Source organism: Passer domesticus, chromosome 3 (genome assembly GCF_036417665.1).
Source record: "Passer domesticus isolate bPasDom1 chromosome 3, bPasDom1.hap1, whole genome shotgun sequence".
NCBI lineage: Eukaryota > Metazoa > Chordata > Aves > Passeriformes > Passeridae > Passer > Passer domesticus.
The window spans coordinates 98,767,144-98,896,381 of NC_087476.1; the positions used below are offsets into that span (position 1 = coordinate 98,767,144).

Here is a 129,238-nt window from a genome sequence, read left to right on the forward strand (position 1 = left end):
GAGGTGGGGGAATAATTAAGCTCCATAGTCCAGTTCTAGCTCACGGCACTTCTCAGCTTGTTGTCTGCCTTGTTTGCACTTAGTTTTTTTTTCCCCTCAGGAGGTCAACACACAACCTTGTCCCCAGAGAAATCTTCTACTTTTTCCAATGTGTTAGGAGTCATCATATCCCAGGGATCCCCCATTCCTGGCTGCCTTCAGCATCAAGATGCTTCCCTCCAACACCTCACAGGTGCAAATATACAGAGGCCAGCTCACCCTGCCTGCTCTCACCTCTGTTTTTCTCTGCAGAGAGGCTTCTCCATCAACACAGCACAGTGATCTCCTTCCTTCTGTGCTCCCAGCAGCCAGCTGCATGCGGTACAGCAGGGCTGGGAGGGGAGAGGAGACACAGCATTGGGCTGGAGCTGGACATGCACTATGCTGGGGGACACCTGTCCTCAGAAGGTTCCTGGAAGGTCCCCTCCTGTCTCATGGTCTGTTGAGACATTGCCTAAGAAGCTGGGGAAGGATGTGCTTGGGACACAAAGGGCTGCTCCCCATGGTACAGCCAGAGGCTGTGAGAGGTCAGGCCCCTGATTCAGTGCTAGCCCAGCTACTTCATTGCTGCGAAGATGGGGTCAGATACTGCCTCACATCAATAAAGTGAGACATCTGGCCTCAGCTTCCTCTCAGACTTGTCAGAGGACTGATTCATTTGTCCTTACAAAGCACAGTGAATCTTGCAGATGGAGAATGCAAAAAGAGGTAGGAAGGTAGTAAATCAGGAGTGCCCAGGAACATTGTCCTAGATACATCCTGTAAACTAGCACCAAATGGCTCACATCCATATTATTAAACTCTCTTCACCTCTGAAACCATGACCTCATTGAACAGCCCACTGGGAATAGTCCTCTGCCTATAACTCCCAAATCATGCCTGGAAATTGTCTGAGACAGTCCTAGTGGGACCAAATAAAAGCATGCCAGGGGTATGCTGACACTGAAATCTGATGATTGAGTTTGTATTCTAGGAACGTTTCCTGATGTTGTTTAATTTACTGGTAAAGACTTAATTACTAGTGAAGACTTAATGTCTGTTCTATTAAATTACCCTCAAAGTCAGCACTGCCCTGATAAAAATCAGCAAGTGTTCCTAAACCTTCCTGAAAACTTTGATTCTTCAGTCATTACTTTCCCATCTCCTCAATAAATGTGGGAAAAATATTAAATAATCAATTTGTTATCACTTAAAGATAATCAGGTAATACGAAAAAGCCAGCAGAGAAAAAAACAAGAACAAATAATGTAAACTGTTTAGCTTTCTTTGTCACAGTAACTGAAATAGTAGCGAGAGCAAGCCCAGCAATGCAGACTATCCTGGTGTGCAGTAAGGCTTTTTGAAGCAGTATTTGTCACAGGTATGCACTCTGAAACTAGCTACCAGTAGTTAGTCATGAGATCAGGAGGACTTACAAAGAACAAATCTATCAACTGTTTTCCCCAGGGACTTGGATAATCAAATAAAGTATGTTTATAAAATGTATAGTTGGCCTCTGGAAGATCATGCAAGACAGAAGGCAAAATAGGGGAAAAAATATTTTGACAAAATGGAGAAATGGCTCACATTCAGCTGGCTAAAATTTCATAAAACTGATGCAAAATACTGAACTGAGAAGGGGAAGAAATTAAATACACCAATAAAGAAATGGGTAACACCTACCTCCATTTCAGCACTGAGGAAACACTGAGGAGTTACAGGGCTGTGAACCAAATATGAATTGCCATTGTGAAAGTATTGTATTAAAAGACAAATTTCCTTCTTAGCAGGCTGCATTAGTAGGGCATACTGCCTATAAGACAAAGGGGATAATTTTTGCTTTCTCAATACATCCAAGTTAGATTGGATTAGTCTAGGTCTGGATGGGAGAAAGGTAACAAACAGTCTAAGATGTACAAAATGCATAGGATTTAAATAAGAGGACTGAGTCTAACAGGAAGAAAACAGAAGAGGGCATATGATAATGAACCTCAAATACATAAGGTTGTTAGAAGATGCTGATCAATTGCTCCCCATGTGTGCTGAGAATAGGTCAACGTGCAACAAGCTCAATTAGGTTACAGGGAGGAGACAAACCTTCCCTGCTGCCAGTCAATGAGCAGGGGAACAGGTGCTGAGGAGGGGCCAGCATTCCTGCTGTGTTATGCAGGTACACCAGCTTGGGTGGCATCAGTGTATCTGATCCTGCCTCTGGACACGTAGTGCAGTGTCTCCTGAATGTTCCTTTAAGGCTGACAGTTGCATATTTTTAGTTTCTAACACCACTTTGTCACTCATTTGGCTGCAAGGATGCAGTAGGGACAGCATAACCAGGGACACTGAGCAGGGTCTCACCAGGACTGTATCCAGTCTCATTACTGGATATGTTATTTGGTGCCCACCTGCATGTCATCACATCCTGCACCTTCCTCTTACAGGCTTTCTGTTAGACCATCCCATCCCAGAGCCTATTAAAAACTATTTCCTTTCCTACTAAAAACTATTTCATCCTTTTCCTCCCACCTTTCTGGCCGGAGGTGTGTTCCATAATATGACTGCTCTCAAAGCTAAACACCTTTGATTTCCAGCTTAGATATGCATGTTGACAGTAGCAGCTGCTTGATATGGAGTAGCTCAAGTTCGTACTCATGTCCATGAATATTCTAAAACACAGAAGCCGATGTCATTGCATGTGAAAAACTTCCAGGTCTGTTCTTCATGTTTCAAGAAGAAAAATGCCATAAATTTGCAGAGAAAAAGGAAGTTTTTCTTTCTTGCATTAGCATGTAGATGACATGAATGACATTACATAGGAAAGGAAGACATAACAGGGATGGATGAAGAAAAGGTGTCAGCTGAGGGCAGAACCAGGAGACACGAGACCACGTAACAGGCATAATGAGGTTATCAGCTTGATGGATTTAGGAGTGCCAGAAGGAGTAATACATGAATTGAAAACTGCTGCTTGCAATGGTGGGAACGGTGGCTTGCTTGTGAGGGAGGAACCAGTTCCCCTTTTCTGTCTTCCCAAAAGATGTGACAACAAAGGTCACAGTCATCTGCCTGCGAAACGGTGCATGTTTGTCTCTCTGTGGAGAAGTGTATGTGAGAATTGACAGTCCTCCCCTGAATCAATACTCACCTTTGTGAAGGAGAAAATGCTTTCTGTTGAACTAATGGCTATTTCAGCCCATTGTAAACCATAACAGATGGGTTTCTTCAAACCTCTATGCATTTTTAGATTGTATTTACACTCACTAATCAAGTCTTCTGTCTAAGAGGGGAAAAAATAACATTCTCCCACTTTTTCATTTTCTCCCTCCCCCTGATGCTGTGCTTCCCCACAGCTGCTGGCTGGGTCCCACTCAGCTTCTTTACTGCCTTCTGACTAGCTGCTTCTGCTTGGAAAGCAGTTATCCCACAGTGTCTCAGCTTGAAGATGGGAGTTCTGGCTCCTTTGGGTTCAGAAGCATAGACTCTGTTGCACAGAGTCAAGTACCACATTGGGAAGCAGAAAAGAGTACAGCTGTCCCTCATTTTTCTCCAGACATAAAATGAGAGTGATGCTGTTACCAACACATGCCATCTACCACAGCAAAAATGAAGGAAGGGGGGGGTGTTTGAAAGAAAAATGAAACACACTAATTAGGTATCAGTATTATCACTGCTTGTGTGGCACACATCTGCACTCCCGCCATTCCAGCAAAATTTCAGTCAGCAGAGGGTATTTAGTCAAAATGAAAATTCAGTCTGTATGCCTACTAAGCGGTGCTGTTGCCCAGCCTTCCTTTTTTTTTGCCAGCAAATAGCACTGCTGCTCTCTGTCATGTAGCAGCCATGTCCTGCCCTGAAGATGGATGCACTTCAGTGGTGTTGCTTCTTTTTTCTTTTTTTTTTTATTTTTTTTTTTTTTTTTTAGTACAAGATTGCAGCGTTTCAAAGAAAGCTTTCTTGGTCAGCACAAGTGTTGTCATGCATACGTAACATCATGATTAGTTTCCTGCACTGAACTGGCTGGCATGCACGAAGGTGCATTCCCAGGTAGATCACACAGAGAGCTTTTCCTCAGCTGCTTTAACACAACGCTAGCATTTGAGTAGGAAGCCCCAAGGACAACCTGAATAAGACAATCACAGAATCAATTAGGTTGGAAAAGACCTCTGAGTCCAACCTGTGATGAAATACCACTTTGTCAACTAGACCGTGACACTGTGTTCCACATCATCTTTTCCTGAACACCGCCAGGGATGGTGACTTCACCACCTCCCTGGGCAGTCTGTTCCAATGTCTGACAACCCGTTCAGTGCAGAAATCCCTCCTGATGTCCAAAACCATTCTCATTTATCCCAACACACCACAAAGCAGCCGTTCTGGGTTTGCCTGGTGTTTCCGAGGCTGCCTTCTTCCTGAGTGACCAACAGTACTACAAGCCCGGGTCTGGAGTGGCCAGGGATGAGCTGGCTGCACTTGCGGGAAAACCAGCTGGTCACTCGGGATCTGCCCAGCCAGCACCCGAGGGAGCCGGGTCTCAGAGGGGCGGACAGGCAGGACCAGGCATGCCCAAGAAGTCCCACCTCAGCTTCCCAGCCTTCCCAGCCTGCTGGACCACCCGCAGCCATCCCTCACCCGCCACCGCTACAGGGGGCACAGCAGGATGCGGGCGGCAGCGGCACAAGGCGGGAGGCGCCGCTCTGGCTGCCGCTCGCCCTGGGCTGTGTCGGAACCAGGCCGAGCGGGCTGGCAGGGCCGGGCCCGTCCCGGGGCAGCGGCTCCAGGGACGCGGGCAGGCAGCGGCTCCAGGGACGCGGGCAGGCAGCGGCGCGCTGCCAACATGGCACCCGCCCGGCCCGGCCCCGCACCCGGCGGCGGCGCGCCCCTGCGCATGCGCGGCGGGCGGGGCCGGACCATGGGCAGGCGGCGAGCGGGGCCGAGCGTGGCCCGGGAGGTGAGGGGGGCGCGGCGGCTGCTGCGGCCGGGCTGGCGGGGGCTTGGAGCCGTGCCCTCGCTCCCGCCTTGAGCGACGGCGTGCCGTGTCCTTGCTTCTGCCGAGCCCTTGAGCCAGTGCCTGAGGGGCCGTGGGGGTGCTGCGGGGGCCGGACACACGTTGTGTGCGTGCGGTGCTGGAAGTCAGCCGTGTGCTGCTGCTGCTGCTTCTTGAGGGGAGCCCAGTGGTAAACCGGCATGTGAGGGGCCTCTAAATCACAGCGAGGAGAAAGGGGAAAGGCTGGGTTTTAAGAGTACGTCTCCCTTCTGAAACGGCCTTTTCGTTGTGCTTGGGTGTTCTGTCCCTCCCTCACTGGAGATTGCACCCGTGCCGTGTGCTTGAGGGTGACTCTTCTTGAGCACGGAGGTTGGAGCAGATGAGCCACTGTGGTCCCTTCAAATCTTACCCGTTCTGTGTTTCCTGGGTGGCAGGAGGGCTGCTGCTAAGCTCTGCTGAAGCTGTCTTTCTGTAAACAACCTGAGTTGTGTTAGTTAGGATCTCTGTGTCTTTCTGGCTCCTGCACTGAATGGTGCTGTCTGGGCTCAAGTCTGGGTTTGAATACTGTGGGGACAGCAAATCCTGAATGTACCTCACAAATGGCTGAAATGGGACAGAATTCATTCAGTGAATCTCACTGGTCACCTCTCTGCCCTGAAGTGTTCTCAGGTGAGCACATGCACGACAGACCGAGGTAACCAGAATGGAAAGGCCAGGGAAATGGCAGGGTGTCTTATATGTGTCATCAGCTAGTAACATAAAGGTGAGTGTCACAGAATGCTTAGGGCTGGAAAGGACCTCTGGATAGCATCTCATCCAACCCCCTTGCCAGGGCAGGGTCACCTAGAGCAGATCACACAGGAATGTGACCAGGTGGATTTTGAATGTCTTTAGAGAGGGAAACTCTACAGCCTGCCAGCCTATTTCAGTGGTCTGTTTCAGTGTAAAAAGGTTTTTTCCTCATACTGAGGTTGAACTTCTAAAGAGTTTGGCACCAACCTCTTCACACCCACCTTTAAGATATTTATATGTATTGATGAGACCCCCTCTCGTCCTGCTGTGTGCAATGGGAGTTTGTTTTATGGTTATGTTTCATTGGTTAGACTTTCATTAGAGAAACACAGTTCTGGGCACTCTAACCCAAATATAACCACCAAAGGGAGTCCAGAGGGGTGTCCAGGCTTCCTTTGAAGAGCCTACCAGAGAACTGAACAGTGATTTTTTTCCTTTTTTTTTTCTTGTTGTTGTTGTTGTGGTTTGAGAAGTGGCACACAAGAACAGCTGAGATGGTAGGATCTACCTTACAAAAAGAGAGGTCGCAAAATGGCTCAGCCTGTTAGGGACTTCCTGTTCACAGAATGAAAAGGGACTGATTTTAGCTGCCACAGAAAATTCCTGCAAAGTCTTTGAGGACTTGTAGTAGCTTTAGATTAAGTTTTGGGGGTTTTTTTAGAAGTTTTCAGGATGGAACATACTAGTTTTGAAAGGATTGTAGAACTACTCTTTTTTGTGCATTACAGGTAAAAATCTCTGTGCAAAGACACTTCTATAAGATAAAATTATTTCCACTTGCAGTGATGAGAACACTGCTGAAGAGAGGTTAGGGAGGAAGAAAAAAAAAATGCTTTTAAGCCAGAGGAAAAGAGGGCTGTGTTTCAGTTTGCATGACAACCAAGAGACTAGATTCATAAGTTAAAATTACTCTGTTCAGTATTACCTTCTGAGCTGTTATGATTGTAAAGAAAACTTTTCAAATTAGTCTTAATATGGTGTGATGCATGACTAGCTTTGAAAGGCCTCATCTAGGCAGAGTCATGCTTGTTTAACTGAAGTCATGATGCTAAATGAATGCAATTTTCTATATGGACACTTATCAGATTAGCTTGCACTTACAAATTGCAGATGTAATTGGTATGATCTGGTTTAAATAGATATAAATGTGTCTCCATAATGTTGTGTTGGTTTAAATTCATGCCACTTCTTCCATATAGCTCTAGTCTTGTGACAGGCAGCCCTATTGACAATGCTGAGCTGCATAGGACTCGCTTGAGGAAACTCATCAGAAAAATGAAACTGGCAAGACTGATCCATTTTCTACCAAAATAGTGAAAATGGAATTAACTCAAGAGAGTGACATGGATGACCAAAGGTGTGGAGAACTTTATGCAAGAAACTACCAAGCATTCCAGGTCCTTTTAAGCTGGAAAACCTGACTGCAAGGGGACCCAGTATAGGCCTATATCCTCTGCATGCTGTTTGTGGCTTTAAATGACGAATGAACACACACTGTCAATACAAAGTTAGGGCTATCAAATGAAACCAGCAGCTGACAAGCTCAGAACAAACAGGAGGGGTTGGTTCTTCCCATAACCTGCTGTGAAACTGCTTGCCAAAGGATACTGTAACCACTGAAAATATACTTGTGGCTCAGGCAACAACTGAAAAAAAAATCAGAGAAACAGAAAAGTTCATTAAATTAAAGGCAGTGCCTGGCCAGCAAAATGTCAGGTGTGTGTTTCTATAAAGTATTGTTACATGTGTTGCTGCTTCTGACAGGGCAATGGCTGGTCAGTGTCTGTGAAGGAACATAAAGAATAGGGAAAAGGCTGACACAGTTGATGCTCAGTGAAGCTGTTCTTGCAGAAGTTTTTGAAAATCTGGCTCACGTGCCCTGTGGTCACATCTGTGTGCGGTCCTGCAAAGCTGCTGCTCTGGACTGAGGCAGGATGCGCTGGCTAACGAGATGGGCCCTGCAAAGCTGGAGGAGGAGGTGTAGGTAGGATCCAGCCTTTCCTCCTTTAGCAACACACAGGATTGTTCTGCAGGAGCCATCTTAGACTTTGCTGGTGGATCATCCTCTGCTCTGAATTACTGGTAAATATTTCCAAGCATGCTGTGGGCAGCATGTCTGTGAAATTATTTTCCAGCGTGCAAAATGATTCCAAGAGCATGGAGAAATTGGAAGTGTGTCCGAGAACAGCAAGTTAGCACTTGAATTTAAACAAAATTTGTCTCTGCTGGACTGATTTTTACAATCCAGCCAAATTTGTGGATGCAGGAACCATTAATTCTTCTGTGAAAGAACAGCTCAAGTATGCTGGCAGGTGACAAGGCATGTAAAGACTGCTCAGGGAAGGGGTTTTTTCTTTGCCCCCACCTCTTCAGTTGGCTTTGATCTGTTTTATGAGGGTCAGAAGATGAAAACCTCATTACCTAATGCTGTTGGATGTCGATGTATGTGTGATATGGCTCTTTGCCAGTATCTTAATTAGGGAATTCATAAAAGTGGAGGGTGGATGCCAGTTCTTGAAAAGCGCTTTTAGCCTTTCTGCTGGAAAGAAAGCTTTCATTAATTCGCTACAAAATGTATTAAATGGGATCCAGCTCAATTCTATAAGCAAAGCTGCTTCTTTTTCACTTCTCTCTTTGTCTCTGCCTTTATGTGAGCCATTTCGGGCTCTCTGCCCAAGATGGTCCCAACAAATAGAATTTGTAATAAGCATGTAAGTCAGTTTGGATTGAAATCCATTCCAGGTCTCTCTAGTTTAAAAAGGTTTCCAGATCATGAGTGAGTGTTGCCAGAATTCAGCAAAAATAGCTGAATACCTTGTCATACCTGTGGAGCAGAGGAGGCATCTGGTCTTAGATCCCTGTGTGTATCCAAAGCTGCTGGGACTTGACTTTGTGGAGTGTCTCCTGAGGAGCTTCAGAAGGGCAGCTCTGTGTGCCCAGATCTGCTGCCTGCATGTGAAGAACATGTTTCACTCCCACTTTTTAATTGGAACTACTTAAAGAATGTTGCTGTGAGTGAAGCCCTGTGTCCCTGCTACCATCTCTGTGAACCTGAGGATCTGTCCTGTGAGCTTTCTGCTTGCTGCATTTCAGCTCTGTCCCAGAGGATCCCCTTCAAGGAAAGGAGGGCTAAAAGGAGGAAAGGTTCATCTTTGCAACTTAGGAGGCACTGTGCTGAGATTGCCCCTAAATAGATAAAGCAGTGTGAAGTACAAGGGTGGTTCAGCTAAATGAGCTTGGCTCCTTGTTTTCCTGTGGGCTTCCAGTGTGCCCAGGTATGTACCCCAACTAACCTCATGTATTATTTAGCAGGAGGGAAAGCTTTCCATCCACAGCAAGCTCAGCTGAGCACCTGCTTCTAGGATTGCTCTCCTGGAGGACTAGCTGTAGCAGGGAATTATGGCAAAGCCCTACAGATTTTCCTGTGCTACAATTTTACAGACTATGGCCCCCCCCAGGAGTTTCCTTAGCAGTCCAGAGAGTAATCAATAGTTGCCCAGCATTACTCTGATTTTTTTCCCCCTGTTACTTTCTGTTTCTGTCTTTCTTTTGTTCTGCAGTGAAGAGTTACTTGGATGGCTGAGTTGCCAAGACACTCCTGGCTTGCAGGAGCAGCTCCTAAATGCCAAGCAAGGCAATGGCATTGACATATCAAGATAGTGCTCTGCCCATAGTCAGGTTGGTGTCTTCTTATTCAAATAAGCTACCTTCAGAAGGCAGATTATATTGTCTTAATTTATAAGTGGGGAAACTGAGGTACTGTGAATAGATAACATCTGTGAATCCCCACTCTTGTCCTTCCTTATAACCCCTAATAATCCAGGCTAGCCAGAAGAAAAGAAGTAGTGAGATTCTGAAAGAAAAGTATTTTGTTCATTCAGCAATCTGTTCCTCCTTCCTTGCTTTTTCTTTTTTTTTTCTGGTTATTTTTTATCCCTTGTGCCCCCAGCTCAGCAGAGCTGATGGTGCAGTTCTGGGGCATGTGGTTTATTAGCAAATTATTGCTCTCCAGCAGGGGACCCAAACTTGGGTTTTGATTTAAGAGCAGTAAAACCAGTTGAAACTTTAAAGTATTATGTGGAATCTGGAGATTTTAGTCAGCAGAAAGTGAAAGCACTGACAAAGTTGGGCAGAATATACTCTTGTTAAGTCTCATGAAATGAGGGAAGTATGGGCAGAGAATATACCAGTGAGAGCAGCTGCCAGCTAGGAGGAGCAGGCATGGAGGAGAGGATTGGAGTGCAGTAGCATGGATAATTTAGTGGTGGGGTTAGCAGCTGACTAACTAAAGCTCTCATTAATTCTTTAATGTATTATTTAGCATTATTTTAAAATATATTTCCAGAAAAGCCATCGTGCACTGTAATAATGTAACAGGCTGAAGAGGAGCCAGGTAACACATGCTGAAGAATCTTTTCCTGTGTGTGTATATAAGGGTTTCCAACAGCTAAAGGAGCAGCAACAGCTGTTTGCAAATGGTAGGAACTGGTGAGGGAGATGGTAATTCTTAAATTTCACTGGACCAACACTCCACCTCTGCTGTACCACACTGTGATATTAAATTAACTTGCTGATATGTGTGGTCAGAGCTGGCCTGGTTGAAGTCCTTTCTTGGCCCTGAAGCAGACTGGGGCAATGCATCATACTGACTGAGTTGTAGTGCATGACATGGTGATGAGCAGCTACAGTTAACATTCTTAACTGGCACAGCTGGAAATGGAGGAGGACAATTATCCTCATCCAGGCAACCCCAAGCATTGCCAAACACTGAAGTGCTGTTCCCTGAGCTTTGGGATCAGGTGATATGCCTTGGTGCTCCCCTTGGGCTCAGGAAGCTGTACATGTGCCTCTGGGGAGTTTGGCATCTTGAGCACTGGCAGAGTTGCCTAATAGCCCAGGACTTTGAGATTGCTATCTGATAAATCAAAGATTTATTTGAGCCTTCTTACATGTCTGCCTCCCCAGCTCTGCTGTGCTCCTTCCAGACTATTTAACTGACTGGTTAAACTTCTTTTCATGGTCTGCTTTGTGTCAAGCCTCTTCTCTCCAGTCCTGCTTAGTTATAATGCTTGCCTGCGTTTCCTGAGCAGAAGGTGTGAGATTGTTAATGAGCTCATTAACAGGAGCTGATCAGAACAGAGCTGATCCCCAAAGCAGCAATAATTAGGGATCACTACCTTTGATTTTGTTTCCCTTATTACTGTTTGTGAGTGTGTTTGTGCTCTGGGCTGCTTCTGAGGCTGGTGTCCAGGCAGCTCATTCCACCTTTACCCAGGACTGTGCTGCCTCTTAGCGTCTGGTGTGTGAAAGCTCCCACCACAGGGAGGCCGTGCTGCCAGCCTTGGCTTTCCCTGGAGAACCAGGCACAGCAGGAGTGTTGCACTAAGTAGCTCAAAAGAGAGGTCATTGCCACCTTAGTGCACCGAGGCCATTTTCTTTCAGGCTAGGTTGTTGTGTTCATATTGCCTGATTAGTTTCCCTGCTGGAAGCAAGCTTGAAAGACAAAGGTTTCCTTGAGATGTCTATGCTGTGGTTGCCAGGCAGAAGAGAGGAATGATTCCCAGAACTGTTGGTCATGGTAGGATTCCCTCCTGGGCAGTCTGTTTGCATACAAGGAAATGAACCCTCCTGTGCTTAGCTGTGGCTACTCCCCTCCACAGGAAGACACAGGGGTGGCTGTTGGGATACTTGATGAAGAGGCACAAGGAGATAACCTGAATCTATAATCAAGTGGCAGTGAAGCTGTGGGCACTGACAGAACTGATGAAGCCACTGTAACCAATGTTTTTTTGCATGGAAACGTATTGCTGCCAGCACTTGGTGCAGGTTGAAGGAGTCAGTGGTGAATGCTCTCTTGACCATACTGTGCAGATTCCTGTTGCTGTTGTAGATTTAGTTGGGTAAAAGAGACTGGAAGTATCCTTTTGTTCCCTCTTCACCCAGCCAGACAGCTGAGGGTGCTTTGTTGATTTCTGCATCCATTCACAGTGCTAAAATAAGACCCTGTTCCTCAGGCTTTGGTTTAGGCCAGTGTCTCTCTTTTTATCCTTTAATTGCATAAAGATACCTAAGATCACAGCTTTGCTTGTGGACCCACATGCAAAGAAACTAGAGCAGGCTGGAACTGGATCAGATCCTAGCAAAAGGGTGCTGGCCAGCCACACAATAGGCAGTATCAGGGCTGGTTTGGCTGTGTCTAGGGTGATGATGTTACAGTTGTCTGGACTAGAATCCAGGCTGAGCTGGAAGATGAGGAGCTCTGTGCTATGATCTCTACATAGATCTGGGATTCTTCCCTTGGTCTGGGGAGGAGTAGTAGCTGAACTGCCACCATCTGAATGGGAATGAGTTCTTGTAAGCTGGGAGAAGAAATGAAGGTGACTGGTGTGATGTTTTTCAGATTGATGGATTGGAGGAGAAGCTGGCACGCTGCAGACAGAGCATGGAAGAGGTGGACCTTAAACTGCGCAGGGAGAAGCTCAGCCCCGAAGGAAGGTATTGCTGATCAGCTGCTTACACAGCTGTGTGTGCACTTCAGCTTAGCTGTCATCATGCTGTAGGACCAAACAAGGGCTCTTGACAGGGTGGAGATGTGTGATTTGTCCATAACAAGGCTCCATTTCCACAGCTTGGAGCTTTCTTGGGGAACTTGTCCCTGTGAGAAGTGCAGTGATATAGAGAGTTGTAACAGCCTGACTCCAACCTGTGTCACAACCAGAGAAGTAGTGCCTGAAACTTGCCAGTTCATTCGCAGGCCCGGCTCCTGGCCTGTTATGAACCTGCTCTGAGTCTGGCAAAGGTTTTCTGCACGCTGCTGCTCAAGCCTTGCTGAAGCCACCTGGGTTCAATCAGGGAGATGTGCAGTGACTACTACCGAGGGCCAAACCAGGCTGGGATCCAGCTCCAAAAGCAGCTGAGGGAAAATATCTGTGCCTGTGTTGCTAATGTGTCTGGATATAGGGATGAATTAACACATTGGCTTTTCTTGGGAATGCTAAGAGTGACAATTCCCCTGAAATCTGTGGCTGCCATAGAGGCAGCAGTTATTGGCTTCTAGAGCTGGGACTCAAGCAAGGACTTTGGCCTGGATTTTGTAGTAGACATAGACAGAAACTACTGTTTCTCTTGAGTATGAAGCAAGAGATTTTAGATGTCTCTCTGCTTGTGGACATTTTTTCAGTCACTAGCATCCTACTGCTGTGCTCCAAGCAAAAAAAGGATGGGAAGCTCAGTCATCAGCCCAGGGAGTAGTCCTGATGATCCTAGTGTTCGCTCTACAGTACTGTCCTGTGGAACCCCATTAGAAATTATCATAGTGATGTCTCCATCTCCTGATATTTATCAGGCTTAGTTTAACTTCTTTGTTAAGCTCTCCTTTGCACTACCCCCTCTTCCTTTACTGGAGTTTTATATCCCCATCCATATTTAGACAGGGTTCTGTCTCTTCTCTGTAGTTTCTTGTCTCAACAATCCTTTCCTGGCCTAAATTTTCCTTGTTACTGCCCGAATTCTTTATTTGGGGCTTAGGTGCCCAATGACCAAACCTACAGTTGTGGTAATTGTGACAGGGTGTGATGTATGATGGTTTCTGACTGAAATAAAGGGCCTAGAACAAGGAGTTATGAATTAAGATTCTTGGAGCCTTCTATGAGTTTTACAGCTTGTATGGAAATAGAAACAGAACTTCCATTGTCCTATTCCAGACCCTTTAAAAAACCATGGAGGGAAGGTACTGTGATCAAAATTATCGATTCAGTGTATAGCACACAAAGAGGAGCTCTGCTTTTCCACTTTGAAGTTCAGTTGTCATGGTTTCTTCATGCCTCTTTCTCAAAGCTTCTTCCCTTGACTCTCTTCACAAGGCACATTTCTAAGTAACAGCTCAGTCATGTTGGTAAATATCTTCTCACTTCCTCCTGGCTGCTCTCCACCCAGTTTTCTTTTAGAGCCCTTTCCTCTCCTGCTGCTGATGTAGCTTGCTTTCTTGCACTCTCTTACACTTAACTAGCTGTACACATAGATTTGGATCTCTTTCCTCCTACAGGTTGTTCTTGCTGTGCCCCAAGGGGAACAACAAACTCTGTTACACTTTCTGCCTTCTTTGAACCAGGATAATTTGTTAGTGCATGTTTATTTATGTGCAGAGTCTGAAAGGACTGACCGTGTCCTTACTGCCATAATAGAAACACTGCTGCTTTCAGAAATTTTTATTTTGGGTTTATATTTTAATCTGTATATTAATTAATCATCTTGTGCAGTTTAAGACAAGGGCTGGGTTGGCCTAACTTAAGTCTTTTCTGTTATTATGAGTCTTCAGTCTAATGACAGGTTGTTTACCTCATTAGTACTACGTTTGGATTCAGCTTGTTTCCTTGAGTTCACCAATTTCTGTAAATTGGATACCTCTGACAAAGGGATCCCAGCATCAAATGGTGAGAAGAATTACTGTTCCAGCACTAAGCCCAATGTGGTGGAGGGGCAGGATCCTCCAGAGAGGATATAAGGACCCTGCCCCATCCCAGAGCAGTGTCAGAACTTCCTGCCTCACCTAGGGGGAACTAGAGTAGGGAAATGACCCAAGAGCCCTTTCTGGCTGTTCGCCTCTACTGCTCTCCTGAAAGGAGAGATAGGAAGCAATTTAGGGGAAGGAAAAAATAATCTAAAATGCTGCATCTCTTCTCTTGCACAACTGGGTACTTCTAAACTGTCACCCTTCCAACAGGGAGGGGTGAGGGGCTCATCCTCTGAGCAGATATCCCCAGCGGTGGGGACAGTCTCTCTTCCATCATGTAAGCAAAGAAATAGGCTGTGTTCTGCCTCGCAGGTAATGAACTCCTCTTCTCATTACAGAAAGTCACTGGAGAGAGAGCGAAACTTACTAATGACCAAAGCTGACAACTATGGTAAGAGCTTCATTAAAAATGGTCCCTCTGGGCAGGATGGGATCAGTGCTGCAGCTTAGCTTTGTCTTCAAGCTCCTGCCACCTCTGACTTCTGCCTTTGAATTTAACTTCAACCAAAGGGAGCTAGACTAATGGAAATGTAGTCAGCATATTATAATAGGAGTCTGCATCCTCCTACTTGAGCTGTACTTCCATAGGGAAAAAAATAAGCATCAGCTAATGAAGGGGAGAAAATGTCCCCCTCCACATACCCCAAATTACCAGTCTTTAGATAATCATAGCTAACAGATTGGCTCAAGTAGCTTTTAACATCCCTCTCCCCAACCTTCTTTTTTTTTTTTCTAGTAGAGGCTTGCTAGGCAAGAAGGCAATTGCTATCAGGAGTGTAGGAAAATATACCTTCCTTGGGGAAGGTTCTTACTGCATCAATTTATGAGGCCACTCAGCAGAAGAGCATAGCAACTCACACTGATGTGGTTTTTCCTTGGTGCAAGTCCTACTGTAGACAGTTAGAATGAAAGTCCCTCTGAGATACCACACTTGACAGGACTTCCATTCCACTAGAGGTGCTGCTTTGTACATCTTCAGGCTCCTGGTGTTGATCAGTGTGTACCTGCTTGGCAGTACTCTGCAGATGTGCAAGCAGCAGAGCTCACAAAAGGAAAGAGGCACAAGGATTGTTTTAGGTCTAGAGAGTTGAAAGCTGGGGTGTGGGCAGCAAATTTGTAATTATAACTCATGCTAGAGGACTGTTTCCAGAAGAGTAACAGTTACTTTAAACAGACTGAGAGCTGTTCTTTAAGGGCTACCGCTAGAGACAGCGGAAGACTGGAAATTGCTGCCACCCTTTTACCAGCCAGCCATCCCTGGTGGCATCAGCAGAGCAGTCTGACAGCAGCTGAGACAGCAGCAACAGCCTCACCTAATGGTGACATCACGGCTTTGGCCTCTGACTAAATCTTTCCTTATTCCAGCTGATGCACTTGAGTCCATGAACAGCAGTTGCTGACAATGGCATTGTCAGCATCAGTTTAAGCTGGCAGGGCTGTGCATGAGGTTATGTGACCCCGTCACCTCCTTTGTGGCCTTGCAGATTCAAGCAGATTGCTCTCTGGCTGCATGTAGAATGCTTGTATTAGATGAAGAATGGAGCAGAAAGAACTGCTAAAAGACTTTTTTGATTACCAACACTACTTGGGGAACTGCTGGAAGCTGCTTGTGCAAACTGTAGAGACAGTAACGTGTGCGGTCTCTGCAGATGAACTCGGCAACAAAAACAGGCTGTCTCTGGACAGTCCACACCCAACCTTGCCTGCCACACACTTAGTGCTGTTTGGCCTTGCAGTCTGTAAGGCTGGAGGCCTCACTGCTTGCCTCTACCAGCCAGCAAAGTTTTCTGGAACAGAACTAGTAGGAGTGGGGTTCTCATTTTTGGTAAAGGGAACCAAACAGAAATGGAGAGGGGCAAGACTCCATACTTAAAGTAGCCACTGTCTTCCTCTCTCTGCATCTGTGGTTCTTAGATTGCTTTCCTTCTCCCTAGTTTACCTATCTCTTAAAAAGCTTCAGGCCCCAACAAAATAAGTGTCCAGGTTCAGACCTTTTCCACACTGATCCTTCTGCTGTGTAAGGAAACATATATTCTGCAGCACTCTAAGGTGTCTACAGTTATATTTAAACTTTAGCACTAGAAAGAGCTACCAGGCTGTTTCATGTAGAAGATAGTAGAAATAGCTCTCTGCCCTCCGGACTTCTTCATTCTCTTAGGGAACAAGCAGTTATTCTAATGACATAGTCTGTCCTTAGTAGAGGCCTACAGCAATGGCATTTGCCAACAGGAACTGGCCTGGCACTGAAGTATTCCCAAGCACAGCCACCACAAGTGTCAGGATGAGAGCAAATGAAAAGGTTCCTACTAGTTTGGGTAGCTACTTCCCATTCAGCACGTCCTGTTGGCAGCTTTGCATACTGCTCCCAAAATTTTTGCCTATGGCCAAGGTAGCGTTGTGCTTCTAAGAGAATTTTGAAAAGAGGTGTAGATGCAACATGAAGAACCTTCACAGGCAAGTCTTTTGTTTGTTTCCCAGAGAAAGAACTGAGTGTGCTTCGTAAGGAAAATCGCAAGAATGCTGCCCTTGCTGTGGCCATGGCATTGCTGATTGCTCTTATTTACGCCTGCTGGACAATGTGATTGCACTCAAGAATTCTCCCTGCTGAACAAATGACTCCTGCAAGGAGCTCTTCCTCCTCTCACCATTGTGCCTCCCCCAAGGGTGAGGATCAGCATTTCAAATTACTCTTCTTGTTTATTGTCTCCAAGCCTTGTTGTAGGGAAGATTTTTTGCTGCAAATTGAGGAGGACAGGAGACAAACCAGAAATCATGGCACACTTGTGCTTGGAAATCAGGTCAACCAGAGCTCAAGGTGGTGCCATCTTAGCCAAAACACAGTCAGGACCATCCAGCCTGATCCAGAAAGGCAATACATTCTCCCTTTTGAAGAGGACCTTTGTGATTGCAGAAAGTGCTTTCTGCCCAGCCCAGGTGGCATACACACCTTGGCTCCTGTGACACAGTCATAAACTGAAGGGACCAAGCTCTTGATGCAAAGGGTAATCTGTAGGTATTGCAATTCTATATATTCCCAGAGCTGAGCTAAAGATTCTGCCTACCTCTCCAGTGCCTCAGAGCTTGGCAGCCATTTTGTGCCTTTGAGAATCAGCGTTTGCAGAAGACAATTTACTATCAACACCCAGAGAAGAAAGTGCTTCTGTAGAGCTTTAAATAAAATAATTTGACCTTTTAATCTCCTGGTTTGTTTATTTGGTTTGTTTTTTTCCCCGTTCTGTCCTGTTTCTCAGACACTGCTTTATTCTCATGCTACTATTTCCCTCCTGGCACACATTGCACTCTGGTAAGCCTAGACTAGGTTAGGCACTTAAGCCTCTGGTCAGTGAGCTCTCAGCAGTGGGTTACTAGCCTGTTGTGGCCTGGAATGTACTTCCTTTGACTGGAACAGAAGCCTACCCTTGCTGCAGGAGTGCCAGAGACTGTCCCCTGTAATGCCCTCTCATTCCAGTGCTCTAAACTTGCCACAAAAACCTTTAAAAGGGACTGCCTTGAATATTTAACTCTGCTGGCATTTCTCTGTGGCCACACTGACAGACACTGCTGGCCCAAATTTTGTGGGAAGTAAAGGAAAGAAGCACTGCTGTGAACTAAAGGGGCTGTATTGGTAAAAGAACATGAAAGCATAGAAGTCAACATAAAATGATATAAAGCCTAATAACAACACATTGTGCAATTAACATACATAAACACTCCCTTCAGTAAGGCCTTCCTCACCCGCCCTTCCCAACATACCCTCAGCAGGGAAGCAAGTAGCTTGGTGGCTCATGCTTGCCTTCTTGAAGGGAGATTTAGAATCAAGGTTCAGTGCATCAAAAATAAAAAAAAAAGGCAAATTAAAACAACTAGAGACAAGTTAGTAACTGAAGTATCCATTCATATCAATTCCTGCAGACTGACCAGGTTTTTTTGTACCCTCTAAGGCCTACACTGATCCTAGTTTACTTCCTAGTCATTCTTCTGTCTGTCAGCCCACAGGAGTCAAAGCTCTGAGTACTGAAGACACAACACTTGCAAAGGAGCCTGGCAGAGGGAGCAGCATGCATTGCTGGCACTGAACAGCCTCAAGGCAGTCCACAAAGGTACTCAGTCCTCAAATTGCTGGTTGGTTTGAAAAGCCAACTGTACATAGGCCTGGACATCAGAGGTTGAGGTACTTTATTGCCTACTGGGAGAGATTCTTCCCCATCCCTCATGGAAGTGCCTTTGTCAAGACAAAGCTACTAATGACACACCTCTTGTTGCTTAGGGGGAAGAGCCACCATTTCTTTCCTACATGTTTTACCAATGTTTGAGAGTGGAAAGGGTCTACAGATCAGCCAAGAGGATGCATTAACAGCCTGCAGCCTTCAACTGCTTTGACAGACCTGTGCCTAAGTCAAAATGTCTATGTTTTGCTGCACAGACTTGGTCAAATCATTCATATGGATGTGGAGAAAAAGACACAGTCTAAACAACTGCTATAGATTCTATAACTATAGCTTTCCTTAAGGCACAATTCAGACAAACCCCTAAATCACTTTTCTCCCTACTGCCAATCCATGTTTAAAAACAAGCCAAGAACAAACAAAACAAAATAAAAAAGGGACTATCTTGCTGTTTGTCCCAAAGCATTCAACTATGTGTTATCTTCTGATTTATGTGGAAGACTTGGCAAAGTGCCATGGAAACCAGAAGTGAAGGTAAAACATGCAACAGAAACCAACTTTGAGCCTGGCACAAAAGTGCATGGAGAAGTCTTGACACAAATGCCGTACTGAGAGGAGTTTCCTGGCTCTGTGCCTTCACCTCAGATGCAGTTCCAGAGTCAAATGAGATACAGAGGATTTCAAAGCCTATCTGATATTTTAAAAGGAAAATCTGGCAACCTTTCCAGTGGGCACAGTCAGGGGACAGGATTGCTTCTTATTAACCTACATGGTTAAAGTCAAGATACCTTTCTACTGAAGTTCTGGGTCTTTTTAACTAAGTTAGACATTCCCATCATTTCTTCCAGAGACTTCAGCATCCTAGCTTTTCTGTGTCTTCCCTCCCACATCCACTTTCCTCCCTGAAGGTTTAGGTAATAACGTTAAGTACCAAGAGTCAAAGCACTTGGTCTCAGAAGTACCATGAAGCATGTACACCAACCATGGTACATTTCCACAAATTAGCCCCAGGCTGCTGGCTTGGTATCACTCACTAACCTGGAGAGGGGAAATCCTTGTCACAGCAGCTTGCAGAGGTGTGAGCACATCAGATCTATGCCAGGAACTGTACTCATCACCTGCACTGGCCTTTGTCCATCACATATGAATTGCCAGTGGCTAGCTGAGTGCCTTGATAAACAGAAGTGTTGGAGACACCGACAAGAATATATAACTTTTGCCCACAGCTCACCAAAGACTTAACACCCTCCACTGGAGAGTGGAGCCTTTGACAAGGCCAAGGAGACAGCTGCCAGGAGCAATGCAGGGCCACTTCAATGTGCTGTTGCCCAGCTCTGCCATCAAAAAATCTCTGCTCCTTCCCACACTGCAACAGAAGCAGAAGCCTGGGGAGTTCTGGCACACACAGAGCTCCACAAACCTTGCTGAATGTTTGAATAGGAGCAAAGAAAGCTGCCAGCCCCTTGGCCTCATGCATGCCGTAGGTCAGGACAAAAGGACATTAGGCCTTGGCTCTAGGAGGCACCTTAGGTACTCTGGCACCAGGTGCTACCTAGTCTGTACTCTTATATACACTACCAGGGTAAAGCCTCATCCTGTGCCTTCTGCATACCACCCTCTGGTTCGATCATCTCCAGGAAATCAGCTCTGGAGAATATCAGGATAGAAGTTGTGGAGCCTTCCCAGTCCCATCAGTCCCTGAAGAATCCAAGCTGGGCTCAGCCCCTCGCTGCACCCTCAAGAGAGCAGGGTTAGGGGTGGTGTGCTTGGATGAAAGACAGAACAGTCTCCTTTGATAGCTTCTCTGGATCTTGTCTTTTCTGAGAGTCGTGCACTTTAACACCTTCCCCCCATTCCCAGAAGAGCCGGCTGTAATGGCAGACACTGTGGGCAGAGAGGAGAACAAGATTAGTTAGGCAGGGAAGGGAAAAGAAAACACTTCCATCCCAGCGACAGACAGCTGCCCTTGCTATGGGAGCCACACAGAAATACTCAGAACAGGTGCCTTAAAAAAGACCAGTGCATTTATTCATTCATTCACTCACCTTACAAACTCTACAGCCCTCAAAGTACAGCAACAGCCAAGCCTAAGAGATTTCCATGCAAACAAACTTGTTAATTCTAGCTTCAATCAAATTCAGTTCAGTATTTTCTGGAAAGAGTCAGGTCACTAGGGAAAAAACCCTACCTCCCCCTAAGTTTCTCAGAGGATGAAACTGTCATTGCAGGCAATGGAAAGACCTTAATGAAGAATTCAGAAAGTCTGCCAGGAGCAGCAACCTAATCCCTCACCACATACCTACTATAATCAGTAACAGCTGTCCTAGGGAGCTTTGCAAACAAACAGCACTTCCCACGGCACAAAAGCAGCTAGGATCATTCCCTCTTTCCCCTCATGTGAAATAACTGAGCCCTGCTTTGCTGCTGAGAGTTCTGGTCCTACAATGGCATCTCCCACTCCATCCATCAAGCACAGCCCTCCCTCACTGCATCAACACAGTCCCAGCCATAATGAAATCAGAGCTGCTAATTACTGCCAACACAGCAGCCTTTAGTTTTGTACAATTACTGACACTTAATATTCATAGCTTATTTAATGCTTCTGTTCTAACAAAGCAGTACTAGCACAGCGACAAGAGCACATGTCAGTGGCTAATTATAGACATATTAGTACTCACTAACCACAACACATCCTTTCTGGAGTCTCACACAAGCACTCCCTCCACCTCCTCAGCCATTCCTGTAGGTTCATGCTGGCCTATTTCAGAGTACATAGGCAGAACTAACCCCACCCTGACACACTGAGAGAAAAAGCATCATGTGCCTCGCCTTTTAAGCCTGTTCTGCCATTTACCACATGAAGAAAGGCTTAAGGATTCTTGAAAACACTGCTCTAAGACAGGTAAGGAGGTTCAAAGTGAGAAAATCAGGAGTGCTGTTTCATGTGAAGCTCTTGCTCAGAGGCACAGTCCTGGGTAATGGTGGTAGTGCAGAACATCTCTACCCAGGAGCCCAGAGGCATCAGACTCAGGATTTGCTGTACTTGGGTAATGCCCTCAGCCTAATACTCAGTAGATACAGATGGTTTTCAGCAGCCACAATGTTAATGATTGTCCAATGACAAGCCACTCTATCCTTTCCCAAGGAGCTACTGTTTTGCTCTCTCACTCTCTTTAAAAAAAGCTCTCAGCTTCCCACAGGTTATTCCAGAGCCTGGGCTAAATGAACTGGGATTTGCTTTTAAATTAGCAACTTCCAACCAAACATGTTAAATACAGAGATGCAGCAAACTACAGTTGCTGGGCTCAATTCCTACTTCCCCGCATGCAGGAGGTTCAGTAACTTGTAGTCTGCTGCAGACAGCAGAACGAATTTGTGACATGTTCGTTATTCATAGCCATTAATTGCAAAATCCATGATTCCACATCAGCAGTTTCCTGAAAGCCTGAGAAGGTGCCAGCTCCTGCAGCACACCCTTCTGGTGACCAACTGCATTGCACTGCAAACGACTGCAAGGACACAGCACCGCAGAGCTCCCTTCCAAACACCCAGGCAGGCACACACACACACACACACACTGGCAGACACAAACCCGTCCATAGCCTCAGCTCTGGCTCATACTCACTGAAAGGGTGCAATGGCTTCAGGAAGGAGGTTGTATGTCGCTACATTGGTCATTTTGTTGAAGAAGAATTTCTTCTTGAAGTTTTTGCTGTATGCCATTGTCCAGGGATCTAGCAGAGGGGTTACAGGGATCAGGTAGAAAATAAAAAGGTGGGGGAGGTGAAAGTCACAGAAGAGATACACATACAGTAAAAGTAGGGAGGAGGAATCTATAAAGAATAACTGTGATCCTTCCATTACTCCTTTTTCTTTCCTTCTCCCAAGACAACCTGCTTTCCAAGCTGTTCTCTATTCACTGAAAAAAATCCCTTCTCCCTCCGTTTAGAAAGTGATATTTAAAACAGGGTATTTCCACATCCTATTACTCTAGAAAACATCTTGATGAAAAATTATGATCTCATTAAAAAATAAGGTAGTCAGTCATGTAAATAAATGGAATTATCCACATGATAGCTAATCAACCAACAACAGAAAAACTGACATATGACACCCTAAACCTCAACCTAATCAATGCTACCGTCATTACATGCAAATTACCCTCATTACTTAACCTCTAGCCATTCAAATATTGCCATTATCTTTTTACCAAGTTAAGATGAGCAAGCCTGGTCAGTACTTTTTACTTGGAGAGACAAAGAAAAGTTGAGAGGGAGCAGGGACTCTCTCTTCCTACCGTTCATAGTCCGTACGATGTAGAGTCCCGTGGGCACGAAATGCCGATCATCTCGGCCAGTGTAGGACAGCCGGGGCATTCCCCCTGAACTCTTGATGACTTTCATCTCTAACCTAAATGTTGAAGAAGGCAGTGATAGAGAGTGTTTCTTCCTTTACTGTGCTTGTACACACCTCGTACCACCTGCACCCCCTTCTGCAGAATGTCACAGTGAGAACTGACAGCACTGCACACGACAGGATCAAATCATCGCACCCTGAAAAATTGAGGTTTTTGCTTTCCCACACAGGCCAAGAGAAACCAGTCAGACCTGTCTAGATCAGGCTGCAAGTTGAGCGCTGTGGTGAAAAATCTGTGATAAGCTAGCGTAATTAATCAAATGGGGTTCCTATTTCAAGTGTGAATTCTTGACCTTTGAAGCCACTGAGAAGCCACTTCTGCACCCAAACTCAGGCACTGCTGCTACTCTAACTGTTATGAAGTGCATTGGTCACATCTACAGCATTAGAAAGCAGCAGAATGTAGCTATGAGTGAGCAGCATCTCAGGAACAGCAGCCACCACGAGCTCTAACAGCTCTGCCTCCATGACCCCACTAGCACAGATCAGAACATCCCTCCCATTCCTGTGCACCAGTGGCTGATAACCTCAAGTAGGGCCTGACATTTTGTTTGCACCAATCGCTTACCTCACAAAAATCTTGTCCATTTCTTCCAATCTGTACACTTCCTTCACTCTGGGAAGAAAAGACAAAAACATTATTTCAAAAAAGTTTAAACTGTGAGGTTTTTTTCTGCCCAGCTACAGAGAGCAGACAAATGATTGGTTTTATACAGCATGAGGTAAGCTCAACTGAGGTTCACCCTTCTTTATCTCCTCTATATTTATGCTTCAGTGTCTAGTTTTTCCCGGCTTGAGAAAACCTGACACCTGCATGCTCATGGCTGGATTGCTGTAAGCAGCAGATAAATATCCTTGCTGCTAAGGAAACTGTGCATTTTTACCTCAGGTTGACTATACAGAAAAGTAAAAACAGTGAAAATCAGGTGCTTTTGTTTTCCCATCAGATAAATTGACCAAGGTCAGTCCCAGGCATGTTCTGGCTTCAGCTGGCCTCACAGTAAAATTAACAATCTGATCTTCACCATTACTATCCTCAGAGATGCAACAAACTTGTTAGTTACCCTGAGGTAAAAAGAGGGGTTTTTTTAAAATCAGTTAAGATTATTTTGAGACCTCATTCTGTCATTACATCAAACTGGTTTTGTTGCTTTGAGACACGGAAAAACAATGAGTAAGTTAAAAAAGCACTGCCTCTGATTGGACACCCCAACCATTCATTTCCCACATACTGCTACAAGCATCAGGCTTCAAAGACCACAGCAGGAACACTTTAACACCTTTCCACAAAAGCATCAAATGACCCTTTTGCAATCTATTTCCCCAGCTCTCCTTCTCACTTCACCTTCAGCCTTCCCCAGCATTTTGAGCTCCTCCAATTATTACAACTGTCTGTTTGTCATTAGAGATTCCACTCATTACCTTTCATTAAGCCATCGAGAAGATTCTCTTTCCCTTCCTCCAGATTCTTTCATGATATTGCTGCACTTCAGCTTGTGAATAAGAAGCTGTTTTGTCCATAATATGTAACTGATGCCTTCACAGTGGTGCTCTTATGCTACACTGCAGTAGAATTAATGAAATAGAAGGCCAGGAGACAACCAAAGCTGAAGCCCTTTATCAAGAACTTTCCTGGGGATTGTAACTAAAGCCTTGTCCTCAAGATGCTGGTCAGTCCTACATTTACTAACAGTCAGCATCACTGTACTGCTGCTGACCCTTCAGGGCAGACAAGGACAGAATTCTTTGCAATGATTAAGCTCACTGGGTGCTAGGCTACAATCACACATATTTGGAATCAACAGCAGCCAATCCATCTATAATGAAAAAAATGTGACTATTTGACATGTGAAAGGAGGGCACCACTTCTTCATTAACAATACTCACCTTAAATATATAAAAACTTTTTCGCTTCTTTCCAAAGTACATAATAGAACTATTAATTTCAGCCTGTAACTTAACTCCCCTTCATGTCCTCCAACACACTGACAGCAAAGCAAGCGAGGCTGAGGGAAGGAGGTGGCACTCACCGGATGGGGTTCATATCTGGCCGGCTGGGTTTAGAAACAGCTTTGACAAACTTCTCTGCCAGCCGAATCCTGAATGAACGTGGAAAGAGAACCCAGCAATTTAAGGAGGCCTTTGGCACATAACAGCTTCAACACAGTAAGTGATTTGACAGCTCAGGACATGCAGACTGCTAGGCAAATGGGTCTAGCAAGACTTCTTTTCACCCCACCCTCCCAATTCAGTGTCCAGTGATACTGCCTATTATCCATTACAAATGAGTCTCCATAGCTTACTCCCTAAGTCCACATGCTGTTCAACACTGATATATTTATCAGGCTAGCAGGATTAGCAGAGACATTATGTCCCTGAGGAAGGAAACAGAGGGGCTTGTTCCTTTTCTCTCAGCTCATTCCCAGAATGGTCAGTTTACCCCAGCGGTGCCTGGCTCACCCTACACTAAGAAAGAACCTAAAGCTGCCCTCATACACAGAGAAGATACAGGTGGAAAAGCCTACATGTACTTCAGTTCAGAGCAGCTTCATTCACAGTTCACCTTTATAACAGTGTTTCAACTGAATGCACTTGTCTCCCTGTGCTAAGCATTCTGCTTTTTGTCTAAACACTATTTCCCAGTCACTCCTACACATGTAGAGGAAAAAAGCTTCTCCAGAACCTACATACCTCTGGTTGAAATGCTGTGTTCGAACATCATTGCCATTCAGCACCAAGACATCAAGGATGTGGATGGCACTGATTTTTCGCTGGGCTTTCCCCTAAGGAGGGCAATACAGAGATTTATTGTTCACACTGTTGAGATTTCAGTTTTGATTTATAGCCTGTTTTTTGACAGGACATCTCTTCTAGCAAGAGGGCACCTTTCCAGATATTAGAAACACACAAATTCCCTCAAATTCCCTGCTGCCCGTTATACAGGAACATGGCATCCTCCAAGAATTGGTGCATCTCAAATACCCACTTCTGTCTTAGGGGAGGGAGAGAGGGCGGGACCACAGCTGCCATCACCAGTTATCTGTGCCTTATCAGGTACACAAAGCCCAGCACATTACAGTATCCTTGTCTGAGGTGCAAGAGGACAGGGAAACTCCCAGGCAGCTGGGATTTTTCACCTTACACTGTAAATATACCACAAGGATCTTCTCCCCATAGGCTGTAGTCACTACTGAACAGTTATGTACCGACAGAGCCACAGACACATGAAGTCATGGTGGCAATGTCATATGCAGCTCCACTTAGAACAGCAACACATAAGGTCCAGAGCGTTTTCAAAACAATGTTGAAAGCTTATATTTCTAGCACTTGACAGAAAGGAGGAACTTAATCCAAAATAATTACTCTAAAGATCATATACAAAAAAAAAAACAACTTGTACCCAGCACAGATGGAACATTTATTCTGCAGTATCTTAGAGAGATTAAGTGAAACTACTCTTTGTAGCAAAATGGTAAGAGAGAGAGTAGGCTCCTACCTCTCCTTTCAGCTCATGAACAATCTCCACAGAGAGAAGAGTATCTCGTGGCAGCTCAGTTTTCAAATCCAGCTTTGTCCAGCGGTCTGACTGGCGACCACCCCAGGTGTAGATCTGTGATTTCTGTATATAAAGACAGAGTAGGATTCAGCCAAGGCTTCCTGAGGGCAGGGGTGGAGAAGAGACCTCTAACTGCAGAGCAACCGTCAGACAATCTTTTTGTCCTAGGCAGTTTCTTTGTCATAAGTTTTAAGGAAGAACCTTAACCTCTACAGCAAAGGAACAAAACCACCAATTCTAATCTACCAGTGACTTTTCACACCCACACAAAGAACCAGAAATAGAACACCTTTAAAAGGACAGTGAAGATAATTAGAGACACTAGCAGGAGTGCAGGACTCTGTGTAGGCTGAGATTACAGAAAAAGGGTTAATTAGTGTGAAAGGCAGTGATATCAGGAGAAAGAAACATAAATAAGTAGCAGTCTCAGGTACTGCTGAAAAAGATGGTTTTAGGCCTCTAGGGACAGAAAAGGATGGGATGAAATTGCAAGGCAGAATAGCAGCATTGAAATTAATCAGCAAGACTCCCAAACTGTTCTTAGCACTTACCCCTAACCCCAAGAGGAACTTCTGCTCACTTCCAGACACCATACACCGGTAATCTAACACTTGGCGAATTTTCTCCAGTGTGCTGGAATTCAGAGGTGTGGGTTTGTAACTGAAGGTATCAATGTCTGCGCCCTAAAGAGCAAAGTATGGAAAAGGCAAGATGGACACAATACATCAATAGGCAGGTAAACATGACTTCTACATAAAGCAATAATCCAGGACAAGCTTCTTCGTCCCTTAATTCCAATATGAAAAAGAAGTTATATTTGTGTGAAAGGACTCTAGGCAAACTCTCACCTGAATCAGCTCAAAGAACTTGGACTTGGGATCTGAAGATGAAGGAGCAACACGAGCCTGATCAGGAATCTGAAAACAAATCCAAACAATTGATACTGAGTGTTATTCTTTGGCACATTCAAAGGAACATTTCTGATTTCAATATATGACAGGACATTCTGTCCCTGAAACCCCTGCTCTTGGGATTCGAGATGAAGAGATGTCATGTTGAAAATAAAATGTCTCACATGTTTTGTAAATTTAATGTAGGCACACCATATCTCACAGAAACCAACCAGCAACTCCAGAAAGATTTAGTCTAAACCTTTGATGTCATGCATGTTTTGATGAAATATCCTTTCATCAAAGACACACCATCAGCCTGTGAAAATAACTGCAATATCTATGGCCCCACTGCAGTCAAAAGCTTAGGAAACACGAACTGCAGACTCATAAAACAAGACCCTTTGGAGAGCTCTGCTACTTGGGATCTAGGTGCTGAGTTCACTCTATGTGCAATGAAATATTCTCAACTGCAGAGAAGCCTGCTCAGTTGAGCCATACACAATAAATCAGGCACATCCTGTTTGATTACATGACAGCTTGAAACGGTTTCTGACTTTCCCACAAGACAAGATATTAAACCTCTGTCTAGAAAGTCCATCTTTACTGCAGCTCCACTCTTGTTTTGCTATAGCAAGGACACCTTCGCAATTTGCCTGTTGACACCTTACTTACCCCCCACAGCTGGAGACACTCCTTTCGGATTTCAGCCTGCCGTGGCTCAACCAGCGTTCTAAAGAAAGACAGCAGACTGTTAAGATGGTGAAACCTCCTTGATCTTGCAGCATTATATATCCCAGCCTTATAAAATGTAGAACTTTCAGCATCTGGCTTGAGAACAACATTAGCTGCTCCACGAAGGGTTCTATGAAAGAGGATGCAGTCTTCCCTCCCTACCCTCTAGTTCCTGTCTTTAGCTTTGTTTCATGGTCTGCACTACTATCAGCCATCACTTCATTCCATGAAAGTACCACTGGTATAAATGTTTACAGTAAGTTATGTATTTGTACAAACTTATACTAATCTCCAAAAGCTGGGCACACAGCCCTACTTAAGAATAACAGTGAAAACCTGTTCAAGGCCATACAAAAAACAGTGTCAAGACAGAATCAGCTCTAAGACAATTTCTAACTACCACATTCACTCAACTTTCTACCCTATATACTATGTCTGAATAACACCTGAGCAGAAAAGCCATAGCAGGGAAACATTGCAATGGCTTTAGTTTTATGCAAGAAATTGATGTCAACCTTTAGGTAATTCTAGGTCTGTAACACAGATGTTTTGAATTGCAAATGGAAAAATGAACAGCTATGAACCACACTCAACTTGGATGGTCACCGTTGAATTGAAAATACCAGCTACAAGTTACTTTTCTGCTTACATTCCTGCTAAGAAGCAAGCTCACTTATGGTAACTGGAAATCATCCAGTGCATGGAAGCCTTCCCAACAAGGGTGATAATAGATCATCAATTTTCAGGACTCCTCCAGCCACCCACACATCTCTGCAAATAACTCAGGTGGAGAACAAACTGAGCTACCTTAAAGCACTTTTCACTTTCCTATCTCCGAAGGCCAAGACAAATATCAGCTCAAATCAACAACTTATTAAACAAGGGCAAAACAATTCATTAATAGTAGGTTCATTCAGTCTTCACCAAAAGGCAGAGGAATATACTCACGTGTCTTGAACAAAGGCACGAATTTTGGCTAGTGCCTTTATCTGAACTTTGCAGTGGCTAAAAGAGAAGAAAAGTTTTAGTCAGGGAGCAAGTTAATCACCACCAACATTGTTCTACTGTTCAAAACAAGAAAGAGTGCTGAGACAACAAGGGGAAGCTAGTCTGATTCACAGAGCAATGAGGGATCTTAGCCAACGTGATTCAAATTCACAGGAAGATCACTGGAACAAATTAGGCAGTACTTTCTTTTCTACACAGTGCTCTGAGGCCAAACAATCACTAACAGTAATACAGCATTTCTGTTTGCAAAGAGTCCCCCTGCTCTGCTCAGCCTCTCAGGGAACAAAAGCAGAGCAGTGTGGCAGCATCAACAAATACTTCCATGAGTGCAGGAAGTTACACCTGAAAGCCATGCTAAATTAGTCTGCCTACAGCCAGCAGCCTTCATCACCCACAGTAACTCACTTTTCATTGGACTGGACGACATAATTGTAGAAATCCTGGTTGTCTTTGATCACGTTCAGGGGGACGACAAGATTCACATCGACGTCAGAATTGCGCAGCTGGTTGAGTCTGATGTTCACTGTGAAGAGGTAATCCCGCACATCCTCAATCCCTGACTTCAGGCCTTTGCACACCACGTACCTGCAGAGCAAGGCACAGAGATCAGTTCTTTCACACGGCCAACTTTTCCACCATGCTCCCATTATAAGGAGAGCTTCCCAAACCCCAGGAACTCTTTCCTCCTGAATATCCTTACAAAGATGCAAACTGACCTATCACTGAGTCATCGTACATTTTCTAAGCTCTGGAAAGACAGGGAAATGTAATCCTATGTAAACCTCCCATATATCTCCCTCAAGTAGCAAACCAATTCTGCTAAAATTGAGAGGTACAATGAAAACACAGACAGTATCACAGAATCATAGACTGGTTTGGGTTAGAAGGGATCTTAAAGATCATCCAGTACCTTCAAGTACTGGAAGGACCCAGTTAGGTCACCCCTAAGCCTTCTCTTTTCCAGGCTGAACAATCCCAATTCTCAGCCTTTCCTCATAGGAAATGTGCTCCATCATTGCAATCATGTTGGTGCTCCTCCTCTGGACTTGCTCCAACAGATCCACGTCCTTCCTTGTGCTAGGGACCCCAGAGCTGGATGCAACACTGCAAGATGGGTCTCACCAGAGCAGACTAGCAGGGCACAGTTTCCCTCCCTTATCTTGCTGGCCATGCTGCTTTGGATGCAGCCCAGGATACAACTGGCTTTCTGGGCAGTGAGCACACAGTGCCAGCTCATGTCCAACCTCGCATGTATCCTCTGGATTCACTGAAACCACAGTTGTTTCATGCAAAACAAGATTTGTTACATACCCGGTTCCACAGCTTCCTTCCCGTAACAAGAATTTGGCAAATATAATCTTTACCTTGTCTGTAATTTACCGAACATCTAAAATGTTTCCTCCTCCAAGACAGCTGCTAATCGAGGCAGGTCACAAAGCCTACACTAGGTTTACCCAAATCCATCTTTCATTATATTTAGAGGATCGTTTTCTTTAGTAGACCCTCATGCTCAAGCATCTCACCTCTCTGAGTTAGCAGGGCGGCTTGTCACAGGTTTAAAGATGCAAACTCTCTCAAAGCAGCAATAGAGCAGATAAACAAGACCCACACTGAATGGAGTAAACAGGTCAAAGGTTTTGCAGACAAAATGTCCTCCTGTAAAAATAAGAGGAAGTACACTGATGCCAGTAGATAATAGGGAAACAAGGAGATACTGAGCATTTCAATCCTTCTGCAGAACTAGTAACAGAGTCTTTGTGCAATTAAACAGCATCCAAAATACAGTCATGAAGTGAGCTACCAAGACTTCATGAAACATCTTCCCTATGTCTCTGCAGTAGAGAGAAAAGCATTCCCTTGGCAAGAATCTAATCAGCATGTAGGCTGTCTCACAAGCAAACCTTCTATCTGCCTCTCATCCTTCCCTTCCAGGCCCAGCCTGTGCCCTATGGCCTGGCAGCATGTATCCCAAAGCCTCCAGGGAAGAGGAGCCCTGATATATGCAACAAGGAACCTCAGACCAGAGGAGAAGACTAAAAGATGTTACCTAAACAGAACAACTTGCCATCTAGAGAGAAAAGAGTCTGTGTTGCACCCCTCCTTCAAATAAGATTCCCAATTTCCCCAAGCAAAAAGCAGGCATTTTTTCAGAACTATTATCTACCCATGTAGGAAAGACTTAAAGAAAGCTGGCCTTTTATCACATCACATTTGAGACTACTCCTTAGTAGACCATTGCCTCAGGTTCTTCTAAACATAGGGCACAAGATACAAATTATCATTTTGTTACAATTTGTCTTCTATATCAGTGCCAAGGGCTAACTAAACTCAGTGGAAGATGGAAGCCATCAGAATCAGACACAGCGTAAAGTCCACCATTTAGCAACAAAGAGGTCCAGCTAAGACAGGGTAAGGCATCATTAGTTCTTATCACACAGATGGCAGATTTAAAGGAGAAAAGCCTTCAGAAGCTAGAGGAAAGAAAGAACTGGATAAACACCACTGTTCCAATCAGCTGGGATATTGAGGAAGTTGGTCCAGCTAGTGCCATAAATCTCAGGCAGACTGTCCAGTTATCACACTGCATGGCCTTACCCCAAGACAGCTACATAACCCAACAAATTAAGTGCTTTAAATTAGTGCATTTTAGTTCATACTTTTAATCAAAAGCAAAACAGACATAGATTAGCTTATTTTTCTCACCAGATATCTTAACTTTGTGACAACCATCTCAGGACTTATGCATACACATTCAATTCTGTGCAACTCATGGCAGAGCAGACTTCAAGGCACTAATAAAAATTGTACAGCAACGTTCCCCAGTGCCACCCACACCTTAGAGAAGGAGGAAAGTTAATGGACCAAACATACCTGTCCGGACAATGGACAGTGCTGTGAGGAACTGGCAAAGCATGAGTTGTTTGCTTAGGATTTCTTGCAGATTCTCCTGACCCTCCACTGAGAAACCCTGCAAAGTGCATAGCATATGATTAGTATCTCCACAAATCTGTTGGTCAGGCAAAGGATTCTGAGGAACTAAATCATTGAATCATGATTATTTTTGTTTAAAGTAAAAGAATCAGCACCAGGAATTGTAATGGCAAGACCTGTAGAATTTCATATTGTAGTTACACGTGTCAAACACCCTATTGTATGCAGACAAAGGTGTCTGTTTTGTTGGGTTTGTTTTAGTGCAGGAAGAAAAAGAAATTAACTAACCCCATCAGCCATTAAGAAATGCACTCCCTTGCGATCAGTATTATCCAAAACAAAATTCTGGAAAGCAGTAATGTTCTCTGATCGAGTGATGTCTCCGTCTCCATCAATCCCACCCTCTCCTAAAGAGAAAAAGGAGACAATCAATAATACATTTGCAAGTACAAACAAAAGATCAGTATGTGCAGGTGATCTATTGTATTCAATCAACATTTGGTCAGAAATTACAAAGACCTTGATAGGTGAAATAAACATTAACAAAGTCCCTTGTCCACCACCAAAGATGCTTTTTAATTCAGAAAAGTTATTCAGATTGAGTGGTCAGGGGGCTGAAACAAGACCATACAATAACCATGCTCAAATGAGGAGTTCTATATTAGCTTCAGTACAAGACAAATAAAGATTATATGACAAAACAATATTCTCATCCAAGCAGGAGTGGCACATAGCTGAACCTACTGAAAATGTAAGAGTCAAGTTCACTGCACAGTTCACCTGTTAAAAACACATTATTACAGACAAGGCAAAATTCTTTATATTGAGCATTTGTAACCTTTTACTAAGAATTCAAATAATTCCAAAGACACATAATAGTCTATTTTCAAGCACAGTGTAATTTGGGCTTTAAAAAAGCAAGCCCCCCAACAAAAACAGTGAACAAATTTGTGAAGGGAGTAAGGAAAAAGATGTAGGGTTTGTGCACAAATACTCATACAGTTTTCCCATAGGGCTCTTTTAAAAGAGAGCTACACTGTCCCCCAGCTGGTGTTTTAGAAAGCTGACCTAAGATATATTCTAGAGCTCACCAATTGTGCCTCAAGTAAAGCTGAACTTGTGTTTAGTATTAGATCCTGTAAATCTTCTACAACTACAGGTTCTATTACCTCAGCTGGAGGACTAGAAAGCAGAAGAGATCAGGATGCATGATATGGTTTTGATAACCAAACTCCTCACAACCATCCTGTCAATAAGTGAAGTGACACTGGAATTTTTTACAATTCTTCACAACAGAAATATCATGGCAGGCTACTTCCTTCCCATCAGTGGAAGAGAGTCTGTACATACCTCACTAGACTTTATAGCATAACAGAAAGGGATCAAGAAAATTAATCAAAACCATTGGGCTATTAATTTCTCCAGGTGTCTCCTCATCTCCATAACACCAGTTTGCCATGAACTATGAAGATCCAAACACTGCAACCAAGTGTTTATCTGCCTTCCTGCCCTTGCCATGAACTTTAACTAAGATCTAATCCTTAAGTGCTACTAACCATTCTCTAAGAGCTCATAGTCAGGTGTCAAGAGTGGCAGCCAACAAGAGTCAGTGGTGGAGAGGGAAAAAAAAATCACACAAGGCACAATAACACAAAAACACATCCTCTACAAGACAGTCACCTTCCAGTTTCTTTTATATAGTCTGAAATAAGAAGCAGGAATACTAGCAATCCTTGGATTTCCCCTCCTAGTCCTAAAAGCAATGCAGATAGAGGGCTCAAACACATCATCAAGATGAACAAGTTACAATGCACAAGATGAGATGCAGCAACTGTCTGTGTACACCTGTTTAGTCAGTCTCAAAGCAAGGTAAAACATGTTAACATAACAAACCTCCTTGGATTAAGCAGCTTATTTAGTCACAGTGATTCAGATACAGCCTCCAGCCCAAATCTGTTTTATTTATCTTTACTAAGAGCCCACAATCAATTATGAGAGCACAGCTAGGAGGGTCTGATACAGAAACATGCTGACAGTTGGGTAAATGAGGTGTCTAACTCTGGTTCTGCTGATAGATCTTTGGGCACATTGGGAGGCTGGAGCACCTCTCCCATAAGGATAGACTGAGAACACTGAGGCTGTTTAGCCTAGAGAAGAGAAGGCTCTAGGGAGTCTAGGCACCCTTCAGTACCTAAAGTGGGCTACAGTAAAGATAGGAAGGGACTTTTTATCAGGGAGTGTAGTGATAGAATAATGTATAATAGCTTTAAACTGAAAGAGGGTACATTTAAAATGGACATTTACAAGAAATTTACTCAGAGTGATGAGTCACTGGGACACATTGCCCAGAAAAGTTGTGGATGCCCAGTGTCTGTTCACGGCTAGCTTGGACAGCACTTTGAGCAATCTGGTCTCATGGAAGGTATCCCTGTTCACAGCAGGAGAGTTGGTCAACTATCAACTGCTACAATGAAACATATTCCCAGACCAGACTGGTAATAAATGCAAATGACTTTGAAAAAATGAAAGTTACTTGTCAGAACTACTTGATATGCAAACTCACCAATCTCAACCCCTTCCTCCAATGACAGCCCCCTTCTACCTTGTAAAATGGTTCCCCAGGCTTCTTCTAGATCCCCCTGCTAGTATATTGATACCAGTTCTGCCACTAATACAGAGGCTGCAGCATGAACAAAAACATCAGGTTACATTCATGGGTGTACTACATACCATAATAAGGTTCAAAGAGCTCACTGGAAGCAGAATAGAAGTCCTCCAGTTTAAAATCATTTGGTCCTTTCAAGGTCATGCCAAATCCTTTTGCATGCCACTTCCGTCTCCACAAGACATATTCAGAGAAGCCTCCAGGACCAGCACACACATCAGCAAAGTAGAGCAGCTCTGCATCATACTCCTTTATCAAAGGCACCTGCAAAAGGAAACTGAGGAAATTCTACTGACCCGTAACAGCTCCCGTCAGTCAAACCACATACACCACAAACTACACTGCTCAGAGGAATCTTTCAAGGACCTGTTTTCCCAGCTAGTATCCTAAAGATTCTCCTTTCTTCCCACCTTCCACATTCTCTGAGAAAGCACTGCTATTTGAAAGTTAGCGGAACTCACCCCTTGGCTGTCCTTAGGGTTTGTAAACATGTAGTCAAAGACATGGTCCATATTTGCCATCTTCATTGCAGCCCTATGAACACATAAATATGGCCTTGTTAAGTTTCATCCTTGGCTCCCACAGCTGAAAATAGACACAATGGGAAAGGGGTTACAGTACCAGACATTCTACAAACCTGTTCAGGAAGAAAGCTCCACGTATCATCTCATAGGGGTTAGACCTTGTTCGGGCTCGACGCATTTCTTCTCCATCCAGCTCATCAAATACACTCTGCACAAACAGAAACAAAGCTCAGCTGGACCTGGCACAGGCTGGAGGGATAGGTGGGCATCAGCAATTCCCATCTTCTTGTTTCTCTCTCCTTAGACAGCAAACTCCATGCAGGATTTGGTTCACCAATACAAAATGTTTTTCTGTCTCACAATGATATTTACTCTTATTCTAAGCCACCTCAGCTCTTAAGCAAATTTAATAACACTGACAAATTCTGTACTGATACCTCCACAGCCTGATAATATGGTTAGCCACCTCAAAAGTAGTCCCAGCCTAAAGTATTTCTTTCACATATATACACACACTCTCTACTGCAGTATACAAGGGCATGATAAAATTGAAGATGGAAGACTGAACAGACAAGAAAAGAAGGGGAGCTGATTTCCTTAGTTCGGCCAAGCCTTCAGCCTTTCAGTCGGACTAAGGGTGGGTGACTGCTCTCTATCATCTCTGAGCTGGTTTTGGCTGGAGTAGAGTTAATTTGTTTCATAGTAGTGGTTTCATATTAGCTAGTATTGAGATACATTTTGGATTTGTGATGGAAACAGTGTTGATAACATAGAGATGCTTTTGTTACTTCTGACCAGCCTTTGAACAGCATTAAGACCTTTTCTGCTTCTCATACCACCCTGCCAGAAAGTAGGTAGGGAATGCATTCTTGTGGAGTTTGGAGGAGACATAGCTGGGACAGGTGACCCCAACTGTCCAAAGAGATATTCCATACCACACCCCATAGTGCTCAGTATGTAAAGCTGGGGGAAGAAGGAGGAAGCTGAGGACATTCAGAGTTGTTTTTTGTCTTCCCAAGTAACCCTTGCATATGATGGAGCCCTGCTCTCCTGAAGATAGATGGCTGAATACCTTGCCCATGGCGAGTAGTGATTAATTCCTTGTTTTGCTTTCCTTCCATTGAGTGGCTTTTACTTTACATATTAAATTGCTTTTATCTAAACCTATGACTTTTCTTCACTTTTACCCTTCCCATGCTCTCCCCAATCCCGTTGGTGGGAGAATGGGTGAGCAGCTGCAGGGGGCTTAGCTGCCAGCTGGAGTTATACCAAGAAAATCTCTCAGAAGGCTGAGGTTCAAAACAGGCTGCTGAACAGATAGTAAAAAACAGGATGCTAGGCCATCCCAGTGACATTGAGGTGACAGAGGACATTCTGAGCTCTTGTCAATTACCTAACTACTCAATCCTCTTTATTCATCTCACTTTATTTCCCAAAAATTTAGTTCCTCTCTAAAAAGGGGCTCACCTTGCACTGCAGGACATTATGTAAAAGCTCTTCATTACAGAACTCTGTTTCATCTTCAATCATCAACTTCCTCTGCAACAGGACAAGAGCACAGGGAGCAATTAGCAAGCATGATATTGTTATTTCAGAATGCAGCATGTACCAATAATGGATGAAGGCTGCCAATCACACACTAGGCTGTATCAGCAAAAGTGTGGCAATTAGGCTGAGGAATTTTCTCCCATGTTAGGCATCTTGAGATCACATATGAAATACTGTATCCAGTTTAAGCACTTCCCAGTATAAAAACAGACATACTGGAACAAAAGCAGCAAAAGGGCCACCAAAATAACAAGGGTCAAAAAGCACCTGGTGAATGAGAAAAAGCTGAGAATTGTTTGCTCAGAATGCAGAAAGGGAGATCCTTTTGCTGTATCTAACAATGGGACAAGTCCCTAACAGGAGGCAAAAAAGATTAACCTAGGCTCTTAGAAATGTATAGCAACATGACAAGAAACAATGGACAAAAGCCACATAAAAAATGCTAATTAGCCATATGTAAATTTTCTTTTGTCAACTGGGTTGCAAACACTGAACAGATGCCCAGACTGTGCTGTGAAGCTTCCACCCTTGAAAATACTCAAACCTCCATTAAACAAGGCCATGAGCAACCTGATCAGATCTAGCTGGATCTCCTTTAAGCAGGAAGCCAAACTAGCAACCTCAAGAGCTTGTTCACAGTTCATGCTATTCTACAGCTATTTGACATGGCAACTGTCCCATCCCAGGCTGAGCACTCCTGCTTTGTCTTAGGCTGGTAAGTACCAATATCTAAAAATTTACCTTCCCCACAGTCATCCACTCCTTCAGCTCCTGAGCATCTGGGATCTCTGTGGTACACTCAGGGCACCAGTCCACCTTCTCGTAGGCACTAGGCTGCAAACACAAGTCATGGGAAGAGCCAAAGATGTTTTTGCTAGAAAAATATAAAAACTGCTCCCCAAAAGTTTGCCCCCCAATGCTAGCATAAGGGGTTATGCCATGACTTCAGTGCCAACTGTAGAGTTTTTTCCTCCTGGACTGAAACATGTCTTCTTTATTTTCAAAATGAAAAACAACTTCAAACACCTCCACCACAAAAAAAAAAAAAAAAAAAAAAAAAAACACAACCAAACCAAAAAAAAAAAAAAACCAAAAAAAACACCTCACCACGTTCCCCTTTATTAGAGTCTGATAATCAAGGCAAAACAGAAGTCAAGTACTCAAAGTACAGTTTAGAGACACCAGAAAAGATACAGCTGCCAAGAAAGAATGTGTGAACTGTGTTTTTTCTCCCAGTTTTTGCTGAACACCATATGAGAAATGGGGCTTAAAACAGAAAGTACTTACCTCTGGCTCATCCTGCCAATCAATATTGAGCTCCCCATCAAATCCTTTGAGGGTCAAGCCAAAGCCTCTCCTTCCCTTCTGATTGGAGGCCTCAACAATATCCTTCCTGCCTTGGCCGTATTTTCCCAGACCTTCTCCTTCCCGGAAGCCCATCTTGGCCTATAAAGGGAGCAAAGGGAGCACTCTGAGGCAAGTAGACTTAAGTTTGTGTACTACTGCTAAGGTCAAAGAGTAGGGCACATCACCCTGAAGTGACTTGCAGGCACTGAGCATTTTTAATCTCAATTGTAGCTTTCAGGACTTTCAAGTGAGTTCATTTCACTGAGGCAAGATACAAAAAAAACTAGATCTGAAAAATGATGTTTGAGATGACATCAAATTCAGCAAGTTCAGTAAGGCGGCAAGAGCCTGCTCGGAGAGAAAGTAGTGAGGAGCCTGGAGCCATTCATCACAAGGCTCAGTAAGCATGGATGGTTCATAAAAAAAGATGTTGGTACAGGAAAAAAATTCATGTTGTGATGATATTCTTTGTTGTGAACATGTATTCACATGCATTTCAAATATCAGCTAAAAATCCATGTAAAACTCAGAGGAGGAATGCAAGACACTGCTCCTGAAACACATACACATCTCTTAGGTTAAAAGAACTATGTTCATTATCTGCTAGTTTTTCAGGTTTTTCTCTCAGTAAATTTTAGCAATAAGAGAACAATAACAAAAAGCAGGGATGTAATCAATTTCATGTATGTACATAACAGTAAGGAAATAAAAGACAGAGAACCCTGCTACAAAGAGGATCAAAATCAAAGTATTTTTTATAACAAACTGGTCTTTTCACCAGTTCTTAACAGTTTGGTCCAAAACTATTTTGACCTACCATAAGCTTTTGGGAGACACTGTTATACATTGAGTAGCGGGATGAAGTACCCTCCACGAGAGAGTCTTGTTTGAACTCATTGCTGAAGACTGGTCTTTTTTCATCGCTCTCACTGTCAGACCCACTGGTGCTACTGGAAGATTCTGAAAACGAGCAAAAAAGTGAGAATGAAAATAAAAATAAAATGGAAGAAAGACATCTCAATAATCACAGTAGAACATAGTGAGACTCATTAAATCCTCCGAACACACACAGAGGACACCTCAGTGTCTCAAATGTGTTACAGGAAGCATGCAGGTGTAATATAACACACCCTGTGCAACCAACACTTGGTTATCTTCCCTGTTGCCTCAGAGACACACACAACCTCTCTGACCCCATGATTCCAGGCCCCACAAAGGGCTGGGCAAACCCCATCACACAGCAGAGCAGCCACAGCATGACCACAACAGTACTGTGGTGTGCCTGACCTTCACAATGATCCTGAGGAACTGAGAAGATCCACAGGGATTCTCTCCTTAGAATAGTGGCAATTACACCCTGATGAAACATTTTGAATTTTCTTCTATATGCTATCTAACTACAAGTGCAAATCCATCCCTAACTTAGCCAAAAACTCACACTGAGTACACAGTCATCTACCAAATGGCCAATACTGCAGAAAGAAGAGAAAGCTAATTTATTATACTTCAGTTAGATCCCCACTATCCAGTTAAATAGCAAGGATCCCCAAGTTCACTACAGCAAGTTAGGCAGTTTTTCACCTACTGCATAAGTTTCAGTGCAGTCCCTTTACAACTCTTCTTGTTTTAAAGATTTGCTAAGCCATGCTCAGCTGAGATTAAATCTCAAATCACTTCTTTCCCCAACCTCCCTTCTTTCATTAGAAACCACAATGGGTGTAACAGACTAATAAACAATTAACTCTACCCAAAATATTGTCCTTGAACTGTATCAATTTGTTTCTCAAACACTAAGGCTTACACCTGTTTTGATTCCTGTATGAACTCAATAATCACAAGGGGGAGAAAAATGATAAAAACATCCGTTTTAATTTTTTAGCTCAGCCCTGAGTGCACAGAGCATTCCCAACCCCAGCTCTCACATTCTGCACCTCTGGGCTCCTCCCTCACCTTGGGCCTTGTCAGACAGGTACACACACTATACCCTGCAGCTACAGCTACTCCCACACCAATCCACTCATCTTCCACACACACCCCCTTCCATTTTCACAAGGGAAGGCTTCTTTATGTGTTCAGGCACTTGAACACTTCATGACCATGAGAAATCCTAACACTCTGACATAGCAGGCACAACAGTGAAGTAACCTGAAGTACCATCTTGGGAGAGTTTAAAGTGTCCCACAACAGTGACACCAATTGTACAGGTCACATGCCTCATCTGTGGTATATCCCAACTCCAGGTGAGAAAGCACACTCCAAGAAAAAGTAGGCAATGAGTTAACTCTGAAATAGATCTTTCTGAAAAGAAGCACCTGTGAGCTCTCACAACTCTGTCCCCTGGCAAAATCACACTGAGCCAGCACAAGAGATGGTCCTACAAAGTAGAAGCCCCAACCAACTGGCCCCATTGTATTCATCTAAATTTCTCCTGTCTGTAGAAATGTGGTAAGACTACTGATTTCTTTCTTCCTTTTTAAACAAAATTATGATGCTTCTTTATGGTGTAACACCCACAGCGCCTCAGTACTGAATTTCCAAACCAGAAATAACTGCTGAGACTGAAAAGATCAGTATGACAAGGATGTTTAGAGCTCTGGATCATGCACGTCATCTACTTCAAATCCAGTTTTCTACATCTGAATTCATACAATTCCCAGATTAAAAGGTTTACCTAAGATTGTTAAAGAGCCTAAAAGAATTCACATCAATCCAAGATTTTGAAAAGAAATAATGTAGCTTTTTTCCTACAGAGAGAGTACACCCTTGAAATTCAGGCTATCAGTTAGGATTCAGGAGATGTCGGTTCAATTCCTGGTTATTATTTACATCCCCTGCAGCAGCACATTCCAGATCTCCAACCTTACCTTGAGTAGTATGATTACTAAACTGATTTTCATCATCTGAAGTAGAACTGAGGGTTAGTCCCAAGTCTTCTATCCTCTTCTTTTGCTTATTTTGGGGGCTGCTAAATTCGGGTTCTGTCCTTCTCTTCATGTTTTCCTGAAATGCAAGAAGAAGAAGAAAATGAAGAAGAGGAGGAGGAGGAGGAGATCATCACACTTGGCAAACATTAAGCATAACTTTCTGTAATGCATAGCAGCATGGTGGCACAGATCACATTATGCTGTTTAGTATTAGGCTTCTCAATTTAAATGTCTTTAGGGAAAGTCTAACCTAGTCTAACAAATAAAATGGGAAACTGATATGGAATTTTCCCTATAACTGATGAATTTCAAATCACTTCTACAACCTACTTACCCCCAAATGCAAGTAGATTAAGTCAACCCAGATGTAGACAGTTAAATAACTTAAATATATGACAGTTCATTACTACTACTGAATTAAAGATTAATTTTATCCAAACATACTGAAAAATGTCAGATCCATCTAATGGAGAATATGCAAGGTGGAACCAATTTCTCATGAGACTCCAAACAACTCTGACTTCACCTCTGCAAATCTTAATTAATAAAGGAGCTTTTCTGCACAACTTTTATAGCAGAACTTTATTAAATATGTGTGCTCAAGTTGTGTGTGCAGTTGTGTTTTTCACCAGGAATCACCGGTAAAATATCCAGCTTCTGTATGTGGCTGCTAAATTTTGCATAAACTCAGAGAAAAGTCTAATGCTTAAGATGGATGGCTTAGAAGCCAGCTTGGAGGGCTTGCAGAAGACAACAAGCAAGGAAAGGGGAAAATTTAAAGGCAAAAATGTCTATCACACTAGCTAAAACCTCCCTGCTACTGAAAAAAAAAAAAAGAAACTGTACTTTGATTAGGGTTTATTATTCTACATAGGATTGTTGGGCTATAAAAGATGCCCCAGGTCACCAATTCAAACCTTTAGTTATCAAACTTATTTCCACAAACACATACAAGGCAGCTTAAGGCCAAATCTTTTATTTATCCCCACAACTGTGACTGCAAAATGATCCCACAACCTCATTGCACTATGGCTAAGAAATCTTCTCCCTTCCACCAGAAGTTCTATTACTGACAACTCACCTTTATCTGCTCTTGCCTCAATTGAGGGGTTTGGGTTTTTACCCTTGTTTATCTCTAACAAACCAGCCATTTTATATTTCTTCTGAGAGAGCCAAATGAGAGACCAACACTCAGCTCACTCCTGCCAGCTCCCTACCGAGACCCCCACCCTCCAAACTCCACTAAGGGTCCCTCAGTGCACCTGCCCTCCCGACAAATTTCAAACCATGCAAAAACTGGTCGCAAGTTAGGGACACCCGACCCCCCAGGAGCCCCGCAGCTGCGAGGGCAAGCCCCTCCACATCCCCACCCATGCCCCACAGCACCGGCCTCTCACGGAATCATTTAGGTTGGAAAAGACCTCTGAAGTCACCGAGCCCAACCCAGGACTGAAGGCCACCATCGGAACTGGCAATGGCACCGAGTGCCACGGCCAGTCTTTCCTTGAACACCCGCAGAGACGGTGACTTCACCACTTCCCTGGGCTGTCCACTCCAATGTCTAATTATCTCTTCTGTGAGGAAATTCCTCCTGATGTCCAGCCTAAACCTCCCCCGGCGCAGCCTGAGGCTGTGTCCTCTTGTCCTGGTTGCCTGGGAGAAGGGGCGAGCCCCTCCTGGCCACGACCTCCTTTCGGATGGTTGCAGAGAGCGGTAAGGGCTCCCCTGACCCTCATCTTCTCCAGGCTGAACACCCCCAGCCCCCGCAGCACTTACCCTCCAAACCCTTCACCGCCTTCGCCGCCTTCTCTGCCTCTCAGCGCGGTCGCACCGCCCGCCGCGCAGCCCCGGTCCCAGAGGCCGAGCCGAGACCCCCGCAGGCGGAGGGCGGGCAGCGGGGGACGGCGGGAGCCGCCGGCGGCCGCGCCCCGCGCTGACCCACGCACCGCCGGGGTCGGCGGGCAGCGCCGTGCTGGGGCGGGCGGCCGGCTCCGAAGGGCTGGGGCTGGCAGGCGCGGCGAGGGCAGGACGCGAGGCCGCTGCCGCCGCCGCTTTCGTTTCCCCGCTCTGACGCGGCGCCGCCCCGCCCCCGGCCCGCCCCCGGCGCGGGGCCTCGCCGGCCGGCGGCGCGCGGCAGTGACGCACCGCCCCCGGCCGGGCCCCTCCGGCGGGGCCCGGGCAGCCCCGGCCCGGCTGAAAACAGCGGGGTTCGGCGGAAAACGCTGCGCAGGCTTAGTAATTTGTAAATGTATGGATATGGAAGTGTTTATCGATCGTGTAGCGTAGCGGAAGGCAGGAGTGTTTTTAGGCTGGAGAAGAGGAGGCTCAGGGATGACTTTATCGCTCTCCACAACTCCCAGGTCATATCCAGGCGGGGATCGGCCTCTTTCCCCCAGCCACCAGTGCCAGGACAAGAGGACACAACCGCAGGCTGCGCAGGGGAGGTTCAGGTTGGACAGCTGGAGGAATTCCTCGACAGAAAGGATGATCGGACACTGGAATGTGCTACCCGGGGAGGTGGTGGAGTCACCATCCCCGGAGGCGTTCAAGGAAAGACTGGATGTGGCACTGCCGGTGTCCAGCTCCCATGGTGGCGTTCAGGCACGGGCTGGACTCGATCACCTCAGAGGTCTTTTCCAGCCTGATCCTGTACTTTGCATTAAGCTCGAACCCTGGGGCCATACAGCTCGGCACACAAGCCTGAATGCTTGGTCCCACAAAACCAGAGCGAACGCGGTAGTATCAGAGACAGGAGGATCCTACATGGGAAGCGTAGCTCTTGGTTATGTAGTTGCTGCAGACTGTGTCTCCAAATAGGCTGAGTTATGGCAGGACGGGAGGATGAGAAGTAAAACATTGACTACTCAGAGCATAGCTTTGGAAAAGAAAACCTGCACTTTGCTTGGGGGAAGGAGGGCACAGCTGGATTATTGAATTACCTGTTGCACATTCTGCAGTTAAATTTTACAGTTGTTGCTAAGGCTCTGTAGCAGGATCCTTGCCTGGAATGGGAAAAACAATCAACGACTGTGGGAAAAGCTATCCATGGTAAATGAAGAAGGGGTCATCATGCTGCTTTTGATGCTCAGTAATGCTGAAACCAGTCTGACTCATCAGTCCCGAAATTAAACATCCTGACAGTGAGATGAAGATGTTGTAGACCTGGTAAAATACCCAGAACCAATAAGTGATATTACAGATAATTTATCCAAAGTTGCTGAGCTGACACAGCTAGCCTGCAGACCTATGACTGACAGTCAATAAGCTCATGCTATAACAGCCCAGTCCCAAATTTTAAGGGCAGAGTCTTCTGATATACCCTTTCTTGAACTGTATGTGTGGAGGTTGCTCCCTTGACTGGGGATGCTGCTCAAGGTTACTCCTCATGACTGAGCAAAAGATATTAGTCCACCGTCATGGTTGAATAACATTATCTCTACTTAATTGTTTTTTTTTTCCTAGCTTTAATACAATTGCTTTAAAACAATTACTTCAATATTGCATCATAGTGCACTGTAAGAGCTGTTCTACCTCCTATACTGTGTAGTAAATAATTCTGATTAAAATATTTTTGTCCAATCATTATCATAATAAACCATACATATTTATATATCTCATTTGCCATCCTCAAATCCTCCAGGAACAAGTTGTATAAAGGTTCATTTACACCAATATAATCCTTTACACATGAACCACTGACAGTCTGGGGCTAGGACTGGATCCAGCCACATCCAGGCTCCTCTCTGAGAAGGATTTGGAAAGCAAGAGGGCCCTGTCTGCACCTCGTGACTCAAGAGGAAGGCTTCTTTAATTATTAAACGTTGTCTGCAGCCCCCACTCTGCCTGTGACAGGCTCACCACACATGTGGTATATTTCACTTGCACGACCTTGTCAGACTGGTCTTGGACTCCACAGATCTGTATGAGGCAAACATCCCTCTGTGATGGTCCCCTCTTACTAGCACCCCTTCCCAACTCTTCCACTGATGCTGACAAGGTATTGCCCTGAAAGTGTCTGATAGTATCACACTATCTGACAGCTCTCTTCCGAGGGAAAACAGCAAGTCTTGAACCTGCCCTGCATCATCTGTGACTAGCTCAGTTGTAATCTGACATCTGGAAGCACTTGATGCCATCCCAAGATGGGTAAGAGTTCAGGGCATAAGATCTCCAAGGGCACCAAGTGGAACCAAGTAGACAACCAAGCAGAAGAAAGGATCCAGACCTCAGAGCAAAGGAGAGCACACTGCAGATATACAGGTCTGCTTTTGTCAGCTTTTGTACATGGACAGTATTAATACTTAACCTTGCTCTGTGGATGTTTACACACTGTGCACCTACCAGTAAGAGTGAAAATAATTTGGAATACACCATTTACATTCTTCATGTTCTCGTGAAAAGAGGACACACTCAGAAACCAAACCAAAGATTACCACTCTGTTACCAGGGGAAGTATTATCCTTCTCTGCAATATGCATAAACACCAACATAATAAAATAAATATGTATTTTGCAAAATGAAATGAGAAAAAAAGCACAGAAGTATGGAAGAGATACAGAGTTGAAGAATTCGCAGTCCTACGTAACCAGAATATTTTCCTTCTACTCCTCTTCATCGGAAATGCCTGTTCCACATCACCTTATTTCATGAGCATTTTGAGGAATGCTCTTCTCTTGCTCATTCTAGAAAGCATCTATTCACAAAAAAAATCTCAAGAGCGCATACAGAAAGTGAACATTAAAAAAGAAAGAAGACTACAGAAGATACAATGTCTCCTTCACAAAAAAAACCTTACACTAAAGTTTTAAGCAGGCTGCCTGGCCCACAGATCAGGCCTCTCCTCTTTGAATCCTACTGACCAAATTTGTCAGAATACACTACTTCCTTGGGACATCATTCATGCACCTTTTTAATGGGATCTTTCTTGGGGGAAGCAGGTAAGAAGTGTGATTGTAGCTATTAAATTAGCATTAGGGTCGTCACAGTCTTGAAGGATTGGGCTGTCTTTGATCAGTTCCTGAATACAAATGTCTTTCAATTAACTTTACAGTAGTCACACTGCATACAGCAATCAAAACATCAAGGAAAGTCATTAAATTAGATGGTCTATTTTCTCAAAAAAGTCTAAAGACAACTAGAAGACATCTCAGTGGCTGAACCAAAGAAGACTAATGCAGAAATGGATTTATACTTTTGTTCTTAAACAAAATAAACATAGAAACAAAAAGATATATACAAAGAGCCAAAGAAATATTACAGATGAGAAGGGCTTCCCCATCCTGTTCTCACAGTGTAAGCGTCCTTTCCATGTAGCAGCTAAGTCAAAAGCATAAGTCACTAGAAAATGGAACTCAATTGACAAATACATGATAGGATGAGGCAAGACATGATCAATCTCTTATGAACAAGTGATTTGGCAGGAGGGTAGTGCAACCCACAGCTCAACAGTTATGTCTTGTAAACAATAAAAAGAAGTGCTTCATTCTGTATCTTGTGGTTGTCTACAGATGCTGCTTTCCTACCCTCCAAGAGGAGAATTCATTAATTTGGAGAGCAGCACACCTGAAGATGCAGAGGTTCCTCTCTTGCTGCTGCTTATATATTTTTAAAGTAATTGCTAAAAAATTCTGGATGTGCTGCTTCCCAGTTCTAAAACCCTTCATGCAAAAGCCTGAAGAGGGAACAAACCAAAGACACTATATGAAAAGAACACTAGCTAAAGACTTCTGGAAGATTTAATCTCCTCTATCCCTATCTATGGAAAACAGGCTACATAACCAGAGCAAGCCAATGGCCAGCAGCTAGCTTACAATGCACTTGCAGCCAACAGTGTCTGCATCCCACCCTTTATCACCTTTAATGCCAAAGGCCTGGGATGACTCTAGTTGCCATATAAAATTCAGGAGGAAAACCCACACTGGCACTTTTTCCTGCTATACCTATCTCCTACTTGCTGGTGGGGATGGCCAAGTTCTCGAAAGGCTTGGGACATTCCCTCTGCTGCCTGAAATAAGGGATGCTGATGTAAACATGTAATTCACGAAGGAAAGCGCAGTGATGTAATACAAACTCTCTCATTACACTGAGCAGGTCACAAGCTAACGAAGAAGTTTATGGTTTGTAAGTCAATTAGCCAGCATAATGGCAGTCTGTTCTCTCACAAACCCAATTTTGTTTTAGAGATCAAGCTTCTGTGCATTCATTTGGAAAACAAGATCCTTCTTCCAAATGCTGCCAGTTTACAGCTCCAGCCTCTTCACAGGTCCTTCCAGGTGCCCAGTCCACTCCTCCAGCAGCAGTCAACCAATCACCATTAGGTTGGTTCTAGGCAGCACAGGGGCAATGAGTCTGCAGTAACAATGTTCAGATAACATAGTAGGTTTCACTATAGGAAGAATCCTCAGAGTTCTCACTGTCACAACTTCTCATTGACAAGATGGAGTAGGTGGTAGAAGGGACACCGTTGTCATTGTCTGTGGCTGGTTTCACCATCACATTCTGTTTCTCTGCATTCAGAACATACAGATAAAAAAGTTAGCTGTGACCACTGTACCCACAAGTGCTAAATTACTACTTGTCTTTGAAATGATATTTCAGCTTCTCACTGTCAGTTTGCAGAAAGGCTTTCAAGCTGCAGGACATAGGTCTTTTTCATTTCAGTTTCCAGCATAAAAGAACAAAGTAATGGGAGTTACTTGTTTGCTTGTTTTCTTAACTGCTCTAAAGTGTTCTGTATGTCTTTTCTTATTAAGGTAACACAGACGAGGAGGAGACCTTCTCCACCCCTTCACAGGGACACAACTGACAATGAAAGTGGCTAAGTATTTCAGTGTCTTGCCAGGTAAGAAAAGGAAAAAAAATGTGGTAAGGGGCTCTCAAACAAGTAGTGATTGTTCAGGACATTTATAGCCTCATCAAAAGCTTCATCTATTTAAGACTGCAAGCTGTCCTTCTAGTGCCGGGGTTACTAAGACTTCTAGAAAGGTTTCTTGGAAAGCCTTGACAGCTTCTTAAGTGCCACTTCCAACATTATTCTTCTTCTAACAGGTATATTTCTTAGGAATTAATTTTAAATAGACAAAGGCTATCTTCACTTCAAAATGTTTCCATCACTGCACAGAAAGAGGCACAGAAACAATTTCACCTTCCAGCTGAAGTGTGTCACAGTAAATTTAAATTATTTCCTATTGGTAGTTATTTCTGAAGGTAGGCTATGAACTCATTTGCTTTTTGTTTGAACAAGGATGAAGACCATTGGTGTAGCACACAATGGGCTGCAATGAAGGCACCACTTCAGCTAGTGCCCATCAGCTACCTGACCAGACACTTAGGAGCACTGTGGCACTCTGCAGATGCACACATTGCACGAGGGCTGCCTCGGTTCCACAGAGGTAAAAGCAATTCTTGTAGCTGAGCCAGGCAGCCTCTCAGCAATGCAGCACTTCCTGAGGGAATCACACTGAAAGGGTTACATAGGTTATAGTTTCAGGCTTGAACTAGCACTGCTCAGTGATGTCATTCTATGTCACCATGGCACATCTGAAAGGTTTCAAAAATGCCTTTCTTTTGGTAAAAATACAATTTGATACACTGCAAAATTAAGGATCATGCACTCATCTTTATGAAGGGAAAACAAAACAATTACTTAACACAGCAACAGAAATTTAAGGGGTAGCAGGAACAGACATCTACATTTCAGCACCTAGATACCAATGTCAAGTGCTCTAGAAAGAAATTTAGAAGGAAGCAGACTAAGAATAACCCATATTGGGGTTTTTAATAAAGCAATCACCATCATGCACAGTATTTTAGCAACAACTAGGCAAGATGTTACGCCTGTAAGCCACAGTGACTTTAATTTCACAAAAATAAACATGTCAGAGCAACTGTCTGCTCAGCCATGATATACCCATGTCTCTTTCAGAGATTTTCTACATAAATCTAGCACATAGAAAAGAATTCAGAGCTTCTTGTCAGGTCTGCTGACTTTCTATAATTATGTACTCCACAGTTTAATCAAAAGTGCCTGGTAAATTTTTCAAGGACCATTCTAAGTATTTTTGCTTTTATTAAGTGATCTCTTCGAAAGATCATAACCTTTAGCATGGTTAAACTAAGTTTTCCCACCAGACTATGGAATTCATACTGAATTCTTTTTCCAAACTTTGCACCAATTTTATTTTACTGTGCAGTAAAGCTAGTTAGTTGAGAGATCTCATTATTATTTCTTTAGTGTTTCTGCAGCATTCCCTGAGCATCTTCTTGGTATATAGGTGCCAAAGAATGTTGTGCAAAATAGATGGAATAAGAGATTTTACTCATCATGCCACATCCACCCACCTCTCACCTTTCCGCTCTCTGATAAGGCTTAGGCGATGCTCTTTCATTTCCACATCCAGTTTTTCTACCATCCTGTTAATGCAGTTGTCCAGCACCAGAGAGCGTGTCTTTGATTTGATCTCCTGCCTGCAGATAGGGCACTCCACTTTACGTTTTGTCCACTCATTGATACAGTAGGAGCAGAAGCTGTGTGCACAGTTCAAAGTGACCGCCTGTGGAATGCAGCAGAAAGATATCACTCACAGCGTGCTCACACAGGCACTGTCAAGCAAAAACGTACTGAATACAGGGAAATATTAGATGAATATTTTGTATAGGGAAAGGGACTGGAGAGCCCAAAGCTTTTAGGGCCTTTGCAGGAGTCACACAGACTCCCCCATGCCAGATGTCAGGCCACCATTACAAGTCAGTTAATGGAGTCACTGTAAGTCATAGCAAGTCAGAAACAGAAAAAAAGTAACTAATTTTATTACAAGTTACTCCAATTTGGAAAGGATAAATTATGGAAAAAACTCAGATACTGCAAAATAGCATCTTAATATACTGAGAAACCAGAAATTAAAATTTCAGCTAGCCCTTAAGCCATTATAACAAGGCTAACACATCAGGTTTCCCATAGTAAAAGCATAATGTAATGAAACTGACCTTCTAGCAAAACAGTAACAAAAATAACAGTCTACACAACAAGCATAGCCTATTACTTGTAGAATCAAATTAAAACAGGCCAATTTCTCAAAGAAAGAGTTTATATGAACAACATAAACATCCCAGGACTTGATTGAATACTATACCTCTCACCCTTTACTAACCTCTCCATATAGCTAAACCTCAAACAGTCCAACTCAGGTCAGCTTAAAGCAAGGTCCACTGCAAAATAATTCTTCCCCAAGCAGCTGTCAGCAGCAACTCAGAGCACCAGTTCAAAAACCTACACAAGTGCTCCAAACTTATATGCATTTTAGAATTAAGCACTCATGTCTATGCAGATAGAGACATTAAAGCTGAATTTGCTGTCAAGCAAAGAAGAGTCAGGGCAGACAGAATAGACCTTTGGATCAACTCTTTCCCATAAGAACTCACTGTGGGTCTGTTGGGACTGTTAAACAAGTGAAGTAAAGAGAAGGGCTTAAATATTGTGTTACTAGAGCTATGGAAAGCTTCTCAAGTCTCTTTTTTATTGGCAAACCCATACAGGTTTAAACATACCTCAATGAAGTGCTCAGAACAGATTGTGCACTGCAACTCATTCTCCAACACATCATTCATCTGATTCAACACCTCTTCTTTTTGGGCTCTCACCTTTTCCTTCTCCTCCTGGTGGAAAAGTACATGTGGTTGTGTATAAACAAAGAACAAGGGTTTTCTTAATTGGCAGGAAGTGTGCATGCAGGGGAAGAAAATCATACTGCAAATCTCCACATGTCAAGTGGAGTGGATATCTATCATATACCCAGATCTGTAATCTCTTTCCTCTTTGTAATCTCAGCAGAATTGAGAATATTCCCAGCGCTACAGAGAACTTGGAAGAGAGAACAGCCATTACCAAAATTCCCATCAGCCTAAAGGTACTACCAGCTGATCAATCTTTTCAGAATCTTTTTTAGCCTGTTCCTAGCAAGAGCTTGACTTCAATCAGGTTTTTTTTGGTGTCTGATATAAAAAGCAGAACACCCAACAGACTGAACATCTCAAATACTAAAAAAAGGAAGCGATAAAGCTTAAAACATTCACTTGTATTTAACAACTTAATAACCTTTTTGTTTGCTTGTTAAGAGTTAAATTAGGCTGATTAGGCTAAGTACCTGCTCTACCTTCTAAAAATAACAGGAAAAGTCTTCTAATTGAAGCTATAATTGAAACAGCAACAAATTTCCAAAGATGACATTAAAAAAAAACAAAGCAAACTGTCAGTGGTGGGTAATGTGATAGACACAGGAAAGGATCTCCTTAATTATTTTCTGCTCATCACTTTGTGTCAAGGGCAGAAAGAACTGTGGCTTATCTTGCTCATTATTCAAATTCCATGTTGCTTCAGTCCTACACTCCCTTATAGAACTGCTATCACAATGCAATTTTACTTGAATGCACTTTAAGTGAAAATGAAGCACCTCATTTTTCAAACAGTTTTGGTTTGTCAGTGGATTTTTTTCCTGTTATTTCTGGTTTGATTTTTTATTTGTTTGTGTTTCAAAGAAAGGGTGCAATGGGCCCATTTCTCTTCCAAAATGCACTGTTCAGGTGCTTTGGGCTTTCTTTATGACTGGGAAAGATCTAATAACAACTGTTCAACACCAATTTATAAAAAGGGCAAGGTTCCTCCTCCCCCAATGTCAGCTGCCACCTCAAAACACAGATATTTTGCACTGTAGGAGGCCAGGCAGAGCCAAGACAAATGTTAAATAAACCATTTCCTCTGCTCATGCAGCATATCATGTTTCACTTATAAATAAAACTAAGAATGCAGTTACTCCTTACCTTGGTTTCTTCCAGTTCTTTATTCTTGGCTTGAATTATCTCCTCAAAATCTTTTTTATTTCGATTCAATTCTTCCATCAAAGCACGATGCTGTAACAATACCATTCCAGAAGTTATAAGAGTACCATTATAAGCCATCCTATTAAAGACATATGGTCATAGTCATAAGGCTCATCACACTCATTTCTCCTATTCTCCTCCTAGAAGAGCAACACATATAAGTTGAGGCGTTAAGGCAGTTTATCCTTAACTTAAAATTGGAATGCACTGCCAGTTATTTATGACCTTCCCATTGCCATCACACTTTGCATTCCCTCTTCCAGGTTCTTCTTTCACTTCAATTAGGTTTTTCAGTCACCTAAGGCAAAGTCCTTGTCTTCCACCAAGAGGCACGTGGAAAGATTTAAATATCCGAGTTACACAGTTAGACCAAAACTAGACTCATAATCACTTGCCTCTTGCAGGACTTGGGCCAGCTGCTCCTTCAGATTCTCTTCCCCTTGCTGACACTTTTCTCCCTGGGTGGCATAAGAAGTGGGGGAAAAAAAGAGACTTTAAGAACATAAGAGACAGAAAATTACCACTCTGCACACTGTCTTTAGAGGATATGCTTAAAGAAACAATGCTGATTTTCAACAAACGGTGAGATGTTCCACTCTAGGGTTACATGTGTACAACACAAATTAGAGCTATCATTTACTGTGATGAGTTAAAATGGATATATCATTTACAGTTACACATTTGGAATACATCCACATTATTCTAGCTCAAAAGGCACCAGCATATTCATAGAAGCAAAGAGATCAGCAACGGCTTAAAAGGTGCAACTCTGTCTTTGAATACATTCAAAGATTTCAGAGGTACCTAAAGATCCAGGTAAATGTCCAATTGTTTCTAAGGACACAACTCCAAACTTTCTGTACATCTGATACTGGTATCTTGCCTTTAGCAGTAGACTTTAAGGAAGTAACTAATAAATTTTAGACTCACTCCAAGATGAATCCTCACTTTCTTTAAACCAGATTTTGAGTAGTCTCAAGTTCAAAGAGATTTTGGTTTGTTACCGAAAAAGCAACTTATCAGATATACTTACTGCTTAAAGGTACTTACAGATTGCAAGAGAGGGTTTTTTGAACATAGGAAAATAATCTCCTTCCCTCCAGGGATTAAGGCATGCAGTATTTCATTGACTGTAAAGACAGTGCACTTGCCATGCAAACTGGGCTTTATTTCAGCCATATACTGGGAGAAACTCACACTTAAAGTGATTATTTGTCATCTTGTCCTCTCTATAAGCAAGAGAGATCAGGCAATGACTTTCACTTTTTTATTTAAAAACATGCTTCTTTACCAACTGAAATGCTTTATTTTGCACCTTTTTCTGAACTCCCTATGCAGCAAAATCTCTTCTGTCTCTGCACTTGCTTTTAGTACGTGTACCGTGTTACATGCTAAGTTAAATACTTCCATGAAGACTTTAGCAGGGGTAAATCACACAAGCACTATTTTTGTTACTGTATAGTTCAAGAGCTATTTTGGATCAATGCCTTATACGAGGCATTCCATCAAAGTGAAGACACAGGCCAAAATTATTGCCACCATTATACCTCTAGCTTCTGCTGCTCTTTACAGAATGTCCTCTCCAGCTCTTCCACCTGCTGCTGCTGATGCTCTTGTTCCATGCAGAGTTGGTTCTGCAAGTCCTGCAGCTCCTGTTCCATTACTAGGATCTCCTTCTGATCACACTTCCTGCGCTTCTCCTTGACATTCAGAACTGCAGTCTGCTTCTCCTGCACTTTGGCCTTTAATTTCATTGTATCTTCTAGAGATTGCCTCAGCTTTTTCAAGCCAGTCCATGACTCTACAAGACCGGAGCCTTTCTGGTCCTTCTGGGGGACAGTCACAGCTTTCGTGGAGTGAACAGGGCTACCATGCACTGGACCACTATTCCCCTCACTGGGTCCAGGAGAAGGCAGCTTGACATCCATCTTCTCTGTCAGCCGTTTGGCCTCTTCTGCCTGTCCCCATGATTCATCTAAAGGTCCATTGCCACAGGACATTCTGTCTCTTTTGCATCTGGAGTTTGAAGGGCCTTCTGATTCACATGTCTCCAATTCCTCCAAACTAAATTTACGTTTAGGTCTTGAACTCTTGGCTGTCCCCATGTCACTTCTTCGAGCTAAAAAGGGTTTAATTTTCTCCCATTCATCTTTAATTACTTCATACTCATATTCGGCAGTCTCTCTGTTTTCCAAAGGCACTCCCAACTCGATACGGTCTCCTTCAGCAATAGGATAGACTTTTGATGGATCCAGGCGCTGTTTATTAAGCCAAACTCCATTTAGACTCTGCCAATAAACACAGAACCACCAAAATTTAATATGTAGTTATCCTCTGAAAGTTATTTCTGGCAACTGTAAATAAACACAGCCAACCTCTTCAATGCTTCAATCAGAACAAGCCACCTCTTCAAATAAACCTTGCAATATCCAGTTTATTGGCTCAGTGTTGAATTTATTACAGTTACTGCGCTGCATTATCTACTGCACATTATTCTTTTACGTTACAGATTTTGCATACAAGCACCAAGAACAACATTTTGACATACGTGCTTGTGAAGAAGGAAAACAATGAACTCTGAGGGGAAAAAAACTGCACAAAAGGTTCAAAAACAAGAACTAAATAGTAAAATGACTCCACAATAGATCATTGTCAGGAACATAGAATACTACAGTAATTATTCTTGACAATTAATGTTACCTGAAATTCCAGAAAAAAAAAAGTAAATAGAAAGAAGCATTGGCTCTACTCCTTGAAGAAAAAGTTTTTCATAAATACAAAGAAACTGTAAAAAAGGAAAGTCTTCTAGAGATAATGTTCAAACACAAAAATAGTTTCAAAATTTCAAAATTCAAGAAATAGTTTTCAAAAACCAGCAAAACTGGTCTGTGCTCATGATAAACTGCAGAAACATTAGGAACTGACATATCTCAATGAGATTCAATGAAACAAGCTGACCAACTGGTCAACAGTGAAAACAGACAGGACGTGTTAATAGTTAATCTATAGTAGATGTCTCCTATCATGCACTAACATTAGGTTTTCACGTTTATACATGTACTACAAGAGAGTTTTGTTTAAGAGTAGTGTAATTTTAATAGCAGTCACTCCATTCCTTTCTGACAAATCTGCTGTCAACCCAAACATCCTTCAAATCTGCATGATGTGTTGAACATTTTTGTTCTACCAGTGCTGTTTTAAAGCAAAATACTCATTTTACTGTTTTCAGACCAAATGAGAAAGTGGGGAGATCATGATGCAAAAAACAGATTACTGAAGTCAAAGTGAGACCCAGTTGAGGACTCTGACCTCAACATTTTATCCTCATCAGCTGAGAACTTTCAGGAGAAACTCATTTGAACACAACATGCAGCATGGATCTTCTAACACTAGATTCTTGTTGAAATTGATTATAATTAAAGCAATTGTGGTGCACTTTATCTTTTCATTATCACTACAAGAATGTTATCCTTGTGAAATTATAAAATCCTATGTCAAAATTCATATAGGATATCTTTTAAGAAAGCGACACCAAACAGGTTCACAGACTGCAAAGTGCCCTTGGCCAAGCCACACTGGACTGAAAAATGCTAAACCAAGAGGTGAATCTGCATACAGAAAGTAATCTAGTTTGCATCCCTACTGCAGCAGACTGAAGTTTCCTGCTGGAAGTGCACAACAGGCAAGACACATTCCCATGGACCTTCTATCGCACTTACGCTATATCATAGCCCATGGATTGCTAGACCCAAAACAATGGATTCTATCCCATGGATCTCAGAGTACAAGGTCTTCAATTGGTCTCTGTACCTTGTTATCCTGGACAGTCCACTGCCCTTCTGCATTCTGCTGGAAGACACAGTGCTTACGAGAGATCATCAAGGGACAGGTTTTTGACACCAGCTGGTACGTGATATCTAATCCTCGGCCAATAGTCACCTAAAAATAAAGTAGTGTAGTTACTGCAATCAGTAATGGCATGGTAAATTCAGTCTATGGCATTTTAATTTAAGTACAGCAAAATTCTAGATCAACATCTTATGGTTATTCCAAAAAGTTTGGCATTATATAATTTTTTTTCATTTAAAATTAAGAGTATATAGAAAATGGAAGCTTACAAAGTTTGAAGTATTATCTTTCTCTCCCACTGAGGCAATTTTAATTTTCCTGAGGCACATTACAACCTTGGTTTCATGGAAATCTTCCTCAGCACCAAAGCTGCTCAAAGCCACTCACAAACCATCTGTGTCCCACCTCAGTCATTACTGAACCAAAAACCATTTCTTCAAACTAGCACTATTGTGTGTGGGTCTCAAGATTACTTCTTCTTACCCTCTTATTTTGCTAGTTGCATCTGTCCAACCATTTGTGAACAGGAAAGACACAGGAAATAAATAGCCCAGAAAACTGCCATCAAAAAAAGCACACACTCAACACTGCCCTAAATACACAGTTCTTTTGTAAATCACACCATCAATCTTATGGCTCAGAATCTAAGCTACATGCAGCTCATAACCAGTAGTAAAAGTGATCTAAGTAACTGGATTAGAGTCTAATAGTATCCTCTGGAAGAAGGGATACAATGTAATTGTACTATTGCACAGTATCTTATTAAATCTCATCGAATTTCAGATTGCCATTTAAAGCCTATCACTGCTCTCCCTTCCTCAGCTGCCTCCTCTGCACACTTCTCTTAATTCATGTGTGCACTGCATTACCTGAGCAGTTCTCACCTTGAGTTTAGAGGAAAAACTCAGACCCCCATGTATAACCAAAAAGGCAAGGAAGAAACTAAGATGACAAAAGCAAACTTAACCATGTTAGTGTCCTACTTCTTAAATGCTTCACATAGTTTTCTGTCAGCATGGATTACATATGTAAGAGGTACAGAGAATCAAATGGTTAAAGACTCCCCTCTTCATGAGGATTCAAACATAAAATCAGCTTTGCATTTGTCCCTGCAGTGGTATCCTCATGGTCCAGTCACACATCTGCAGGATCTCACATACCAATATGAGTGAGAGCAAGCAGGGCCAGTCACAAAACTCCCCCTCAAACGAGTTCATTGAGCAAACAGGGTTCCAAGATGTTACCACTCACCTGCTGGAGTTCAGTGCTGCTCACAGCAGTACTGGCAAATCACACCTCATCCCCACATATCAGCAGTGTCCTTTAGCACCAAAGTAGTCACAGCATCAAGCCTGACAGGGTTCCAGAAGTGTTTGGACAACACTCTCAGGCATGTGCTGTGATTCTTAGAGCTGTCCTGGGCAGAGTCAGGAGCTGAACTCAATGATCCTTGTGGGTCCCTACCAACCCAGGATATTCTAAGATTATGATTTAAATCTCCAGCAAAAGCAGTTTGTGCTCTGAGGCCTGGCACACCTACAGCACCAGAATGCTATCAGCCTCCCTGCTGTGAATGACAACCACCGTGCAGACAATTAGGGCTGTAACATCCCATACTGGATTCCCTACACAATCATCAGTGCCTTGGCTGCAAGTTGTTACCTCCAGTCCTTCACCGGGGAGATATGCACATCTCAGGGTTTCAAAGCCATGATGGGAGAGTAACAAAAGCATACGTTTGGATGAGTTCCTTTTGAAGTGTGTGAGCACAAGGCTTTGGCCACAGCATCACCCACACCACCTGATTTTGACCACCAGGACAGCAATCCTTTTACACTGCCCCAACGCCATCACACGTCTTTGCCTGCTGGGTTTTAGGGAAGAGTAACAGGCCCCATTTTTCAATTAAAAAACACGATCGCTAAGAAAACGGCTATTCTGTTCCGCACCAAAACACAACCAAACAATTCAAACGTGACCTCGTTTACAGCTGAATACCTTATACCTTAAGTACTGATAACCTCGCCAAAAGCATCGCCTTGTTAATTAGGCTACGGACTCCCTTCGTCCTTACTTACGTGACCATCACACGAACAATACTATCTCAATATGACACAGAATTTAAAGATATAAACAAGCGAAGGCTTGGCCAAGGCGACTCCAGCGCCTGGTTCCGCCCTCCCCGCCCTCGGGCGTTACCGGGGCTGAGCAGTGCCCGCTCGGGCGGCCCCTCCAACGGCCCCGAGCACAGGCTGCTCGTTAGCCGGGACGAGGCGGTGCTTTTTCCTCCTGGGAAACGCTGTAAGAAGCCACGAGATCCCACCAAACTGCGCCCCGAGAGCCGTGCCCACCCTCCCGCTCCGCGGCTCACCTGCGTGCCGGCCTCCAGCAGGAGCCAGTCGCCGCTGGCCCCAACTCGGCGGAGGCACCAGGCCAGGCACGGCACCCCGCGCGCCGCCATGGCGCCCGCCCGCCGCGGCCGGCGGCAGCGATCGCTGCGGCGGGGGCGGGGGCGCGCTCGCAGGGGACAGGACGGGATGGGGCGGGATGGCCGCTCCCGACCGAGCCCGGGCTGTGACCGGAGTCCGCGCGTGCGCCGCGGGGACGGCGGCGCGGCGCTTTCCCACCGTCCCGCCGCGCTCCTCCGCGGCCCGCCTCCCCCTCGCACCGCCCCTTCCGGGCGCCCCGGCGCTGCCATCCGCCGTGGGCCACCATGGCTGCGGCCGCCCGGCTGCGGCGGCGGCTGCTGCTGGAGGTGCCGTGGCGCTGGCGCTGCAGCCCCCGCCGCGGCCGTGCCGCCTGCCCGTCGGCGGGGCAGATCCGCGCCGCCTTCCTGCGCTTCTTCGAGGAGCGCCACGGCCACCGCCGCCTGCCCTCGGCCCCCGTGCGGCCCCGCGGCGACCCGCGCCTCCTCTTCGTCAACGCGGGCATGAACCAGGTGCTCTCCCCGCTCCCGCACCTCCCCTCCTCCGCCTCGCCGGCGCTTCCCCGTCTGAGAGGAGCGCGGCCCGGCTTGGGGTGTCCCCAGCACGGAGATGTCCGGCGGTGCTTTGGGCTGCCCGCGCCGCCTCCTCCCGGGCGGGCGCCTCCCGTAGTGCTGTGGGAGTCTCCCTCGCTGGCCATAGTTAAGAACCATCTGAACGCAATCCTGTGCTGTGTGTTCTGGAACGAACTTGCTTAAGAGGGAGGTTGGACCAGATGACCCACTGTGGTCCCCTCCAGCCGGACCCGTTGTGTGTGTCAGGAGCCCCCGGCGCAGGCCCCTGCGCTGGGTGGCACCTGTCCACAGCGGGTGTCTCTCATTTCCAGTTCAAGCCCATTTTCCTGGGCACGGTGCACCCCCGGAGCGAGCTGGCCCAGCACCGGCGCGTGGTGAACAGCCAGAAGTGTGTGCGTGCGGGAGGGAAGCACAACGATCTGGAGGATGTGGGCCGAGATACTTACCATCACACGTTCTTCGAGATGCTGGGGAACTGGTCCTTTGGGGATTACTTTAAGGTGAGGTGATAGGAGTGAACCCTTTCTAGGGGAAAACACAGCCTGCCATTCAGAGCTGTGCTGTAGTGCCATAGGACTGTGTACAGAAGGTGTTTTGGTAAGATCCAGATTAATTCCTGAGAGCTCTGTGGCTTGGAACAGAGGTGGTGAGCTCATGGGCTCTGTCGCTGAATGTGTCCTGCAGACTCTCAAAGCACTCAGCCTGCCAAAGCTATGACCAACATGTAAAAATCAAAGTTTTCTGTGAGAATACCAGTGTTGACCACATATGGTGAAAAGAGGTTACCAGTTCATTTGATGCTTAGTACTAGAAAGTTTGAAAAGGGAAGAAGGATAAAGGATGCTAGGCTTTTTACGTGGCAAATACATTTTTTCTTTCGAAATAAGATAGTCCATGTAGCTGACAGTAAGCACATAGATGCATACAGATATACATAGATGTGAAGGTCTCACAACATTTTAGGAATGTCAGTTTTCCACTGGCAGCAGTGACCTGTCTCACGCTCCTGACCTTCATCCTCTTCTTTGCAATACACCTGAAAATTAGGGAAGGAAGCAGCTGAAATTAACTTCATTGTTGTTTGACTCCCATTCTAAAGACCCTTCCTGAATTACTGTGCTTCATTTATGTTCCCTGCCTGCTCAGGAGGAGGCATGTAGCATGGCCTGGGAGCTCTTGACAGAGGTCTATGAGATCCCCAAAGATCGTCTCTACGTCACCTACTTTGGTGGAGACCCCTCGCTGGGGCTGAGGGCAGATGAGGAGTGCAGGGACGTGTGGCTCCGCCTGGGGTAAGTGTGCTATGGAAGAGGCTCTGAGCAGCAGGTGCTGACATTTCACTTTCCACAGTTTTGCATTTGCTCTTTAGGTGATCAGCTGTAGGGGCCAGAGAGTGTGTTTTAAACCCATTTTGTTTCTGGTTTCTTTGGGCTGTTAAAAGTCAGCTGGGCTCTGAGCTCACTGGGTCTCTTGAACTTTTGGTTCATTCTCAGGTAGTATCAGTGGGGGTGGGTATGTGCCTAAAACTGGCTGGCCTGGATGAAGTACAGGGTCTCCAATCCTTTGTTTCCTCTCTATCATGAGAGTACATTCTCTGAAAGCAAGCAGCGACTGCTTCAGTGGGAGGGTGCAGCCATTCCAGAGAGCACTGCTGTGCTTTGGGAGTTTGTTCCAGGCTGCATGTAGGCTTTGAACCCAAGGCAGCCATATCTGTGCCACTGATGGTGTTCAGGTCTTGTATCTGCTCCAAGAGCAAGGTGCTCTGCAAACCCAGTGGAGAGCCTGTCTTGGTCAGCAGGGGCCAGGCTGTGTTTGCCTGTCATTCTGGGCTGAGACCAGGGTCCTGTATGGTTTGGCTCACTTAATATCCCTAAGGAGAGTAATTCTGTGTGAACAGAAGGCAGCAGAGAAAGTAGAGAAGTAGAGGAATTCTGTCGTGTTTGCTTATTGAGTCTGTAATAGGAAGAAAGGAATCCTTTCTTCCAACTGTCTCTGTGATCTATGCTGCTGTGTGGTTTGTGTGTGCCTCAGCACTGCCATCTCTGTTATTTGCTTTTCCAGGGTTCCTGTCAGTCATGTGCTTCCTTTCCCATTGAAGGATAACTTCTGGGAGATGGGGGACACAGGTCCCTGTGGTCCCTGCACAGAGATCCACTATGACCACGTGGGTGGTGGCAGAAATGCTGCAGCACTGGTGAACCAGGGTAGCCCTGATGTAGTGGAGATCTGGAACTTGGTTTTCATGCAGTACAGCAGGTACCAAGCATGTCATCTGAATTCCAGAGCCTTTCCCCCTAGCCTGACTCCAAAATCATGTGTATATTCTCAGACTTATCACTGTTTTCCAGAACCAGGAGCAAGAGAGAAGCTACGGAGATTTGTCCAGCACTTGGCCCCCTTTGTTTTATTTCCCTGTCTTCTTCAGCCTTCACTGCCTATTAAGGGGGAATACCCCTTAATGCTGCATTCCAGAGATCTCTTGGGGTCTGCAACAGCCTGGAGGAGGAGGCCTTTTTCCTTACATTGCAGCCTATCCTAACTATGTGATAGTCAGATTCTGGCTGCCTGACAGGGCCAAGGCAGGCTGCTGTCGCTCTTGTCCCTGAGCTTCCTTATGCTGAATCACCCACTGTTTCCATCCCCTGTCACTTCCCCCATTCTCTTTGATTCACCTGTTCCTTATTTTTGCCCATGAACTGATGCTTGCTTCTCTTTTGCCTTTTATTTTTCCTGCCTGGCTGACAGAGAGATGGATGGGAATCTCCTTCCCTTGCCACAGCACCATGTGGATACAGGAATGGGTCTGGAAAGGCTGGTGACAGTTCTGCAGAACAAACGTTCCAACTATGACACAGATCTCTTCACTCCCATCTTGGATGCTATTCACAAGGTGATGGTGCTTCTGCTCAGAGTCACAGCTCAACAAAAGTTCCTTGCTGGGTAGCATGGTACAGCCTTCTCTGAGCAGTTACTGAGCAGTATCTTGAGACAGGAGGTTATGTCCTTCCAGGTCCAATGCAGTGTTCTAGAAAAAAGGGAGTATTCCAGGTTGGAAATCTGCTGGAATATCAGCACTGCTGATTCATTTTTCCATCAAAGTGTCTTAAGTTTCTCAGTGCCAGGGCATTGGCTGACCTGTGTTAGGTACGGAAGTCTTGGTCTGTAGTGCTGTGGAAGGATTTAATGAGTACATCTTAGATGCACAAGGTTCAGAAGTTACTGAAAAACATGATATCAGGAGTAGCTGGCTGCCTCTTGCATTGAAACTTCTTCTGCAGCCATTACTTTCTGCTGACTTGTCTCCCTACTTTCTCTTTTAGGGCTGCAAGGCACCCAAATACCAAGGTTTGGTCGGGAATGCTGACATTGGGCATGTGAACATGGCCTACCGCGTGGTGGCAGATCACGTGCGCGCCCTGTGCGTGTGCATCACTGATGGCATCTACCCAGGCTTCTCTGGAGCAGAGTAAGGACATAAGGAAATGACATGGGGTGGAGGAAGTTAGGTCTAGAAAGGAGTATGAACAGCCAGGGAAGAGGTTCTGGTGTGGGCCCCAGATAGGGAGTGCATGAGCTTTTGGGGAGACAGGAAGATGAGAGCTGGGAAGGGGTGCCAATCTGCAGACTTCCCCTTGGATGAGTGTAGAGTGTTGGAAGCAGCTGGCGTGTGCTGATGAATCAGACCAGATGAGCTGGGGGATGCTGGTGTGGCAGCTGGGCAGGGGTGCTCACAAGGCTGCCTGAGGAATCCTGCTCTGTTTTCAGACTGGTGCTGCGTCGGATCCTGCGCAGGGCTGTACGCTTTTGCTCTGAAGTTCTGCAGGCTCCACCTGGGCTCCTGGCCTCCCTGGTGCCTACCGTAGTGGAAGTGCTGGTGAGTAAAACTGTTGTCTTTGGGGAAAAAGGTCATCACAGATCCTATTCAGCCCTATGTCCATTTTCTGCACACTGTCAGGAGTCAATCTTGGGAAGGGTCCACGAAGGTGTACGTGATGCTATGCATTCCAGCATTAAAAACTTCTTGTCCCCATATCACTTGGGATGGGAGGGAGGGGGCCTAGTGTCATCAATGGTACAGTCAGCACAAGCATGTGTAAGTGTATGCAAGTAACTTCTATAATGTTTGTGACATGCTGTGAGATCCCCCGGGGAAGATGCTGAGGGTGTTGTCACTAACTGAGGCTCACTTTCACAGGGAGATGCTTATCCAGAGCTGACAAGGAATGCCAACCAGGTGAGCAATGTGGAATCCCCTCATTATCTCATTATCTTTGTGAGACACTGCTCTCAAGCCCAGAAATCAGCCCGCCCTTGGGACTTAGCTGGAGGAGCTTGCGTAGTCCACCCACCAGAACGTGGCTGCGGAGGAGGCTGAGATGTTCTGGGCACAAGTATCTGTGGCAGATTTCCATATGGTCCACTAGGTCCTTACCAGGGACTGCATGTGCTGTGTAAGGCGGCTCTTGCTCTAAAAAAGCTACAGTAGCTTTTTCGGTTGAGTGCAAGTACAGCCTGTCCTCGCCTGGGTACCCTTTGTCTAAAGTGGAACGATGATTTAAGGCTAGTCCCAGCTTGTTTCCACTGACAGCAACTTCTCTGGCTGTTCCAGACATACAGTTGTAATTGGGTCACAGATATGAATGCCCAGTAGGGAACATTTGTCAACCTAAAGCTTTCCCCACATGGACGGTCAATATTTTTTTGACAGGAATTGTGACAGGAGGCACAATGACTTTGGCACTGTTCAATAATGCATCAGAGCCATGTTGTGATGGATACGTGCAGAACAGAAAGGCTGGTTGATGTGCTTTGAGCTGACTGAGCAGGGCTGAGGTGATCTGGGGAACTCCCTGAAATGTGGGTAACCCTTCTGATCCTTGGGCAGATCAAGGATATCATCAATGAGAACGAGGCCTCATTTCTGTCCTCCCTGGAGCGTGGGAGGCGCATCATCGAGCGGACAGTGCAGCAGATGGAGCCCTCCACAAATTTCCCAGGTGAGTGTCCTTCCTCTGACAAGCTGCACTTAGAGACAATTTGCTCCAGGTCCTCGCAAGCATTGCAGTCAAAACTGGTGGATGTTTGCGTCCCCTGCATTTTCTGTGACTGTCTAGCCCCAGACAGAGGAGCAGATGTTCTTTCTCCAAATTGCAGTTGTTTTCTAGTACAACAAACTAGGTACCAGGCAAGTTAGAAGCATTCCCTTGCTGTTTTATTGGCTGATCAATGAGGTCATTGTAAGACACAGCTGGGAGGAGTAGCACAGGACCCAGCCAGTGCAGCTGCCTGTCTAGATGTGCTGCGCTGAATTTTAGCAGGAAGGGGGCTGTGGAGCATTATTAATACTCAGTCACATGCAGGAAGGACTCCAAGGCTTCTCTTCCCCATTAACTGTACAGTTGCACACAATACAGGTGGATCCAGTTACCAAAGCACACACCCAGATTGGTCCCACCCAGACAAATCTTCAGATGCCTTTGCTTTCTGTGTTCTCACTGAGTTCTTGACCTTCTTTTTATCTTACAGCTGAAGTAGCCTGGTCTCTCTATGGGAGTTTGGGATTCCCTCTGGATCTGATTGACTTGATGCTTGAAGAGAAGGGAATCAGTTTGGATTCAGCTGCTTTTAATGAGCTTGTTCTAGAAGATGCAAAGGTAAGAGGGAGACTTGTCATAATAATTCAAAGCCTTACCTATCTCCTGTGACTGTGGAAGCAGGATCCCTTTCACTGCTGAGGCTCTTCAGAGCACCACAGGGCTACATGCCTTCTCCCTGAAGGGGGAGTCTGAAATAGCAGTGTCATCACAATCCCCTTGTTTCTGAATGTGGAACTGAAGTATTGGTTGGTGATTTTTCTTCAGGTATTTTATGATGCTGGAGTGAAGGTTATGAAATATTTATGTAGGTTAGGACAGTCCTCTGCTAGTCATGTAGTCTAACTTCTCACACAAAGTAGAACCAGTTTAGACAGCTGAAGCAGCAAATTATTTATGAAGAGTTTACAAAATCTCCATGATCTCTGTACTGCTGATATACTTGCACTGCCCACCCACCACCACCACCCCCTAGTGCAGTAATTGGTTTGAGGCCTTGCTCTCCTGCACTTTAATGGCCTGGAAGCTGTGCCAAGAGGGATGTGTTAACAGTTGGTATGGCCTGGCTCAAGGCTAGCACGGAGTGGTATTCTGTGCTTGTGAGGTTAGAAGGGATGGGGGGTTAGTTAGCAGTAGCCTACATCAGCCTGGATCTGAGCAAGCCTTTTCCATGGAGGTGGAAGAAGCCATTCCTAGCCTTACAGCTCCAGTTACCTGTTTGCTTGCCCCAGGGATCTCCCATCTAACTGTGCCTTTGCTCTGCTGCAGCGGAAGGCTGGTAGCCCACAGGAAGGACAGGCAGGGAACAGGAACACCCAGCTGGACGTGCACTCGCTGGCTTGGCTGCAGAACAGCAACGTGCCTGCTACGGATGACTCCCCGAAGTACGCGTACACGCTGGGGCAGCACGGGCAGTACGGTGAGTGCCTGGCCCACCTGCACAGCAGGCTCTCCTGGAGTCCCTCACATGGCTGCTTCTGCTGCCTAACCCCCATGCAAGCACAACTTCGTGGTCCAAACCTGTCCACCTTGCTGCCACGTCTCTTCCCTACCCGTGTACCTCATCCCAAACTGGGTGCATTTCTTAGTGCTGTTGGTATGTCCCTAGGAAGGCTCTGGGCTGGTGACAAGGCTGAGCTCTGGGTTGGCACCACTGGGTGCAGTGGTGAAACAGGGACTGTTGATTTCTTCTAGAGATAAGTCTGTCTCCAACAATTAGGCTTCTGGGTGTGTGCTCGGGAGAAAGAAGGATAATTACGCAAGGGTTATTATATGCAAAGGTAGTTGTGTGAAACCCTGCCCTTGCTGTTTCCGTGGCAGACCGCTAGGTGCCAGCGCAGCCTTTTCATCACCTCGGGTAACTGAGGCTGCCGATGCTCTGCGGAAGGCAGGAAGATAAGCCACAGGGAGCAAGAGGTGGTGTGGCTGTCACAGACAATTAGAGAAGGCTGTGTACAGCCAACTCCCTTTTACCCAGTGTGCTGGTGGCAGCCCACGCTAAGCAGAAAGTGAGGCAATGCAAGCTATATATACTACAGCAAGAGCACAACAGAGGAAAAAAGCCTAGCAGTGATACTGGCTCAAATCCCCAAACTAGAACTGTCTCAGCTTCTGAATCATGGAATAATTGGGTTGAAGGGGATCTCTGGACGTCCAATTTCTTGTTAAAAGTAACATCAGTTTTACAGTTGGATCACATTGCTCAGAGGTTTTCAGTATCTTCAGGGACAAAAATCTCACAGCCTATCTGTTCCCTGTTCTTTATCACTCTTAGTGTGTAAAGGTTTTTTTCTCTATGTACAGCCAGAATTTCCTGTACTCTAGATGCAGTCTCCCAAATGCTAAATAGGGATGAATAACCTCTTTCTTTGACTGTTGGCTATGTTTGTGTTCATACAGCTCAGCAGGCAGGCAGCCTTCAGTGCTGCAAGGGCACCCTGCTGGCTTGTGATCAGCTTGCTCCTGAGCACCTAAGATTTCTGTCAGGTCATTTCTGTGGACTGCTCAGATGCCTTCAAAAAACAGTCCAGTTCTTCAGTGTATTAGCCAGTCCCTGCCAATTAAGTGGGATATGGGTACATCCCATTTTTTCATGGATAGTCATTAATGAAGATGTTAACTGGTGTTGTCCATTATATCAGCCACCAAGTAGCTCTATAGCTGAATATGAGTTGAACATTGAACTACTACTACTACAACTATCAGTTGAACATTGAACTACTGAGCAATTCTCACTGGGGCCCTCTGCCCTGCCAATTACACACCCAGTTTATGGTCCACTTGTCCACAGTGCCCAACTTTGGGTTCAAGGAGCCTACAGGAGAGCATGTTAGAAGCTTGCTGCACCCAGGAATGTGACATCCCTGCTGTCCCCTATCCACAGCATCTTCATAAAAGTCAGTCAGGTTTGCCAAGCTTGCAGTGTAGCAAGATGCAGATGTGTCTGTGTCACATTTTCTTCTGCCAGGCTCATGTGGAGCTGGATTGGGTGTCCTGCCTGCTTAGCTGCTACTCTGCAGTTCTGTCATTAGGAGACTGAGGGGTGACTTAGTTCCAGTCCTTTGTCCCTTCTGCCAGTAGCCGTTCCTCTCCTACCAAGGCAAAGTGCCAACTTTCAGTGTAGCCCAGGTGTTTCCAGGGTTGGCACGGGGAAGTGATCCCTCCTTTCCTGTTGCATTCTGACAGGCTGTATGCACTAACAGCTGCTGTCTTCTTCCCCTGACAGAGTTCAGCCCGTGCCAGGCCACTGTCCTGATGCTGTACAGAGATCAGTCTCTCCATAAGGAGGTTGAGGCAGGGCAACGCTGTGGTGTCATCTTGGACAGGACTAACTTCTATGCAGAGCAGGGAGGGCAGGACTCTGACCGAGGCTACATGATACGTTTAGGACAGCAGGTAAGGCCTTTTCCTGCCTAACCCAAGGCTGCCATGGGTTCTGAGGCCAGGCAGAATTCTCCAAGTGATGGGTTGTTCTACTGTGTTAATTTGCAAGCTGCTGACTCTTGACAGTTCCCTTGGCATAGTATCAGAGTTGGTGGGGTAAGGCAGAATCAGCAGTAACTTCACAAGGGCATTCTTGCTGCTCTGGTTGTCTCTCACAGCCCTTTGCAATTTCATCTTGCTGAGGAAGGCTAAAGTCTTCTCAGGTCTTCCTTCAGTGTGCTGTGTTCTTGCCAGCTGGGGTTGTAATGCTGAGAGAAGGCAAACATTGATCAGAGAGTCTGTGAACTGAGTAACTTCTCTCTGTTCAGTCCTGGACAGCTGCAAGTGCTCCCCAGCCTGAGACCCAGTGCAAAACCTCTTATTCCTCCCAAGAGCATCAGGGAGGACCTCCACTTCTGCAGCATGTTCCTTCAGCCTTGCCAAAGGGAGAGCTTTGAGCCTGTTCTGGGAAGTTACACAGGGTGCAACCTTTTCTCCTTTCCCCATTTCCAAGTCTTGATAATCACCCTTGGGCCTTTTTAGCCTTGCAGAGGGCTACAGTACCTTGCTCAGCACTTCTCCCAAGCTATAGTGGTGGTCCAGTTTTGTTGCCATCCCAGTGAGGCAGAAATGGTACCTTGGATGCCAGAGACATGCCTTGGGAGATGTTGTTCATTTTTTCATGGATGAGCACAATTGTTAAGAAAATTTGTCAGCCTGGATGGTGTTACTGCCCCTCCACTGCAAACTGGCAGCCTCAGCATACTGTGTAGAGAGTGGCTGGGTACTGGTGAGGTCTGAGATACCTTGGTTATGTTTGCAGTAAGCTTCTCTCTGCTTTTCCCACCCCATCCCTGTCTTTTAGGGATTGGTGGGAATTGTGTTTCCCAGTAGGGTTGAGCAGGTACATAGCACAGATATTTGGATTTTCCCTGTGTCCTGACTCATTTTTCTGTCTCTTTGCTCAGGATGTACTTTTCCCTGTAGAGTCAGTTCATCTCTGTGGTGGCTACGTGATCCACGAGGTCACTGCTGTGGAAACCCTGCGTGCTGGCGACCAAGTGCAGCTCTTTGTGGATGAGGTGATAAATTAGTGCTCTTAACCTTTTCCTTGTGATGTCCTGAGTAACCCGGGCACAGCAGGTCTTTGTCCCTTGTATTCTTGAGACTGTCCTTTGTCATAGGGTGCAGTGGGAAGGAGATATCACAACTGACTGTGTAATTTGTGAGCCATTGGTCTGTGCAAAAGTGTCTAGCCTACTCTTAATGTTTTACAAAGATGATCCCATGAAAAAAGGAGTTAGATCTGCCCTGTCACATAACTCATCTGACAGCTGTACTACCTGTTGTTTTTCCTCCATCCCCTCCTATCAGGGGATAAGAGCCCTTTCCTTATCTCTTCGTGCCATCCCCTGCTCCCCCGAGCTGTGGAGAGCCAGCACTCCCTGCTAGCTGGTGTGTGCTTCCAGGTGCAGCGCCTGGCCTGCATGACGAACCACACTGCCACCCACCTGCTGAACTTCGCGCTCCGCCGTGTCCTGGGCGACAGCACCGAGCAGCGGGGCTCCCACGTGGCAGCAGAGCGCCTGCGCTTCGACTTTGATACCAAGGTGACTCCGGTTCCCTAGCTCTCAGCAGTACCAGCATTCCAGTACAGCTCTTCTCTCCAGGGATTTTTCCCCTCTCCCCGTAATCACTCCTTTAGAGACAAGTCACATTTTATCTGAGTAATGAAGCTTGGTCCTCTGGACGTGACTGTGTCCATTTGCACTGATATGACCCTGGGCAGGGCTTGCTGAGGGGATGAATGGGGGTCAGAAAGGAAAGGACTTAGCAAGGCCAGTGGTCATGGACTGGCACAAAATAGTGTAAAGGAGTCTTTGAGAGATGGTGCTTGGCTGTGGCACATATCTGATGTCTCTACTGGGCATTCAGGTGAGAGCATTTGTGAAGTTTTGTGAGTGCTGGCTCTGGTAACCTGTCACTCGTTCTAGTATCTCTTTTGAAGACTTTGGCTGGTGCTCTTGCATCAAAAATCCTTATGTCTCATGGGACGAGAAGGTGGGAGGGCCATGATGTTCACAGTTCCCTTTTACAAGCTGAGAAGATGAGATGCAGGGAAAGAGTGGTGTGCCCAAGCTGAGTCATCTGGTTGCTGTGCCCCAGATCTCCCTCCTTCATTCTGTATCTCTCAGGAGGTTTCTCCTGAATGTGGCTGATTTGCTTCCTCAGGGCCATGTGACCGTGGAGCAGCTGCAGCAAGTGGAACAAGTGGTCCAGGACCTAATCCAGAAAAATGAGGTGGTGCATATGGCTGAAGTTCCCCTCACACTGGCAAGGAGAGTTCAGGGACTCCGTGCAGTGGATGAGGTATGACACGATGGCAGCACACATCTTCATGAGCTTTCTCCTTCAGCAGGAATCATCTGAGACACGAGATGTTGACACAACATGTTTTTGCAAAAGAATTGTCTCCCAAAACTCAGATGGGAAAATAGGACAGAGATGAGCTCTCAGGACACTGTTGTAAAACATGGAGACTGGTGATGCACAGGCTTTCTGTTTATGCCTGTGGACCAAAGCTTGTCGTGTCACCAATTGTTTCTTTTACCCACTGGTGACTGGTTGTGAGGGAGAAGTAGTGCCACCCCTGACTCAGGGGCTCCTTTAGAATAGGGGGAAAATGAAGCAGAAACCATGTAGTTAGTCTGTAAGTGCCCCTGAAAAACCATGTTGTTAGCTGCTGACCCCTGTCTCCTCTGTCAGGGGTATCCAGATCCAGTGAGGATAGTGTCCCTGGGGGTCCCTGTGGAGAATGTGCTGACCTGTGACTCCAAGGCTGCAATGCAGACCTCTGTGGAGCTCTGCTGTGGGACGTAAGTGACTTTTACTTGCAGCCAGAAGGCGTGTGTGTGGGCACTGGTGGCTGAGGTAGAAACATGACTACAAGCTCACATCCCTGACTCTGTGAAACTAAGTTTCCTCACTGGAAAAATATTGTGAGGACAGGATGGGCTATTTACAAAGCTTTGGAAGTTCCAGGGTGAGCAAACTTTAACGAAATGCACAGCATTTTTCCTTACTTCATAGTCTGACACCAAAAAAAAAAAAAAAAGAAGGAACAAACTGGCCTTAGAGCAGATAGAGCTGGAAATGAGCAATTTTCTACCCATGAGATCTTCTTGTGGGAGTACTGGAACAAGAAAGTGCATGGGAGATGATAATTTCTTATGAAGATGTCTGGAATGCTTGCTTGTGGTAACAGAACCCAAGACACTGTAGTTTTCATATCCAGCATTGAATAAACAAGAAGGAAAAGGGATGTTGTCAGTGTCCTGAGACTGCACAACTGTCCTTTGTCTGGAGTCTACTGGCCAGACAGTGAGCTGGCCTGACAAGAGAGTGGTGGAGTACAGGAGCTGAGTAGAGGAGAAAAACACCAATTCATCTCACTGCTGAAGGAGAGGAAAGGAGGACAGAACTTGGCTGCACCATTTGACTGGAGCCTGCTGGGCAGGTAGCACAGAGGTTCCTCTGGGGTAGCCTCAACTCGGCTGTCTCTTGCCTGACAAGGTACCATCAGGATTTTAGGGATGGGAAAGGATTCAAGATACTGGGATTAGGATTAGCAAAGGGCTGCTGGACTTCAGAATTTTTGAAAAAGCAAGCAGGCTTCTTGATTTCTGTTTGCAAAGAGCAACTTGCTTTCTTTCCTGTTCTCTGCTGATGTTCTAGGCACCTTCTCCAAACAGGATCAGTGGAAGACCTGGCCATCATCAGCGAGCGTCAGCTTGTCAAGGGGATTAGCCGTGTCATTGCAGTGACAGGGGGACGAGCCAAAGAGGTGAGAAAGAGGGAAATGAGATTTCTGCCATGTCAAGGCAGTGCCAGAAGGAACAACCTTTGTAGGTTCCTCATAGACAATTAGCTCCCCACTGCTTTGGTTGGAGCCTTCCTGCTGTGCCACATCTGGCTTCCTGCTTCAGCCTTGGACTCAGCTCTGCTACTGTACCTCACTGTTCACCTCCTTTCCCTCCCATCTTAGTTCTCTGTCTCCTTGACCTTCATTTCTCCCTTCAGACTGCCTTTTCCAAGATAAAAACTTACACAAAATATCAGGAAGCCTGATAGGTACCTACCCCAGTAGGTATTTTAAGGTGTAATTCTTCGTGCATTGATTTTGCCTCCTGCTTATCACAGCTGGATTTACACTTTATGATTACAGGGTTTTGGCCTCATTCTTACAGCGCTTTTGCTTCCTGTCTTTAGTCTTTCTCCTGCTAAACTGTGATTCTGGTCTGGCTGGTTCTGTATAAAAAGTAAGCAACCTACTATTGTGTTTGTGAGATCACTCTGTCCTTTGAGTATTCGGAAGCATCAGGTGCCCCATAAGCCTTCCCTCTTCCTTTGAGGCTGCTGTCAGAGGAGAGTGACTCATAGTCACTGGAATTGGAAAGACTAAAGGCAAAGCCCACCCCTGCAAATCTGTTCCTTTTTGGCTGGCCATCCCCTGTGCATCTGTGTCCCAGAGAGGCTTTTCTTCATGCAGAAGAACAAAAAGCTGCAGGGCACATCTGCATGCTTGGCTGGAAGTGCTGACCTGGAGAGCCCCTAAGAGGAGCTCTGTGCAAGTGTTAATGAGACAAGGGAGACTGCAGAGAGATTTACTTGAAACAAGGGTTGTGTAGCCTAGGTAGGCAGAGCAGTCCTCTGCTGTCCTCCTCTAAAGTCTTGCAAGACCATCCTGGGCACAGAGATCTGGTAGAGAGGAAATGCTCCAAAATATAAGGATTGTCACTGGTAAAAAAAGCTTGTAATAGCTTTTTTAAAAAAATTATTTGTAGTAGCATTGTTGGTGAAAGCAATAAGAAATATATCAGGATAGGTAAACTCAGGAAATATGCATCAATGGCTGATGAGGTTTCTTTTAGTGTTGGTGTTTCTCTTGTTTCTTCAGTCAGCAGTTTCAAGATTGCATTTGCTAATGGAAAAAGATTTCTAAGATGCTCCACAGAGCTCCCCAGTTTTCCCTAATGAAATCCTAATGATTTTGGTGCACATTTTGGAGGAAACATTAATTTCAACCATAAATATCACCTAAAGCTCAACAGCTTGGTCTGCCTGAGTGTGACCATCTAGTGTTGGTTGCAAATCTAGAGAGGAATGTTGTATTTCAGAGTCTTGCAGGAACAGTCATTCCTAAACCATCTGGAGGTGTCTTTGTACTGGATTCTGAGCAGCACTTCAGTGTTCATGACCCTGCTGTCTCCCTGCCTTCTCCATCCCTGTGGACTGTTTCTGTTGCTGCATTTGAAGCATGCATTCCTTCCATCTCTGCAGGCCCGGGAAGTAGGCCAGTGCTTGGCTATGGAAGTGGACTCTGTCTCCCTACGAATGAAGCAGAGGATCACCTCTATTCCTGAGATGCAGAACCTCTCCAAAGAAGTGGGCCAGTTGACCAAAGTAAGGGTTACACTCCTGTACAGAAAGCCCAGCATGGGCACATGAGACACATGACTCTTTCCCTATCAGGTTCACTTCTTACCATGGTCACTAGCAAGGGCAGGTTTCTACCTGCTGTTGCCTCTTTGGTCATAAGGATTTTTGCTAATGTCCAGGTGGCTGTGTTGCAGATGACTGAAGAGAAAGCTGCTCAGCACAGTGACTGGCTGCCCTGGTCACCTGGTTAAAGCAGGGTCTGGGAAGAGGCCGTGCTGCAGCCTGACCTCCCAGAGAACTGGCACTTCTTGTCTAGGTTTAGAATTTAGAATCAGTTTAGTGTAACAGAGAAAATTGTCTTGCAGGTGGTGGCCAGCACTGCAATGCCACAGTGGCAAAGAAAAGAACTACAGACCATCCTGAAAGCACTACAGCGAACAGCCAACACAGCTATCAAGAAGCTGGAGCTGCAGCAGGTACTGAGACAGCAGCACACTGACTTGCAGCCAGCTGATAGCACACACCAGTGGACCTGATGTTTCTGTCACACTGCAGGGCCACTCAGTCACTAGAGTCTGAGAAGGCAGAAGAAAGCCCATACAATCACTCATGGTGCAACACTGGCCCTGTGTTGGGTTGGTTTCGCTGGCCATTGTTTATGGGGCCCTTTACTGAAATACAGGGAATGACTGGCTGGGCTTTTAGCACCTGCAGAATTCCCATGTCTCCCTGCCTGTGAGAAAAGACCCTCATACCAGCACTTTTGGCCAGCATCAGTAGGCATTGGGCATCACCTCCTTGTTTATGCATGGCGATGTGATGGTCCTCTTAGTGGGCTTAACAAAGTTACAGTCAGTGATGGGGTAGAGTCTTTCCTCCAGCTACATGGATTTTGCTGTGCTTCCCACATGTGTTCTGCCAATTTACATTGAAAGCAGATTAGAAATACTTACTGGTAACTTAGACATCTCAGGAAGAATTGTCCCTTAAAATAGGAGTATCTTGCCACCAAAGCCTTCCTGAGGCATGTGGCACTGTATAGGTCTAGGAGAGAGGCCGGGGACTGAATGAGTCACTCTCTATTCCACTTTTGATGGGGGTTCATCTCTGCTTGCATTTGGGGAAGGGGGGCTGTACAGGTCTCCACATGGAGATTTCAGTCTGCTAGTCTTACTTTGACTTCTGCTATCAAACATCTCCCATCTGTCCTACAGAGCAGCGCTTGCATTCCTTTTGCATATATATTTCATGGATATATCCCCATGCAGCCCACCCTGTGCCACCTGTAGTCCTTCAAAATGCTCTGCTTTTCTCTCTCCAGGCTGAGAAGGTGGCAAAAACCTTGCTAGCAAAATACTGCAACCAGCCTGTCATCATTGATACTATCCCAGCTGATTCCCTCTCTGTGAGTAATCCACATTCTTTGTTGGCCCAGTGGTACCTCAGGTGCTTCAAACAGCAAGAGGGAGTTGCTGGGCACATTTTCTGCTGGATGCTGGTCTTCTTTGCTGCTGCCTGACCTCTGTTCTCCCTGCCTCTCCTAGATCCTAATGAAAGTAGTGAACCAGCTGTGTGACAAGTCTCCTGGCACCTCAGTCTTGCTGCTCAGCCCTCAGGCTTCGGGTGAGGTGCTCTGTGCCTGTCAGGTATCCAAGGTAAGCAGAAGCCTGGTGGAGACAAGGGGAACCTGCCTGCCAAGGGGGGCTGGACCCACTGCTCAACAGGTCCTGCTGGAGGCTTTTCCTGGGGTTTTGCCCAGTGTTGGTGGTTAATCACACAGGGGCAGGACCTGAGATGACTGTAGTGGGACCAGATGTGCTTTCAGTCTCTGCTGGGCACAGATATCCCTGGATCCTCCAGGCTGTGTTTGCCCAGGGCAAGACACAGCATTAACATGTAAGCTCTGCCTGTATGGTCCTCAGGGTCATGGCTGCCTGAGGCTGGGTGAGGAGAGGATGCTGTTACCTTTCTTTATTCACAGACTGCAGGCTGCCCCACAGTACAAATAACTTGGCTGTGTCTCTTCCCCAGAGCTGCCTCCCCGCGTTCTCTGCTGCTGACTGGGCTATGGCTGTCTGTGCACAGATGGAAGGGAAGGCAGGAGGCTCTCCCATCGTGGCAAAGGGCAGTGGAAATGCCAAAGGCATTCAGGGAGCCCTGACTACTGCACTGGAGTTTGCTCAGAGCAAACTGTGATGCTTTGGTGCCAGGACAGCTGTATGCACCCAGCTGGACACTTGATAGCAAGCATATATTCTGCCCAACTGAAAGGATTAGCAGCTGGACATTGCTGCAACCACTGCCTTGGAGAACTGGACTTCTGACCATCCAGGATCAGCAGAGACCCTGCTGACAGAGTGATGCTGCCTGCTCTCAGCACAAGCATGTGGGGATGGAGCCTTGGAAAACACCAGTCACAACAGCAGATCCTGCTTCTCATGGAACAGTGCAAATCTTGCCACAAGACCAGCACAGAGATTTTGTGAGAACATGGGGAGTTGGCACTGTTATCTTAAAGCCATTAAAGAGGCGAGAGAATCCAATCATCATGTTTCTTGTAGCTGTACTTTTTTTTTCCTGCTCTGACAGAGGGGTTTGTTCTGCCCCTGCAGCTCCAGAAGTCAGCATGTACTCTAAGCAGTTCCTTCCTACTGCAGAACTCAGGATACTCCTCTGATTAAAAATGCTACTCTAATTTAGAAATTAGAGAAATCCCACCTTGCTTGTGGGCTCAGGCTATGAATAGGTAGAGCTGAAGCCAGTCCTCAGCACTGAGGGAACAAAATTGTCCCCTCTCCACCTCTTTGCTTTGGATGAATGTTCTTATCTCTGTTTCTTCCTGCCACTCCCTTGCAAGTCCTTCCTTCTGGCTTCGTACTGGCTCATACCTAAAAAGCAACAACCATATAATGAGTTGTGAGAATGGAAACTGTTGCTGTGTTGCAGCATGGAAGTCCCTGCAGCAGGACTGTGCCCTGCTTTGTCTTGAGGTGAGCGGGTCTCATAAACTGGTTATTTTTCACAAACAGTGGTGGACCCAGCAAATTCAATTAATAAAGACATTTCAGACTTCAATGTTAGAGTGATGTTGAGAGCTCCTGGCCAAAGCATCATTATTTTAGATACAGTATTGATCTAAATAGAGATCATAAATGGTAGCTGAGCCAAAAGTGCAACAGGATAGTGATACAAGCAGGTTTTCACCCTGTGAGCAGCAAGAGTAGCCTGACACAATTGAATTTCACCAGCAGGTAGGGTTGCCTGTCACTGTGAAGGGAGATGGAGGACTAGTAGCTGCTTTTGGTGGGGGGGAGGAGGTGTAGAAGCACAGTGATGCTGATGGACAGGTAGCAGGAAATGGCTGTCACATAGATACAGGTTACTGAAGAGGATGTAGTGGGGAATGGCTGTGTCCAAATGAGAGGCTTCCCACTTAACTGTCTGCCTGAGGGAGGGGGAATAGCTGCTACAGGGAATAGAGCAGAGCCTCATTTCCCTTCAGTGAACACCTTATCTTAGGGGGAAAAGGGATGTGGACTTTGGGGGGCATCATTAGCAGACAAGGGGTTTTCTTCTGTATCCCAGTGGTTATCTAGCAGAAAATCTCATATGTGGTCCCTATGGCTTAATGTGGCTCCTACTCATCTTTGCCAGCAGCTGGTTTGGCTTTGGAAAGTGCCAGATATAAATGTGAGGACTCAGAGGCAGAAGGAATGAGGAGCCTTTAGAGGCTGATGGTGCTCCCAGCTGTCCTCCCCTTCTCCCCCAAATCACTGACAGCTACACCAAGAGTGCAGACCTTAAGCCTGTGGTTCAGTGAATGCTGCTTCCAGCCAGGAAGCTTAAAGCAGGGCTTATTGCAAAGGGATGTGTGAGCCAAGGTCTTGGGCATCTGCCCCTGCTGCCAAGAGTTCAGCCATCAGAGGGGTGCACAGGCCCCTTTCTTTGATCACTGTCAGTAGGGCAGGTTGCTGCTCATCCCAGACCCTGCCTGCATTCACTGTAGCAGAGCAGCTTGGTGCCTTCTCAAAATTCTTTCCATTTCTGGATGCAGAGGTGCTAGTGGTGCTCCTAACAGCCGTGCCTCAACACTGGGGAGAGCTGGAACACCTAGCCCAGTGCTTCAGGGCCCTTGTGACAAGGCTGGTAGGGTGCTGGAGAGGTGTGTGGAGTCCCAGAGGAGGGTTCATGCCATCAGCTGAAAGCAGCATCAGTGCCTGGTGTTGCACAATTCCTGTGTTTCACTTGGGCCCCAGCAGCACCAGGTGGAATGGGAAGGGGTGCTCTGTGTTACTGGGAAAGAACTTTCCCAGAGTGCTGTTGTGCTACTTTATTAATAGCTGCTACAGGAGATGATGTCTCCTCTCGGTGTTGGAGAGTAGGTGTGAGGAGGAGGAAAGGAATGCTGGCTTGGGCTGCTCCTGCATTATGCTCCAAAAGCAGAGCCTGAGCTTGCCAGCAGCAGCCTTATGGAATTAACCTGCTTTGGCTTGATTGTTAGCTTAAAAGCCACTGACCTCACAGACTTTTGCCCAGCCCCTTAAAGGGCAGAGGTCTGGGTGCTGCCCTTCCAGGTAATGCCTTTACTGAGCCCCTGACAGCACTCCCATGAAGGGCAGAGGGGTGCTGCTAGAGGCACCACAGAGGAGCAGCTCTTAGAGCTGTTGGAAGGAGATCATCTCCACTGTGGTGCTCTTGGGCTCTCAGCACTGTGTGTGAGTGAGCAGCAAAGACCTGGTGCCTTGGCATTTCAGATCTATTCATCCCCGCCTGTGTTCCATGGGAAAATAACTCTCTGTTCCCAGGGTATTTGCAGCAGCCCCAGCACCTGCCACGTGCAGGGCTGCTGCAGCTCCTGCACCACTATAAACCTGAAGAACCACCTGGTCTGTAAGCAGGGCTGCAGCTGCTGCAGTGGTGCTTCTCTGCCTCATCTGGAGCTGTCTTTGGAACCCCATTTTCTTCCTCCTCCTTTGCTGCTCTTGGATTTTATAGACATGAAATTCAGTATTTCCCGTATCCTTTCTGAGCTTGCAAGAATCAATGATGTCACAGCATAACCAAATCCTGATCTTGTACATGCAGTAGCACTAAAAGCATTCTGGAATTGAAGAAGAAAATGGATCTTATCCTACCAAAGAGTGATTCTGTGGAGTCATCCATGGAGCCCATGTCACCTCAGGCTGGTAAAGTGGGTCACTGCAGTAGGAATGCTGGAGTTGGTGCTGCAGCCATGCCAGGCTGCTGATTCTAGGAGAGGGCATTTCCTGTCGTTCTCCTGGTGAAGTCCTAGTGCACAGACTTAGATCCCATGCTCCTCTTTCCTGGCTGCAGGAGGACAGGACAGTCACACACTGTGCTGCAGCTGCAGTAGCTGCCACGTTTGTGCCTGGCATGCCCTGCATGTCAGCACCAGGTCAGGCAATGCTTAGCTGGGAGGGCTTTGGGAAATGAAACACAAATTTAAAATCAAGTTCTCTGGCCAAAATTGCAGCCTACATTCCCTTACCAACATCAAAGATCTAAGATGTGAGCAGTATCCTGGGCACGCATTTGCACCTCCAAACACATGCACACAGAAGGGATGGCAGGAAGTGGGAAACTAATTAAAAGACAATGGGGTTTTTGCTGTGAGCCGGTGCTGTCAGGTTGGCAACACCTTCATAAGGCCAGATGGACCCCGAGGTCCCTTAAGGGCACCTGCAATGCAAGGGTTTGCCAGCATCAACCCCAAGCAGCTACCTGACATTGGCAAAAGGGGAGCAGAAAGTACTTGCACATCTCTTCTCACACTCTTTGCTGCAGGAGCTTCACTCTCAGTTACCTGGGCTGCAGACTGGGAGGCTGGTACACTGTGCCAGGGAGGAGCCCAGCTCTCCCTAGGCATCCCTGCCACCCCAAGCCTTGGGACAGGCTGCTGCAGGATCCTGACACGCTGCACAGGAAGGTCCTGGGATTGTGGTAGTAGCAGAGCTGAGCCATGCAGAGGATGTTAAAAGTGTGCTGAGCCAGAGGCTCAAAAGCTGGGGGGCTTGGTCCATCAGATCTGGTGCTGAGCCATCTCCCAGAAACACTGAACATAATGTAGCATGTCCAAAGTGAGCCCCCCAGGGAGGGAGAGCACCTCAGGGGCAGGAAACCAGAGGTGACCTTTAAGGTCCTTGCCAACCCAAACTGTTCTATGTTTCTGTGATTCTCCATGCATAGTGATAGTGTGCACTGAACTGGTCACACCACACATGTACATGAGTAGTCCAGGAACCCAAGCATGCACACATCTGGAATTCTGTGTTACACTTGCAGGCTCTCTCCCTGCACCACAGGCTCCCTGTTCCTGCAGCAGCCAACACCCACTCGTGGGCAGCTGCTGCACAGCACACACGAGGCTGTGGAGGGGAACCATGGACTCAGCAGCCATGGTGAGGCGAGACTTCCCATCCCTCGGGAGCAGCTCAGGGCCATGTTGAGCTGGTGCTGCTGCTCACCTCCTTCATCCCAGATCCTTGGGAAAGGAGAGGAATGGTTCTGTGCTAGAGGTGTTCAGCTGTGGGACAGGCAGTATGGGCTGGGCAGGAACACCTCATGGCTGAATCACCCCTCCAGCTCTGGGTCCCCAGCTTCTGGGGAGCATTTTTGGAGAAGTTTCCACTGCAGGAGAACGCTGTCCACAGCAGCAAGCTGAGAGCCCAAAGAGGCAGGAGAGGCATTTCCTGGGGAATCCCAGCAGCCCTTTGCCATGCCCTTCACGGCCAGCTGGTTCCCTGTGTGAGAGCACTTTGCATTCAGCTCCTCAGCCTGGATTGCAGCTGGCGTTTCCCTGCCGCTTGCAGAGAGGCGTGACTTCCTCAGCTGCAACCCAAAGATCCTCTCTCCTCCAGAAGGCACCTGGTGGACCCACAGGGCTAGGAGAATGTTTCTGCTTCCCCTTACATCTCCTCCCCATCACCATCCTGACCGCTGTGAGGAGCACCCTGCTACTGAGCCCATCCTCCTGGCCGGGAGCAGCCCTTTTCCATCGAGGGCTGAATTTTGATTTATTTATGTCACTCTGGGTCGCTGGAGGGTGGCTGTGGGGTCCCAGGGTGTCAGCAGAGAAGAAATGCAGTGAGGCTGTCATGGCGACACCCAGTGTGCATCCAGAGAGCCGTGTGCTGCTGCATGCACCGTGCACTGCAGAGCTGCTCATCTTGCAGATGTGTAACCATTGCAGGCTCCAGTGGAAAGATGAGCAAAGCTGCACCCATGACCAGCCCCAGGCACTGGGGTGCTGCTGCCCACCACATGCAGTGGCTCCCTTGAGACAGGGGGGATGGGAGATGAGCCTGTGGAGTCTGCTGTGGTGTAGAATAGAAGGAGCTCCATTGTGCCCAAGTCCCTGTTGCACCCAGTGCCCGTGTGCTTGCTTCTGTGAGCTGGAGGGCTTCAGAACAAGTTGTGGAGTCCTACCTTGCACAGTCACTTAAGATTCCTGTGGGGGCTGCCAGCCTCAAAGTACTGGTGTAATTCCAGTCAGAAATCCTAACCCAAAACCCTTCCTGTGTTTTCAGCTGGCTGTGGGATCCCTATCCCAGAACTATTGCCATCAGATAGTCTGGTTTTTCTAGGACACACCACCCTGAGCCTGCTGCAAAAGTCCCTGAGGCTATGCAGACACTGGGTTACTATTCCAGTCCCCAACCAGGATCCCTGCATCTCCTTCTAGTCCTTGCCCAGCCTCATGTCACGCACTTTCCTCTTGTCTTACATCAGAGGTTGCCTGGGCTTGAGCTCCAGCAACAGGAAGATAAATCTGAGCCTACGTAGACCTTCTTTTCACATGGTGAAAAATTATTTACACTCGGGTTGGGATTTGCTGCTCTACTAATTTCGTTGTCTCCTCGTTTGCCTGTTTGTCCCACATTCCACACAGTGTGTCCTCCCTCCCTCCCCCTTCTTTCTCTCACTGCCCTCACGGGTGTCTTTCCACTCTCCTCCTCCTAGATGGCCAGGTTAGGCAGGTGCAAGAAGAAGATGCACAGGGAAGATAATCCACCAACTCAAATATCACCGAGTGTTACAGAAAAAAGGGGAAACAGAGGCAAAACTAAATGACCTTTAAAACAAGAAAGTTCTCAGGTTCCCTCCCCCACCCAGAAGTGGCTCCTCTGCTCTGATATAACCTTCTCCTCCCTACCCCAGCATTTATTTATAAGCACCATCAATAATTAAGAAGCTGCCTGCCTGCCTGCTTGCCTCAGCTGCAGTGTTGACAGAGGCATTTCTGATGTTTCCTGGCTCAGCCTGGCTGCTTTGCTCACTTGGGCTTTTAATTTTCTTTCCCCGCCTTGTTAGAAACACAGGAATCACCCACCTGGAACAGACTGGTCATCCAGAGAGCCAGGAGAGCTTCCTGCTGGAGCTGGTTGCCCCAAGAGTGACCCAAGAGTTGCTGGCGTTCACAGCACTGCAGCAGCAGGATGAGCTGGGATATCTGGGGTGTCCCCACCACAGGCACAACCCCTCCCTACCAAAAGCAGGGTATGGGAGAAGAGACCCCCTGCTGTCCACATCTGAGGGCCATGGAGCTTGCACACTGGCATTTCTTTGTGGAAAAGACAGCAAGTGAGGGCTCTGCAGCTGGGCTTCCCAGCCCTGGGCAAGCAGCATCACCCTGGGCACCCAGCCAGGGAGATGGAAGGAGAGATCCACCAAGCAGTGCAGCCAAAAACCACAGCTGAGCGGGATGAGTTGGCCCTAGCAGGCAGTGCCAGAGGCCTTTGCCTGAGAGTGGAAGAGGACAGCTGGACTTAGAATCAGGGATGGAAAGCTTTACACTGGTCCAGAGGAAGCATAACCCAGGGACAGACCAGGCACAGAGGCAGCAGCTGGCCTTGGCACATTGCTGGCATGGCAGAAGTCCTTGGGAACACTCCAGGTTGCTTCTTGGAGGTTCAAAAGCACCCTGTGGGCATCAGGCAATCTCTGAGCCTTGAACAAATCCTCAGGTGTAGGGTTTCCAGAGAGCCTGGCTCAGCAGCTGCAGGCACAGCCTGCAGCATGCCAGTCCAGCTCCCTTTGGCAGTGTAACCCAGATGCAGCAATGGGGCTGAAGAGGGAAGCCCAGTGGTTCTCCCTGGGCTGGCCTGCGATGCTGCAGACATGGCAGAGCTTTAGGGAGGCAGTGGCAGAGAGCTGCAGGGGGGCATCTGGCAGCGTGCACACAGCTCCCCCCAGCACTCAGCACGATGCTTTGGGGTCCTGCTCCACCAGCTGAGCCCTGAGCACCAAGGGGACTGTGGCTTTGCCATGGCCCCATGCCCTGCAGTGAGACCAGGGGGTGCCTGGGAGCTGGGCGCAGCAGCAGGAAGCAGATCTGTCACAGAGCATGGCTCTGGAGGGACAGTGATGGCAGCTGGCAGCTCCACTGCTCTGCCTGTGCTGGGCTCCGCTGGGCTGGGAAGAGTGCACCAAAGGACAGTGTCAACTCAGCAGCCCTTGGCGTGCTGGCTCCCAGCCTGTCCTGTCCCATCAGCGTCCAACTCCCACCACAGCGACCGTCCCGACGTTGTTCTTGATGTGATGGGGTGAACAGGGCTCCTTCTGCTCCTGCAAGTTGCCCTGCGCCAGGCCCTGCAATTCCTGATACAAGATATATATGGAGCTGCTCCTGGGGGACACCAAGGGTCTGAGAGATGGAAAATGTGCCTCCTTCCCCATGTGCCCTCACCTCCCCAGCCCACACAGACCAGCTGACCCCCTCCCTGTCCTCTCCTTCTTCTGTGGGTCAGACTCTAGGGAGCACCCTCAGCCTCCAAGGGAAGGGTTGTCTGCTTGTGAGGACATCAAGCAAGGACATCACAGGTCAGCTGGCCTTGAAGGTAAATAAGGCAAGCAGGGAGGATGCACTCATTTCAAATATAACATAGACCTCTGAGCTGCTTTCTGGTGGCCACACAAGGGAAGGATGATGCACTGCCTCCTCTGGGATTTTCAAAATCTCACAATGCACTGCCTGTGCTGTAGGACCTGATCCTGCTTCACATCCCTCTAGAGCACCTACACTGTTGCTAGCACTTGGATTTATCTAAATACAGCACAACAAGGAGAGGTGGAAATTGGGGCAGGGAAGGGAATGACACAGAGTCACAAGCTGAAATGCAAATCGTGGACCATCGTGTGGAAAAAAAGAGACCAATGTAAAACCAATGGATCATCTCCATGAGAGTGCTGGAAAACAGCCTCCCACTAACTCTCATCCCCAGCCTGGTAAGGGAAAAGCTTCACACCTGCTCTGAATGTCGTGAAGTCTGCAACAAGCCCAGACAGGAATAGAAGTCACTAACTAGAAGCTTTCCCTCCTCCAAGCAAATATGCAGCCAGCTCTCTTCTCCCACATGGCACCCCAGCTTGGCTCACATGGCCAGTGCCAGGCTGGTGGAGTGGTGATGCCACATCTCCCTGTCACAGAGCCCTGCAGCCAGGTGGACAGGGCAGAATGTGACAGCATGGCCGAGGGAAGCTGGCCAGAGCTGGCATCACTGGCAAGGACACAACAGCACCCCATTCACCAGGAATTGAGGAGGAGGGCTAGCAAAATCTCAGTGATCAGAGTTTCTATATTAATTACCTCCTTTATGACCAGCCCTCTTGCAGCAGGATGCATCTCATATCTTCTGTGCATGTCTCCTCCTGGACTCTGCTAAGGGTCATGTCTTCCTCATCCCCTCCACGGAGCTGAGTGACAGCAACCTGACAGTGAGGAGACACATGCTCCAGGGACAGGACCTGTGGGGATTGCTGTGACACAGTAGTGACAGCAGAGACCCTAGAGCTGAGGCCATACTAATGGAGATGCCCATCTCTGAGCATCAAGAAGAGCCAGCAAAAAGTGCCAGAGTCCCTCCAGGAAAGGAGGGTTTATTCAAGGGGCCAGCCAGTTGTGAGCCAAAAGCAGCAGGCCCTGTGCTAACGCAGCTATCTGAAGCAGAAAGGCTGGGAATATCTGATCACAACCTTCCCAAGTTCCTTCTGCTGTCCAAACACAACCCCACGCTCCCAGCAGGACTCATAAACAGGATGTTTCCGCTGCCTCTGTGATCCACTTTCTGGCAGGGCAGTTGCTCTGCTTTTCCTCTCCTCCTCCTCCTCCTCCTCGTTTCAATATAGGGGGCCTGAGCACTTGTCCTGCCCAAGAGGAGCTTGCTAAACCTTCAGACCTGCAGACCTTTGCAGGCAGTTACCCAGTGCTGGTCAGCAACCCCAGACAAACAAGAAATTTTCCAACAAGAAAAGAAGAAAGCAGGGCTGGGGGAGCATGGAGGAAGCAGTGGCTGTGGCTGTGTCCTCGGCATTGGTTGTTAATTATAACACAGAGCTGGGCACAGAGGGGAGCTTCAGAGCAGGTCCTCTCTTCCCTGGCATCCCTCGCTCCAGGGTTGTGCCAGCACCTCCCATGTCAATCCCACCGCAACTGGGGCTGAAGACCACGGAAGCTGGCACAAACACGGCAGCCTGAAATCTGGCAGGGCTCTTTCTCTGTCTCTTTTCCCTAGATTGAAGGGTGGAGAGAAAGGGAGGGGAGCCTGGCACAGCTCCTTCTCGATCCTAGAGTGCCATCTGGCACTTGGATGCAACACAAGGGGCTGAGTGGGAGTCAGCAGAGGGACTTGAAACTTCTGGTCTGACGTTGGAGGGATCTCAGAGAGAGGGAAAAAGAGAGGGCTCCAGAAGCAAGGAGGCAGGGGTTTGCAAACAGGAGCCAGTAGGTCCCTGGGCACAGATCACAGATCCTGCCTGCAGAAAGGTTTTTTTGATTCAGCCAAGGAAACATATGATCCGGAGGAAAAAAAAAAAAAAAACAAAAACAAAACAAAACAAAACAAAACAAAAAAGTTAAAAAAAAACTAAGAAGCAAATAAACTGTCTTGCCTGGGAAGTTTCAGCTTGGCAAGGTGGGTCAGCCTTTTACCCTTTGCCCTGCTGCAAGCAGTAAGGGTCAGTGAAGGGAAGGGGTTCCCATGGTGGAAAGTGTTACCAGCTGCTAAACTGAACCAAGAAAGGAAAAGTCTAAGTTTTCAAGGGTGGTAAAGAGTCATTGAGGCACTGTGGCTGTCCAGATGGGAAGGACAGCACAGAGGTGGGGTTGTGAAGCGCAGCCTTACCAAGCACCTTGGGCAAACACTAATGCAGAGAATATCCTGCCCCAGAGCCAGAGACTGGGATGTACAAGAAAGATTTAACATTTGCATCCATCTATTTGGAGGTGATTCCTAGGAGGCACAGCCTCCCAGTGGATGAAGAAAACCTCCTGCACTATTTATGCAGTAGTTTTGAAGTAACCTGAATGAAGGAAACCTTCCTGCTTCAGAGTTCAGGTCAGAGGCTCGGTGGTATGAGAACAACAAAACCATCCCACTTGTGCAGGTCATATCCTGATTAACCCTACGGCAGCTAGACTGTGCCCTATGGAAGATGGAGGGCAAGTCCAGGAATATTCTAGGAGTGGTTTTACACCAGCCAGGGAGGAAGGATACCCCTTTTCACAAACCTTGGTGTGATGCATGATGATAGGAATGCCAATCATAGCAATAGGTCAGATTCCTGATTATTTGTTCCCCATTTTGTTTTTGTTTCTTTAATTAATCTCAAAGAGAGAGCATCCAAGCCAGCTGCACCCTCAGCCTGTGGTGGGATCATTTATCTCACCCCCACGGGGCTCCTGTGTGCACTGGAAAGGCCAGGCTGAGGGGAGCTGCTGCAGCCTGTCAGCTGGCAGGCTCTGCCTCCTGCCCTGTGCCAGCATCCACGAGCAGGGCCTGGGGCATGTCCTGGGGAGATGAGCTCCACTCCTGCTGTCAAGCTCCGCTCCCCACAGAGGAGTGCAGGCAGCAGATGGGCTGGTCTCTCCCTGCCAGCGCAGGCAAGGGGGCTGGAAGGTAGGAGGTAGAACCAAATCCAGTCTCATTAAGGGTAATTACCATTCATCCCAGGAAGCAGTAGGAAAAAGAGCCCACGTTCTCCCCATCTATTAATAGCTGTCAGCAGCTGCATGGTTCCTGCTGCAACCCAGGGAGAGCAGAAAGCTTTGGGAGAGCAGCAGCACCGAGAGCATCCTGCTCCCCCATCCTTCAGCACTGGCTGTACAGGGGCAATTTTCCCCCTTCCAGGATGTCATTTGTTTTACTGCTTCCCCCAGGACTCCAGGAACTGCTGGCTGTTTGTAAGCAGTGTTTTCCAGCAAGAGCTGCAGGGAGCCAGCCAGAGGAGGGCCTGGAAATAGAGCTTTGGAGCCAGTCCCTGCTCCTCAACATCCTCAGTTTTCTGAGTCCTGCCCAGTTTTGGCCACTTTCTGTGCTCCTCATTGAAAGGGTAGAAGCCATTAATGAAAGAGGACTCTGGTGCTGAGGACAAACCTCACTGGCTCCTATCCTGGTGAATCCCTTTGGTGTCAGGCAGACATCAAACACCAGCAGGCTCCTCTCAAACCTGACCTTCAGCTGTGCCCACGGTTCTTCCCCTCGGAGAGATGAACCACATCTGACAGATGGAGGCTGCCTCGCTGCAGGCATCAGCTACAGAGGCTGCCCCACATGGAGCACAGCACTCACATGAAATTATATCCTGGACTGGTGTGGTGACTTCTGGCCATCACGGTGTGACATGAGGACACTGCAGGCTGCAGGAGATGCACTAGCAGAGCTGACCAGGAGGACACATGCACAGAGAGGAGTTTTTTTCATTCCTTCTACCTCCAGCTGCCACTGCAAACAAACAGCCTGCTACTTGCTGTGGGCAGAAAGCTTACCAGATGTGTTCCTGCAGTCCCTGAAGTGACAGCTGGCACTGGTGTAACTGGAGAGAAGGAGAGGGATATGAAGATGGAGAGGTAGAGGAGAAATGCTTGGCTGCACGATGTGTTGGTGGCTGGGCAAAGCCAGGGAAGATAATGTTTCTAGTCCATCATGCTGGGACACTAAAAAAGGTTGTCACCCTACAGCCACAGCTTTATTTCCAGAACAGCACCTGAATCTTCACATTAGCAGAAGATTCCCTGTGGGATGTGTTCCCCCCACACAAGGCACTGCAGGACCTGGCTCCTGTCCAATTTATTTGTTGTGATTTGAGGTTGGACTGTTGTTACACCATCCTCCAGCTCCAGGCAAAGCTGGCAGAGTTGATAATTCACAACACCATCACAGGTGCTGTCTAGGGGAAATCTGAGACCTGGTAGCTGGAGGGATACAGAGGGCACCTGGGGTCTGCTGGTAGGACAGTGCCTTAGTCACTAGGGCCAGGAAGCAGCACCTTCCCTCATCCTCACTCTCAGCTATCAACAGTGGGGATGGGAATGGGAATGGATGCAATGTTTTACCCTGCACCCCTACTCCACAGCATTTAAGGAGCAACTGCCACTGCACACCCCACTGGGAACAACACTAACGTCTGCACTCATGGAAATAAATGCTAAGGTACAGAAAGAGTTAACATAGCTATTTCTGGACTACCACTGCTTCTTTTCAGCATATGATTCAACACCTGATTGCATCCATTTTGACAACTGACTGCAATATTGGGCACTGGGAATCAATGACTGGGTAGACACAGCTGAACTCCATTGGACTGTGAAGTCTCCAAAACATGACATTTGCATTACATTGTCCATGAGGTGGGCTAAAAACCTCAGTGTTGATGGCTTACTGAAGGCTCAGCTCAAAAAATTGATCACTGTTATGCAGGCAACTCAGGGATGCTATTTCTGTGGATCTGGTTTGGCTATCTCCTTTGCAATTCAGGAGTCTGACTGAATGTGTGCATGGAAATCAGTGCAAGAGAAAATATCCCTGGCTTTATGTTGCTCTCATTTCTGCTTTTCAAGGTCTCAAAAGCCCTGGAGATGTGTTCCCAGGAGTAACATGGTCAGTGTGAGGCCAGCGTTTGTGAAGGGCTTTGCGAGCCTTCTGACTACCCCACTGTGCTAAACACCAGCTTGACTCACAGGCAGTGTCACTGTCTTCTGGGGAGCTGAGTGACAGAATCAGGCCACACCTAGTGAAAGAAGTACATTGCTGCCAAGGTCTAACTTTCTATCTTTGAAATTCACAAAGGAAGCCTCAGAGTCTTGATCCCTTTTTTTAATCTATGCCTCTTTGCATTTATTGTTTTGTTGCTGAGCCTTTGGGGTGATCTGGGATCATGCTTTTAACATCTTCTTCATGACCAGAAGGTAAATTTTATATGAAAGTCAGCACAGCTTCCTAAAACTGCCAGCTATTATGGGACTTGCAGGACTGTCATGAGAGCTGGCACCAGTGTTATGTATGCTCCCACAGGGCACAGGCTGGCTGCACTCCTCTTGTGCCCGCTACATCAGCATTCCAAAGGAGTGAAAGAAAAACCTGTCTCAGGCTGGAAATACCCTGGCAAATACTGCAATGCTTAGATCTGAGAAATGGGAAAGAGGAGATGCATGTTTTCATCCCCTTGTTTACTCTTCATATTCCACAGCATGATATGTGTCTTGATGAGGATTCTGGTCTTTCCCCACCTCTGCAGAGGATGCTTAACAGCAGAATGAAAAACAAACAGGTCGAGGAGAAGAGACAAACATGCAGCAGATGGACCAAGATCTTCCTGCCATCAGTGGAGTTCTCAGATTTGCTTTCCTCCCCCTCAGACCTGCCTGTGATGTCATTCTGCCCCAAAATATGAGGCCTTGAAGCAAGCCCATTTCAGGCACAGACAGCATACCTTTAGCCGTACAAACATTTAAGGAAACTGGTATCTTGAGGATAGCGATGTATTCATTCTTTGAATACTGACTGGGTCCAAACCATTCGCACTGCACACCTTGCCCCATTCTTTCCATGATGCCACAGCGGCAGCTGCTGCTGCAGGAGTGTCCGCCACTTCGGCGAATGCTCCCTCCCCAGCCAGCACTCGTGGGGCATGGTGGTGAACTCACACATCCCCTCTGTGCTGGACGAGGGGCTCCACTCACCACTCTCAGCAGCTGCCCGGGGCGGGTGACGGGGCAGCGCCATCCCGCATCCCGTCCCTCTGCCTTCCTGCTGGCCCTGCCGCCCGCACGGCCCGGCAGCGGCAGGCCCAGTGACAGCACGGCCCGGCCCGGCCCGGCAGCGGGCAGGCCCAGTGACAGCACGGCCCGGCCCGGCCCGGCCCGGCACGGCAGCGGGCAGGCCCAGTGACAGCACGGCCCGGCCCGGCCCAGCACGGCAGCGGGCAGGCCCAGTGACAGCACGGCCCGGCCCGGCCCAGCACGGCAGCGGGCAGGCCCAGTGACAGCACGGCCCGGCCCGGCCCAGCACGGCAGCGGGCAGGCCCAGTGACAGCACGGCCCGGCCCGGCCCAGCACGGCAGCGGGCAGGCCCAGTGACAGCACGGCCCGGCCCGGCCCGGCAGCGGGCAGGCCCAGTGACAGCACGGCCCGGCCCGGCCCGGCCCGGCAGCGGGCAGGCCCAGTGACAGCACGGCCCGGCCCGGCCCGGCAGCGCGGGGAGCGGCGCCCTCGAGCCGCAGCGTGCCCGGCCGGGGGTCGCGGCCCGCGGAGCGCCCGGCAACGGCCGCGTCCGTGGCGACAGCGCCGGCGGCGAGCGCGGGGCCGGGCTGGTCCTGCTCCCGCTGCGTTCCCTGCCCCGGCAGCAGGACAGAGCCCGCAGCCGAATCGGCCAGGCCCGGTGTCGGCAGGGACCCCGCGCGTGTGACGGCCCGGTGCCCCGGCGCTGCGGGGCCGAGCACGGCCGGCGCCCGTGGCCGGCCCTTCCCGGCCGCTCGCAGGTGTGACTCGTGAGGAAGCGGCCGCGCCGATGAGTTTCGGCCCTGTCGGGGCTCTGGAGAGGAGCTTGGCTGGCAGGGGGGAGCGCAGGGCCGGCATCCCGCGGAGCTGGGCTGGTGGGGCTGGCGGGGCACCCAGGCGTTCTCCTTTGTCCCCTGGGGAGGGGACCCCTCTCCGGGGGCTGGCACGGCAGAGCCAGCTGTGCGCAGTGCCGGGGCTGTGGTGGGCAGTGCTCAGGTCCGAAAGGGCTTTTGGTTTTGTGACATCCCACCAGGGCAGTGGCTCTTCCCAGGTCCTGCTGGCAGAGATGCAGGAGCACAGTTTTGGCCCTTCACACGGCCAGGATTACAGTGGTGACATGAACCAAATTCCCAAACGGCCAGCTGACCTCACTCTGCTCAATCTCCCATTTACAGACAAATTTCATTATATCTGAAGCTAAATAGATTCCTCATTTGGCACCTTTTTTTTTCTTTTTTTTTCTTTTTTTTTTTTTTTTAAACTCACTTAAAGCCCATTGCGGTGTCTCAGGCCCTGGATTAGCCTGCAACACGGTGTCCTAATGCACACTTAGAATCAGCCTTTGGAAGTGCCCCAGAGCATGGCAAATCCCCACGTGTGTCGGTGGGATCAGTAGTGTTAGCCAGACTCAGGATGACTTGCCTGCACTGCAGGTAACAGCATTAAGGTCAGCGCACCTGCAGAACAACTGGCTTTTGCAGGGTGCTGCTGCAGTGGCATAAGAGCTTCCTCAATTAAGAGACAGACAGAGCTCCAGTGCAAATGCAGTCTTGGCTGGGGCATAGCTATCCTTAGAAATAATTTATCCTGCTCTTACAAGCTCTCCAGTAAGCACAGTGTTTACAGTTGTTCCCTTTCTTGGATCTCTGTAATCCTAGTAGGAGCATCAGCCAAAGGTCACCAGTTTCCATGCAGCTCTTCTTTTCTGGTCTCTCTGGGATTTGGTGTGAATGAAAAGAGCAAAAATCTTTTATTTCCAGATCAAAACAGGTTTAGATGAAGAAAGTTTGTAAGGCATGCTAGTAGTAGCATAATTTGGCTTTGTGAGTAGATTTCTGTCAGTTCCTCCTGGGGAAGGGAAGTGTGATTTCCTTTATTTTTTAAGAAGTTCAAGCATTATTTACTGAGTGTTAAACTATCTAATCTGGGTGTTAAACTATAAAAACTGGGAATTTTTTACATGGCTCTGTTCATGGTATATTGTCTAATAAAGCCTTTTTAGGATAGGTGACTGATGTGTATGCAGAGTGGGTGGGAAGGAGCGTGCATTAACAGTGTTGAGTTGGTTTATTGATAGTGAATTACGGCGCTACCCCGTGTTTAAATACGTGCTTAGCAAACCCAGCTCTGGAAGCTGGCTTAGAGTCTCAGCTCTGGCTGGGTGAGACTCCCACAGCTGAGGCAGAGGGGGTGAGCAGGGAAGGAGGCCCTTCCCTGGTGGTAAGGACACCTGGCAGGTGTGTTCACCATGCTGGCATGGTGGGAATGGATGTACTGGGAGCAGTGGCTCAGGATCAGGCCTGGCACTACAGGCATGAGGTTGCTTTGGGTGCTTTGCAGCCTTGCTTCTGTTTGCTTTGTAGTGAATGACAAGTGGGCATGGTGGAGTCAGCTGGGCTGACATGCTCTGGGGCTCAGATCAATGGAAAGCCTCTCAGCAGCCTGGGCAGCCCTGCCCACGGCAGCTGTGTCTCCTGCCTGGACTCTTGGAGCCCATTCAGCAGCTCTGCATGTGCCATGGGCTACCCACCCTCTGAAAATCAACCTGCCATCAGTAAACAGGCAATCCCATCGTCTGCTGGAACAGACAGGAAATAATCCTAGGCCACCAGTCCTGCACTGGCTTGCCCCAACAGCTGGCTTTTAATGATTGTTTCCAAAAGATCAGGAAAGCCATCAGAAGCTCCAATCAGCTGTGATTGGCCTGGGGGACAAAATCATACAGATGCTTTTCCAATAGGACAAAGGACTGAGCAAGGAGAAAACAATTTTCCCAGTCACTTCTATTAATGCCACCTCACTGCTTTCTAGCTGTGTTTTGCCCTTCCATGGAAGTCCACTGAGCACCAGGAGTTGGGTCTCAGCTGGGTTAGTTTGCTGTGGAGAATCAGGTCTCTTCTTTTCCTCCTGAAAGGTGGTCCATCATCATAGCACCTTCCTTAGGCACAAGGACCTTTGCAGGGAAAGGATTCCCAGCATTCTCACAGCTGCCTAACACTCATTCCTTCTCTTTCCACTTCCACCCTTCACCAGATCAGGCTCCCTTTTTCTACAGCCTTTACCTTTGTCATCTGTACACCACTGCCTCACAGGAAATACAGCTTCCCTGTCCTTGGCACCCTTCATCGTCCTGCTTTGGGCCAGAGAATGCCCTGCCACTGCCATCTCCACCCTTTCCTGACTGTCCCTCTCAAGCCTGCCCCAAGTGTGTTTGAAGAAGCCTTTGCTGACATATTTGCAGCATGAATAATTTGCTTCTCTCTTCTAGACCTCAGCATTTCACAGATCTCCTCTCTTCCCTCTTTTGCAGACCCCTCCTCAGATGCCTTTTGGAGGGAGAAGGAGCAGAGGGAGTAAGACTAGCAAAACCAGCTCCAAAGCTTTCAGGAAGAGGGCAGTGCTGGCAGAAGCAGCACCAGCTGGGAAGGCTGAGGTGAAAGCAGCAACCTTGTGCAGGGAAAGGAAGGACTGAATGGTTCATCTGTGGACCATTGTCTGGGTCACATCCCTCACAAAGGAGGAGCTGGTTGGGATCAAACCACCCTTCAGGTGAGGGATGTGGTGGTCAAAGATCCTACATGGCAGTTATCCTTCCACAGGATCCTTTGACCCTGTGGTGGTGCAAGGCCACCACTGCCCTGAGATATCCTCTTGGTCATGCAGGAAGGTGTTCTCACCTCTGGCATTGCCATCCACCTCTGCCTCATGCTTCTTTTAGGTGTCTGCAGCCTGTAACTGCCCAGCCCTGTGCTGCAGCCCTGTTAAGTCCAGTTAGCCCCAGTAAGGATCAGCATGGGTCTGTATGCCCTGGGGGATGCTCACCAGACCTAGATGCTCTTGTGGAACCCGGAACTCAAGTGGATGATTCCTTCCTGGTGTCTTTTCTGCCTCTTTTAGACTGGCTGGTCAGAGAGCCATTAGGACTTCCAGGCAATAACCATACATGTGGGATTCTGAGAGCGCTGGCCTTGAGGTTGGAATAGGAAACAGCAAATGGAAAACTTCGGTCTGGGAAAGCTCTGCAAAGCTAATAGGACCAGGCATCCTTCCTTTGGCTCCAGGCTGGTCCTTTTAGCTCATATCTGCTTAGGCTCAGTGTGGTCTCAACAGGTCTGACCCATCTCATCATTTAATGGATGTTTGGAAGGAGTTCAGCCAGAGAATAATGGAGAAAAGCAGGAAAAGAATACACTTACAATGTATTCATCTGTAAAGCATCTGTCTTTAGAGAGTCATAAGAACAGGCATACTGGATCAAACCAGGGGATAGCTGGCCCAAAACCCCATCTCTGACAGTGGCTAGAAGCAGACACCTGGAGAACAGTAGAAAAACAATGCAAGTGTGTGTTCTTTCCTGCAGCACTCTCCCCACCCCCAGCTGTGTTCAGCTGCTCACACTGAACCACATGACTTCTGTGTATTTCATCCTCAAAGGGTTTCTCTACCATGGACTTTTCTTAAGAGTCTGCAGACTCCTAACATCCACAGCATCCTGTGGCAAGGAATTCCCCAGTTCAACTGTGTGAAGAACCCTTTGGTTTAAGCCTAGCTTCTGCCAGCTTCCCCTATTACTTTTATTGGAAAAGACAGTAAACAATCAATTCCTGTCCATCCTCTTCAACAGCACTCTGAATTAACACCACGTTATTATCTCCTTATTGCATGTGGTGCCTAGAGACCTCTTTGCACAGGGCAGGGTATAAAGATGAGGCTGAGTAATAGTTGTTTGGCTGCAGTGCTTCCAGTCCAAAGCAGAGGAGGCAGGCAAAGGGCAAGTGTGTTGCAGGAGAGCAGTGTGAGCTGACCATTAATACTGCTAGCTTCTTTCTAAAGCTGCCTTTTTATTTTGCAGGTAACCACGTAGTGGTGACTCTCAAGGAATTTTCCCCTTGCTTCTCTTGAAGGAGAAGTAGGTCCTGAGCAAGGATGCAGCAGCCAGAAGCTGGTGACAAGGGCAGAGCCATTCCCTCACCATGCCCACCTCAGGCCAGCCTCACCGATGGCTCATTCTACACACGCCGCTGCATCACTGAGGATCTCAGCTGGTCCCTGGTCACTGTCCCCCAGCTCACTGAGCTCTGCATCCAGCACATCGCTCACAATTTCGAAAGTAAGTGGGAGCACATTTACTCTAGGACACATGGAGAGAGGGTCAGCCCCAGAGAGCAGAGGGTCAACAAGGCAGGCAGATGCATCTGAAAGGCAGTGTGGCACCCAGCCCTGCCAAAGGAGCAGATGGGGAGAAATATCCCCTTGGGCAGCCAGTTAAACAAACTGTTTAGTTGCTAAGTATGTATTTGTACACTCCGGGGGTGGTTGTAGTCCTCTGGGCTGCACTCCAGGATGTGACTCTGTACTGACCTTGTTCTATCACATCATCTTCCATCGGTGCTCTTCTGGACTCACCTCAACCATGACTGGGGCTGTGCAGTTGCTGTTTCCTGCTATTGATTCACAGAGAGTTAGGGCAGTGATCAAGGATGGAGCCCTGTTGTACTGAGTGCTGTACAAAGAGATGCAGAATTGCTCCCTGCCCAGAGGAGCTATCATCTCAGTATTGTACTCACAGGCTCAGCCCTCCTCCATGGCTTTTGGTGGTGATGTGACAAGTTATATCCTCAGGCAGGGAATGTGCTTTTGAAGCAGGTGGACTGATGAAACACAGCAAAACAGAAGAAGCATGTCTCATCTGAGAACTGACGGGGAGGGGGAAAAGAAGGGCCTGTCTTTTTGGCTGACTCAGTGAAGTGGCAGCAGAGACCAAAGATAGTTTTAAGGCTATGTCCACACTGGGACTGTAAGACAGTACAGAGGAGCTCAGTGCTGCCTTATGCCAGGAGCTGAAGGTACTTGAGGGTCTGAGCTGGGACAGCCTTGCAGTCCCAGCAGCCCGATCAGTCAGTTTGATGCTAAATGCATTGGATGTCCACTGTGCACACGTAAAAGCAGTGGGCTCCTTTTCATGGGGACCTTCATGCTGTCACCTGAGCTGTGAGGCTGCACCTTGCCCACAGTGGGGCCTGAGTGAGCCTGAGTGAAGCTAACCCAGCCCTGCCCATATGTGTCCCACCTCTGCTTGTGTCGTGGGACTTTGCAGAGAAGGTCACGGGACACTGGAAAATAGACTCCAGGAAGAGGCAGTGGTAAAACTGTCAGTGTCCTTAGGAAGGGAATGTCCCAGAAATTGGGGAACTATAAAGCTAACACCACTTTGTGTTTCATAATCTGGTTTCCCATGCACAGTTAGGTTTCTTCCCTTATGATTTATGTTACTCAACACAACTGTGTACACATGCTCAAATATTCATGGTGTGACTACACATGGCTTTTCTCTGGCATTGCTGGGCACAAAGAATTTCCACCAGAGAAGACAGCTGAGACTTAGGGCAAGTATTGGGAAAGAGACTCAGGGGAAAGAATATCTGGGAAAACAGAATTTTTATTTAAACAAGGTGGACCTAAAAGTTAGGAGTGTGCCTCAGCAAAAAGGAACGGGAATCAATTTGAGGTAAGACCGATGCTTGAATTAAGATAAATAGGCACAAGGACCTGCATGAAAAGCACACAGTTGTTCTCAAATACTGTTCTTCAACATGCTTAGAAACCAAAAGGGAGAAAGTTCAGCAAATAGCAGGCCAAGCTCTCCTATCACTGTAAGGCTGAATTAGTTCTCTTGGGAGCAGAATTCCTGCCCTGAATATAAACTGCATTCAAACCAAGTTTAAATGCAGAGCTCAGTTTCTGGCGCAGTTCCCAAATATTATGAGAGTAAACCAAATTACACTGATGTTCCATTGTAAAAGTTAGAAATTGTGTATGGAAATGTACAAATTAATCCTATATGTGTTCTGCCAACTTAGCTCTGTGCTCCAGCTTCTGGCAACCAAGGAGAGAGCCAGTATCAGCAGAGGGGAGGGCATGAGCACACAGCTGGTGCCCCAGGCAGAACCATAGTGCCAGCAATTGCTCCTATGCCCACACCGACCTCTCATGGTTTTTATCTCTTCCAGAGAACCCTATTTTGAACAATCTTCTGCCTGAGCACCAAAAGAAGGTGGTGGACAGGCTCTCCACCAGCCTTCCACTCGCTGTGACTGCCAACACAGTAAGCCATGAGGAGTACTGGAAGAGGTGCTGTATGGAGCGCTGGGAAGTGTGTGACGTCTCCAATTATGGAGACAGCTGGAAACGGATGTTCTTTGAACGTCACCTGGAGAACATTGTGCAGTTTTTCATCCCTAACACCACAGACCCCCAGGAGGTCCTAGAGCTCATCCCGCTCTGCAAAGGCTATGTGCGGAAACTGGAGATCAATCAGTTCCTGCCGCCTTTGCGGGTGGATCAAAAAGAGGAGACCAGTGACCTCTCTGACACAGAGGATGATGCTGAAATTGGTGAGGTCTACATGCATCACTACGACCTGAGAAATCTCATTACTAATCTCCCTCACCTTGAAGAGCTTCATCTCATTTATGGTGTGAAGAGCTGTGGCATGAACTTTGAGTGGAGCCTCTTTAACTTCACTGAGCTGGACTGCTCCAACTTGGCTGCTGCCGTGAAGATGTGCCGTAACTTGAAAGTAATATACCCCAAACTGAACCTTACTGCCTCAGCTAGATCTTCAAATTCCCTGTGGATAGAAATACAGGGACCAGTTTTGCTTGCTGGTACCACCCTTCCTTTTGCAAATTACAGACTCTGACAGAGTGCAGAGATGTTAAGCTGCTGGCCTAGCACTGAGTATCTTGTTCTGACATGTCCTTGTTAGAATGGGTTGTCAGGGGATCAGTGAGAAAAATTTTGCTCCCACAAAACTTGTTGCCTGTAGCATAAGAAGCAGCAGCACTCCACTGTTTTAACTCCTCATATGGTTGTGGGAGGCAGGAGAGGGAAAGTCCAGAGGGAAATTTTCATTAGGAGTTTTTGGTAGTTTTGCTCAATAAATGCATGTCAACCTCTCCCAGAGGAGCAAAGACCCCCAAGAACAGCATGGGGAAACATTCACACTTGCCTTAGAGCAATGAGGGATTTTCCTCCTAAGAACTAACAGTATCTTCAGCTCTGTGGCAACTGCAGGGCAGATAACTCAGCCCCTCCAAAACATCAGTGGGCATTGCTATCCAGAGTGGAGACAGAGTGAGCTGGATGAATTCCCCACAGAGTGTCATGCTTTGGGAAATATGGCTTCCAGAAGACAAATTACCTCTGTTGTGACTATTAAGATGTCCCAGGCACACAGGACATTGTACCGTGGTTATCACTGGTGCATGTGTTCATTCAGACAGGTTGACTGTGATCTGGTCTGGGTTCTGCTGCTAGTTGCTGCAGATGTTTGGGCAGCTTTATCTTGCTTTAATATTTAGCCCCCAGTTAGAGATCTTGTGCAGTCAGAGGAGAGGAACAGGCATTTCCAGGAAGCAAACCCTTTTTCTCTAGAATAGGCATGGGACATCAGTGGCATGTCCTGCTTGCTGGAAGTATCAGCCCACTAGGAAAGCAAATACTTGAGCCTGCTAGCTAAAGGTAAATGAAGTGAAGGGAGATGAATCCTGTCTGGTGGACTATAGGTTTAACTTCGTGATGATCTTGTACAAAGCTCAGTCCAAAGCACTGCTGTTGTAGTGACCCTGGTTTTTATGCCCACAGGTTTTCAAGCTGACACGAAGCAAAGTGGATGATGACAAGATCAAGCTCCTGGCCCGTAACTTGCAGAATCACCCTTGCTTGTTGGAGCTGGACTTGTCCCACAATCTCATCAGGGACCACGGGGCACAAGCTCTTGGCAAGCTGATCAGCCACAGCAAACTAGAAACCCTCAATCTGTGTAACAACCAGATCTCTCACCTGGGGGCTCAGGCTCTTGCTCACGGCCTGGCTGAGAGCTCCACCCTGACCTCCCTGAATCTGCGCCTCAACTTCGTGGAGGACAAAGGCGGGGAGGCGATTGGCCGTGCCCTGCTGACCAACAGCAGCCTCAAGTCCCTCCATCTGGGAAGTAATAACCTGTCAGGGCCAACCGCGGCAGTGTTCTCCCAGGTCCTGGCTCAGAACACCACTCTGACGAGCATCAACCTCTCATGCAACCACCTGGGGCTGGTAAGAGAAGCCTTTTCTGCCTGCAGTCTGTGACCCTGTGTGGTGGCCTTGCAAAGCAGATCCTGAGCCTGTCTCAAAGCCACAGAGGCAAATGCATCCCTCATTTTGCATTCTTGCTATGATAACAATCACTTGTGAGCAGGGAAGAGACTGTAGCAGATGTCAGGAAAGAGAATGACACCTTCTCTGCATGAACATGCATTTACCTCACTTGTTACATCTAGCTCTGTTCATAGGGCTGAATGTGTCTTTGAGGCTTTGGGCTTTTGGGCAGAGAGGGATTTCCCCCCAGGAAACTGAAAATCAGGAAGCACGTCTGGGAAAAATCACAGATGCCTCGCACACGTGAGCGTAGCTAATGATAGGCGTCATGAGGGTCTCATGCATATCCTCTGTGCTTTGGATCTGCTGTGCCATCTGTCACTCAGCAGCACACAGAGAGTGTCACCCTTCTCAGAATTTCTCCTGTCCATCACACACTCAGAGGAGACTGTTAGAAATTGGCTTGGTTGTTGAGCTTCTTTAACTCACCCTGCGGGCCGGGAGCAGTGTGGTGGGTCAGGAAAGTCATGTCTGTGTGCTCGTAAGTGGCTCCTAAAACACAGGCTTACATTTTCTAGACAGAAGAGCACCCACAGATCTTACTGCATCCCTAAGAGCTGCAGCATGCAACATGCCCACAAACCAGACCGCTTCTCTTCTGCTGATTAAAAAGAGCTTTAGAAATCTGAAACTAGACAGCCAAAAGCAATCATGCTGGCTTTTAAACTTTCTGTGCTGCCTCGATTATTCTCACTGTCATATAAAGAGACAGCAAGCCCAGCTGTCCCTGCTGGCAGGAATATTGGCATCAATGTGTTTGACAAGGGTTTTGAAAGGATTTGATGGCAGAAAACCTTTTGTGAGTTCTGAATTTTATGGTCCTGGATGTGGAAAACCATTTGAGTTTAATGATAGAAGGGGGCAAAGGTTGGAAAGGATAGAAGGATTTTTGTTTAGTAAATAATAATCTCTGTGCTTAGTATCTTCCTTCTGATGAGCTCTCCTGTTACCCATTTGTGAAGTTCCATGGCAGCCCAAATGGTGGCTGGCAGCGTTATCTTTGGGAAAATTGGGGGTTTTGCTAGAGATGCATTCAATTCTGACCTCTGTAGCCCATTAAAAAGAGACCTCTTCCCAGTCCTTTTTGGCAAAAGGGCTAAAAGGCAGGGTGTTGGGATCAGGGGACCCATGTGGATGGAGGAGAAGGGGCAGGGGGTGTATTTGGTACCTGGAAGAGAATAGCAACAGCAGAAAAAAGTTCAAATTGTCACATCCCTAAATACAGTGCTTCATGTAGTGGGGAAATGCCTCTGAGTGGGTTGCCTCCCTAAAGCTACATCACATTTTCTGTCTCATGAAGGCTGGTCTTCAGTTACATGAGATAATTCATCTCAGGAAAACCAACCCAGCCTGGGAAATGGCATTCAGACAGAAAATTGCCAGTTCTGGGCTCTCACAACTGCCAAGATGAGGAACAGCACTCTAATCCCTTTGTCCCCAGCCAGCAGTAAGCTGGGAACCAGGGGACAGGGGGGAGCAGACTCCTCTCAGGTTATCATTGCCAGATGTGTTATTAACCAGCATGAGCTTGAGAACTCCTGACATGGTACCCAGAGGGAGTCATTAGCTTGTGTCATGTCACAGAGAGCTGCATAAGGTTACACTCCTCCTCTGCACTTCTCCTGTGAGCAACATTTTGGACCTGGGTGGAGGCCTTTATCCCTTTTGGCACTATCTCATGCACCTCCCACTGGCAGCAGCAGAAGTTGCCCTGGGGAGGAGAGAAAGGAGCAATACACTTGTGTTTTGGGTGTCCTCCTTTAACCATCCCCTCTCATCCTTTTGCAGGATGGTGGGAAGAAGCTGCTTGAAGGGCTGGCAAACAACAAGACTTTGACTGAGCTTGATCTCCGCCACGCAGAGGTGGAACAGGAGACTGATTTCCTCATTCACGAAATTGTGTGGGCCAATCGGGAAGCGGTGAGGCTGGGATCTCAGCAGCACCCCACCACTGAACCCCTCTGAATAAAGTGCTCCAGGGAGCAATGAGCTTTGGGTGTGCACTTTTGGAAACACTTTACTTCAGGGTCTTGGTTTTATTTGCTTTTCTGAGAAACACTTAACTTGTGGCCGCCACCGCAGCCTTTCCCAGACCCCCATCGTCCAACCTGTGACTTCACTGGAGACAGACATTTGATCTCAAGGCACTCTAGTGGCACCACAGAGAATCTGCCTCTTAAGCCCTCTCTCTCACTGCATCCTAAGTCTCACCTCACATGCTCTGATGTGCTCCAGCAGCAAGATTAATTCAGGCAACTGAATATTGTTTCACCTGTAAAGCAGCTAAGATGAAGTCTCTGCCACTAAATGTCTAGTCCAGACCTAACTTTAAGATTTTGCTGAGGAGGATGTGAGAGGCATAGAGGATTGAGGGAATGTTTTTTCTAGCTCCTCAGCAGCTTTTTCTGGCTATTTCTCTACTCCATAATCTATTTGAATTTATAGTAAATCTCTCTGGAGTCTGATATGGGTGGTGAAAAGTAAATAGAAATAAAATCAAGAGGTCTCAGCACCAAGGTTTCCTGCTTTGGGTTGCTCTGCTTTTAATATGTGCTAACCTGCTTAGCAACAGGTGAATTCTTTACAACCAGATGCTTACCTTACCTAGCAGTGCTCTTCTGTGCAAACCTGCCCAAAACAATCAGTGTTTTGCATAACTTCAAGCTAGAGGGGTCCCTTCAGGACTGCTGGCCCACATAGCTCACAAGTTTGAAAACAGTGCAGCCTCCTTGGGCTTGGAGCAAAATGGAGCAGCTTCCTTTTGCTCTACAGGCTGGTGTCACCTGAGGATAGGACAAGGCACATACTTGAGTGAGTTGGTCCATTGACCATCCTGCTCAGGAGATAAAAGGGAATTAAGCAAGTGGTTAACTTCCATCCCCTCCCACCCTCTGAGCAATGCAGGAGCTTCCCATGCCTCCCAGCCCTGCCCAACACCAGTGCTCACAGACCCACTGCTGGCAACCACCTCAGTGAATCATCTGAAACTTTTATTACACCGATTTGGTTTACAATCTTTGTACTTTGATATTTCCAACAAAAAAGGCAACATTGTGATATACTGTTTGTACATATATAGAGAGACAGACAGAGCTAGATCATATTGACAGAGTTGAAAAGTAAAAACCATTTCCCAGTGTTCACAAAAGAATTTATTCACCACGTACCCGCTTCTGCCTTGCCCTGCCTGATGGATACAGACACCGAGGGTGCCACTGGCCCCTGGCTGACAGGACCTTTACCTGCACTGTGTCATGCCCACATAGATCAGAAAGAATGGAGTGCGAGGCTGCCCTGGCAGCAGCAGGGGTGCTGACAGGGCTCAGCCCCAAGCCCTCACAGGTTTGTGTAGCTCCCTTCCCAACTACTGATGGATGCTCCAGGGGCTACGTCCAGAAGAATTCCTTACTACCAGCAGCAGCAGCTGTGAAACCTCCCTACCTGGGCAACTCCCACTACCTGTTTCCCATCCTCGAGACCGAGGTATTGAATATACTTATTTATTTTTATTTGCATTTACAAAATATTTTCACTGGATGACACACCTCAATGAGATGAGAACTCATGTTCAGAAACAGCAGAAAAGACCCAGATCAGCATCAGGCTGATGAAGCAACAGCTCCAGCAGCGAGGGCGGGGGTTTAATGGGGGTGGCCTGGTCCTAGGCAAGCCTGCCTGTAGCTCCAAGGACAGGGCTGCAGCTGTCAGCCAGTTGCACAGTGAAAGCTCATGCTTGGAGGGCAGCAGTGAGATCCTGCAGACATGCTAGCAGACACATGAGGAGGAATTAGTCACCAGAGCCAGTGAGGACAAGGGATGGAAAGGGCTTGGGAAAACACATCATCACCAGAACAACTTCTGACTTGCTTTTCATGATATTCACTGCTCATTTTCCTGCTTTTTTCAACAGCTTGAGACTGTTAACACCACTTAAGCACCCTTCAAACCCACTCCTGGCTGCTACGTGCAGGAACGCCTGGACAGGTAGGTTCCTGTCAGTTGCCTGTTGCCAGTCAGTTGCCAGTCAACGCCTGTTGCCTGGAGAACTCTTTGCCCTCTCTCCCATCCATCTCTTGGCCAAAAAGCAAAGTCCACACCAAGCAGCCTGCAGCACTTGCCCACACCAAGTCCAACAGTCAACTATCTGCCAGTCTGCAAGGGTTGAAACCATTTCAACCATGCCACACACTCTGGCCAGACAGCAACAGCAGATTGTTGGAGTGTGAACATTCCTGCATTGGTGGGTCACTTGTCAGCTCCAGGTCCAGCCACCACAGGATGGGTAACTAGCTGGTCACTGTGCTGAGTGCAGGGCCACAACAAATACCTCAGCTCTCCCATGAGATCTATCTCCAAGGAGTACTGACAGGCTCTGAGGAAGGGGGGGTCATTTGTGGGCCTCTGTCTGGAGGAGGGAATGAGCTTGGGCACTGCCACCACCCCCCAACACAGCATCAGCAGCACTCAGCAGAGACAAGCTGGGAGCATCCCCTCACCCGTGGGTCTGTGCCAGAGAGATGGTGAGAGACGGGGTGGCCAGAAGGTAAAGAAGGGGGAATGACACAAGGGAATGACACCCCTGGGGCTGTGTGGGGGTGTCCCATCAGGCCGGAGCAGGGGCACCCGGCTGGCTCCCTCCCAGAGCAGATGGCGAGCCCGGCTTCTGCTGCTCTGAGCAGAGCGCACACGGCAGCAGGAGACAGTGGCCAGCTTCCCAAGCCTGGCGGCTTCTGCTCACAGAGACCCAGGCATCGATTTGCAAGGTGTCACACTGGCATATGTCACAAACAGGATGGCAGGTTGATTTCGAGCACTGACTTGGGGAGGAGGAGCAGGCTGCCACAAGGCTGAGCAGAGGCTGTGCACAGAAATGGTTGCTGTGTTCAGCCTCCCTTTGCTCCCATGGAGCTGGATTTGTCTAGGCTGAGCTGCCCCTGCCCCTTTGGTACCTACCCTCTGCACAGTCAGCCAGAGTGCTGGTGGCTGGGGTTCACACACAGGGGGTCCTGAAAATGGGGGTGCTGTGCACTGCCTGTGGGCACAGCACAGTGGGGTGAGGAGGAAACAGCACGCCTCCAAAACATAGTGCCAAGCACTCCTGCCCTGAAACATACCCAGACAACTAACACAAGCTCTCCCAATCACTGGGGACCCACCACTGTATTCCATCACCCCTACAGCACGTGTGCCCTGTGTCCAGCAGCTTCCCTCCAACCTCAATCACCTGCTGGCCCCAGGTACCACCCTGCTGACAGGGCACTGTGGCTAATCTAGATCCTTTTGCGCTTCTTCAGTTGCAAGGAAGAGGGATGAAGCCTGAGCTTGTGTGGCTGGGAAGATGGGAAGTGGCGCAGAGCCAAGCCCTGCATCAGCTTCCCTAGGTGGAGGGGACAGCTCAGAAATGAAGCATTCCTCCTCCCTACAGGGTACGCCTGAAATAGCCAGGCTTGTCAGATCCCTGTCTCTGGCTGTGATGGATTAGCCTCTCCAAGGCACAAGGCAATTTATTCATTAGTGACATTTACACCTTGTGGCTGCATTAGCCATCGTGGTTGATGACACGTGCTCAAGCTGTCACTGCTGGGCTTGGAGGCAGCATTGCTGCTCCAACAACACAGCGAGACATGGCCTGGGCACCTCAGCTTAGGAATACCTCCTGCCTTTCTCCTCAGCCAGAGCATGCACAGATTGCTTTGAAAGCCCACTCTGTTCCTGAGCTTCTCTATCAAATGCCCTGGTCCATTTGCCCCCCACCCTCCCTGTCTTGCAGCACCATTGCTCCAGCACTGCATCCTCCTGCCCCATTTCACCTTGTGTCTCCTGTAAAAGCATTTTACAGAAGTTCTCAACCAGCTCTCTTCCTCCCATGTCTTGCTGAGCATTCACATCCTATTCTGCCCTTTGTCAGCTGCCCTCAGCCCCAGCAGAGAAGCACAGAGCCCATGTTTGGAGACTTCTCCAGCAGATATGCTGCTTTCACCATGATGCTGTCCCCTGCTCCCTCACTGCCACAACAGCTGACCTGCCCCTCTTCTCCTCCCTGGCCTGGAGAGCAGGATCACCAAAATGTCAAGGCCTTCTGTTTTCTAACTTAGGACAAGTGCTGCAAAATTCTCTGGGAAACCACAAAGTGATGCCAAAGTGATGCCAGGATGTGCTGTGACTGCTCTGCAGCAAGCAAGCAGTGGGCATGCCAGGGCAGGGAGTGCTGCTGGAGGGCTGAGCACAGGCAGGGGGTGCTGAGGTCTGGCCACCAGCATGCCTGGGGTCATCATGCATCTGCTGGCATTTCATGGTGCCCAGCAGGGAGGGGACCAAAATGATGGGAATGCACGGCCTCGGAGGAGTTCAGGGGAGGGGAGTGCTTTGGCTAGCTCAGAGGAATGAGTTTGCACATCAGGCTTGGGAGAGTGAGAAGAGCTGGAAAGCATTGTCCAGGGAGCAGAGCCGGCAGCTCTCCGGTTTCAGACAGGCAGCAGTGGATTAGCTTGTTCTCAAACACGGCTTGCTCCGTGCTTTTATCCCTGCTCCCTGCCACTCTCTGCAGCAAATGTGACACTTCACACCATCTCCTCACAGAAACCAGGTCAGGAGTTTCTTCTGATGAAGAACAAGCAATGCTCTGTCACCCTGAAAAGCCCTTGCTGCAAGAGTGGATGGGTGTCACCACACCAAAGCCACAAACATATCAACCCTCTGCAGGGCCACAGATCCCAGCTGTGCATGAGCACGCAGAACCCCACCCTGCCACGTCTGGGTGGATGGCCATGTCACACCTCCAGGGGCAGAGAAACATTTTAAACTCTGGCCTCCATTCCTGACCAACCTACCCCACTGCAAAGCCACACGACCACCATCCTGATCTGCCTTGGGCATTCCTTCTCCACCAGCACGGCACCTTACTAATAGAGATAGAAGGAGTGGAGAGTTTAAACTCACATCATCACCAAAAATAATTAATTTTTTTTAAGCAAGGAACAGCAATGTGAAACACTTCTCACAGCTGTTAAGGCCTTCTTGCGGCATTTCAGTTTGAAAAAGCCATTGGCATTCCCAAAGTGAAATCCTGTTATTTTGGGGTCTAGTTGTCACTGCTGTTTCCCCAGTCAGCTGAGCAGTGCTGGTCCATCAGACACACTGCTGCTCTCGCTCCCCTCTGCTCAGCCCCTGGGGACAGGCTCTTCCTGGGGGCAGCTGCAGCACAGACAGAGCCCACCAGCTTCTGCCAGGGCTGAGCAGGAGGTGATGCCTGCTTTCAGCTGATCCTCCCTCTGCATCTGCTTCTGGAAATGTGCATAGACTCAGGCTTGGGATTTTCCAAATTTTCACCCTGACTGGTTCATGGGCTGCCATCCAAAGTCTGAATTCATGCCACGGCAGCTGACGGCGCTGCTAATGGACGTTGGGACCATGGGACTGATACAAAGTACTGCATCATCTCACCACATTCTAGCTAGGCTTTTTCTTTCACTAATGTGAGTAGCTAAGATTGCAGAAGCAGCTTGTGCTGATGGAGAGTGAAAGAACCTCATGTGTCTGTGTGTGAAGTTATTTTGTTCTACAAAATCCACTAAATTATAATCACAGTAGGTGATCCATCCGTTCACAGAGTTCGAAGGACTGGGGAGGATTCAGGATGGGCACCAATTTCTCACAAGCTTCATTTCCCCCAAATAAAGTTTACAAAAACCAAAGAAATGAACAAACAAACAAAATGGCCCAACAAAAAGAGTCTTCCTGGGGAATGGGGGGGAATAAAACCCACTTAGCTTTCCAGCAGCCACTGTGCTTATTGTCAGTGCTGGATGGCCATGCTGCACACTGTAATGGGCTCCTGAAAATCTGGCAGCTTCTGGAAGAGTTGCATAGGTGGATGACATACCTGTCAGTAGAGCCTGTTCACGAGCTGCAGGAAGAGGAGCTTGTTGCACTCCACAGGGAAACTGTCCCTCCCCCAAGACAGACATGAGGTAAGGAGGGAAGGAGGAAGGGCAGGCCACGAGGCCATGGGTCTTGCAGGTTCAGTGCTGTCCTTGGGACCTCTTTCACCTCAGAGGCGGAAAGGCTACGGTCCTGTGGGAGAAAGCTCCTCTCCTGGCGCTGCGGAGGTGCTGTGGAGGTCAATTTGCTTGTTAGCTTGCTTTTGAGGGAGTTGAGGAGATCGCATCCATGGGCATAATGTTCCCCTTGGCAGAGCAGCTGTGAGGCAGTAGAGCAGAACGATTCAACCCACTGCTTGTAGAAACTACAGACATTCAACATTCATTCAGGTTGGCCAAGTCCCAACACAAAATGCAACATCAAAGCAACACTGTGACAGATCAATTTTTCTGCACTCAGGGACAGACCCCCCAGAGGAGCTGCTAAGGCAACCTCACATTAGTATAGTACCACTGGCTTCAGTAAAATTACCCTAGGAATGAACATAGCCCATTAATTTCTACCTGAAGTGTGACTATGACCCCTTTCCACTTTTTCCAGAATGCCCACAGGGAAACAGCCCTAGGCAGGCTCAGCCCCAAGTCCCCACTGGGGTCCCAGGTCCTACGAACCAGCCTTTGAATTCCATGTATGCCTGGCTCAGAGCAGAGTGTAGGCCCAAGTGCATCACAGGGAGCAGCAGCACCAGACAGAGCTATCACTTAAACTATGTTTCATTTCTGACATTACCTGGATCCAGATCATATTCCTACAGACTTTATTCTAACCACTGAATAGGAATGAAACACCATCAGAAGGACATATCCCAGCTTGAGACCCACACTCTTTGGTAACACAACATCTCGGTGGTGGTGTGGCTTCAGACCCAGCCCCTACAGCCACTGCAGCAGAGCAGGAGCACACTGCAGCAAAGCCTGTCCCCTGCTAAAGGAAGCACCCTGGTGGCATTAGACAGCAGTACTGAAGCCGTGGTTGGAAAGGCTGGAAGGAGAGCTTAAAAGGCATTATTTGTCCCACCTGCTAATCGGCAGGTGCTGTTTTACTGGCATCAATGCTACCTATCTTTCTTAACCTTACACTTCATAAATCTTTTCCTGCAGTTCTCACCCCGTGGGCGTCCATCAGTTTTTAAACAACTCTGCAGCCTCTTGAGTGAAGAGACAACAAAGAGGGCAGGGATCAGCTGGATTTCTAATGTGCATTTTAGGGGGAGCAGAAAGGAAGAGGGGTGCATTTGTTTGACAATAGATGAACAGCAGCTTCCCCAGCCATAATACTGTGTATTAGCCTGGAAGGCCTGGCCTTGGCCATAGGCTCAGATTTGCTCTCACCATCCTAATGAATGTCCCTGCAGCTGCTCACCCCGACAGCCCTCTCTGAAACCTCCCTCCTTGGTGTGGAGTGAGGCATGACACACAGAGGGCTCAAAGAAGTACCGCTTGGCTGGTTGGTGTCATCAACTGGTTCTGCACAAGCAAGGTGCTAGGCACTATTTGGGAAGCTTCCATTGCATTGAAAGATAGATAAATGGATGGTGATGTGTCTTGAAGATCAGGTAATCCAGAGCTTCTCACATACTTCTCTCTCTCTCTTTCTCTAGTTCAGAAAAGCTGGAGAGCTTTTAAGCACCTGACAAGTATATTGAAGAGTAGGAAACACCAAATAGCCCAAACTAATTCTCCAGCCTTGCAGCAGTGAGGACTGGCCCTCTTCTGGGTTGCATTAGCACCATGAAGGGCCAGGAAGAGCAGCTGGTAGCATTCTTGCCTCTCTCTTTCTAGTATATGAGGAAAGTCCACTGCTAAGTGCAATGCTGAGCCTGACTCTCAGCCCATGGAAAACTGCAATGTTTGAATGATGTATGGAAAAAACAAAACCATCTGACTGCAGAGATCCTCCTAATTATTGCCCCTGTCATACTGACAAGCACCCAGCTCTGACCTTCCCAGAGGGTGAGGCGTGCTGTCCTGCTTTCCTTGTGGAAGCAGCCAGCAGCCCTGTGAGCCCCGCTCGCTTCGAAGAGATCTGCACCAGAAATGAGGACACAGCCACCCTGACAGACCAAGGCATTGCTTGCACCTTTGGCACCCGGGCCAGGCTCAGAGCAGGAGTGACACACTACACAGAGAAAACTTCTGCACCACCATTCAAGCCAGGGTCTGGCAAGTGAGATCAAGACTCTGGGCTTGGTGAAGAGAAGGCTACAGATAATAGGTCTGCTTGTGTCAGGAAGGCCTTCAGAAAAAGGAACAGAGCCAATCAGACTCACCAGTCAATGGAGAAGAAGTAATGGGATTAAGCTACAGCAGGGAGAACTCAGATATAAGGGAGAAGGCTATCCTGAGGGGAGCAGATTGGGCCATCGAATTCCTGCCAAAGGAATTGTCATCACCAGCGTGGATACAGCAGAGAGCAGACACAAGCCTCAAGAAGAGCAGGCACCTGACTGCAGCACAGCCCAGAGCTGGGGTGGGGCATGTGTATGTGCCAGGAGATGGGACCACTCCACCACGGAGAGGCCATGTCCCACAACAGGGACAGGCCATCTCTGGGATCTATGCTCATAACCTGAGCCATATGGAGAATTACAGCAGCTGCCCTTGGCCCAGGGCACTGTGTTCTCTCACCAACACTTAGGAGGAAACCCTCTTTGCTGGTAGTGTCCCATGCCAGTAGTGTCCCATGCCAGGAGACAGAAGGGAAAGCCCAGTTTTCTGTTCTGAACTTTCCTGCCTGACTAGACATGCCAGGACCAGCCCTAGTTTCAGTTTCTCCTCTTCAGCTCCACCACTTCTCTGTCAAGCCACCAGGCAGCTCCTGTCCCTGCTGCCCAGTCCTGCCATGTCCAAGTGCACTATCCCCCTTTCCTGAACCTGAGTCATGCCTCTCTCCTTGAGAAAATGGAATGGGATGGACCAGGGGGGCAGTTCTACCAGGTGCACTTGGGTAGCACCCAGAATATGAGGGATGGGATCTCTGAGAAATCCTGGCATGCAGTGGGGAATACTGACTACAGAGGTCCCACTTCTCAGGATGCTGTGAGTCTGACAGACAGTAGCACTGGGACCTGGCTGCAGCTGGCACCATGTACATGGGGAAGGTGTTCAGCAACAGGGAGACTGTACGGATCCTGTGGGCCAGAACAGCAGCCGTGCCTCGAAGATCCACCTGGATAGACCACCTCCAGAATAAGATTTCACATGTGAAAATGGGGCCAGAGGAACAAGGCCAGGCATTCTCATGGAAAGCCCCAGAAAGAGCCAAGGACATGGCGCCTGAAACTCTGCTGCAGGTGCTAAAAGCTGGGGGGCACAGAGACCCTGCTAATCTGTCCCTGTTGTGAAGACTGTCTTTGCCCCAGGGAGCTAAAAGGCCTGCCAAAACTTAGATAAATCCATCTGTCCAAGGCACCTTGGAGGCTGGAGATAGAAAGATGAGCCATTACAGCCTAATTTAAGCAACAGTGCAGATTTCAAAGAGAACATGTCAGGAAGGACAAGTGGGGACCTCATTCCTCACTAATGACCCATTGCAGCTCCACTGTCTCAATTCACTGGGACATACAAGCACACACCATTATCTCCCTGGAGTCAGAGAACATCTACATCGGCCTTGGCGTACTTTAGGCCCTTGTAGAGAGAAGCATGAGTGCACAGCAAGCCAAATGTCATTGCAAAGCAAGGAAATCCCAGGGCTGCTTTCGCCCAGTCTGAATCTATGCCAAAAATAATGAGAACAAAATGCAGAAAGGGATGTGCCTACTCTGGAGACCTTATGCTTCTCTGTCCTCCAAGGGACCCTCTTCTTTAAACCAACGTCTGGCTCTGGTAGTGAAAGTAAGGGCAGATGCTAAGACAGAATCATCAACAGAGTGAGATTTTAAGAGACTTCTCATTCAAACCACTGTTGTTTGCAGTTTAGCACCCGAGATCCAGAAGGACAAGCTGACATGAAGGGCAAGAGACACTAACCAGGATATGCAGGGCATAAAGAGCAGAACAGACTGCTCTGGGGGAAATTAAATGGGGAGCCCTACAACGCCCACAGGTTCTGACCACTCCAGGCTTGCCAGCAGGAGATGGCTTTCAAAATAGGACCAGTGTGGTACATGGGTGCACTTGCAGCCTCCTCGAGAGCCGGGAGGCAAAGCAGTACAGCAGCACGATGAGAGAGCCAGACCCTTCGTTAACAGCTGCCAGGAGGAAGATGGCTGGAATAAATACAGGGCCTCACTGTTTGCCCTTCTGCGACCCATGGGGAGGCAGACACCAAGCACAAATGCCCAGGTGCCAATGGACTTGCCCCTGTCACCCAAGATGTGCTGCTCTTAGCTTTTGTTTGCCACAGCTGATGAGGGAAGCGGGGTGAAGCTGAGGAGCAGTGCTGTCTGGAGAAATCGCTGGCTGATTTGGCATGCACTCCCCAAAGAGCTGACTGAAAAGGAGACAGCTTTTCTGAGAACAAGGACACAAGAGATCCGGGGATGTGTTGCTGGAGGAGGAAAAGCTGGGTGTCTGCATGCTGCAAACACTGTTGCAGCTTCAGTGACACGAAGGCTCTTTGCCCAATGTTGCTGAGATCCTTTCCAGCAGGGTAGAAGGGGCAGCACAAAGCTCAGAGCAAACCTGTCCTGACAAGAGCAAGGCAGAAGAACCCAGTAGCTAATGAGCTACACAGAAGTCACCTCACTTCTGACAGCCTGACACCTCCCTGCAAAAACCTCTGTTGTGCAAAACATTTGGTTTTAATCAGGATTTCCTCTAACATATCCCCAGCCTGTGTTCTGCAGAGCATCCCTCTTGGCAGATGCCTTCTGCACAGGTCCTGCACCAACAGTGGGGTCACACAGAAACAGAATCCTTTTGATCCTCCTTTCCCCAGCCGAAGTTCCCAATGCTCCAGCATAGTTCTGCATTTGTCCTTCCTATCCCCTCAGAGCTCTCTGTCAAAATGAGGCTTCCAGGAGCCTGCAGCTCAGAGTTCACAGCCAGAGCCCAGCTGGATCTTATGCAAAATTCACTTGTGCAGACATGCACCAACCTGCTGCTCCATTATCAATAGGTGAACTGCAGCTGAACCTACCAGAGACTTCCTTGATGCTTGGCTGAACCAATTAGGACTTACTTCAAAGCCAGGAAGGGTCCCCAGCCACTTGATGTGCCACCTGATACCACAAGGTCTGTTCCAGTGCCATCCTCTTCCCCTTCCCCAGCTCACCAGGGGCCTCCTGTTTTCTCTTTCCAGCTGAGCCCTCCTCCAGCAAACACATCAGTAGCGCTGTAGATCTCTGCTCCATCTGGATTTGCACACTCATTCCTTCCCTGGTGCTGCATGCCCAAACAGAAAACCCTTTACCAAGGGGATGCTGACTCACAGCTGGCACACCGAAACTTCCGAAGGAGCTGAGCATGGGATCCTCTGGAGGCAATGCCATTCCCAGCAGTGAGAAAAAAGTAACAGTCGGAGCATGGTCTAAAAAAAAAAGTGGGGAGGGAGGGGAATGGTCAGGGGGAAGGGGAAGAGGCGGATTCGTGGCTTTCAGCCTTTGCTCTAACCTGCCATTTAGCTCCACGTGCCTGGGTACCCATGACCTTCTGTCACAGGCAGCAACACCCTGCTCCAAGGGGCCTGTTCTCCTCCACCCTGCGAGGGGTCTCGCTCCAGTGTGGGAAGCAGGGTGGCCAGAGGTGCAGCAGGGTGCTTTTTGGTGGCTGCTGGTTCCTTGGAGCACGAGACAGCCTGGAGCCAGGGCTGGGAGCCAAAGCCACCCCCTCCCTGCATCAGGCCTGCCGTTTTATTCCCCCCTTTGGGTCTTGACACCATGAATTATGGTTTTGCTGTTGGTTTGGTTGTTTGTTTTTTTTGCATGTGGTGATCGGTCTAGAGTTCTGTGCCATGTCAGGGGGAGCACCAGCATCCACCCCTCTGGGAGGTCAGAGCCACAGCGGGGGAAGCCTTTGCTGGCTGCCGGAGCAGGATGCCACGTCCACTCCATCCTGATGTCCTCCTAGGCCATCCCCCTTGTGCTCCTCTCCCCAAATCCTGCTCTGGCTGGGGCCAGGCAACGGACAATGAGATCTCACCGCCTTCTGCTTTCACAGTGAGGTCTCCACGCAGGACCCATTGCGATGGAGGTGACGGTGGTCGTGGTTCAGGCAGCCTTCGTTGCGGTGTACAATGAGGACAGGGAAGTAGAGGGCATCCTGATAAGGAGGGGGGTCTTCCTCCTCCACAGTCACCTGGCTGGAGAGGCGTGTCTGCTCAGTGGGGCAGCTCTGCTCGTTCAGGCTGCCACTCCGGCTGCGCCAGAGGCAGCTGCGGCGCGAGCCGTACAAGCGGCCCAGGGAGAAGCGGCTGCTGCTGAAGGGAATCCTGGGACTGCCATTGCAGATGCTCAGAGCACTGCGGGAGAAGATGGAGGAGCTGCTTATAGTCCTGTGGCAGCGCTCGCAGTTCTGCCGGTAGCCCCCGTAGCGGCAAGCGGAGTAGCTGGTGCAGCCGGAGAGCCCCACCAAGTCCATCAGGACCGCTTCCGAGTAGCTGGGCACCAGCTGCTGGTTGGAGCGTATGTGCCACTCCAGCTCGGTGCTGTCCACCGTGTTGACACGGGGCATCCTCCGGCAGAAGGAGCGCTCCTCGGCCGGCGTCACGGCCACGTAATCGAACCCAAAGAGTTTTTCCACGTGGTAATGGACATAGGAGGTGCGGTACTCATTTAGCACCCGCAGGGGCCAGGAGAGGGTCAGCAGAGCTGCCACCCAGAAGACATAGTGAGATACATACCAAGGCAGGTTGTCTGGGTCAGAAAAGGCCACCATGTATTCCTTGAAGTCCACATTTTTGAGGTGCATCCCCTCCCTGGCCTCCATGTAATCGTCTAGGCCCTCGTTCTCCGTGAAGAAGCGGGCCCGCTGGGTCAGATAGGAGTTCTCGGACTCCACGTTGGCAAAGCTGAAACACTTGGTGAAGCGGAGCCGTGTGGCCGGGTAGCTCTCCAGGTCAATGAGGTCCTTGGAGATGTCCTTAACTCCACAGTTGGAATAATCAAACTCGGCCTCTGCCACGTGGGTGTTGACCCGCTCGTGGTACACTTGGGTGGTGGTGTAGGCGTCCCCGTTGCGGTAGCGGGTGACCTGCCGGGTCCTGCGGACGTAGTGGTAGCTGATGGCCTTCCACCAGATGCAGGGGGTGGCCTGCTGCATCCGCTGCACACGCTCGTGCACGCTCTCCACGTCCACCTTGTACTGCAGCTCGTTGCGCGTGTAGCAGTGCCAGCACTCCACCAGGTACACCACGTAGAGCATCACCAGGAAAGCCAAGGGGATGTAGACGTAGCCGTTGGAACAGGGGCTGTCATGGTACATCATGGACTTGCCCTTGTAAGCGCTGTCAAAGGTCAGCCGGGTCACCTTGGTGACGTGGCACCAGGTCATGGCTCCCATGCAGCCATACATGAGGAGGGACAGCAGCAGGCATTTCCAGTGCGACTCTCGGCACAGGGACTTGCTGAGAGACTGCTTCACTGGCCGCTGCTGCTCCGGGGGACCGGGGAGAAGGAGAGAGAAAACAAGAGAGGAGTCAGTGGGCTGCAGCGGCAGGGGAAGGGGGCAGGCAGCAGGGTGCTGTGGCAGCACCTATAGCTCTGCAAACAGAGACCAAACAGCAGAGGCCACAGGGCTCCTGGCCTCAGCGGGCAGCACAGGGGCTGGGATCTCTCACAGGATGACACTCATGCAGTGCAGGCAACTAGCACCCCCACCTCCATGTCTGGTGCTCTGCCCCTCCCTGGGAGACAGACAGAGCCCAGCTGGACGTGGTGGAGAGTGGTAAAGGACAACTCTGTCAGCTGCACTGAGCACCTCCCTTCTCCAACAGGGAGTAACCCCTACCATTGCCACTTCCCAGGGAGAGCTATTGGAGCACCAGGTGAGAGTCTGGGCGATCTCCTCCACATGCCTCAGCTTTTGCACCCACCCCACCAGCACAGGCAGCTCTAGCTGATGTCATCCCACCTGAACCCCTCACCACAGCCCATCCCACTGCACACGAGTCTCTCCCTCGCTTCCCAGTAATGACCAACAGCAACATTCCAATTCCTCCAGCAGGGCGGCACAAGCTGCCTGGTGTGCCTGTAAGACGGAGAAACAGACCTTCTGCAGCTGGGAAGGTCTGTGATTGGTAATGACAATTCCCACTACAACACTTGGCAGCCTAAGGAGCTCTGAAGTGCTTCTCAAGTGCTTTATAAACCATACCAATGAGAAAGTACTTTTCCACTATTGAAATGGAGCCACCTCTGGTAGGAGAGAAAGCAAATATGGAGTAACATCCTAAAAAGTGCTCAGGCTGGAAGGGAGGAGCATCCTAACAATCTGCAGCAGCAAGGAGGGCAAGAGGCCACTCACAGCTGCTGGCAAATGTGCCTGCTTGCACTGGGATTCAGATGTGACAGTCCACACTTCTGAAAAACACTGCTCTTAGGTCTTTCATGGTGAGGAAAAGGCAGAAATTAGCAACGCGACTTTTTAAAGGGATTGCACTGGTGCCTTTACCACAGTACAGTGCAGGGTTTCACACAAACCCATGAAAAAAACTTGGTTAAGGAAACCTCTGTCACTCTGCAACACTCTGAAGTCTCAAGTATTGATCCATTGTCTGTGAGATCTGACATCATCCTACCCAAAGAAAGAACAGACAAAGTAACTATTTCCTTTCTTATACAGAATATTTTATCCAGCAATCTCCAAAGGGGCAACCTGAGAGAGGGGGTCAAGAACCCCAGCCTTGTGCAGATGCCACCAAATTCACTCAGAGGCTTCAAGCTTTGCTCTCCCTCTGCACGTGCAGGCAGCAGCAGCTCCTGAGCTCAGCTCCTCCGTGGCAGGGGCCAACTCCAGCTGTAATGACACTGCTCATGGCACTGCAGTCCAAGCCTGGCTCCATTACTCTCCACTCCTGAACGTGCTGGGCTGGAGAGGTCTCTCATCCAGGAATCCCAAACAACTGATTGGGCTCACACTGCTAGAAAGCAGGAGGGGCACTTTCACTCTGGCATGAAAAGGAAAATTAAAGCAAGAACCAGAAATCACAAGGCCACTGGCAGGCCTAGGGACAGCCCTGGGCCTCATCTTTCCTTTAAGAAATGCTCTTCTGAAGAGCCCCTCATTCCTGGCTTGGTGCTCTGGAGTCCCACAGGCCAATCTTTCCTCCCCACCCTTGTCAAAGCCTGCCAGTGGGACTTCTGTCACTGCACTCAGGGATCCTGCCCAAATCTCCAACAGAGGTTTCTCTCCTAGAGGCACAGAGCTCCCCTGCCTGCCCACCCCAGCAGCCAGCCCATGACGAGCAGAGCAGGCAGCACATCCAGAGAAACCACTGCTGGCAAGGGGAATGCTGGTACATCCCACTGGCACTCCCCGCTATCAGCAATGCTGAGCTCCTCTCTTTGAAGCCACTAGCTGAGAGCAGGACCTGGAGACAGACAGGCAGAGCCCAGGGCTGGCAGGTGGGGTGGTGCTGGCCTGCAGGCAGCTCAGAGAGGTGCAGGATGGTGCTGCTGGCAGTGCTGGCATGGACACACGTGCAGCCCTGTCTTCCCAGTGCAACTGACCACTGCAGCAGCCTCACAATCATGGGGCAAGAAGGCAACCCCAGGTAAGAGAAAAGAGAGTGAGGAGAAGAAGGGGGGGCCTTTCAGGAGGCAGAGCCACCTGAGCTGTGCTCTCCCTCCTGAGGTCAATGCTGCAGTTACAAGAGCCTGCTCAGACCCCTCTGTCCTTGCTTGGTTGCAGCACGGCTCTCCCATGCTGGAATACTGTACCACTACCCTGGCAGCCAAAGGCTTCCTCTCTCACTGCTGCCTTCTGCGTTGCAGGCTTTCCCTGGCAGCAGCAGCTCTGACTGTGAGGATGTAAAGGAGCAGCTCAGCCAAAGGAGGAGCATGGGGAGGGTCTGGACAGGGCCCTTGGAGTGGTACATGCCAAGCCTGGGGTGTCTGTGGGATGTGAATGCTGAGAAACAGCACCTTGTTTAGGAGGCAGATGCACAAACAGAGCACAGGGAATAAAGCATCCAGCTCATTCATTTGCCAGCTGGGGAAGGGGCACCACAGTGACAGGTCTTTGCTTTTCTGTCTCAAAAAAGCAAATTCCACCTCATAGTCAGCCCCCAGCCCTTCACGTTCTGCCCTGCCTGTGCCGCAGGAGAAGGGAGACGCTGGCTGTCACCCTGCAGAGATGTAGGCAAGCCCCACTGCGGTTACCCACCCAGGGCAGGGAGCACGATGCAGCCCAGGCTTGGTTCCAGGAACTGTGTTAGCAGGGCTCTAGTCCATGCACTAGTCTCCTCCTAGGACTACGCAGTATTTAGATACTGCAGCGCTTTTACAGGGTCACACTAACCCCTGCTCTAAACTGTTTACAACCCAGCTCTGCCCTAGGCTTTTGAGGTAAAACACATACACCTCGGCTGCACCGGTGGGGTTTCCGAAAGCTGATCAAGTGCCAGTGACGGGATACAACCACAGCAGAGACAGAGGAGGAGCCAGATGCAGAGTCTAATCCCAGTAGGAACTGCAGCATCCCTGCTCCTCTCCCAGGCTGCAAAGGGCTCACAGGAGCAAACAATCAGCTCCACAGATTCCTCCGCAGAAGCAGCTGAATGAGATTGTCTCCCTGAGCTCTTAACCAGCCTTGGGTAAGTCCAGCATAGCAAACAAGCAGATGAAAAAGCTGGGGAAAGAGAAATCTGTCTCAGAACAGTGTCACTAGGAGGAGAGCAGGCACCGATATAAATGCCATCGTCATCTGCCCGCTGCAGTCTGATGGAATGAGGCAAAAGCCTTGCCCTACTTCATGTAAACAGGGTTTCCCTCCATCACCCGGAGCCTCCCTCTGCTCAGGCTCCAGCACTGGAGAGTGGTAAGCAAATCTGCTATTTCAGGTGCGCTGGAACACCTCTGCAGTGCCAGGGGGCAAGGCTGGCCATAGCTCAGCCGAACCTGTTGTGGGATCCCAAGCAGCTCCTTCCCTGTGCTTCACTCCACCTTGTGGAATGCATGGGGCAACCCTTAGTGGGTACTGAGACACACCTCGGGAAAGGCAGGGGGTGGGCTGCTGCCTGGGCCTCCCCGCCCTCCTGCGTGGCACTGGCTCTGACACTGCCCCGAAGTGAACAGAGATGGAGCCCCACACCTGAGCTGCTGCTCGGGATGCGTGGGGAGGGATGGAGGGGATGACTCACAACCAGCCCTGAAGCAAAAGGAGACACCCACAATGCACAGGCAGTACAAGAGGGAACCCCCAACACTGCTTGCACTAAACTCCTTTGAGGTCTAGGGGATCCTCTTTTAAAAAAACAGCCTCAAGGAGACAAACATGCTCAGCACCTCAGTGGCCAAGCACATGGGTCAAAATCCTTTAATCACCCCTGCAACCTTGACCCTGCAACTCTGAATACTAAACCTCTTCAAGTTCTTCAAGCTACTCCCAGTTACAGCCTGGCCCCATCCACTGTCCCCCTTTTTAACAAGTGTTTCCATGTCATTACCTCCCATGACTTTCACCTGCCTCTCCCTGCAGAGACCTCTGTGAAATCTCTGATTCACCTCCAGAATGCTAAACCTTCATGTTTCATATTTTGAGACAGCTTGGGGTTCAGAGGGTTAGGTGTCCTTAGAGACAGCCCTCTAGAGGGCTGAAAAACAATCCAAAAAAAGCGCCAGAGCAGCAGCCTGAAGGCCCAGGTAGCTCCCGAGTGCCAGGTGGTGGCAGCAGCTTGCAGGGGACTCCAGAGGGACTCCTGAGCATCAGTTTCCATGGCTCTTCCCCAGGATTCACTTACATCATGCAAGAAATGAATAAGCCCCGATTCCTTTGACCTCAAATCCCCAGAAAAAGGGAGGTAGGGAGGATCCAGTCATTTCTAGGAATTACCACTGTTTTCAAAGGCTCTGGACAAACATGGGCAACTCCTGGCCAGGATGGTCCCAGCAAATACCCAGCAAATACCATGCCCACAGGCCAGGTTCAGGAACCACCTGCCTACAAGAAAGAGGTGGCTCAGTCCCAGGCTGGCAGTGCTGCCAACTGCAGAGGACAGAGGAAAGCTGAGCATCGACAGGCCAGGGAATCCTGCCAGCAGTCAGCTCCTGCAGCGGCACCAAGGTCTCCATTTTACACAGGAGCTTGGAGGAGGACTGGTTCCTTCCATCAGATCCCACCTGAGCAGCAGGACAAGGACATGGTTTTGCTTGTTCCTAGGCTGAAGAGCTTGTCCCTTGGCATCTCCCACCCTCCAAGTATGCACTGATGAGTGAAATTCAGCTCACCACCACTAAGTGTGGGTGTAGGCATGTGATACCAAGATGGAACAAGGGCTCAGTCAGCTCTGGCTAGTACCTCTTGCTACTTGCCTGGGACAAGATAAGAAGATCTGAAGCCCTGCCTGGCTCCTAGATGCAGCAACCTGAGATATCAAGATGAGACACCTTCAAATAGGACAGGGCAAGTTTCCCATTTTCCAGACATCTCCTCTGGCTTCCTACTCGCCCTGGCCAATGGACCCTGACATGTGGGATGGAGCCACACTGCGGGGACGCTCGGCAGTGCTGGCACCAGCAGTTGGTTCTGACGGAAATGAGGACATTGCACAGCCCGTATGGCGTTACATAGGCACTAGAGGGGAGGAGGAACATTGTCCTCTCCCTCTCCTGATAGCTCTGAAGACAAGAGGATTGCACTAGGTCAGTCCAGAAATCCAAGCTCGCCACTGAAGTCTCTCCTCTTTGCATCAGATGAGACACCAGCAAGCATGGCACCATCACGAGATGCTGCAGCTTCCCTCTCCTCCACCAGCTGCTTCATGCAAGTCTGTGATAGCTTCTGGCCACAAGAAGGATGCCCTTAGCCTAAACAGAGCAGGTCATGGACTACAGCCTTTCTGCCTGCTCCTGTGGAGTATGACACTGACACCCTCATTGGCAGCCACCACAGAGTAACTGAAGCTCGGACAATCTCATAATCCCTGCGAGCCAGGGGGCACTGTAGGGGAGGGAAACTCGTCTGGGCACTGCCCCTGCTACACTTCTCTCACCCAAACTGGCTCTTGCTCTGGCACCTCTGAAAAGTCTGTGCCGTCTTGAAAGTAGGACCAGCACTGCCAGAACACCGGCAGTAAGAAACCACATCACAGCAGGGCACAAGCATGTCCTCATGCTAAAAAAGCCCCTCACAGTTTGGCTATCCTCATCAGGATTTGTTTGAAGAGCTGGGCTCAGATCATCAGGAGTTGTTGCATGCAGGCAGGAAGAGAGGAACAGACACAGAGTATACAGCATTTGTACAGCTTCCCAGTCCTTGAACTTCAGCATTCCTCTCCTGCAATTATTTATATCTAAATATAAGTCTGTATATATAGAATAACCGTGCATGGGCATGCATGTTCTGCCCAAGCCAAGGAGGCAGAGAATACCAGGATTATGCAGCACTCACAAACTGCAGCTCCTCATCAGCAGAAGGGGAAGTGATGCACCAGCTTCTGAGTATCCCCCCAAGCTGTCCTTTGAGCTGTGGTCTCACCAGACAGGGCAGCCCACCCCCTGCAGGAGAACACTGCCCCTCCTGCACTGCCTGGGTGCCCTCCATGGGTCAGCAGCCCCATGGCATACAGTGAGCCTCACCAGTCAGTGCAGTTGCCTTCTCCCTTCTCGGGAAGCCCAAGCTGCAAGCAGGATCTGTAGAGGCAGACAAAAGGGCTGGCACACCTGCCTCCCGGTGGCGCTCCCAAGGCAGGGGGCACCCTGCTCTTGACCCTTTCTGGCATCTGCTGCCTGGACTCCGGAAAAGTCATCTGCTGAGGGAGACTGCAGCACACCTGGAGGCAAGGCTGTGCTGGTACCTGGCCTGCCCCAGTCTGCACCTTGCTGGGAGCAGCCACCAGCAACAGCCCTTGGCTTTGCCATGTCCCCAAGCCCTCTACCCTGCTGCCCACCGCGTCTTGCCTCACAGTGACCCAGGCAGCTGTGCCCCATCCCGGATGCCCCCAGAAGCCAGCGCACAGCAAGGAGGGGGTCTCCACGTCTCCCAGGCATAACAAGCTCTGCCCGCGGCTGTAAGCACAAACGGTGCCCTGCGCTTCTCGTTTCTGATTTTTCCCTTCCTCCTCCATCCCGGCCACTCCAGCTCCGGCCCCCGCTCCGGACGGCGCTGGCTGCTGCGTCCCTTCCATGCCCGGAGGCTCCGCAGCGATCCCCAGGTGACGGGCGGGCGCTGGAGGAGAGGCGCGCTGGGGCAGCCCATCGGCGGCGCGACCGACGGCTGGGCATGCTCGCCCCCAACCCGCATCGCATCCCCGGGGCCGGAGCGGGGCGAGAGGCGCTCCCAGCGAGCGGGTCCGCACCTGTGCGGGCAAAGCCCGGCCCGTGAACGCGCCACGCAAGGGTGGTAGGGGGCAGCCCGGGCCGGGGGGCGGCCGCTCTGCTCACCTCCTCTCTGGCCCCCTCCGCCTCCTCCTCCGGAGGCACCGGCGTGCTGCTGCCTCCCTCGCTGGCGGCGGCCGCCGAGGCCGGGGGGGACATGGCGGCGGGGGCGCCCCGCTGGCGGTGCCTGCGGGCCGGGCAGCTGCATTATCCCGCCCGCCGCCGGGCGCTGCCTCGCCGGTCGCCGGGCGGGCGGCGGGGCGGCGCGGCGGGCGGGCGGCGCGGCGGCATCGCCCCCAGCCGCGGCTCGGCGGCAGCGCTGGCCGCCCGCCGGCCCCGGGCCCGGCCCCGCCGCAGCGCAGCGCCGCTACACGCGGCGGAGGGCGGGCAGAGCCGCGGTGGGAGGGCCGCGGCGGAGGCGGGGGGACGGGATGGGATGGGATGGGATGGGATGGGATGGGATGGGATGGGATGGGATGGGATGGGATGGGGATGGGGATGGGGATGGGGGCACGGCGGGATCCGCGGCCGCCCAAGCGGGGCGGCGGGTGACCTTGAGGCGCCGGCCGGCAGCAGAGAGGGAGGGAGCCCGGTGCAGAAGCCCCTCCCGAGCCCCACCGGGAGCGGAGCTGCCGCCCAGCGTTGTCGGGGAAAGCTCCTGCTCTCAGCCGCGCCGAGGGGTCGTCAGGCTGCCTTCGGTCCCAGCTGCACAGCTGATGGAGAGGTGAGGGGTCCCGTGGGTTTTCCTTCCCTCGGGATGAAGCGGGAGAACCGGGAGCATTTTCATGTGCCCCGTCTGCTTTTCTAATCTGTGGGCGCCGCAGCTGGTCGGGGAAATGGGGCAGTGTTGACCTGCAGTGCTGATGCTGGCACTCATGGAAAACCTTAGCTTGGGCAGCAGCTTCCCTGCTGTGATCTGCACCGGGCCCAAAGGTTCTCAGCTGGCTATTGCATGGCCACCTGCAGCTTATTTCTCCACAGAGCTAACATGGTTACAGGGATGAGTGGAAAAGTTTCTTCAGACCCTCAACCTAAACTCACGGTGGGGACACACACGGAGTTTGGGAAGGGTCTGTACTTGTCAAGGTCTGGATATTGCAGGTGCAGCCCAGTTTCCTTGACAGTCAGGAAATCAGGTGTCTTTGCAGGTGCTTCCCCAGATCCAAACTGGGGAGAAGCATAAGCTGCAGAATTTGCTAGAAACTTGTTCTCTTTTTCTGAGCTCTGAGGCTCAGCCTTGGCAATGGGATGATTGACGTACCCTTGTCCACTGTTGCCTGGAATGAGGAAGGAACAGTGTGTAGGCCTGATTGTCTCACTCAAGGAGATGCATCCAAGGGGAATTGCCAACCTCTGCTTCTTATGGGAATAGATGTGATGGCCGGGGGTGCTGCTGAAGGAGCTCATCTTCAAGAGAGGCTGGGGATGTGTTTCCTCTCGCCTTTCCCCTGTTTCCATGGGAACAGCAGCAAGCAGGAGCTGCCTGCTTGGAATTTCACTGCCTACCGCTCAGACACCCCCTGCCCAATCATCCCAGCAGACTTTGGCTCTTGAGGGTTTCAGACCCACGCTCACGTGATGGATGGATCCCATGCCTCCAAGGAGAGCTCACCCATGGATGTGTCATGGCAGAGCAAGGCAAAGAGGCACAAGCCCAGAGCTGCCACAATTCCTGTAGCAGCACGTTATTCCATGCACACTAATAGATGGTTGAAAATAATTTGCATTCCTGTATGCATTTCTGCTTTTTATAGGATGTGACCTCAGCTAGTCCAAAAAGTGCCTGAGGGATGATCGCCTTCCAGGAACAGCACTGGTTTTATCTCAAATATGTGAAAATCACACAAAAAGAGCAAAGCAGAAGGGTGAAGAGGTGGGAAAGGTGGTACAAGTTTATGTCTTTGTATTTAATACACCGTGGTGTCTTTTTCTCCAAGGAGTTTGTCCACTTACTTTTGAATTTGTTTTGATTTTGGACCTGTAGATGCTTCATGCATTCTGTGGCAAGGAGTTTCACAGCACACCCACAAACTCAAGGAGCTTCCTTTGATGTGCCCATCCTGGGCTTTTTATCCACTAGGACTAACCCTTGGGAAGCAGGCTGCTGCCACCCTTATGGAGATGCCCACAATGCAATTTATCCTCCACTGGTGGAGTCCATGGCTACTGGTGAGCCAGAGGTAGAGTTTTTTGTGTCAGGCATCTTTGATACTTGTTCTGGCAGCATAATTTGGAGACAACACTGTCAAGCACATCACCAGCTGTGCTATTTTTGAGATGAGGTGGCACAAAAGAGGTTGTGTGCCCTGCTTTGTCTGAACTGAAGTTGTATGAGTTCTCAGCCACTTTCTGAGGAAAACAGGCACATGGCAGATTTCGACCCTCGGGCAGGTACCCAAAGGCATGGCTGACAATGTGTAACAAAGAGCACAGGACTCCCAGGAATGGGAGAAATAAGAGTATATATGATGCTTAGGCCTTTCAGAAACTAAAGCAGGACGGACAGCATCCAGGATTGTGTTCTGTGTCATGATCAGAGGGAGGACCCAGAAGTTGTAATTACAACACACCGCCTGATCCACTCAATCCTTCTTTTCTTGGGGGCAAGAGACAAAAATTTGTGAGATTTCCCTCCAGTTATTCCTGTAGGTTTCAGGATGCTCTACTGGAAAATGGAGAGTGGGATATTTCTGGGATGGAGGCCTTTCTGATGTGACAAAATGGTTGAAAGAAGCAGGGAGGCTTTTAAGAAGACACAGCAACTGAAGTAGAGGTGGTGCCCTTACCAATAGGTTTGTTCTCCAGAAACCCTGTATCTGCCACCCTGCAGAGACATTCATATCTGTTCAAGGCAAGCATAAAGCATGACATCATGTTAGCAGGATTCGTTCACTTTCCATAATGCATCAAACCGCAAAAGGTCTCACTCTTCTGTCTCTGGTAGTTACAGAAAATAGCCTTTTAGTTCCTGCTTAAATATGTTATTAGCTCTTACCCATGCAGCAAATTTGCATTCAATTTCTAGAAAAAATTTGGATGCAGGCTGCATTTTAAACCAGATGGCCATAGATAACCTATCCTTGTGCTGGTATTTGTAGCCTAAATATAAAAATGGATTTTACAACATCATATAGATATACATATAATTGTGTTTAGCTTTATTTTTTCCAATAGACCAAGTGTGATCAAGACTCAGTCTTTTGTTCCATAGCAATCAATGATTCCTAGCGGTGTGCTGCTTTTTGTCTCCTAAGAAGATGCATGGCAGAGAATCCCCTCGTGTTAGGATGCAGGATTTTCTATGCTCAGAAATTAATGCCTATTCAATTTAGAAATTTCAAGGATACTTTGTGCTGGCTGCCTGAGCCTTCCAGAATGTGTCACTCCAATTAAATTACTCCTCATTAATGCAACAAGGGGAGTGTGGGTGCAGGAATGTGCCTCTTGCTCCAGTTAAACAACATCCCTTTGCCACTGCTGGTCATTGGTGCCATCTACCTCTGCAAGCTTTGTCCTCAAGGAAATATGTGCCATTAGTTGTGTTTTCATCTGCTGCACTCAGATGAGAGACTGAGATCTGTCTGCTGGGAGGAGATTCAGGTGTGCTTATTTTATTGTGGGAAGGAAACTCCCAGGGGTCATTAATTGGTGACTGGGGAGCTCATTTCTGTTTAGCATTGCTAGCAGGGGTACACATCACGACTGCAGTCCCCAAACACTCAGAATCTTAAACCTCACAAAGTAGGTGGGTTTGTGGCTGCCGCTCTGGGGCACATTTCACTGAATAGAATTGCTGTCATTGAAAAGTCTTTGATCCCTGCTCTGATCCTTTCTTTTCCAACAGGCTGCCTGTATACAGTTTGTTTGTTTTCCATCCAGCCTCATGAGAGTCTATTTTGTCATCATCACAGCTTTTGTGAGGCTCCAGGGAGGTTTCTGGGTCAGGTTAAATCACTTTCCTCTCTGCAGTAGCCCAGCAGGACACCCAGGGCCCTCCCTCACATCCCCCCTAGGAATGAAAAGCGGATTCAGCACTGCCCAGATGCTGTTTGACAGTCCTCAGGACATTTTGTCCAATATAACTCCAGAGCAGCAGCAACCGCCCCAAGTGTCTGGAAACTGAGCCAAATCTTCCCTTGCCAAATGCTTTGTTCTCACTTACATTTTTGGCCCATCACCCCAGAAACTAATGGCTCAGGGAATTTAGTCTATCTCTAGTTATGGTGCCGGGAGTCACCTCCCTAAAAGCAGAAAATAGGTTTCTGTTGCAGTTTGCCTTCCCCATGCTGAAGGGTTGGAGTTGATATACCCTGACCTGCAGAAGCATCCCTGTCCCACCAAGCTCTCCCCATGGACCTGGCTGGCAGGGAAGTCGCTCTTCTAGGGAAGGGGCAAAAACCCACCACATGCTTAGGGGTCATTGTATAGGCCAGGTCTGTCAGTCTGGCCAAGGTCCTGGGGTATGGCTGCAATCCTACTTTGTGTGTGTCCCATCACCTGGGCAACACAGACTTGGTCATCACTTTTTCGTGGTGTCAGAACTGCTCTGTCCCATGGGATGGCCACCTGCTCCTGCTCAGCACCTGAATATTTCAAACAGCTCACTCACCCCCACCTCCTCTCCCTGCCACCCTGCTCACCCCTCTCTCCCAGCTCCTGCTTGGGCTCCTCACTTGTTTTCAGCAGTGTGGCTCCACCAGGCCTGTTCCCAACTCACTCTGATGCAAGTGAGAGAGACACAAGCCCTAATTCAGTCTGGCAGCTGGGAGGTTTAACTCTCCTGAGAGCAGAGCCGAGCTTGCATGAGTGATACCCAGCCTCTCGGAGCACTGCTAGGAGACAAGGACCGGGCTGGTGGGGGTGCAAGGCTGCAGTGAGGGGCTGAGGTGAGCAGAGAGCAACTCAAGCAGAACCAACTCAAAAAATGAAAGTTAACCCATCCTCCCTCCTACCAGCCATCAGGTCCAGTGCGGCAATGCTGAAGCCCCGGAGCAGCACTGGCAGCATCTGTCCTGTGCTCTCTGGCAAGGTGAGCTGAGGGATGCTTGGGTGGGTTGAGGTTTTTGTTTTGTCTTGGGTAGTCTCTGCCAGATGAACTGTACTTAGAGAGTCATGAATAAATGATAGCCCGGCAATGGAGCACTGTCTTCCACAGCTATTCCATGGGGAAGGAGGAGTATTCTTCATTGGAGTGATGTGGCCAGACAGAGGTTATCAGAGACACCCTCTGAACTGAGTCTGTCTCATCACTAGCTATAAAGACAGCCCCAGGTGACAAGATTTCTCACCTATTTCACCATCTATTTAAGCATGGTTTTATTATCAGTTCTCCAAGACCATCTGCCACTCCCTCCCCATTCATAACCACATCTGCCATCTCCTTTGGGAGAGCTCTGAGCACACGCACACATAAATACACAGCAAGGCCTATCAGCCATGCATTTGCCCAGATGCAAGCAGAGAGCATTGCTGCCGCAGCCACCAGGCTGACAGGAATTACACAAGAGGGATATAATTTAGAATGAAGTTTTGTTAAAATATCTAGGGGTTTTGTTCATTCACATTGTAAGGTCGAGGATTTTTAGTGCACCTTTATATCAATCACTTTCTGTTTGTGGCAGTGAATGCCATGGCTGAGAGTGGAGTGAGTTAGGTGTGATCCCCATTTAAGGGATTAACTAATCCTCTTGTCCAACTTCCTACACATCACACACACAGTGAATGACAGAAGGAGGTAGAAACTTCCCTGTTCACTGGGACTCTGAGCAACAGTGGGAATCTTCTCAGGAAGGGCGTTAGCTGGGCAACTTGCCCACCACTTACTACATGTGGACAAACCTGATCTGCTCCAGGTTGTGTCACCACAATGGCACGATGGCTCCCATACATTCCAGGAGTGCACAATGGAAAAGTATGAGAGGCATCCAACACAGACTGCAAGGAGAAAAATTCTGGCTGGAAATAATCCTATATTAAAAGAGCAAATGCCCAGAACAGCATCCCTGGAGTGATTCAAAGTGACCCTGTGACTTCAGCCAGACTCACCAGGAGAGGGCAGCCAGTGCTTTCTGGGCTGACTACCCCAGAAAATAGGTACCCATGGAGGACCTGCTTTGCACTGCTCTCTTGGAAACCTGGGCTCTGCTTCTGGGCATAGAATCTTGAAAAGTCATGTTCCTCCTTTCCTTTATTGGGGCAGAAAGTGAAGCGACCCAGTTTGGTGCGCTACAGAACTGATTTGCTGTCAGATATGTGAAACCACAGTCAGAGCAGAAACTCTGTTGTCTTTCCTGCAACTTTCATCACTCTTCCTGGGCTTCTGCTTCCCTTGAATGCCCAGTGCACAGGCTGAACTCCCTGAGCTGGAGCTCCAGACAGAGGTCCAGGTTGTTGCTTGGGGTGCCCAGCAACATCTCTGGTGGAGAGAATGCAGAAGGAGCTTCCTCAAATGGGGATCTAGCACCTTCCTTATGGACTCAGCATTTCTGATTCTGGGGATGGGGGAAAAGGGCTACTGCATCCCCAGGGAATGGGGCAGCTCAGTGCTCATGGGGGCTGAAAGCTGTGCAGTGGACAGCCCGTAGGGAGGGAAGGTGGCACCAGTCACGTTGCCTGGTGTGAATTATTGTGGCAGTAACTGCTTATCACAAGTTCAGGTAACCCATGTTGCTTACAAATGACAGTAAAACAGCTGGTAATTAAAGGACCATTATATTTTCTCAGACCAGACACAGACTGGGTATAATTGGCCTTTCTCCATCTCTCTCAGCTGCATTTCACTTATTTTACCCAGTTAACAGCTCAAAAAACAGAGACGATGCCGGTGCCAGGCCAGGCCTTCATTTAATTTAGTCAGGCAGAGAGCTGTGCCTGGGGACAGGACATTATCGGGGACAATACCCAGGGGTCTGGGTAGCCTAGGGATTCCTTCCCATGTCCATGCTCTGACCTGACGCTCCTCGCAGCACAGTGTGGTGGGAAAGCGCTGCTGCTTGAACAGCGTGTGCTGGCACTGACCTCTAGTGGGAATAGATCCCTTCCTCTTTAGATTTTCCCTGCAGTTTTAACCATTTTAAGTGACACATATTAAAGGGGACTGGAGAGACCCAAGAATCAGAGCTTTGTTTTTTAAAACCTTCAAAACTAAATCAGAACATCAAGATTTGCCTCGTATTATATTTAATTATTTTAATCCCTCTAGCATTGCCTTCAATACATTATATACAGATATTTATGATATGTGTATCTCTCTGTATTTAAAGCCTCTGAAAATAATGGAAGTCCAAAACTTGCACAGCCATGCAGAAAGTTCTTTGTTAGGAAGACAGCATGAAAGGGAGCCCAACCCTCGCAGAATGAGTAACAGAAGGCAAATAATGGGGCAAAGTGGCCAAGTTCCTCTTTCAGACTTTCCAGTAAAATTGTCTGAAAGGTTAACAGAAGCACACCCAGTCAGAAGAGGGGTGGCAGGAGATGGTGCCTGAGCTGGGTGTTAGTGGGTGCAGCTGAGGTCAGAGCAGAGAGTGGCTGGCCATGGATGCCTGGGGGGGCACTGCTGATGTCAATGGGGCGTGCTGGGTCTCCCCACTCTGCTGCAGCAGACCAGGGCAACATAGCCCTGCCACAGCACTAGCCAGCTAAAAGAGTTCCAGGCTCACCTTAAGGAAGCTGCAAAATCACAAACTCCAAATAAATCCCCATCAGCAGCAGAGGAAGGCCACTTCCAGGGGCTACCTGCTAGCCAGAGGTGTAGACAGCTTGCAGTGGACTGGACTGTACAGTCACTAGTGGTGGGTCTTGATCTGCCTTTTTGCTAGAACTGGTCCAGGGCTTACTGCTCCAGGTTCTGTGCTCTGGCTGAACTGTTCCTGGATGTGTGCTAGTCGTGGAATTAGGATCCACTCCTATTTCCCAACGGGAACAGCACATCGCAATATAATCAAGGTGTGACTGATGCTTGATGCAAAGATAAGCTGCAACTAGTTCACAGAAAAATTAAATCTTTGTGTATCACCACACAAGTTTGAGTTGATTTGACCACTTTATCCACAGGAAAGTGTACAAGGAACCATTCCACAATGGAGCTACATCTAGTATGTTACTAGAGAAAATTGCAAAGGCATTTAGGAAGGCAATTGGTGGATAACCTAGTAGTAGTTGGGTATGGAAAGCTGAAAGAATAGAAATTCTGTGTGCAGATCAGGAACAACAGGTACAGGTGGAGCTGGGATGCAGACACCACCAGGGTGTGAGAGGGAGTGACAGGGATATATGGCCCGACCCCCATACTGCACTGGATAGAGCCGACAGACATGGGAGAAGCTCCTTTCCCTCAGTAATTGTAATCTTGCGGTGACACAGTGCCAGAGACACAACTGGAGACACTGAAACAGATCCTGAGCATAGGAAGAAAACTTGTGACTGGAAGTCATTGACGTCAAAAGAGACTTATCTGTCTCCCTGCTGCTACCCTCACACCCCAAAACCTTTCTTCCCACAAACCCAAAGCAACAGCTGCAGTGTGGGATAGAGAAATATTTATCACTCTGCATGTGGGTCCTGTGAGTCCATCCAGTATCCATCACCAAGCTCTTCCCAGGTAAGCTTCCTTGCAGGAGCTTGTTCCCCTCCTGCTCAGACGAACTGGAAGAATGTGCATCCTTCAGAGACAGAAAGTCATATCAAGCAATAAAAGCAAAAAGTGAAACTGATTTTAAAGTGTCAGCTCTGTTCAGAGCTATCTAGTTTGTCTTCTGAGGAAAGCCCACTACTTGGGACACTGGAAAGTAATTACATTACATCTATGCAGATCCATAGGAGTTTTGGCATTGGGAAGAGAGAACTGAAATGTGCTCTGGGCAATCACTCACAGGCAGTGAGCTGGGCCTTCATTCGACCTTCTACTTTCAGACTTGATCTCTGTCTTGGCTGCTCTTTTGTGAGCCCTGCTAGCCACTCTGGGCTTTGAAAGGATTTCTATT

General features: G+C 48.1%; 6 protein-coding genes and 2 long non-coding RNA genes across 22 annotated transcripts; 4 read left to right on the forward strand and 4 right to left on the reverse strand.

The window, feature by feature from the left end:
* The first annotated feature begins 4,856 nt into the window (after positions 1 to 4,856).
* CCDC167 (coiled-coil domain containing 167) lies at positions 4,857 to 17,499 on the forward strand. Of its 3 annotated transcripts, none has more exons than XM_064414586.1 (4): positions 4,857 to 4,963; positions 12,192 to 12,286; positions 14,642 to 14,694; positions 16,782 to 17,499. In XM_064414586.1, exons 1-4 carry the CDS (start codon positions 4,901 to 4,903, stop codon positions 16,883 to 16,885), a joined length of 315 nt encoding a protein of 104 aa, XP_064270656.1. In that variant the 5' UTR covers positions 4,857 to 4,900; the 3' UTR covers positions 16,886 to 17,499. The 3 variants fall into 3 exon arrangements, with proteins under 3 accessions (XP_064270656.1, XP_064270659.1, XP_064270658.1); XM_064414589.1 differs by lacking the exon at positions 4,857 to 4,963 and adding an exon at positions 5,262 to 5,462; XM_064414588.1 differs by lacking the exon at positions 4,857 to 4,963 and adding an exon at positions 9,570 to 10,269.
* A 406-nt stretch (positions 17,500 to 17,905) lies between these two features.
* On the reverse strand, positions 17,906 to 43,084 carry CMTR1 (cap methyltransferase 1). The gene is made up of 24 exons (XM_064414581.1): positions 42,790 to 43,084; positions 40,954 to 41,089; positions 38,907 to 39,049; positions 38,030 to 38,188; positions 37,484 to 37,576; positions 36,662 to 36,733; positions 35,308 to 35,402; positions 35,132 to 35,204; positions 34,736 to 34,934; positions 32,294 to 32,412; positions 31,946 to 32,042; positions 30,598 to 30,730; positions 29,480 to 29,659; positions 29,015 to 29,071; positions 28,007 to 28,064; positions 27,290 to 27,358; positions 26,993 to 27,124; positions 26,382 to 26,504; positions 25,577 to 25,668; positions 24,916 to 24,984; positions 23,454 to 23,501; positions 22,767 to 22,879; positions 22,095 to 22,203; positions 17,906 to 20,353 (listed from the first exon to the last, which is right to left on the reverse strand). Exons 2-24 carry the CDS (start codon positions 41,081 to 41,083, stop codon positions 20,221 to 20,223), a joined length of 2,496 nt encoding a protein of 831 aa, XP_064270651.1. The 5' UTR covers positions 41,084 to 41,089; positions 42,790 to 43,084; the 3' UTR covers positions 17,906 to 20,220.
* A 2,727-nt stretch (positions 43,085 to 45,811) lies between these two features.
* On the forward strand, positions 45,812 to 55,859 carry LOC135297256 (uncharacterized). 3 transcript variants are annotated; one of them, XR_010359299.1, is made up of 4 exons: positions 45,812 to 45,950; positions 47,766 to 47,854; positions 50,840 to 50,918; positions 55,118 to 55,859. It is a non-coding gene; the product is annotated as an uncharacterized LOC135297256 (long non-coding RNA). The 3 variants fall into 3 exon arrangements; XR_010359298.1 differs by having other exon boundaries at positions 50,843 to 50,918; XR_010359300.1 differs by lacking the exon at positions 50,840 to 50,918.
* Positions 47,105 to 58,435, reverse strand: RNF8 (ring finger protein 8). Of its 4 annotated transcripts, none has more exons than XM_064414582.1 (8): positions 58,109 to 58,435; positions 55,699 to 55,827; positions 53,436 to 54,176; positions 52,284 to 52,346; positions 51,829 to 51,918; positions 50,560 to 50,667; positions 49,361 to 49,565; positions 47,105 to 47,519 (listed from the first exon to the last, which is right to left on the reverse strand). In XM_064414582.1, exons 1-8 carry the CDS (start codon positions 58,433 to 58,435, stop codon positions 47,377 to 47,379), a joined length of 1,806 nt encoding a protein of 601 aa, XP_064270652.1. In that variant the 3' UTR covers positions 47,105 to 47,376. The 4 variants fall into 4 exon arrangements, with proteins under 4 accessions (XP_064270652.1, XP_064270653.1, XP_064270655.1 ...); XM_064414583.1 differs by having other exon boundaries at positions 49,354 to 49,565; XM_064414585.1 differs by lacking the exon at positions 58,109 to 58,435 and adding an exon at positions 57,743 to 57,787.
* A 15-nt stretch (positions 58,436 to 58,450) lies between these two features.
* AARS2 (alanyl-tRNA synthetase 2, mitochondrial) lies at positions 58,451 to 75,233 on the forward strand. Its single transcript, XM_064414580.1, has 22 exons — positions 58,451 to 58,675; positions 59,047 to 59,235; positions 59,882 to 60,027; positions 60,797 to 60,991; positions 61,481 to 61,625; positions 62,056 to 62,201; positions 62,501 to 62,609; positions 62,931 to 62,969; positions 63,621 to 63,732; positions 64,262 to 64,389; positions 65,098 to 65,248; positions 67,055 to 67,224; positions 68,220 to 68,333; positions 68,721 to 68,861; positions 69,484 to 69,621; positions 70,018 to 70,127; positions 70,987 to 71,095; positions 72,592 to 72,714; positions 73,056 to 73,166; positions 74,012 to 74,095; positions 74,235 to 74,345; positions 74,722 to 75,233. Exons 1-22 carry the CDS (start codon positions 58,451 to 58,453, stop codon positions 74,884 to 74,886), a joined length of 2,961 nt encoding a protein of 986 aa, XP_064270650.1. The 3' UTR covers positions 74,887 to 75,233.
* On the reverse strand, positions 60,849 to 88,722 carry LOC135297255 (uncharacterized). Of its 3 annotated transcripts, none has more exons than XR_010359297.1 (3): positions 88,667 to 88,722; positions 64,428 to 75,578; positions 60,849 to 64,323 (listed from the first exon to the last, which is right to left on the reverse strand). It is a non-coding gene; the product is annotated as an uncharacterized LOC135297255 (long non-coding RNA). The 3 variants fall into 3 exon arrangements; XR_010359296.1 differs by lacking the exon at positions 88,667 to 88,722 and adding an exon at positions 83,297 to 83,695; XR_010359295.1 differs by lacking the exon at positions 88,667 to 88,722 and adding an exon at positions 77,826 to 78,300.
* Positions 88,723 to 89,324: 602 nt separating this feature from the next.
* Positions 89,325 to 99,889, forward strand: TCTE1 (t-complex-associated-testis-expressed 1). 2 transcript variants are annotated; one of them, XM_064414603.1, is made up of 5 exons: positions 89,325 to 89,463; positions 93,555 to 93,812; positions 95,713 to 96,281; positions 97,349 to 97,798; positions 99,689 to 99,889. In XM_064414603.1, exons 2-5 carry the CDS (start codon positions 93,629 to 93,631, stop codon positions 99,863 to 99,865), a joined length of 1,380 nt encoding a protein of 459 aa, XP_064270673.1. In that variant the 5' UTR covers positions 89,325 to 89,463; positions 93,555 to 93,628; the 3' UTR covers positions 99,866 to 99,889. The 2 variants fall into 2 exon arrangements, with proteins under 2 accessions (XP_064270673.1, XP_064270672.1); XM_064414602.1 differs by lacking the exon at positions 89,325 to 89,463 and adding an exon at positions 92,080 to 92,251.
* A 980-nt stretch (positions 99,890 to 100,869) lies between these two features.
* On the reverse strand, positions 100,870 to 120,623 carry TMEM151B (transmembrane protein 151B). 5 transcript variants are annotated; one of them, XR_010359305.1, is made up of 3 exons: positions 120,324 to 120,623; positions 111,397 to 113,373; positions 100,870 to 106,099 (listed from the first exon to the last, which is right to left on the reverse strand). XR_010359305.1 is itself a non-coding variant. In XM_064414598.1 (2 exons), the coding sequence occupies exons 1-2, from the start codon at positions 120,414 to 120,416 to the stop codon at positions 111,937 to 111,939; spliced, it is 1,530 nt and encodes a 509-aa protein (XP_064270668.1). In that variant the 5' UTR covers positions 120,417 to 120,623; the 3' UTR covers positions 100,870 to 111,936. The 5 variants fall into 5 exon arrangements, 1 of the variants encoding a protein (XP_064270668.1); XR_010359302.1 differs by having other exon boundaries at positions 100,870 to 111,313; XR_010359304.1 differs by having other exon boundaries at positions 110,966 to 113,373.
* Positions 120,624 to 129,238: the final 8,615 nt, after the last annotated feature.

Excerpts from the sequence above, each read along its gene's own strand:
- AARS2 (XM_064414580.1), top strand. The coding sequence starts at position 58,451 with ATGGCTGCGGCCGCCCGGCTGCGGCGGCGGCTGCTGCTGGAGGTGCCG. Across the intron at positions 59,236-59,881 it reads CCTTTGGGGATTACTTTAAG|GAGGAGGCATGTAGCATGGC; the intron begins GTGAGGTGATAG and ends CTGCCTGCTCAG. Across the intron at positions 73,167-74,011 it reads AGAAGCTGGAGCTGCAGCAG|GCTGAGAAGGTGGCAAAAAC; the intron begins GTACTGAGACAG and ends TTCTCTCTCCAG.
- TMEM151B (XM_064414598.1), bottom strand. The coding sequence starts at position 120,416 with ATGTCCCCCCCGGCCTCGGCGGCCGCCGCCAGCGAGGGAGGCAGCAGC. Across the intron at positions 113,374-120,323 it reads CGGAGGGGGCCAGAGAGGAG|CAGCGGCCAGTGAAGCAGTC; the intron begins GTGAGCAGAGCG and ends CCCCCGGAGCAG.
- CCDC167 (XM_064414589.1), top strand. The coding sequence starts at position 5,379 with ATGAGCCACTGTGGTCCCTTCAAATCTTACCCGTTCTGTGTTTCCTGG. Across the intron at positions 12,287-14,641 it reads AAGCTCAGCCCCGAAGGAAG|AAAGTCACTGGAGAGAGAGC; the intron begins GTATTGCTGATC and ends TTCTCATTACAG. Across the intron at positions 14,695-16,781 it reads GACCAAAGCTGACAACTATG|AGAAAGAACTGAGTGTGCTT; the intron begins GTAAGAGCTTCA and ends TTTGTTTCCCAG.
- TCTE1 (XM_064414603.1), top strand. The coding sequence starts at position 93,629 with ATGCAGCAGCCAGAAGCTGGTGACAAGGGCAGAGCCATTCCCTCACCA. Across the intron at positions 93,813-95,712 it reads CATCGCTCACAATTTCGAAA|AGAACCCTATTTTGAACAAT; the intron begins GTAAGTGGGAGC and ends TATCTCTTCCAG. Across the intron at positions 96,282-97,348 it reads AGATGTGCCGTAACTTGAAA|GTTTTCAAGCTGACACGAAG; the intron begins GTAATATACCCC and ends TTATGCCCACAG.
- RNF8 (XM_064414582.1), bottom strand. The coding sequence starts at position 58,435 with ATGGCAGCGCCGGGGCGCCCGGAAGGGGCGGTGCGAGGGGGAGGCGGG. Across the intron at positions 49,566-50,559 it reads GTTCTGAGCACTTCATTGAG|GCGGTCACTTTGAACTGTGC; the intron begins GTATGTTTAAAC and ends TGCATTCCACAG. Across the intron at positions 47,520-49,360 it reads CCTTATCAGAGAGCGGAAAG|AGAAACAGAATGTGATGGTG; the intron begins GTGAGAGGTGGG and ends TTCTGAATGCAG.
- CMTR1 (XM_064414581.1), bottom strand. The coding sequence starts at position 41,083 with ATGAAGAGAAGGACAGAACCCGAATTTAGCAGCCCCCAAAATAAGCAA. Across the intron at positions 23,502-24,915 it reads CCAGATATGAACCCCATCCG|AGTGAAGGAAGTGTACAGAT; the intron begins GTGAGTGCCACC and ends TTTTCTTCCCAG. Across the intron at positions 22,204-22,766 it reads CATCGTACGGACTATGAACG|ATCCCTGGACAATGGCATAC; the intron begins GTAGGAAGAGAG and ends CCCCTCTGCTAG.